General features: G+C 37.8%; 2 protein-coding genes and 2 long non-coding RNA genes across 8 annotated transcripts; 2 read left to right on the top strand and 2 right to left on the bottom strand.

The window, feature by feature from the left end:
- The first annotated feature begins 5,989 nt into the window (after window positions 1–5,989).
- On the top strand, window positions 5,990–9,823 carry LOC101157175. Its single transcript, XM_004083171.4, has 3 exons — window positions 5,990–6,196; window positions 7,546–8,150; window positions 9,421–9,823. Exons 1-3 carry the CDS (start codon window positions 6,171–6,173, stop codon window positions 9,780–9,782), a joined length of 993 nt encoding a protein of 330 aa, XP_004083219.1. The 5' UTR covers window positions 5,990–6,170; the 3' UTR covers window positions 9,783–9,823.
- A 62-nt stretch (window positions 9,824–9,885) lies between these two features.
- On the bottom strand, window positions 9,886–13,577 carry lep-b (leptin-B). Of its 2 annotated transcripts, NM_001160442.2 has the most exons (3): window positions 12,160–12,240; window positions 11,921–12,077; window positions 11,349–11,698 (listed from the first exon to the last, which is right to left on the bottom strand). In NM_001160442.2, exons 2-3 carry the CDS (start codon window positions 12,074–12,076, stop codon window positions 11,378–11,380), a joined length of 477 nt encoding a protein of 158 aa, NP_001153914.1. In that variant the 5' UTR covers window position 12,077; window positions 12,160–12,240; the 3' UTR covers window positions 11,349–11,377. The 2 variants fall into 2 exon arrangements, with proteins under 2 accessions (XP_020569640.1, NP_001153914.1); XM_020713981.2 differs by having other exon boundaries at window positions 9,886–11,698; window positions 11,921–13,577.
- Window positions 13,578–16,236: 2,659 nt separating this feature from the next.
- Window positions 16,237–22,099, bottom strand: LOC110017643. Its single transcript, XR_002293107.1, has 3 exons — window positions 21,766–22,099; window positions 19,259–19,315; window positions 16,237–18,663 (listed from the first exon to the last, which is right to left on the bottom strand). It is a non-coding gene; the product is annotated as an uncharacterized LOC110017643 (long non-coding RNA).
- A 4,747-nt stretch (window positions 22,100–26,846) lies between these two features.
- LOC110017635 lies at window positions 26,847–118,650 on the top strand. 4 transcript variants are annotated; one of them, XR_002872816.1, is made up of 4 exons: window positions 26,847–28,365; window positions 28,824–28,908; window positions 112,036–112,105; window positions 118,582–118,644. It is a non-coding gene; the product is annotated as an uncharacterized LOC110017635 (long non-coding RNA). The 4 variants fall into 4 exon arrangements; XR_002293097.2 differs by lacking the exon at window positions 118,582–118,644 and adding an exon at window positions 112,191–112,984; XR_002872817.1 differs by lacking the exon at window positions 112,036–112,105 and having other exon boundaries at window positions 118,582–118,650.
- Window positions 118,651–132,112: the final 13,462 nt, after the last annotated feature.

Below are 132,112 nucleotides of genomic sequence, written 5' to 3'. Positions count from 1 at the left end.
CTATAAGAATATAAACTAATCATCCAGGAAATAAACAAATTCCCATTCTGTGAGGCTGACCTTTAGCACACATTTAAGGCTGTTTTGTCTGCACGCGTCCCTGCCTTGATTGTGATCATACCTCAAGCACCCAATGGAAAGGAGGAATTGTTGTGTAACTTTGCCGATACTTTCTCCAAATTTTTGCCTTGATCATCTCCAGTAATTTCAAATATAGAAACAATCAGTGAAGCAAGGAAACATAATTTCCTGAACTGTTGCTAAGCAGTCCCAACAGTAATAAAACCCCCTCCTCTACTCTACTCTGTCCCACCTTCCAAGGAAAGATCCCTTGGATAAAATAGTTTCCCCAACTATTTTTGCCACATTAGTTAAATATGAAAAAACAACTACTTCCATGTGAAAGCTGATAGATTCACAAATGTATGTTTTGTGATATGAAGCCCAAATGATTTTATACTACCTAATAAAAGGAGTTATGTAATTCCAAAGGGAAAAGTGTAATTCCCAGGAAGGATCATTGTATTTTTTTTTTTTACCATATAACCAGTCAAAGTCATGGTCCACAGCCTTTCCTATGATTTAGAGTTTTTCTGATGTCCTGACTCTTTTGATCTTGTTTTATTTGTAAAATACCAATACTACCGCACTCAGGAATACAAGTTCAAGTGGTTACTTCCAGTGAAAAGTCTATGAACATGCGCATTTTGAGTTTCCGCATAAAATACTCTTTTATTCACACTTTGCTACGCAGGTTTCTAAGACGGTTTAATGTGAAAAACGCCATTGAACGCGTGTTGCAAGTAAAACCAGGTCGAACCTTCCTCCATCTCTGATTGGTAGTGACGTATAGATGACGTCTCCTTTAATTCACAGAAATGTCAAAGGCTTGAAAATTGATCATGGAGGAGAAATTTATAATTGCAGTTTGTGCCCAGCTGGAATTCTATGACACCAAGTATTTCATAAATTGGAAAAGAGCTGCAAAGAAAAAGCCTGGATCAAGATTTGCACCACTTTGAGATTTTGCACCAAGCCTCTTCCAACTGTAGGTGGATGGACATGAAGACAACTCTCATTGTTTGTCCAGTGTGAACACTAAAGCTGAACGCACGTTCAAGAATGTGCATTTACGGTGTGAATGTAGCATTAGACATGTGTTTATTACTTACATTTCCTCTTGTGGGATTAATAAAGTACAATTGAATTGAATTGAATTTGTTTCTTTGGTGGCTCAAAACAATAATTTTCTCCCAATTTTGTCCAGCTGCTCACAATGTTCCATGCACTTTAGCACATATTCCTGTGAAATGATTGAGACTATTGGCAGTGAACCTTGGTGCATTCCAAGACTGTTGTGTGTTGTCTGCCTGTGAATGTCCCCTTCCTGAAACAAACGGCTGGCTTGAGTTCACGGAAGGCATCAAACAATGGTCAGCTGAGGAGGTCAGAGAAAGTTTCTTTGTCTAGAAAGAGAAGACAACAATGGGCTCTCAGAAAAGTTTGTGACTCTGCTTCTACACAGGCCCTTCCCATAGCCGCAGTGTTTTTGATATTAAGGTCAAGTTGTGCAGATTTCTTGAAAGCTTTTTCTTTCACATTTTTTGCCGATGTTTGGAAATATTTGCAGACTAATAGAAAAAGAATAAACAAGAACGCTTTTCTGTTGAGCCCTAAATGCACAAGGAGTTATGGTGTGAATTTGACCTGAAATAAAATCATCCATTTTCTTTTAATGATTTGAACGGATAGAATCGGTTGCAGAATCAAACAAGACAGATGACACCTGCCAACACAATGACCCAGATTGACCCCAGAAATATTTGGAAATGGAGATGTGGAAACAAACCTTGAAAAAAAAAGCGTGATTAAAGTTTTAACATTAAAACAGTTAGATTTAGCATTAAAACCAAAATGAACTGAAAATTAGCATTTTTCCACAACATCATTCTTTTTTATTGAACTATTGAATCTGCCAGACTATATATAGTTTTTTGCCAATATGTCAAACCAGAAAGTTAAACTTTAACTCAAAATGGAAACTCTAGCTCACCTGCAACAAACTTTAACCTGCCAGAATATAAAGATGTTTTGTAACGCCAGAGAAAACTGCTAATTGTAACGTGTGTGTGTGTGTGTGTGTGTGTGTGTGTGTGTGTGCATGTGTGAGAGACGGGAAGGGATTAGTCAAAACAAAATTTAATACAAAAAGAATAAATCATAAATTAAGAGACTTCTTGTCATCTCTCCTATAAAAGAAAAATAACTTTGCTTGTCTGTTTCGACCGACAGATGTTTGAAAATGTCAGCATCCAGGATAAAAACTTAAACTGTTCACTCATATTTTATCCTGCTTATCAACAAAAGTTTGATAAAATACTGTAGGAAGAATTACTATTTAAAAAAAAGGATATGATCCTTTTATTTAGTTATTTGGAAGCATACTATCATTTTATTTACCCACCTGCCTTGGCTCACATATCAACTGGAGTCCCATCCCGTTCCTAACCCATAGAGTTTAATATGATGTCTGTCCACCTTTTCCAGCTATTACAGCTTCAACTCTTCTGGGAAGGCTGCCCACAAGGTCCAGGAGTGTGTTCATAGGAATCTTTGACCAATTTTCCAAAAGCACATTGGTGAAGTCACACACTGATGTTGGTGGAGAAGGTCTGGCTCTCAGCTCCGCTCTAATTCATCCCAAAGAATGAATTATGGGGTTCAGGTCAGGACTCTGTGCAGGCCAGTCACGTTCATCCACACCTGACTCTGTCATCCATGTCTTTATGGACCTTGCTTTGTCCTCTGGTGCACAGTCCTGTTGGAAGAGGAAGCGGCCTGCTCCAAACTGGTCCCACGGGGCTGGGAGCATGGAATTGTCCAAAAGGTTTTGGTATCCTGAGGCATTCAGAGTTCCTTTCACTGGAAGCCCAAGTCCTGGAAGCCCACACCATAATTCCTCCTCCACCTAATTTAACCCTCAGCACAATGCGGTTTGAAATGTACTGTTCTGCTGGCACCTGGCTGAGTTGCTGTTGTTCTCAAACTTTTTCATTTTCTTATGATAGAGCTGACAGTTTTTTTTGATTTTGATTTGAAATGGTTTATTTCAAGCAATCAAATAGAAATGATACACAAAAGCAATACAATCATCAGTCATACATTCATACAGTAACTAATCAAACTTAGGATAATTTGGCATATTAATAAATATTGCTTGAAAGGGAGTGGAAGGAAGCGAGTTTATATAATCCCACCCCGTTATACTATAACCATTTTATTACATGATTTATCAATATCCGGTTCATAACTTTTATCAGACAGAATTAAAATATTCCACAGTTGACTGTTGAATATTTTGGAGGGAGGACATTTCATGACTGGATTTGTTGCACAGGTGGCATCCTATGACAGCTCCTCTGAGAGTGGCTTGTTCTTTCACGATTGTTGGTAAAAACAGTCTGGGTGCCTGAGTGCTGTATTTTATACACCTGTGGCCAGACCAAGTGATTAGGACACCTGATTATGATCATTTGGGTTGGTGAGCCAATACTTTTGGTAATAGACTGTAATTTTTAAATTGAGTACTGAGACCATGAAAATTTCTGTTTCACTATAGTTACTTCTTTACATTTACTTAACTAATTGGATGTCTATTTTTTGCTTTACTTGAGTAGTTGTCTAGAACATTTCTCCTATTTTAGTAACATTTTTGGTTGATCTATTGTTACTGCTGTTGGTGAACTGAGGCTTCAAGAGTAGGGTAGTTGTTAAATATATTTTTATATTTTAACAAGAATAAAAGTTAAAAAAAACTAGTTTTAAACATATTTTTGCCTTTAAACACCTGCCAATCAGAAACAGCTCCTCCCTGCACTCTTGCTGCATGACCGCTAAGGACTTCAGTTATAACTTTGGTTCATCCTTAATTTATTGCCATCTGTAATCAATGAGAGTATGTTTAATGCATCAGTTTCCAAATGAGGATTTCACATGGTTTCAACTGCAATAAAGGTGATTGATAGCACAAAAAAAAGAAAAGCCTTTCTCTCAGACAACAGGTTTTACACGTCCTCTGCAACAAGCCTGAACCCTGGTCAGTATATATATATATATATATACTGATATATAAATATATAAATATATATATATATTTATTTTTATGCATATATATTTATGTGATGTGTTTGTCTAACTTTGCACAAACACTCAACTCTCTGTGGGTTGAGGAACATGACCTCAGCTACCAAGGTTTCCCTCCTGAAATATTTTTTATTCATTAACCAACTGATCAAATCACCAGACTTGCTTAATACTTCCCCAAGGTTAGCTGTTGTGAGCATGCACTGAAAAATATTCCATGTAATGACACGCCAGGACATGCAAATGGGAAACAAAATAAGTGGCGTGGACATATTAGTCCCAGCCACAGTAAAACATTCTTGTATGCAAGCAGAAGATGACATTTTCCATTTTTGAAGAATAAAACTTTGACAAAAAAAACTAGACAAACTTTGAATTGTTTGTTTTATCTGCAAAGTTTGCCTGATTAGTTTAAAATGTTTGCATTTATATATTAATATACAGCTTCAACCCTTTATTTTTTTAAATCTTTGCAATGGCGGATTGAGGCTGAACTTCAAAAACAGAAGGACTTTGCTTTGACATTCAGCATCATTGGCTGTATGCGAAGGGCTGCTTTGCATGAGATAAATAAAAGAAAGACAGAAAATATGCAAACCTTTTTGAGCAAATCTTCTTTTTAGTCCATAAACTTCTAATTTAGTTGCCTAAATATAACAATTAGAATGCAACAAATCTTTATGATGACCAAAACTAGTTTGAGCTTAAATTGCAGCTTTCACGTAAGAACCCAGAAATTGCTGGAAACAATATGAACAACCCTGTTAAAGAAAAAGCCCTTTTGGGGTTTGGTTCTGTGGTCTCTTTAAACTCTTCTCATGTTCTTATTTTCATGACATGATCATTGTAGCACATTGCAGGAAAATAGATCCAAAGTCTTCCAGAAATGTCTGCACACATAATAGAAACCCAGCTCACAGGAGAAGGGAGATTTACTAAAACTGCCACTGCCGCCATGAATGGAAAAATGTGATCATAACCGATGGGGGAATAATTCAGCCCGTTGTCATGACAACCAAACTCAAATAAATATTAATGTCAACACATTGGAATAAAAGACATAGATTCAAGTCAGTATGTAACACTTAGAGGCAAGCAATTATTGAGTCTGTATTGATGAAAGTTAGAAATAAAAGAGATTAATAGTTAACAGTCAACTATTTTGAAATGTACCGTCCATACTAAGACGTTTCTGCAAAAGATAAGGCAATATAAAAATGAGCAAAATATGTTTTAGGAAGGGTGTTTTGCTATTAGTGAACTGTAGGATAATTTGGATTTTTATATGAATTTTACTTCCCTTGTTTTGACCTAATCTAGGCAATCTAATGCTTTACCAATTGTAGATTTCTTTGGGGGGGATGTGCAACTCAGATAATCCTCTTTTTTTTTTTTATAAACTTTACCACCCCAAAAATCAATAATACATCATACAAAGATAGTAATAATGACTAATAAAGAGTTTAAAAAAAGGTTGTCAATTTTCAAGGACAGAAATTGATGGATGGACCGGCTTTCTCTTGGTAGTCTGGCTCCATCTAGTGGCAACTAGTGGCATTGCGTTCCTCCTGTCTGAAAGCCAGATCAGGACAAACGGATGACCTTGTCATGTTTCCCCATTTGGCCGCTTAAGTGGTCAACGTGACATCATGGAATTAACGCCCCCAAAGCTTTTGTTATTCCAAAACAAGATTTGAAATTACAGTAGAAAAAAATAACAAATAGAACAACTAGGATTTGTAATCGTTTAGGACGAAATGTAAGATACCCCCCCCCTGTTTTTTTAAATAGGTGATATTGGGGTTATCATATTTTTCCCCCCGCGGGAGCGCGCAATCCGTCCTCGCGCGCTAACGACATGGAAAGTGGCAAGGGGGCGGGGCCATGCCGGTGCAGAGAGGAGGATAGATTCATACAGGACTGTCTAGTTGCCGCAGCAAACAGGTACCGCTGCAAACCTGAACCCACAGCGGGAGCCGTTTCATTTTTCTCCCCCAAGGAACAAGACCATCCTACCGCCTGTCAGCATGGGGAATCTGCCGCTCTCCACCGGGTAAGGACACATGACTGACACGTTGCTCTGAAAATGACGTGAGCCGTTTTGCGGAAACCTGTCTGCGCGAGTATCGAGCATGCAGGCCCGTTGCGGTGCGCAGTCACCCCCAGACGCGGCAGGAATGCAGGGAAACTGCTCAAACGCAGCTCATCTTGCAGGAAGCCTAGTTTATAAGTGAGCCTACAGCTCCAAGGCGCCTGAAAGATCAGCTGCTTTCCCGGAAAGTGTGATAATCCCTCATCCTTTCAGCGGATGCTCACAGTTCAAGGATGCAGCTATTTTCTTTCTTTTCACTGGTAACGTTAGTTGATGACATTCATCATCAAAAATACACAATATATGCTTACTTTGATGATAAGGTTTGTATAGTCAGCTAAAGAATTAAGAATTAGAGCCATCAATTAACATGAAAAAAAACAGTACAGGCCACAAAATATTTAGGTTGAATATAGAACTCTAAAAAAATATTATTTTATTGAAATTTTCTAAAATAAAAATAAAAATCTGGCTTTAAGGACATTCTGTAAACATTTTTAGGCGGGGTCTTTTTTTTTTATACCAAAATCTTATCGGAATACCTGTATTGCTGTCTCTTAGATTGGTATGTGACTAAGGAATGTCAACAGTACTGTCAGCTGGGTGGTTCGAGTCATCCAGAAAGATTAGATGTGTTTTTTATAGTAACAATTGTTGCTGCTGCCCATCTGATTCCAAACGGTTTATTAACATACAGAGACAAAAGGACAATCTTCTCTAATGTTACCAGCAAGGACCTGTAAACTATGCAGTATGCAATATTTTTTTAAAATAAAAACTCAAAATGTAATAGTCAATCTAGTGTGCATCTAATTAATGATTAAATAGAAGTTGACCTAAAATGGATCCCTGTGGGACACCACAAGTAATTAGGGGAAGAAGGTATTTTTTGCAGTTCTTACTAACCAAGTTATCATTTTCTCTTGAAAATCTTAATATTCAAAGTAAGCATTGTAAAATCCTTGAACATATATGATTGTTGAAATGTTTCTAGACCCCATAATCTGTTTCTGTATCTATAATACAACCTAGAAAACCCAAGTACACATGACAGAAGGTTATACATCCTGATGAATCGATGAAGCTAGGATGAAACTATTTCCTTGCAACACTTTTTTGTTTGGGTTGTGTGCCAGCAATGATAAAAATGACTTACTAACTTATCCCAACGTAAATTAGTCTTGTTTTTTTAGGCTTAGATATTCTTATCCAACAAATCATTTTCATGCGTTTTGATTTTTAGCGTCTGTGGTATTTTCTGTCAGGATGCGAATGATTTATTTTGAAATGTTACTTTTTTTCTGTTCTAGTCTCTTCAAGACTGATGAAACGTCATCTAAACAAGTCAGCGATGACAAGTATGTAGCCAGAAGGATTTGCAACGGCATCACTTATTATTGTACTCCAATAACACCAGCTGGGTCTCAGAGCCCATGTTCTGCCAAAGATTCCCCACATCTTCTTCCATCAGACGATTCCTCCTCTTCACTGCTTTCAGAAACGCCAACAGATACAGCTATATCTACCCTAAATCAATCCCACTCTGCCTCCCACTCTCGCCCGCTTCTCGTCTTCTTCTCGTGGCTCGGCGCTCAGCCAGTGGCTGTTGCTAAGTATCGTGACCTCTACTTGGAACGTGGCATGGATGTCCTCCTGGTTCAGAGCAATGTGATGCACTTCTTGTGGCCTCGATGGGGCCTCAGTTATGGGTTGGAGGTTTTGAATATTTTGGAAGAACCCCCGTTCTCTGGAAGGGACGTGCTGGTCCATGCCTCCTCCATTGGTGGCTACACTTTCACCCAGGTTCTCACCCACATTGCTCGGGAACCCAAAAGACACAGTGCACTGGCACAAAGGGTGATAGGGCATATCTATGACAGTCTGGTGGTGGGAACACTTGAGCACATGGCAACAGGTGAGTGAAAGTGACCCATTACACAACCCCATTTGCAGTTTGGTTACTTTTGTTTCAGTGTTTTAATAATGCAAAATGCCCTACTGTTCTAGTTTGTCAGACGTAGAGGATTACTTGGACACAGTTGTTTTGTAAACCAACGTCTAATGTTTGACATTTTTTGTCTTTTTAGGGTGAAATGTAATTGTTGACCACTTTATTAGGTACAATTTCTAAGGTAATTTGATGCAGAAGCAAATTCATAAAGTCTTACTTTATAAAATGACAATTAATCTGTATTAAAAGTTCCTTTATTTCCCATCACTCATCTGCCATCTGCTTGACTTTGGTGATAAACAGATGATTTGCAACCGACGAAACCTGTTAAAAGGCATGTTTAGTTAAAAATATGTCAGACATTGTGTTTTGTGTCACATTATAAAAGTCATCACAATCAGCCAAGTGCAACCCAACAGGGCATCCAAAGGGGTCAAGGATTTCCGAAAAAATCCAACAAAGTGATAAATTCATCAGCATTTCAAGACGCTATTGAGAAACTGTTATGAAATGTTTGTAATTAAGGCAGACAGTAAAGAACAGAGGGTTTCAGAAATGCTTCTGAAATCCACTTTTTTGTGATTTCCTAAACTAAAGAACAAACATGTCGCCTTTTAAATCGTCTTTTTTTTCTTGCTTGTTTGACAGCCATCAAAAATGTTATTGTTCATACTAATAATCAGGATTTTATATGTTTTTTCCCTAGATGTATTTCTCTTTGCTTGTGAGGTCTAAAATGTATTTTAAATCCAATGTGAAAAAATCTAGACAGTCAAACTAAAAACTCTAGAAATATAAAATAGGCATGCGGGTGCAGATGAATTATGCATTCTTTGTTTTTTTTATGTTACCCCTATTATCAGTTTTAGCCAATTATAGCAAAAGTGCTTTTTTTTAATCAAATGGGCAGCTAAAATTGCAAAAACATCAATCAAATAAAAACATATTATCAATAGCCAAACAAACGTTAGAACAATAAAGTATCACAGCAATAAATAAATAAAGCATAATTTTATATAAATATATATTTGAATACGTTTGTAAAATGAGTATTTTCTTAATTTCTAAAGAAGCTTTATTTACTTGAGCATTAGTTTGAGTGTCTCTGCCCTTCATTAGATTAATCATTTCAAAATAAATTAAAATTTATTTTTTATGTTTTGACAAGCTGCCCCAATGACCTTAAATGACTCTTGATTCAATTCATGTTAAAATTCTCCGAACTTTCTTACAGGTCTGGGTAAGACTCTGCTGCCGCGCCTAGAGGGCTTCATAAAAAACACAGCCATGCTTTATTTCTGGATTTTCAAGACCCACACGGCAGACTTTTATGAGAACAGCATCCTGGTTTTCCAGAGAAGCCCCGTCACTTCTCCGGCCCTCTTCTTCTTCTCTGAAAATGATGCAATGTGCAACCCGGCAGTCCTGGAGAAGCTGATGGACTTGTGGAAGCGGAGAGGTGTGAGCGTGGACAACAAGAAGTGGAAAGAGTCTAAACATGCAGCCCACCTGCGATGCCACCCAGAGGAGTACCTGTCCACTCTGCAGCACTTCCTAAATTCTCTGCCTGCTTCCTCCCTTAAAACTAAAATCTAAAACAATCATGTTTGTATCTAAAAAAAAAAAAAAAAAAAAAATCACTGCCTGCACTTTAACATTTACATGTGATTCTTATTAGTAGAAAAAAAATTCCAGCAAATCTTTTAAACCATCTTGTTGCTTTATTTGAGCATGATCAGTTTTTATGTAGCAACATGACAGAAAGCGGTTTGTACGCTTTTGGGATTTTTAAAGAAGAAAGCACAAAATGAGAAGTAAAATGTTTGCATCCCAAATGTGGATTTAACTCCTTTATCCAAACAACGTGTGTACTTCATCATATGCACAATTAAAAAAAGGATTTTAACGAAATGCATTTGCTTCGTTTTTTCTTTTTTTAACTTTATCACACTGACCATTAAAGATGTGGAAGAAAAGTGCCGTAAAAGCTGGCAGTAGAGGCTCAGTGGCTGGAAGGAAACCAGAATCTACAGTAAAAGTCGAGTGAATCAGGTTTTTGTTGCAGTTTATTGAAGTGGGCATAAGAGGGTGAGGCCTAAAGCAGGCAGCAATAAAGCAGGTCAGCCTCTGCAAAGCTCTTGTCACTGTGGTGAAAGACGAATATACCAGTTTATGCTCTGGTGAGCCATGAAACAACGGGCCAATTGGGAGATGGTGCTCTTTGTATTGAGGAGCGGGACCCAAAAACCAACAAGCCCTGCTAACGCTGAGGCCTCTTTGAAGAATCTTTTTTTTTAATCTATATTGTCTCTTTTTCTATTGTAGTCTTCTAACATTTACTTTATTTTATTTTGATCATTTTTTTTGTCTTAAGAGCACTGATTGCTGTCAGGTTGCAAAATAAAAGCATAGCTGGAAATATTCTGAAGAAACAGGCCGTCAAATGTCCTACTGGCCTAAAAAGTAGACTAATGCCGCTGACCTGCTTTAAGGAATAGCAGCTCTGTGGTGTCTCACACCAAGCTGGAGTCTCATGCAATTCACACCTTTCTCAAAACATTCACACCATGCATCCATTTGCTGGCATAAATCACAACTCACATCTTTAAATGTCTCCTCAGCATCAGTTTTCTTCACTTTTACTCTCCTATAGAAGATTGACCAACTCAAATTGCTTTGACAAAGTTAATTAAATCCGCCAAAAAGAAGTTGAAGTATACTGATGAAAAAAATCAATTAAAATCATGTCTAAAATGTGTATCTGAAGATAAATGAGTAAAAAAGTAACCAGTTAATGATATTACTGCTCAAACAATCTTCAGCAGAGATGAAAGAAACAAGCACTTTTTCCAATATGTTTGTGCAATTCCATAAAAAAATTCCCCTTAAAAAAAAAGAGGCAAGATTTTCTTTCAAGAAACAATTAATACATTTTTGTTTTTTAAAAGTATAGTTTTACATTTAGGCTTATTATTGAACATTTGCAATTACTTTTTTTCACATCTGCAGAAATCTTTTCATTTTTAATAACCTTTGCAGATGCCATGTTGTAGTACACAGTACCCTTTAACCGCAAATAAAAAGCTTCTAGATTACCCACTTCAAAAAGTAATCAAGTAAAAATACTTCTTTACCTCTGGTATGATAAAAAAAATATATATATTTTTTCATGGTTTGGTGTCATGGCTTTTTCAGCAGACCTTAAGCTTGTCTCTGTTCAGGTGGAGGCTTTCCAGGTAGTTCTCCACCTTGGCTATGGTCCAGTAGTGGTGAATGTCTGGAAACAGAAAGCGGCTGACCTCTGCTGTGGGTCTGGGCTGGAAGGGACAGTTCATCATCAAACCGAGCGACTGAACTTTTCCATCCAGGCTGGAGACGTCTGCCTGGATCTGACTGAGGAGATCAGTGTCAGGGCTCTGCAGTTCATTATCCAAGTGTTTAAGGTAATGGCTGAAGCTGGCAAGTCCCTTTATTGGAGGAGTGGTGATCTCAATTGGTGGAGCCATTAACAGCTGAAAAAGAAGAGATGAGGCTTATGTAGTCGTTCAGCCTTAAAAGGATGCTTTAAGTTTTCATTTTAACTAGAAGTTCAAATTTTGAGTGTTTTTTGGCTGAATAAATATAAAGGTTTTATCATTTTATGTAAAGATGAGAGACAAATAAAGATGTGGGATGATAAAGAACAAAAAGTTGGCAGAAAAAAACCCAACTTGTTGTTTTTGTAGTATTGTTACCTGCATCCTTAGTTTCCTAATGTGGGCCACAGTTGTCTGAGCGAGGTTTACAATGTTGTGTACCTGGATCTGGATTACATTTCCTTTTGTGGCAGGACTCGTGGATGCAGGGAGTGTCAAAAAAGATGCATACACAAGTGCAAGAGGCATGTACATCCTAAAAGAGAAAGCAAACATTGGCTTTAAAATACATTTAGTCATGATAATGAAATATAACAATAAAAAAAATAGCTCTTTACCTGCAAATGTTAGTGTTCTGACTCTGATCCTCCTGTAAGAGCCTTAAAGGTTGTTTCTCTTTTGAACCCCCTTGTTTAAATAGTTCCCTCTACTTCCTACGGTCCCCTCCTCCACTGCCCCCTCTGCCTCAACGAAGGACCATGTTGGGTTCAACATATTCTGGTAAGTCAGAAGATTCAAAGTGCATGCCATGACACCACACTGACTCACTGGAAATGCAGATTTTTTTTTCCACAGATTTTTTTATTTTTATATTCTGGATCCAAATCCGACAAATATTGCCAGACTAATCTGTCGTCTGGCTTTAGAGGGGTCTGTGTTTAGTGTAGAACTTGAACAGGGACCAAGTGTCTCTTACATGTTCAAAAAGTCAGAAGTGTCGGTTATGTTTCAAAATCACCAGCATGTGTAATCAAAAATAGGAGTCTGGCACATCCTAATGCACAAAGCAAGCAGTGAGTCACTGTCAGTGAGTAAAGTGAATTACTGTAAACCATTTTAAATTAGTTTTGAAATTATGCAAAAAGTCAGGTCAGTCGGATGTACAAAACCACAAAACATTTGTCAGACTTTTACTCTTTGTTATGAATGAGTTTGTGGTGAAAGCTATTTTTCTGTTTCCTCATCAGGAATTCTTGATTTCCAAATCATTAAGTCAGACAAAAAGCAGCTGCTTGTTTTATGGGAAGCAGTAAAACTTCCAAATGAATGTTTTATCATCATGATAAAGGGAGCTTCTACTTTTTTTTATATCTTGTTTTTTTGGGGGACATACGTGAAAAAAGTTGTTATATTCTTTTTGCCCCACATCTTTATTGTGATGGTTTGATTTAAATCAGTTTTCTTGAACACGTTTGAATTTATTTTGAGATGAAAAAGTAGACAATATGTGTTAAAAAACCAATGCAACTATCGCTCTGAACTCACTGATCCCTTTGCAGCACCTCCATGAGTCATCACCGCGCTGTCCAATAACAAAACAGTCCCCTTTTCCTTTTTACAATCCCTTTTTTTGGCGAGGACTCACTAAAATTAAAAGAATTGCAGTAAAGCTTATTTTTTTTGTTAGATTTGTTGCTTTAAAAGGGTCAGTATTGATCATTTTTACATATATATCTCTTTATAGTAACAGCAGCAAAGTAAAAAAATAAAAAGAATTTAGAAAAAAGTTGCTTTTTATTTCTTCAGGGCATTTGAGAATCCAAAAACACTTATGTTTATATCAAACAATTAAAAATGTACTTTGTATAAATGTGCAAAGGTGTCAGTATTATTTTATTAAATCTACAGTACACTGTCATAATGCATTTAATGTTAGTTGGCTGTAAATGTAGCCTTGATATGTAATTTTTTTTCCAAAGCACAAGGATAGTATATGATATATGATAAAAAAATCAATTGATGAATTACATTTCTTAAAAATGTTTCTCTTCAGAAGGGTTCAAAATGTATATATAAAAAAGTAAGTGTACAGTATGTGTATTTCTATATATTATAAAAAAAAATAATATGTAGAACTGAATTAAATAGAAAATTATTTTACACAAATGAGAAAACCCATTTTCAAAGTTGAAAAGTCAGTGAAAGTCAACCAGTTTAAATGTAGCTTTATTTTTATTTTCTTCCCTTTTTTTAACATTGTACATTTTTTGAGTGGTGCTTTTTTTGTGTGTCTCACTCCATTTTGTGTTTCTTTTCAGCTTTTAAAAAGACACATCCAAATTTTCTGACTATGGGTAAAACTGCATTTTATTATGATCACTTCCCCTGTCCTAAATTAAGAGCAGGGATGTAAAAAGTCATCTTATACCCATACATTTTAGGGTCTAGCCAACAGATGAAGGATTGCTTATTTTTGAATCTTTGACCTTAACTAAAAACACAACTAAAAGGCAAGTCATTGGATGAAATCTGCCCAGCAACAGATTGGTGACCTGTTCGGGGTGTACCCCACCTTGGGTAGGGTAGCCCCCTGACCCCGAAAGGGATTCAGTGGTTTCTGAAAATGGATGGATGCTTCAGACAAACCAATCATCAGTTTTTTAAGATGACAAACTGTGGTTACTACCAGCATGAGTTGCAACTAGTCTCAGACTTTTTTTATTTTAACTCTTGCAACCTTTTCAAAGTAACCTTTCATGTTGTTACTGAATAGCTGTGTGAAGTCTTCCTGTAGGAGATGTTTCTGCTCATCAGTTCAACCTTAAAGTGGAGGATACATCTTTGGTCATGCTGAGATCTTTCTGATTATGTCTCTATCATTTCAAAATAGATTATGCTGAAATCTATGGTGTATTTTCAACATTCGTAATTACTGTCATATATCACCTCCAAGTTCTTATACCTTAAACCAGGGGTCTCCAGCCTGGTGACCCGGGGAGACACAGGTTGGGCCTTTACTCCTCTATCGTGGTTGAAGAAATACAAAATGTTTTAAAAGGTAACATATTTTTGGGGCTATAAGGTAAATAAAGCAAAACATATCAGTCAGATAAGTCAAACTTTAATTTAGATTTTACCCCTGGGCTTATCTTGACTACAGTACCCATAATGCTCCAAGAATCCATCAAGCAGTTCGGCTCCATAATTAACCACAGTCACCCTAAACCTTTTGACTCACTTTTGACCGTCAAGTACAACAGAAAAGGGGTTTGAGATCAGTAATTACAAACAGAAATCATACGGACTGTGTTTTAGAAAAATGTCAGCCGTTTAAGTACAGTTTATAGTGAGAAAAAAATATATTGCAGTCACTTAGTTGGCTCTAATTTAATTATGATTCATTAGGTTTATGAATTTATGGATGAGGCGCACCAACAAATAGCTGCATTGTTGTTTTATTTTATTTTATTTTATTATATTTCTGCTGATGTTATGTTACCTTGCTGCATTGAAATGATCCAATATGGCACAGGGTGTCTTATTTTGAAAGGAAGTCGTAGCCTCTGTCAAACGTTCTAAACTGTTTAATTACAAAAAAACAGAAAAAAAAAAGAAAAACTATTTTGTCTTATATTTCTAAGGGGTGAGATTTTGTGGCTCCAACTGGGTTATTCTTATTAAGAGATCAGCCTGAATATCTTTTAAAGTGTTAAAGGTTGCAGACCATTGCCTTAAATGCTAGATTAACCGTCATTTACGTGTTTTTTAGGAAACTTTTATTTTCCTTCTACTTCAATTAAAATGAGAAAATTATCTTAATCCTCAGAAAATTGTCCAAATATTAGACCTATAAGACCTGCTATCTACTCTCACATTTTATGTTACTTGAGATTAACATACAGAAAGGAGCCGAGGGCCCTAAAACTTTCAAAGAACAGATCAATACCATCAGATAACAGTGCATTATTTCCCTCTGACAGTATTAAGCAAGTGGAAATACTTTACCCCATAGAGACAAATATGGGAAGTTTGCAGAAAAAAAAATTCTTGGAATAGGTACACTGGTCAGTTCCAGTAACACGGCTTGACGTGGGTTCAACTCTGACACTCCCACCTTTATGGTGAAATAACTGAGGTATGAAGAACCATACATGGCTGGAGAGGGAGAAATGAGCGAATGGTAAACCCAATGCCCTCGTCTTATTGAATCACACTTTATTTAATAGATGAGTGAACCCAAACCTGTTGGATCAGATGACGTGTGTCTGTAGCTGACTGTAAAACCAAACTGCATTTTTTGAATCCCTTCCTCATGCCTTCCCTTCCTAATTCCCTTATGCGTCAGCACATTTGGCCTCAGATAAGCTGCTCTTGAACCTCATCTGAGGGTTTCTGTGGATCAAAAGTAAAAAGATAAAAGGTAATTTTCCTCCCTAAAATGTCCACTTAAATTGGACTGTTAATCGCTCACCTTTCAGTACAGTGATAAACAAAGCTTTTTGTGAAAGTAAATAAAAACAGTTTTTGTTAATGACATCAAAATGCAACCCAGTCTCATCCTAAAATGTGTAGTAGCTACATTTGTTTAGGGGGCGTTTTTGTAAAACTCTCACGCATTTCCATGTGGACAAATGTAGCTACTACACATTTTAGGATGAGACTGGGTTGCAAAATGATGAGATAAGGCCAAAAAATGTGCTTGAACGGGTTTTATTTTCACATGCAAGAAAAATAAGCAACGTAAAAAAAAACAAGTGAATGCACAGCTGAGCTAAGTGAACTGTAAAACAGAAGGGGGAAAAAAAGTTACCCCCAAAAAATTTGTATTTTCTCAGACTGACCAAGCATATAATCACTAACAGACAAGCGATGCTTTACCGTAATCTTTGGGGCCGCATGCGTCACATGAAGGGGACCAACATCTGTTACCAATAACATTCTGTTTTCAGTCGGAAGCTGTAAACTTAACAGAGGCCTGGATGTTGTTATTCTGCTTCATGACCATGTTTCTTTTTGCAGTGGCGCAGTCTTGCACATTATAAGCTGCGGTTCCTAAAAATACCTCTAGAGGGCTATGCTCACCCAAAGATTTACCGTTGGAGACACTGCAGTTTTAGATGCTCAGTTCCCATCATTGCATTGCGCATCTTTTTTCAGTAACTTGCTGTCAAACCTTAAACGATCTCGTCAATAGGTTTCATATTTTTCCAAATATAAAGGAATTGTACTTATTTTCTTTTACATTTTTTTGGTGAAATAAAATCTCTTTGACTTTTTTGTACAATCAATCTTTATTTGTCATGAATCAGAAGGGAAATCTTACAAATTTTTTCATGTGTAATCAAGAAATTGTCACTAACATGAAGCATTTAGGCATAAAATCATACAATAAAAGCAATTTATTGAAAGAAGATTATTGTTTGGTCAACACCCATAAATTCAATATGGACTTAAATATTGAGACCATTAAGTTTCAATCTTTTTTTCCAATAATTTACTCTATTACAAGCAGAAGAGGAGCAAAACTACATCCACTGCCCCGCATGCCTGCCTGATGACAGGGATGAGGCACTGCCCTATTTCCTAGGGCAACATGTGACACACAAATTGTGCCACAGTTTAACTGGGAATATCTACTTCCTATCTACACAACGGTAAAGGGACTTGTTTGCTAACTTGATGGGTGTAGGAGGGGGCAATCATACTAAAAACCTGCTGAATCTTTTTTTATATCAACCACTGGGGGAGGAAGTATGGCTGATTTAGCATGGGACAGGTGGATGCAGCTCCTTAAGACCACAAAAAACGGAAGAATGAGGAAGATGTTGACGGTGTGTGTAGAGTTGCATTTTTAGGCTTTACTTTTCACACATTTGCTTCTTTTTGGAGCAAAATATCTTGTTTATGGTTTCGTTACAGTTTATAAAAAAATGCACAAATGGAGCAATCCAGTAAAAAAAACAAACGCTGACCTCATTTGGTTAAAGATTTCTTTGTAAAATGAAGATTTGCATACAAGTATTCATTGTTTGGCAGAGCAATACTAAAAAGCACACTAAACTAAAAAGCAGCTCTAGAAATTTTCTGTATTGACTAGAAACTCAAGAAAAAAAAGACAAAAGTATGTCACTAATGTAACTTAAAACTACATGTCTGATGGTTTCTGTGCAGCAAAGACCCTCTTTGGTGAACACAACACTGAGCAATGACGTCTTCGTCTTCGTCAGGGCACGAAAATGCCTCTGGTATTGATGTACATAAACTCCATTGTGGGAGTTCATGGGTTTGGGGGAATAATCACGTTTATGTAACACGTAGGTCATCAAAGGCTTGAAGCTACACATCCATTTTCTCTCAGATTATTCATTCAGCGGGTGCATCCGGTCTACGCACTTTCAATAGGTGGTTCTATGAATGTCAGGCCACGTATGGTTAGGAGTAGAGCATTATTTGTGTATAAAAGAGGGTTTTGGTCCCAAAAAATGAAAATACATAGACACTTGCAGCAAGAGCTTTGAAGTGAATTCATAGGAATCAGACATCTTTCTTAAAAAATGAAATTATTTGACCTTTTTAGATAATAAAGAAATTTAGATTTTACCAAACTGCACCATAAAAAAGGCAAGTAATTAACTGATCAATGTACAATCTGAGTCCCACCTGATTTTGCACGCCAAAAATTGATTAGTTTTCACTACAGGATTGTTAGCTTTGCACTTTTAAACCTTAAGGTGATGTAATAACAGCTGACTTGATTGTTTTTTAGATTAATCAGGTGATATTTACAGGGATTTTCCAACACAGACTAAAATTTTCTGCCACACCAGTCATTGAAACCTCTGGCATTTTTCCTTCAAAATCCCTTCACAGCATTTTACAGATAACTAAAAGTGGTGCCCCTTTTTGCCAAGCCTTTGATGAGTTTCCATCACAGAGAATTTCAGTGGCAAATTCCATCAGCAAGAGAGGAAAAGCCAATGCAGATGCCAGAATCCACTGAAGATACTTTTTGGGGTAAGGGCTTCCTGGCTACTTCCTTAGGAACAGCAAGCCCAGACCGCAAAAAGACCCACAAAGGACAATGCCGTAAATGTGTCCTGTGATGACGATGATTCCGGAACCTGGAGAAAGGAGAAAGAAGAGGAGCTTTCAGCACATTTGTGGGGACTTTGGAAAGCACAGAGACAAACGTAAGATCCATATTTAGAGAACTCCTGTTTTCAAAAATGAACAGTCCTCCCTCAGCCTCAAAACCAGCCAAACAAAATGCTTTTGGTGCATTGATGAGCTTTGCTAATACATTACTATTAAACATTTGGTTTCCATATGTCTTAAAAATGAGAAACCAGCAGTTTCTCTGAATGAAGTATGGGAGAAAAAACAGACAATTCAGGACTTCTCTCTGGTTTGTCTTCACTTTATGTCTTAGTCAAAATGAGTTTCCACCTGTGTTGCTTGTCTATTGCTTCATTGTTATACCCAGATCACAGTTTTAACCAGAAAGCCAAATTCAGACAATTCTGATAAAAGTGACGTGATTAAAGCCTTTTCTGAATATGAGCTGAAAATTATTCTCCTCCTTCTGAAAAATTGCATTTGAGCAGATTTGGACGGATCATTGGATTTTCTGTTTGTTGTTCTTTCTGTTTAAGTTTAAAAAACCTTTAAGAGAAGCCATAAAAAAGCATAGTTTTTTGTTGAAGTTCCCACACACACCTTTTAGATCATAAAGTTTAGGATGCAGAACGCTTCTAACATCATAAGCATGGATTCCTGTAGGTGAGAAAAAAGAACATTATTGCCAAAATGTTGGATGACTTAGTCCACACTGACAAAATCTGAAGAACCCGAAACCTCAATATCTGAAAATTTGGGTTTCATGGGTTTCAGATGCAGTTACACACTTGCATCTGATCATCAACACAGCGACAACACTGTTGTCTTAACAAGTGTTTCAGCATGTCTTCTTTCCACTTGATGAAGTTTCATTCGCTTGTCATTGCAAATCAGTCAGCGGTTTCTGAGCAACCTAAAAAGGAATAAGGGAACACTTTTGCCTGAAAAATACCGCTACAATGTAGAACCTCCATGTTCAATGTAGATTCAAAGTGTACAAAAGATTTGCAAATAAATCCTCAGATTGAAAACAGTTACTTAAAGTAGGAGTGTAATGTTTCTAATATTGTGGCAGATAGAAAACTGTATCTTCACCCATGAATTTTTTAAACTTTTTATTTATCCACCAACATTTACGTAAATGTAATGAACAATGGAGATTTAAAAAATGTCCATGTCACAGAAGGAGGTCTGTTAGCTGTCTGTAACTTCCCTAGATTGTTACACTCCAACTACAAGATGTAGATGATAAAACCTCTGAAAGTGTCCTGCCAAATCTACTCATTGTATTCCAACATGGCAGTTGAAATAATAACACATAACATTGATGGAACTCCTCTTTCTAAATCCAAACTTTGTACACAGTAGTAGACGATCATGTCAGGATGTCATCCTGTATAAAACTTAAACTTCTGTCTAGAAAAGTTACAGATTAGGAGGGGATTACGACATTTTTTTAAAAAAACGTTTTGTTTTCATAGGGTTCAGGAAATATAATGCAAAATTGCTTCTGTTGTACACCTGATTTACACCTTTCCTCCTTCGCCACAGCCTTTCTATCTTTGACTTGAATTTGGAAATTTGATTTGTCCCAGGCTCATTTAAAAAGCTTTTCGAAATAAAAAGTCAAGTTTCAGATCCACACTGTGGAAAGTCATGCCTCAGTAAAGATCAGGATCCTGAAGAAAAGGCTCTTTTGAGGAGGAGCACACAGCAAAGGGCTTCATCTGGACGACAGGCCTTTTGTCTGAACATGCGAGTTACGTCAAACCCGAAGCGAATAGGGCTTGGTAGACTGGACCATCTGCACACGTCGGCATCTGCCACATTTACCTCACAGTGTGCGTCACATGAGAGGGAAAATTGTCACAATTCCTCCCCTTCATAATTTGTCCCAAATTCAGATATTGTTGTACATGGAAACAGTGTGTTTTTATTCTGTTTGGTGTTGCCTGTCAAGGCACTAAGAGGTTCTTATGATTTTGTGGTCTTGGCTGCACAGGCCAGCTGAAGCTGTCAGGTCTTCCAGAGGTGTAGGGGTAGGTGCAACAATTTCAAACAAACTGATCAGACAAGGACCAAAATGGAATTTCGTGTAGAAAAGACGGCTGATGGGTGAGCCCTCTCCATGGTGCTGAAAACGCCATGCGCTGGCCATGGTTCTGAAACCAACTCTCTCAGGTAAACGCCCCTCATAAAGACAGAAAGGAGCGAAATTGGTTTGCTGATGATTGAAAATAAAAATACAATGTGTAAAGAAAGAATGATAAAAGGGAAAAAAATGAGACAATTCAAGTCAGGCTTTTCTGAGGCATCACGATGATTAAAAAAAGGGGCTGTATGGTACTGATCGCGCGTGAATTGGCACTTGTTGCCATAACGCAGTGAAACCTGCAAAGAAGGCAACTCACGCCTGTGCGAGCGCGGACTTCCGCGTGCATGCGAGCGCTTTTTATTTATTTATTATTTTTTTGTCCTAAAATCCGACACCCTAAAAGAAGTAAGGGTACATCTTGCCGCCCTTTACCCATCCAACAGACTCGAAATGGGAAAAGCATCAAACGTCGCCTTCATAGCTCTGAAACCTTTGCATGGCAGCATCCAAAATGATGCAAGCCGTTGGGTGACTGGCGCTACAATTAGCTGGCAATTGTTGCACCGATTATCGCCACACCTCAGACTTGCAGTTGGATTGTAAAATGTCTCTCCTCGGGGCATGCATGAGGAAAATATCTCAAAAGACATGGATGGATGCGGGATTGTTGGTGCGTCGGAGCACCGTGGCTGTGGACGGCGCACGTCCACAGCCACGGGTGATCATAGAAAGAAATTGCAATCAACTCGCTGAAAGTTAACACGAACACACTTTTACTGAGGATTAATGCCCCCCACCCATTTTACTCGAATCCCCCCCTCCCCACAACCATGATCACTCATCAGTCCGACTCAATGGCCACTCACGCTCCACCGCCAAACTCGGAGATGCATTTCTTATTATCTCTGAGCGCCAAACCCCAGCGGAAGCTTCTTCCTTTTTCTCATTTTAAATATTTCAAAAATAAGCAAAAAAAGATGCAATAAAAAATAATTTAATAGAAAAGACTCACCCATTTTGCCCCGATCCAAGGAACCGCGGACCCCGTGTTTCCGTCCTCTTCTTTTTTCCCTCCAATAATCCCTGGGAATTTGAGCGGCACCCATTCATATGCAGCACTAGGGTCCCCCCAACCACCACCCCTCCACCCTCCCTCCATCCTTTCCAGACGTCAGTCGCATTGCCTTCTATTAATTTCGCCCTGTATTTATAATACTACAACTAATAATAATAATTTGTACTTCTGTGCATTTCTCAATCTTAATCCATTTTGTCCTCCTCCCTCCTCTCTGGAAAATGCTGCAAAACCTCTAATGGAAGCCACTCAATTCCTCCAGTCTGCTTTTTGCTGGTGACCTGCATTGACGTCATTGCGTCATTAGGTTTCCCCTGGAAACACGGGAGAGCCAAAAATAGAAACACATTAATTCAAACCCCAGGCTGGAGGAAGGGGGTTGGGGTAGGGGGTAGAGGGTAGATGGTGGCTGTTTTTGGTCACTATATCTTTCTTTCAATTCATTATATGACCCTCCCATCCACATGTGCGCACACACGCACAGCGTTCACTCACCGGTTCCCCCCTTTAGTGACAGACTGGACTCGAGTTTTACGCACAGAAAACCTGAGATACCAACATTTTATTTGACAGCATTTGTTGGATTTTTGGACTGACAATGTTTGTGTAGTTTTCCAAAACATAATACAAATTTAGTGTAATATAAAACGTGTTAATTGAAAAAAAAATACATTATGAAGGATGTTATTGTTGATTAGTTTTCAACACTTTTTAAAATCATGAACCATGGACACAAAATTGCACTAAACTTTTAATTAACAGTAGCTACTAAAAACACATGAATTCAAACACAAGTTCTTGAATTAAAGGGGAAAACCAACAGAATGAGCAAAGCAGAGAACCTAATAAGGATGTACCTTCAACCAGACACTTAAATACACGAGGATAATAAGCTTAAATGAAGATAGCAGAATATTGGCAAAGGAACCTGGTGACCTTGCTTTTAACCATGTTTCCTTTTAATTTTACTAATATTTAAAGACCCACTCCAATGAAAGTCGTATATTTGATGTTTTTAACATGATTTTGTGGCATTTTACTCACAATTGAAAACATAAATATAAAGAAAAACTAAAATTAAAACTGCATTTCTGAGTATTTCTTTATTTAAATAATTTTGAATCGGGTGCAGACAAAAAAAACAAAAGATGATTTAAATAGATTTAAATAACACCACAACCAAATCTGCTGTCCAAAAATAAGTGATATTGTGTTACTTTGTCTGTGGAACAGTACATCAAAGACCTTGATGGCATTGTTTGCTTGAAGTGATTGGATGTACATGCTGCTCCCAGACTAACTAATTTTGAAATAATATTGATTTGGAGAGTATTACTTTTGTTTTACCTCACTTGTTTAATGATTTTTGCTGGATTTATAAATTCTGACAAAAGCAGCCATGTGGTAAAATAGAGAAGAACTTTATTTTTTAACAAAGACCACTTTGTATTGAAAGAGTTTGTATTGAAATATTTAGTCCGACGAATGGGAATCTGACCAGGCTGTGTGGGGATCTGCAACGGATGGCAATGTTGCAGACTCTGTGCTGAGGGGTCATCTTGTGTACATTTTTTTCTGACTGTAAACATCAGATAAGGTTCAATAGTAGAAAGGAAAAGTGAATGGATAGATGAAGTAAAGCATGAAAGTGACTCTATGTGATAAAATGAAATTGATAAATGGATTAGGAGAGCATATAGTTGGGATGAAAGGATTATAATTTGGTAAAGAGGGGGTAAATGTAGTGGGGGGGGGGGGTAGGGAGGGCATCCATAGAGTTAGAAGAAGTTGAGAAAATAAAGACAAATTGTAACAGATGCTTCAACTGGGTTTTAATGTGGTAAGTGAGGACCAGTGAGGTGATTTCAAATTGTGTAGGAGGAACATCTTTAGATATCGAGGTTTACTCTGGAATAGAGAGGAATAGATGTTAGCCAAACCCAGACAGTGGAACAGAGAGGTTACAGGGGGCAGAGGTGAAGAAGGGGGAGGAGAGAAATAGGTGAGGAGGTGACTACAAGCAGTATGGTATGGGTGGAGGAAGGTTTCAAAAAGATTCACAAAAGAGTGTCAGTAGGACTAAAAAGGAAAGGTGTAGGAGACTGCAGTGAGAGCAGCCATGTTTTTGGTTTAGAACTGCAACCTGAGGACCAAAGCCTTATGTGGCTCTTTCTTTGACCTTTGTTGCCCTCTGAAGGTAAAATACAATGTTTTCAATATTTAAAAGTAATTTTTTCTGGACTTTACGGCGCATCAAGCGCAACAAAGCAGTCTTACAAGTCAAACTTCATTCAACTCATTCACAAACAGTTGAAGTATAGTTACTGTTGCTTTACTTGGCTCCTGACTGTGAAAGTCGTAATGCTCCAGCAATCCATGAAGCTGTGCAGTTTTGCAATTTACATAAGTCAAATATTTTTGACACATTTTTTAGCGCTGTGTAGCACAGAACATCAATTTTAAGTATGCACATTAAATTATTTGCCAAACTGTCTTTTGTAAAACAAAATTCAAGAATTTTAATTGGGACTGATGGATTCCCAAGATTCGCATCGCTTCAAAATTTCGCTCCAAACCTCTTCCAAATGGGAGTTCATGAGCTAGGATCAGTTTGCGACAGTCCCGCATGAACACCGTATGCTACAGAATCTGGTAAAGATTACTTACTTTGTTTGGATTACTTTTAGTTTCTTAGTGTTACAAATTTCTGGCTAAAATGCACCAACAATGACAACGAAAACTGTGTATAGTTTATTTTTATTTTTTTTAAATCATGGCTGACATTACATCCTATTGCTACATTTGCTGCATTGAGATGATTCTATGAAGTGCAGGGTCTTTTATTTTGAAATGAAATCATGGGATTCTGTAAAATTAAAATAATTTCCAGTTAAAATGATTTAAATTAAATTATGTTTATGTACTTTTATTTTATTTATGTCACCATCCGATACTAGCGAAGGTACTGTCAAAGCGGTGCAAATCTCGTGAATCCAGCTTCAAGCATTTCCTTTCAAAGTTCTTTTCCGATATTTGAAAGACTTGGTGTCTTATAATTCTGGCAGGACACAAACAGCAATTGTTAATTTCTCCTCCATGATAAATTTACAAACGGTTGAAATTTCCATGATTTAAAAGGGACGCCATTCAAATGTCACTACTAACCCTTGTGCTATCTTAGATGACCCCACCCTTACATTGACATGTTCCCCCTACCAAGACAAAGGTGGATAAAGGTGGAAAGATTTCATGTAATCCATGGACACCAGTGAAGATCACAAATCATTGAAGAAAAACGGTTCAGAGCACTGTCTAGTGGGTCTAGATGACCCAACTCCCAATGTTAAAGTGCCTAGGATAGCACAAGGGCTAAATACGTGCCCCTCTTTGGTCAATGGAAGATTATATGACACCAAGTGCTTCATAGGTGAATTGGTTACTCTAAAATGTGCCATTAGGTGCGCATGTGTGAGTGTGTATGGGAGTGATTGTGTGCCCTGCAACAGACTGGCAACCTGTCCATGGTGTACCCCACCTTTATTCAACAATAGTCAGGACAACCCCTTGACCCTGTAAGGGATTTAGAAAATGGATGAAGATGGATGTGTTTGTTTGTATGCATAAGTATGTGCGTGTAAGCTGTAGTTGTACGTGTTGACTTGTTTGTGCCTGAAGAGTTTTGGAGCCAACAGGTACGTTTGTATTAAATTGAGTGTCTGTGGACAGGCCCCCGACTTTTTGTTTTTTATCTACACTTAACAGTAATGATAACAGATTAAAAAATAAAATTTTTTAAAAAAGAAGCGTCTCTGAAATTGTTTTATTAGGGGGCCAAACATGGAGTTGGGCAGGAGTTTGTCCATCCCTGGACTCGAAGCTTGATTTGGGTCAACTGAGGAAGAGGTTGGGCTCATTTATGATAAGGGAGCTGGTATTAATTGGCAACAGTTGCCACAATGCTGTGGCTGCTGCTTGGGCCACTAACACGCTCTTTTGAAGCCACAGAAAAATGTTTGAGTTGCGTTTAGAAGCAAAGACTTTCTCTGTCAACTTTCTCTGCCTCTTCCTTGGTTCACAATGGAAGGTTGCTCCTTTACCTTTTGCTAAACAAAAACCCAACATTATTATAACATTAAAGATTGATCAGGTCATTCTACACCCTTCCTCTAACTTACCAGTTGAAATATATGTGTATTGGGGCGTAATGATTCATTTTAACAGTGATTCGATTCATAACATAATTTGTGGCTGTCGATATGACTCATTGTTGATATTGGTTCATTAAATACAGCTATTCTAGCTATCCAAAAAGGAATGTTGTAGCCTAACTTTGAACGTAGAAACTGTGTTGGCCTCTCTGACATGAGCTGGGAGCTTATTCCATAAGGCAGGAGCTTGGTGGCTAAATACCTCCAAATGGGCTTTTAGAAATTCTAGGAACCACAAGCAGTCTTGCTTTTTGTGAGCAAAGGGTCAAGTTAGGATGGGGTCAAACCATTTAAGGCCTTATAGGTTAGCAGGAGGATTTTGAACTTGATTCTAGATTCAACTGGGAGCCAGTGAAGTGAAGCTAACACTAATGTAATCTCGTCTGCTAGTTCCTGCAAACAACCTTGCTGCTGCATTTTGAACAAGCTGAAGACTTTTAAAGCAACCTTTAGGACACGTTGCTAACAAAGAGTTACAGTAATCCAGCCTAGACGTAACAAATGCCTGGAGGAGTTTTTCAGTATGACTTTTAGAAAATATATTTCTGATCCTAGATATGCTGCATAGGTGAAAAAAATGCAGTTTTACAAGCCTGTGATTTGTGAGCGTTATATGATAAACCCTGGTAAAAATAAAGGTTTCTAACTGTGGAATTGAAGGCTATAGTTATGCCATCCAGAGAGACTATCTGATCAGATAGAGCATCTCTTAGGCGGTTAACACAGTATTTTACTATACTAAAGAAGCTACTTAAAGCATATGAATGTGAATATTAAACCAGATAACACCAAGTTAGGAATAAGCAATCAGGCTAATACCAAACAGGAGCAAAGTCAAGCAACGATCCAGCGCTGGTTTATGCACCTAGGAATGACCTCCTCCCTAACAATTTACCTTAGACAAATTTATCTGGTCGGCTTGTAGGAATATACATCAATTCATTGATTAAGTAAAGTAATTGTTACCCCCTTTGATGCCCCTCACTATAGAGCACAAAAGAGGTGTGTTCTCTTTTAAAGTTTAGTTCCTTAGATATAAATAGAGACCTTTATTGGCTTTTGGAATGCCATTTTTATCTTTGGATTTTAACTTATCAGTTGGTTCATCTTTGACAGAATCTTCCATTTTCAGATCATTGTTTCAGGGCTTAAACATTCTATTTTAATGCCACTTTTTAGGGGATAGGAATGATTTGGGTTCCTTCCTAATTGTCATTCTGGCTTCAAATTTAAAAGAAAATTTTGCTTTTAAACATTGGTATTGTTTAAGATTTATGTTTCTATTTGTTCACCCTTCATGGAAGAGGGTTAACAACCAAAAATAGACTGCATGTGTGTATTATTTACAATGAGTTAGATTGTTGTCCTTCCACTCAAAGGGAAGTATGGGCTGCTTACTTATTATCAAAATTTAAAGAACACTAAATACCAATTAAATTGTTGTTTTAAGGACGACAATTTGGCGGTAAAATACTAAAATCGGAGCATAAACCCTTTGACAGAATTTCACGATGTCAGCACTTATATCTGTGCGCATTCATGCCCATCTACCCGTTCGTATATCTAGGCCAGCCGCCTTTTCGTAACGTACAGAGGCCTGACCCCACTTTTATCGCTTTATCTTCTCCTATCTGCTCTGCTGCGACGTTCAAGATCAAGTGACAAGCGCTGCGTGCAACTTCTCCAGCAGCGTTGACATGCAGGCACGTGTCCGCGTGCGCAAGCTGCCGGCTCGTGACGCCTGACTGGAGGCACGCGCGGCTGCTCACGAGCCCTTCCTGCTTTGATGGTGTGGCCTTGAAAAAAGAACAAAAAAAAAAAAAAAAAGAAGGGAAGAAAAATGAAACAGCAGTCAATACTAAACGTCCACTGGTTGCTATGGGGAATTTCCTAATTCAGACGTCAACAACTGTTTTTGACAGTTCTTTTTAATTTTAGCACAGCAAACTGGCTATTTATTTATAAATGACTTTTAACATTTTCCAAATCCAAAAAAGGTGCTTTTAGATTTTGTAAAATCATTTTTCTTTTTGCTAAAACAAAGAGTGAAGACCGTGTTTTCTTGATTACTTGATGCAGAACATCTGCTGGAACAGCCAGTGCAGAACAGGCTGCAATTCTGCTTCCACTTTGTAGTCTGTCTGTCTTCATGCTTTGTACCACAACAGATTAAGCACATCCTATTGATTTAAGTTCATTTAGCCTTACTGAAAGTTACCAAATTAAAGAAGAAGTTAATGTAATTTTAATTTAAAAGGCACCATGCAGCCTAATTCCTGGGATTTTAGTGTGCTAGCTGCTGGCCAAAGCTGACTAAATAACAAGCAAGGTAGGTATTGCATAATTACTTTGTCATGGATAGCCAAATTAATTTCGATTAAATCTCTACATGTATTAATTATATTAACTTTCTTAAAAACCTCAATATTTTTTGTATCTTCTGCTTTAAAGTTTACTGGTTCAACATTTAAACCCTTGCTTCCCTATGAGAATGTATGCTTTGACATTTTCCTTATATATTTTGAGCTCATAATACAATAAATAAAAAGCAAAATGGCAATGTTAATCGTAAAGACCATGTTAAATGATGCAAAATAAATTTACTTCAGACTCTTATGGGATAATTTTGCTCTTTAGAGCACAGTGCAGTAAATAACTTACAATCACCTGTTGTTCTGACTGCAATGTTTCACCCATCCAACTATGAATTTAAAATAATTAATTATATTTAACTTTGACAATCTGGTATATTTTTGTTACCCTTACGTCCTCTTTTTGCCCCAGCAGCCATCCTTGCATGCTCTCGATGGAAAAGCCCTGTCCAAATGTCATATAGCTGTGGTCTGCCTAACAAGATGCTTCCCAAACCTGGGTAAGATTTGATACATCTATTAAAGGGTTGAAGGTAATCATTTATTAAGTATTATGATGTTAAACATACAGCTATTGCTTTATATACAAGCATCATTGGGTTTTCTATGGCAGTGTGTGATTCAATCTAAAATATCATTGTAATAATGGAATACAATATTAATTTAACAGACAAAACAAAAATCAAATAATATTGCATTTTACCATGGAATTGGTTTGGTCTGTTCAGTATATTGAATCTCAATAGAGCCGCATTCACGATTTTGTTAATTTCTGGAATTTAAGAGTTTTTAAAAGATACAATTTTAAATTTATTTTAAAGTGACTATACTCTTCAAACTAAGCACTTTTTACGTCTTTCTTCCTCCAAGTGTCTTGTTTGTATTTTTTCATTGTATGATGTTGAATGACAGTCGTTAGGCATAACCCAGATAGGATTACAGGAAAATCGATCATCTGTAAAATTTGGCAAAAGTTTTATTTCTATATCAAGTTATTTATTTATTTCTTTACAAAGTTACCTAAATAACTAGAAATAAAAATGTAATCTACTTTAGAACTACAAAAAAACTACACATTTTTTTTTTCCTTTAAGATAATTGAGGAACAAAAAATGTTGACATATCAATTAAAATTGTACATTGACCCTTTCCATATCACATGACAAGGCCCTTTGGTTATTCTTTGGTTTGTTCTCCCAGAGATTGAGTACTGTACGTTCATTGTAACCATAGTTTGAACATCTTTTCCATTTTAACCAGCAAAATTGAAAGCACTACATAACAACACCAGTTAGTTAAAGACAATTTCTTCTCGCCTCACTCCATTTACCTAAGTCAATATCTAATCTCCTCCTTCCTACTTCTGACGTTTCCATTGATCACTCAGACAGGTTTTACCATTCTCTTTAACTCGTATATTAATGATTTACGGCCTTCTGTTTTCCTTTTACATACACATTCCGTCAAACTGAAAGCTTTGGTAAATAAGTGCGATGAGGGTAAACCAGATAACAGCAACAAAGAGACAAAACAAAAAGGGGGGGCTGACATAAACAAGTGTGGAATTAAGCCAATAGGGCACAAATGTGTGCATTTAAACATACGTGTAAGCTATGTATTTGGGATAAAGAGGAAAAAGTTGGATTGTAACTGTCTTCATGTGGGCACTGACCCAGATGGTTGATGTGTGCACTAACTGCTGATGCCATCTGCTGGCTAAAACCCTAAACTACAGGCACGCTGTTCAGGGACATCTGCATGGCATTTGTAAAAGCAAAACTACATGTCTTATTCATATTCAGTCAGCTTTGGTTTGTTTTTTTCTTTTTCCATTTGGATTCCTCAGTTCTATTTAACAAGGTTAAACAAAGATGTTTCTATCGAGATGCACATAGGACTTGAGTGTCTTTTATCAAATCAGTACTGAAGTATCACTGCCGATTCAGTGAGTCAACTGTCACTGTGAAGTCTGACATCAAACCTTTGAAATATCCTTCAAATCAAGCACAATTTGCTCAACAGTGTTGCATTTATGAATGAATGAGCTTTTACCCCTTGGTATTTTTTGCCTATTTGGAATTTAAATGTATGCAGAGATCAAAGCCCCTCCTTATGAGACAGAGGTGGTGCAATATGCAGAAACCCCTAGACCAGTCACAACCGTTCTTGCCACGGCTGTTTTGCAGCCTTAAATTCATGGTGATGTCTTTCAGTAAACCACCTCCAGGGGGCAGAAGTGCTCAGCAGTGCCTTTCCTCTCATTCTTTTATCTCCCACTCTGTCTTCCTAATCTTTTCTCCTCAGCATTTTGTCTCCACACAGGCATGGCTGCCCTGCATCCTCATTTGTTCCACACTGGCCTCTCTTCTTCAGATGCTGGTTTGGGTTTTATAGTCTTGGTTTAGGGTTGCTCCTGTGTAACCTCTCTCAGATGGCATTTTGAATGACCTAATGCAGTTTTTTTGTTGTCATGCAATCATTTCAAATAGTCAAGCATTTCAATCTTCTTTCCAGTTAAGATCTGGCACATTGACATTGAGATGGTTTGACTTTGATTTTAGTTAGCCTTCACCTTGGCGTTTGGTTTCTCCTCATATGCATTTTTTTCATTAGGAGCATTAAAGCCCCATTGTTCACCCCCTGCTTTCTAAATCATGTATGCATTACTTGAATAAAGTGAGACTTAAAAAAATCACATACTGGGGGTCACAGTTAAGAGACCTAAATTTTTAAACGGATGGAATCCTGATGTAAAAAGAATGGAATTGAGAAAAGACAGGAATGTTACTAGAAGGTAGCTGAGTAACTATGATGTGTAGGACTGATGTCAAAGAAACCTTTGGGAGCTGTAGAAGGCAGAAAGCAATGGACCTCAAGGACCTTGAAAGGATGAATTGAATGCTTACGATGCACAATTTAATACTAGGCTCTATAACCAAAAACCTTTCATTTTTTATCATTAATTAATGATAATAATTAACATTATTAATGATAATGTTAATTGCCAGAACCAAAAAAAGAGTGAAGATGGAAAGGACACTCTGGATCTCTGGAGTCTTGGACTAGTGTGTACCTAATAAACTCATACACACTTTGTGACCATACAGATAAGAACAAGTATTAAAGGCACAAATTGGACTTTCTTGGTCAGCAGAGTTGTTACCACTCCTTCCTTCATTGTGCTTTTTGGAGCAGGAAACTACTTCTAATAAATGTAAAGGGTTGGCTGCAGCTTAGCCATGATCTAGTGTTTTGAAGGTGAATTTGATGCCACTTTTTTTTTTTTTTTTTCAAAAATTATTTTTCATGGTTTTTAAAAGCTTAACTTTGGACAATTTGATTGTTTGCATGAACATGTATTTAATTTGCTCCGTGTATTTTCCGCACTATAAAGCAAACTTCAAAGCCTTATTTATTTATCTATTTTTCCAAAAATTGATCATTTCTGGTTGAGCTTACAGATTTCCGAAGCAATTTTGAGACATAAGGCGCTTGATCAAAATGCCAGTCTGTTTTTGTATGAGTTGGAAACGAGGTTGGGAGTTATTGTAAATATACTCACGTATAGTGATGTCAGACTTTTTATTTCTTTTTTATTTTATTTTTTTTAATACATATTACTAACAAGATTGGGAGTCAGTGTCTACAGTTATGTTGGTTTTAGCGGTATCAGTCTGATTTTTGATGTGTTGTAATCAAGGTTGGGTGGCCATGGTGCAGAGGTAGGGCCGTCTACATCTGATCGGAAGAGTGCAGGTTTGTTTTCCGCCTTGCCCTTTGTTGAAGTGTCCTTGGGCACACACTGTCAGCATGTGGTAGAGTGAATGGGACTGACTGTAAAGCGCGTTCGGCTTTCAGGGAGGGTAGTGGTTTACAAGCATACGCCGTTTACCATTTATTATAAAGATAGTAACGTGTAGCAGAGACAGACTCACTTAGCATTTTTAAATCTGCTCTTAAAACATATTTTTTCTGTTTGGCTTTTAACTGAGTTGGAATCCGGACCTATTTTATGTGTTGTATGCTTTATATTTTCATGTGCTTTTATTAATTTTTGTGTTGTTCAGCACTTTGGTGAACCTTGTTCTGTTTAAAGTGCTTTATAAATAAAGTTGAGTTGAGTTGAGTAGCAGTGCCGGAGTATGTATTTTTTTTTCCGTGTTACACCAAGGATGGGAGTTGGTGTATTCACAGTAACATTTGTTTCAGCTGTATCAGTCTGTTTTATAATGTGTTGCAAAAATCAAGGTTGGGGTTTATTGTAATGCGTGATTAATGTGTTGTTACAAACATGTTCTAGAGTTACTGTGAACATAATTAATATAGTCTTGACTGACGGACTTACCTCTGACGTTTGTCTCACTTAATGCGCCTTATTGACATGAACTCAAAAAGAGATCTTTCATTAATGGTGCGCCTTATAATCTGGTGCGCCCTATAGTGCAGAAAATATGGTGCAAATAATTAACTTTTTAATGCTTATAGGAAATAGGAACTGCCCAATTTTCCATTTTTCTTAGAACAAGAATGACGTGATCAGTGCTAACTTGGTATCAGCATGAGAGGTGAAGGAGTTCAGCTTGCATTTCATTCTATTTTTGGTACAGACTGTCTTCTTTTTTGGACAGATGGCTAGACTGTATTAGCCATAAGCTTTGCACACTGAAACATCTTAATATTCTTGGACAAGTTGAGCATTTTGGTGGATGTAACTGACTTCTGTTCAGAAAGCTGTTGTTTGAAATGGATCACAGAATCGATGCTGGGATCAAAGCAAGTAACAAAGCCTATCATTGATTGTGGTGGGAAAGGATCTTTTCATCTGTGTGAAATGGCTTATCAAAGTCTTTATTCTTTGTCCACTACAAACCCACATGAAAGAGTATAGGTGACAGAAATTTTAATTATGTGTCTTGTAGTTACAAATTACAGCGAACACCCACTGATGTTAACTTTTTATTCAAAACACAGGAGCTATTTTGACTCTGCTTGTTACAGTGTTCGTGTTTGGACACCATTAGACAAAAATACACTTGTTTGCTATTTTTCTTTATAGTTCTAGACATTTATTTACTTATACTGTAGGATTTGGCACTGGGCAGGTCTCATCGTTAAGATTTGCTGCTCTGACATAAGAGGATAATCACTCATCTCATGCCAGTGTACTTGTCAATCTGCTGAACCATAGGCGTTCTCACATTGCCCTGGAAAATGTGCCTTGTGAAACCAATTTGCATATTCATAACCTTCTGACATGGAACAAAAAATAAATGGAAAACTGGTTCAAACCTTGTTAAAATACAGAAATAAAGTATTATCACACAGTTTGAGAAATCAAGTGGAAAAAACAAGAGGCTTAAAATTATTAAAAGAACAAATGCTAATATTCATAGCTAAAAATGGTATTAAAATAACTTAAGTTTTTCTGAGATCTAATTATCTTGTAATTGTCATTTAAAAAGTGCTCTTTGGTCAGTGCAACATTCGTACACTAAACAATAATTGAACATGATAAAAATAAAAAAAGGATCACATTGTGTTTCATGTGCACGGGTCACCACAAACACTGGAAGACTATGCTTTTTCCATTTTTGGCTCTGTTATGGAATAATATGGCTGCATAGCTGCACAGTACATCCGAACTTAAGTTTTTAAACGTCAACCAAAAACTGACCTTTTTGAATGGCTTTTAATACTTCATAGTCTGGCATTTTATTTTCTTTAATTTGTTTTATTGCTTTCTTATTTGGCTTTTATGCAGAGATCAAAGCCCCTCAAAGCTTTTATTTTATTGCTTTTTTGTAATCTTGTACTCTATTTTTTTATTTTTTTTATTTTGTTCTTAGCCTAATTTTAGACTTTCTTTACTTTATTTCATCTATTTGTATAGCAAATGTATGTATATGTATTTTGTGTTTTATGCTTTTAACATCATGGCCAGGGGACTACAGAGGAAAACTAGACTTATGCCTAATTCTAACTTCTTTAACCATGTTTAATTATGTATTTTAAATTGCTCTGTCCCCCTTAAAATAAACTATTACTATCTAACTCTTACCATTAGCGGTGGGAAAACGAGGCGGAATATTGTCACATCATCAAAGTCTTAAACAAGGTTGACAAAACCATCTTCAACAATTTGTTTCTGTAAGTGAAGCTTTACTTCAAATGAAAATTTAAACAAAATCTAGGTTGCTTTGGTTTATAGATTACTGAGTGGGGTTTTTAAACGGCCATTGTTAAATCAATCTGAGCTCTAAATAGAGTTAGAACGACTTGGTAAAAGAGACCAGATCTTTATGGAACTTACTGTGGAAGAGGGTCTGGAGGTGGAGGACACAAAGTAAAGCTTTTTATTTTCAAAACGTCTATCAGTTCTATCAAGAAAAACACAGACCACTCGACCCAAGCATACTACATACTACAGTTGGTTTAAGATTTTTGATCAAGCCTAATTCCCCATGATAGACTGTATCCAAGACATGTCGACATGATTAAGAGGAGTGAATATTAATGACGGCACTGTAATCCAGCACAGAGATAAAAGTGGAATGCTCCAGATGCAGCATTGCCTCTGGATTAATTGTTTCACTACACTGCACAACTGTGCACAGCCTGTTTGAAACAGATGATTCTGGAATCTAATCACCTTGCACATTGCCTGCCTTCCAATAATCTAGGATTGCTCATCAGTTAATAATAAAACTACCTGTTGACAACACAGCTAATCATTTTGGCCTTTAAAGCAGATTCAATGTCTTCTGTAATTTTTCTAATGGATGAAATGACCTCACTTTTGACGTCAAGGTCAACAGTTTATCTGATGGTGTGGTTCCATGTTCTAGGTTCTGGTCTGGCTTTTTTTATAGGTGAAGCTTGAACAGAAAAAATGTGAACGTGCTTTGACTGCCACCCGCTGACATACACTATTGCCACAGTTATCAACACTAATGTCACAGACAGCATCTTTTAACCCTTCCTGAGGCAGCCATTGCCGCTAGTTATTATGATATGGACTAGTACTTCATGATTTATGCTTTTTCGAGCATGTATATATATAGTAGGGGTCTGCAAACTGATGCTTCGGAGCCACACATGGCTCTTTGACCCCCTTTTTTTGTGGCCCTTTGGTCAAAGAGAAAAAGGAAATTTTAAATTTTAAAAAGTAATTTATTTTTTATTTTTGACTAAACAGCTCATTAAGTAAAGCAGAAACATCAGATAAGTCAAACTTTGGCATATGGCAAATGGCATACTCTTAAACAGCGCTTTTCTACCTTCTTCGAAGGCCCAAAGCGCTTTAGTCACAGTCCCATTCACACACACACATTCACTTTCACTTTATTCAACATTCAGAAACAGTTGAAGCACAGTACGCATCACTTAACAAGGATCTTGACTACGTTACCTGGAATGGTCCAACAATCCATCAAGCAGTGCAGCTTTTTAGTTTACCAAATTCAAACATTTGACAGCTTTTTGGTACCACAAAACATCAATTTCAGGTCAGTAAGCACAACCAGAGTAGAAAATGAAGGCGCATCAGATTATAAGGTGGAAAAAAAATGTATTGACAAAATTCAAAGATTTTGAATTGGGTTAGGGAGAAGCCGTAGAAGGTGAAGAATTTGGATTTGGCCTTAAAGTGCGTCACATGGTCCAAAAAATGGTTCAATTGACTAGCTCTGATTTAATTTTAGTTGGTTGGATTCACAAATTTCTTGCTGAGATACACAAACAACGATGAAATAATTTGTAAATACTTTTTTTTAAAATTTTAAATCACTGCTGACATTACACAGTCTACTACTAAATTTGCTGCAGTGAGATCATCCTATGTGGCACAAGGTGTTTTTCATCTAAAAGGAAGTGAACATGTGCCAAAAGTTTTAAACTATTTCATCTTTTGAAAAAAAGTTGTTTTCATGCAAAAAAAACAAAGGATGAAGTGAGACTTTGAGGCTCCTAGGGATTGTGGTCGGTGAGAAATTGACCCTAATGGCTCTTTAAGAGTTGAGGGTTGCAGAACCCTGATGTACATTGTAAACAAAATCCTTTCTGGCATCATAGGAGCAAAAGTTATGCTGTCAGGTCTTTGAAGTGCAGGTGTAAAATCAAAATCTCCAACTTTGAACCAGATGGAGTGAGATTCAAGGAAAGTGGCTGTGGTGGGTAAGCAGGACGGATTGGATGCTATTAAAACTTAATTACATTTTAATTGTAATTTGGTCTAACCAATCCCCCATAAAGTCCAATAACATGATACTTCCCCAAGCATTAATTGCAAATAACAAGCTTAAATCTTCCATCTATGTGGCTGACACCCCTTATTAGTTAAGAAATGATTTTCTGAGCTCTGACACTTCTTTTTGTGCAGGCGATCATTCGTCAATTACAGCAGCACATGCCAAATGAAGCTGTGTTGTCGCAGTTGCTAGGGATCATGTTGCTATGTGCTGATATTCCCTTTTAATATTCAGAAAGGTTGACTCTTTGGTTCTATGGTTGGCAAGACATTTTGCAAAATTTAGAGTTTGGCTTTAGTAGTGATTGATGCCTCCACTGCTTTCTCAATTAGTGCTGTCAAACATGCACTCTCATCACTCTTTGCATCAAGGATCTATACATGCAGTCTATAATTTCATTCTGTGTCAGTGTTTTAACCAGACATAAAGCTGTCCATCAGGGACTCCATAAAATTGATAGTATGCAAGATAAAGGACTTTTTTTCATATGTTGGCTAGTCTATTATGCAAAATATTCTGCTACTACAACACATTTTGTTTTTTTTTGATGTGTAGAAAAAATATATTTCTCTTGACTGCACGTCATCAGCGTTATTTTAAATAATTTCGTCTCCGGTTTCCCTTTAAGTTTAGTTTCTTCTAATCTTTTTAATCTTTTTACAAGACAAAAAAATTTGCAAAAAGTCTGTTCTTAATTTATTTTTTGTAAATGTCACAATGTTTTTTATCTTTTTTTTTGTTTTTCTTAAGCTCATTTCCCCCAGTACTCCTAAAGTTTGTGAACCAAAGATTGCAAAGTAACTAACATAGAAGCACAACATGCTTTAATGTTCTTAAAAAGTTCTGTTCTCTACAGTTTAAACAATCTTTTAATTTGAAATCTTTCTTTTCCTGCTGACAGTAAAACAATTTGAGGCTTGTTGTGTTGCAAAAATAAAAACCTATCAGCAAACTTTTGTCTTTTTCTCTATCTTGTCTTGTTTTATCCATTTGACTTGAATGCAAAATAAATGAAGAAGGTCTTGTTGGTAGGGGGAGAGAAAAGTATAAAATTTCTTAAGTTAATAATAAATTGTCAATATATAACTATTTTAATTACAAAAAAGAAATTAAATCCCAAATATTCATTCACTTCAAAGCATTGTTTTAATATCTTTCTTTAAAAGTTGAACTATAGTTTATATTCATTATTAAAACAATTGAGTTACAAAACAACTTCACATTTAATTATATAATTTATTTAATATTTAAATCTGCAAATATGCCTGGGATAAGAGTGTGGCTCAATAAAATGTTTTTTTTTTACACAGCTAAGTTGACTGAAACTGAGTATCTGTATGTGTATTTATTTTTAAAAGCCATTTTTTAATTGAAACTAGCATTTTCTTTCAAGAAATGATTTACTGATATGTTTTGCTTTATGTAAAAGTTTTGCACCAGACTATAAAACGATAAGGGGAAAAGAAAATTTAAGAAAGAAAACAAGGAAAAGGCGAGAACAAAGGATGAGGTACAGAAAAACAAAATATTGGACATCAATTTTAAATTGTGTGTATATATATATGTCTTAACTATTATATTTATGTCTTAACTTATGTCTTAATTAAAACCCATAGCGCTTTACAGTCACAGTCCCGTTCTCCCATACACACACATATTCACACACTGAAAGGGTTCAGCTGCCACACACCAAATTGTTACCACCAGGAGCATTGTGGGGTTCAGTGTTTTACCCAAAGACATTTCGACACATGGGAGGGCAAGGCGGAAACCGAACCTGCAGTTCTCTGATTAGAGGTTGACTGCTCTACCTCTGCATTCCATCCTCCCCTATAAAGAGAGCAAAGATACAAATAGACAATAACAGTTTACCAGTAGGGCTGCATTTTCATTGATCAGGCAAGTCTGCATCATCTGTGCAGAGGTGAACAGGTGTGTTCAGGTGAGTGTGCGTTCACTAGATTTTCACCACAATGCTACTGAATGTTGAAGGGAAGGTGTGAACCCCAGATCTGTCCTGCCTCCAAGATCCAGGAAGAACCAATGCATCAAGACACCATCCACCCAGACACCGGACTGGAGAGCCAGAGGCTTAGCCAAGTGGTTGTAGCATCTGCCAGTGGAAACATTTCAATTTAACATGTTACTTAGGTACTTAACTTTAAATAAATGAATTTAAACTTAGACATGTTGACTTTTTAAAAGTGAAAAGGTAAAACTTGAGGGCAAAATAAATCTATCTGTATTTTCTTTGTGGTCTTCATAAAGAACAAATGGTTCCCTAAAAAAAAAAAAAAATTTTCCTATGTGAGAGCTTGTCACATTGTGAAACGCTGTGATCATTATATGTCAAAAACAACCTTGATATCATCACTCCCCTTCACATGCTTAGGCTAACTGTGGAATAAAGTTGACATGAACCCCCCCCCCCCCCCCCCCTTTACTGCTCTTCCAACTGTGCTGACATTTTAGCTCTAGTGATTCTGTCAGTGTGAAAGAATCATCCTATACAGCTATCCCCCTCTGCACCCCAGGGCTGTCAACTCCCTATTTGGTATATGTGTTGTAAATTCTCAGCATCAACCAATGTTATTTTTCCAGTGAGTGCTTCAGCCTGCTGTGTGTCATGGGGAGTGAAGGCCCCTTGTAGCTTTTCAAACTCTCTAAATCCATCCACAATGATTCTATAACCACATGTCAAAGTTCAAAAAACACAATCGTCTCAGTCTTTCCAATGATATTACTGTCTTATCCACTAACATCACTTTGCAGCTGTTCATACTTTCAATCTGCCTCATTTTCACCAAATACAATAGTCCAAGTTAGTTTTGTGCAGAAAAAAATCATGTTTTTGGTGTTTTTAACATGTTCTTGTGGCATTTTTCTGATAATGGAGGACAGATATAAAGAAAATTAAGCTTAAAATTGCACCGTTAATTTTGGGTCAGGAGTGTGAGGGGCTGTAAGCATGTAAACGAGAGATGATGGGAAATGAGGGCAGGCTAAGGCTGCGCCAACAGCCCCACAACGAACGACTCAGAGGCACATTTTTGCAGAAACTGTGTCTTAGAAAAGAACACAGGTTTGCTGGGAACACTGTGAAAATAGATCAAAAGATGATCAGAGTGGGACTTTCAGTTGTGGGACAAATTAAAATCCCCTTATGGACCTTTGGGAAGAATACAAGTTGTTTCCATTTTTAGGGACCAGTTTATATATTGTGTATGCCATTTAATAAAATAAGCGCTTTTTGCCAGAGTGTTGAATAGGAAAGAGTTTAATGTGCTTGGGCGCTTGGCCTGGTCTGTCTAATGTGCTTAGCATCAGGATACAGTGTGACTGCACTGAGTTGGCTGGCATTGCCGGGCATGCCCCTTGTACCTCCACGGGGCTTTTAGAAAGTGCACATTTGAACAAAATGTCAGTTTTGCTGTAGAGCGTCACAATTACTCTTTCAGCTGCGCACTCTCTTGTCTTTTTCGTGTTTTGGCATTTATGAGTTAAATCATCCACTTAAGAGTAAGAAGAGGATGTAAATGCCGAGCAGATGTGATGTAATATGTACTCGCCGTTCGGTGCCTAAAGACTACGTGTACATGTAAAACACTACAGCACCAGATGCAGATGTGGTGTTCACAGATGCTACGCTAAATATGTCCACTTGAAAGCAGGATTTGTGCACGACTGGAGTTCAGTAATCTTAGTATGTTAATTAGAAGCAGCATATATTGCCTCAACCCAAAATGTTATGTTCACAGTTATGCATTTATGATAATAAACATTTTTGAAGTTGCAAAAGAGGCACCAGGGGCCATATGAAGATATGTTGGAAAAGTTACTTAGTCCTTGAAAATAATTTGAGTCTAGTTATTACAGCTTTATTGCTGTGGATGACATCAATTTCTCTGGTTTCTGACAGCACATCATCCTGACTTTTCCGTAATGGCTTTGGGTGGCAGATCAGGACTGGTAAGAATAAATTAGAAATGAATCCTAGAGCTACATATTAGGAGCTTTTTTTTTTTTTTTTTTAAATGGTGGCACTTTGATGGAAAAAAGGAGCCATGTAATCACTCAGACTAGACTTTGATTAAGCATTAAAGTGAACTAGTAAAAGTGCGGATGTCACGGTGACTGAGCTTATGTGAATCTCACTGTTCATCCTCTATTTCTTCCCTAATTCCAACCTTTCTGCATTCACCATTACGAAAGCCTTCTGTTTTATAGTGCATTTACTTCATCATTCCTGTTTGTGTGTCTTTTCTGCCTGTCCTCTCTCTGTTCCATCCAGTGGTCTGTATCAGCTTTGCTGTATTTCTCGGGTAGTTGGAGCTGTTTTTTCGACATTTCCTTCCTTTTCACTTTCACAATCTTGTTTCTAGGTGTCCTACAGACTCTGCTTTTCCCTCTTTGCTGTTTTAATGGCCAGCTGCTATCTGATCAGATTTGCAAGATGATAATTATGATATCTTGTCGAGTCATGAGTGCTTAAAGTCCCACTCCGATCATTTTTGATGCATTTTAAAAGCTTTCCCAGTGATCTTCTTAATATGACTATGCCATTTTTAACCAAAAGAAAACACAAAAATAAAAAGATGGTAAACGGCGTATGCATATATAGCACTTTTCTACTTTCTTTGAAGGCCCAAAGCGCTTCACAGTACCATTCACTCTTTTACACACTGATGGCGGCTCCGCTGCAAAACACTGGCGCCAAACTTCCACCAGAGGCAAGGTGGGGTTCAGTGTCTTGCCCAAGGACACTTCGACACATGGGCGTGCAGGGCGGGAATCGAACCTGCACTCTTACCATGAGAGGGCAACCGCCCTACCACTGCACCAAGACAACTGTTGTTTTCATGAACATTGTTTCTAAGCCCGATTCCAGGTTGGAATAGAGAAGCGCAGACGCACGTTAATGGAAATGGATGCATCAGAATGAAGTGGAACAGGGAGCTTGGGGCCTGCCAAATGTAGCACCTATGTCACAGCTACAGGCTTCTGATTCACAATAATTATAATAAATGACCAGAAACACAATTTTATGCTTGATTTACTTTGTACATCAACTCCACCATGAGCAAAAAGCCACAAGAACATGTTCTAAAAGCCAAAAACACAAATTTCATTGAAGTAGGTCTTTAAACCTAAAGAAAATGTTTTTTCTGCACCTAGGTATTCATCATTACTCTGTTTCTAAGCTGTACAAGTGCAGACACCCTTTTTGTGATTACATCATTTTAAAAATATTAAATTAAGAGTTATTAATACATAAAAGGAGTGTACAAAGTTGTTTTCAGTATTTTTAAAATTGCATAACTTTTGATTGTTTGTTTAGATTTGGATCAACCCTCCCATCTTCTGGTCCCAAATTTAACATGAGCCAGAAAGTAAAGTATGGTGATGCTCCACCAAAAAAAATCTAGACAGGTTACAGAAGGGAACAAGCTTCTATTGACTCTGAAATGAAAAAGTCCAAGGAAAAACTGTGAGGAGTAAACGCCAGTCATCATCTCCTTCCCACTTCAGGATGTATTCACTCAATCCAATCAGTGACGTCAGAGACCAATGTAAATCTTTGGGATGGTGGTCTTGATTCCTGTTTCTTCCATTTGTCACATTTTCACTACTTAACTTAAAAAAGAAAATCCAGTGTGGAAGATCCCTTCATTGTGTGGGCTGGCTTGTGTTTGCACTTCAGTCTTTCCCCGCTTGTCGGCTGTTGTGTTCATCACTTTCTCCTCCCTTGTCTTGATTTGTTGGGTCAGAGTGTTTTTTCACCTTGTGCTGTGCAGGACTCCAGATCAGTGTCAAGTGCATTCATGTGTCTTGTGAAGACATTCTCCATGGCAGCTTGGGGCAACCTGCACATTTCTTTCCAGATGGAATGTGGCCATCCTCCATGTCATGGAAAATGGTCCAACAAGCACAGCATGTGTTGTCTGAGCATAATGAAAAGGTTGGGAAGGTCAGCATGAGATTGCTTGAGACATGAAGACCCTGTCTTGTCCTGGATAGTTCCTGGATATGCTAAGTTTTCACAGCTATCTAGGGTTTAGATCTTGGAGACACTCCCAAATCGAGATGCAGTGATAAATAAGGACACATTTTTTTTCAAGAAGAGGTTATTGTGTGCAGGAAATCTAATGCTGAGGTCTGTTATTAGTGCTGTTCTTGTGTTAGTTCATTTGTCTTTGTATCATTCAGTTACCTCTGCTGAGCTCCTTCTTCCTGTCCCCTTCAGAGGCCTTATTTACCGTAACAGGAATAGAAATTTCCTTTCAGGATTTGATCTGGTCTGGGGAATAGCTGCCTTTTCCTCTGGCTCTATTAGAGGCCAAGTTGTCAGTAGTCTCACTAAGCACTTCTTTTAGCTTTTCTGTGGTCGGTTGGCACTTGTTGATGCTAAAAACTGACATGTCTGGTAGTGGTTTTGATTGCAGTCCTATAGCTGATCGTATCAAACTGTTGAGTTTTGGGGATATACTGCTTTCTAAATACACATTGGTGATAATGATCAACATGGCAGCAGTTCAAAGTGTTAACGCCTTAGTCACATGTACCTGTGCTGGGGTTGCAAGTTTTTGGGTTGTCCTGGCCCATGGAGGGTCGTAGACAGGAGTGACCGCATTTTCAAAGGAGCACAGGTGGATCTTGTAGTTCCACTGTGGCACATGCAGCCAACCTAAGGGACGTTATAAAAATGGGACGCATGGTTGTCGTGTGTGTGTGGTAAGTGCTTTGTGAAGAATTTGTAAGGAAAATGTAAGTAAACGCACTTATGACACACTGGTGATGCTGTCATATGGTGACCTAAAGCTATGGTCATACTGCCTTTGACAACAAACGTTCAAGCGACTACTTCCAATGTGTTTTAGATTTTTTGGTTTGTATGAGTTGTATAAAAAAAAGTATTGGTGCATGCCTGTATAAAAATATGTGCATGAACTTTTCCACTCTAAAGGCTCACCAAGTCGATCTTAAAATGTCGTGTGGGCCACCTGCATGCCCCAAACAGCCTGTATCTGGGCAGTTGAGACTAAGACATAAAATGCTTTTGCAATATGTCATCCCCTGAGACATTCCTTGGCATTGAATTAGATGTTGAACTGCGGCTTGATGCTTACATTTAAAACGAAAGCTAAACCAAAGGAATCCGAAAAAACAGCTGATAGAAGGTAGTTCCACTGCTCACTTCAAGCAAGCAGATATTTGAAGAAATGGATGTTTGATCAAGATATATCAATTAGCTGGAGAAACTTTGAATAATACATGAATGTCACCCTTGGCTCACTCAGCTGAAAATAAAACAAAAATCTTTGAGCCTGATAAGATAATATCTACTTGGAGAGAATCTGGGCCATGTGATGGTTTAGCTGTAACTGCCCCCAGTAGATTTACTGATTTGTGGCTCAGTGTGAAATATTTTCAAGGACATATTGGCTGCTGTTAGAATTTACCTTGAAAAAAAAAAAAAAAACAGTTCTGGCTGAAACCGTGTGAGTGAAATGATAATTTCTGCTTGAAGTAAGCGATTGCTTGTTTTAAAATTCAAATTGCTGCTGTTGTTCCCTTGAAGTGTCACTATCTTCACTTCCCATGTGTATATTTCTGACTCCTTACACAGAAAAGAGTATAACGCTTCATCTGAGATGACATTGCCTGTGAATGTTAAAAAATCAGTTATGTTGGTGTTTTTAGATTTTACAGGTGTTTGATATGAGCACAATTTTGCTGAGAGAGGTTGAACTTAAACATTATCTAACCAGTTTTAAAGACTCATGTGATTACGAAGAATTAGTCTCTGTAATTTAATACTTTTTTATTCTTTTTCCTTTTCAACACGTGGAATGTGACTTGAAGCCCTGAGCGCATACATTTTTATCTATGAAGGGCAACTGCATTTTAGACATGATAATGAAACATTAAAATTTTAATTTTTCATCAAAGGCTAGTCCCATTTTGCAATTAAAATAAACCCACTCTGTTCCTCCTTGCTCTGCTTTTATGTTTCCTTTTAAAAGGATAAATTAGACATTTTTAAATCCTATTTTGAAAAGCCTACATTCGCCTTTTATTTACAAGTTATCAGCAGCTAACCTCTGCCTGCGTCTTTTTTCCATTTTCATTCTAATGGAAAACTAAATTCTGTGTTAACAGACTCTTCAGTAAGTCAAGTTAAAAGATTAAATAAAATATCCTGACAGGATTTCTCTGTAAAGGATGATTACAATCTACTGCATCTTATTTGTCTCGGTTTGATGCTGTTCTGATGGACCTGGAAATGAAATCATTAACATGTTTTTGTTTTTATTCTTTTACTGTTTTAATTGTATGAAATGTTTTGGTTTAGATTGGAATTTTCCTTTTGGCCATGAAAAATAGATCTTTGGATCTCAAAAAGGCTTACAAAATGCTATAAAAAGATAAGTCAGCATTAGTATTTAAAAGTTCTACGCATTGTCATTAAGTTCAGTTTTTTCTAATCAAGAGTTTGTTTTAAGGAAGAAAAATGTCTTAAGGACCCCCTTGGATGTAAATCTTGTTTTCTGGTGTTTTTAAACATGTTTTTGTGGCATTTTTCAGAGGAAGGACGACATGTACTCCTGCCTCTGGAGGTTAAAGGTTGGTGCAAGTGTTGAGTGTAGAGCCACCATCATTGTGTGACTGTGTGTGTGAATGGGACTGTGACTCTAAAGCGCTTTGCGCCTTCTAGGAAGAAAAGCGCTATACAAGTATACGGCATGTACCATATACTGTATATCGAAAATTTAGCTAAAAATTGCATTTCTAAGTGTTTCTTTATTCAAAGTGTTGTGAATCAGGAGCAGATAAAAAAAAAACCTGTTTGAAAAAGATTGTATTTGTAACGTAAAAAATCCACTGGGCAGGTCACAAGCCCCCTGGCCCGCTCCACTCTGATGCATCCACTTGGAGATGACTAGATCCATGAATGTCTTTGGTTTCCTTGTCTGAGCTGATATCTGGCTCAAAGCTGGACGACTGGATGGCTCCAATATTGCTCTCCATTTGTGTTGCACCGGTAATGTTGGGTTGAATTTGTGAGGGGCTGTAAGCTAGTATGAAACTGCATAAACAGAAGGATGTCAGGAGAGAGGAGCAGGCTTACCCCACGCAAACAGTCCCACCCACAAGTCTGAGGCGACTTTCTAATGAAATATTGCAGCACTATCTGCTTGAAGAGGACAGTTTAAAAAAAACTGAAAACATTTGGCTAAAAACTGTGTAATCATAATTAAAAGACTACTGGAAACACAGTGGATCTTTAATGTGCAAGTTTGTTTTTTTTCATGTCAAGATATGCATGTTTTAATAAAAAATAAGTTGTGCGTTCCAGGAGATAGATGCCCTTTAGGTAACCTTTCTAACAAAATAAAGACCACAGGTGTTTGGGTTAAGGATTAGTTGCTAAAAATTCAACACAACCCACTTGCCACAAAGAGAATTATCAAATGGGCTTTGTGTAATCGCTTTTCAATCATCAGTATGTTGCCTTAATGGCTCAAAACATATGAGGCATACGTTAAAACACATTTATGATTATTACTATTGAAGCTCATGCTATTTAAATCCCTTTTCTATATATCAATTTAACTACTGTAGGATCCTACTTGTCCAATTATTCATTCCCCAGTTTCAATTGCATCTTTGCCTTTTTCCCCATCTTTTTTAAATCGTATCTGGATTTAGTCTACATTTTTCTATCTAGCCCTAATTTGCAGGGTTATGGAGTGCTAATTAAATGAATTAGAGCCATGCTTTTCTGAGCTGTATGATCACCCACCTACTGATTAGAATGCAGCTAGATCAAAGGAAGAATTTTCATGTTTTGAATCTCCTTCTGCTTCTTATCCTCTCTTAACTGATAACCAATATAACAAGCAATATGTTTGAGACTTGCCACGTCTCTTATCTCTGTTAATGCACAAAGAAAATGACATGCGATGGTAGTGTTGCTGTAAAGATGCCAGTGAAGAGTTAATTTTCCTTTAGCTGCAGGCGCTCACAAACACACACATAGCAGTTTGATGGTACATAGATAGTGAGAAGAAAACAGCTGGTGAAGGCTTGTAATGCTGTGGTTGCAGAAAACGAAGTCCAGCTGGTGACCCAGAAACATCCTCTGGCTTCTCAGCACCTCAGCGTTGCTGCAACCTCTGCAGTGAAAGGGAAGAGGGTCATTTCACCTGCAGCATTAGATTCAAAGATACTAGTTTATTATCATAATAAACGGAAGAAAAATAAAGCTGTGCTTACGCAATTTACTGTGGTAACGTTATGAAAATGCATTGCCTTTATGTTGTGAAGTTCATCCCTTTAAGATATTTGTCTTTTAATTTATTTATGCACAACTTATGTTTTAAACTAGGTTTAAAAACCAGCAGCAAGATGCTATTTGAAGGGATTTATTTGTTATCATTCTTCCATCCATCTTCCAGGATAATTTGCAAAGGATTGTCTTAAATGCTTATGTAATCTAAGGTAAATGTCACTGATTTGATTTGCAAAAATCCTGTATTGTTGTGTGGGCACCTTCTGATTACCTTTGCCTCTTTGGATGCAATGTGACTGCTTCTCTATTAGATTTAGCTATGATTATGTCATTAGAGCAGATATTTCTGAGAAATTGCCCAGGGTAAAATAAATGCTTCCATAATTGCCATTTCTGAAACATATGCTGAGCCTTTTGGTTTGTTTAATCGTCAACACAAAGGAAGAAGCTATATGTGAAGCTGTACTGAATGGTTTTAATAAGATTTCATCCCTGTACCTGTAGGCAAATCCAGAGTTTTTTTTTCTTTTTTTCTTGCAGCTGAGCTGCATAATGAATGCAGTTGGGCAGCCTTTGCCTTTTTAGTCTGAGATCTTAGCAATAGAGTTTAATACCAGCACTGTCTGAAAAATATACAATAGTTGGAAGGTGAGAGATTAAAAGACAAACCTCGACTTTAAAAGCTTCAGTGCAATAAATTAAAACTATTTTTTTTAATATGATGAAATGCAGAATTGCATGCATCAACTTTTAGTTTTTTGTATCTATTGCCATGGCAACAGTATTTTTTTGCTTGGAAGTAATTTGCAAATCCTCTCCTCCTTTCTTTCTTCCACAGTTTCTCTCTTTACTTTTTTAATCCCATTTTGAAGAAAAAAAACAGCAGCAGTAGTTGCTCTCAAAGCAAATCTGCTGTAAACCTTTTTTGTTTTTGGAAATTTTGTCAGTAACAGCTGGATTCTTACACTTTCTTAGATTGTTTTTACAGTTTTTGTTGCCATATTTCTTCCATCTTCCCTGTTCTGTTATTTCCACAGAGATGCTAACGTCTTCATGTCTTTTACTGCTCTGACCCATCTTTTTTGATACGTTTCTTTATTCTCTGTCAGTTTTCCTTCATCTTTTATCCTTCAGCAGCTTTTCTCTACTTAAAAAACAAAAGTTATATTACTTTGGTATTTTTTTAACTTGTTTTTTCTCATATGACCATGTAGGAGGAGCTGAAGCTGAAGTCCTTATCGAGTGTGACTCATAATTCAACTGTTTCTATATGAGATTGCATTCTCATCTTATTATTATTTTTTTTAATCTTTCCTCTTTTGATTTTTTTTTTTTTTATCATTCCTTCCTATTTTTCTGAACTGGCTTTTAAAAATCCACCATAGTCTGTCCTCTATTATTACCCCTCCCCTATAGCATAGTCTTTCCCACCTTCATTATATCTTTTTGACCTCACTTGCATCACTGTTGCTTTTCTACTCTGCCCTCATGTTCTGTAAACCAAAATATTTTGCGCGTCTGTCACCGGAGATATTCGGGGGGAGTCCGTCAACCAAAATCATTTCGATGGTAATTTCTTTTGTGTCTGTGATAAATGAATTCCCTCTGACAAACGCAGGCATCAGCTTCAGAGGCTTGGACCCGATCATTTTTGTGCTTTCCTCCCTCCCCATTGCTTTCCCCCAGAGCCGGGCCATCAGGATCTGAAGCCAGCCGCAGTCAGTAAACACACACTGGCACATGTACACAAAAACAAGTATTTATTCCTTGCAGAGCAAACATGCAAAGAGTGTGCATGCACAATGGAGCGAACGCTGTACACAAATATGTTAGAACACTGCTGCACAAGCATCAGTCCACTTTCTACATCTAAAGATTGGCCTATAGTTGCAGAAAAAAAAGATATTTTCTTTGAGTTTAAAACACTTCAACTAACATATTGATTGCAGTCACAAACTAAAGAAAAAAGGAATAAAACAACATTTTATGTGAATGCATCTCTGAACAAAGGGAGCTGGTGCAAATACAAGCTGGCAGCCCAGAGTATTGAATAGAAAAACAGTTGCATCTTTAATGTCTTTGGGTTTCTTTCAGTACTGAGGGATTCCAGGGGATTCCTCTGCAATGCAGTGTTGTGAGGAGCAAGCCCCCATAGATCTGAGATGCAAGCCCATATAGATATTTTGATGTAACAGTTGCATATTGCTACTGCATCTGCATTGCACTCGAGCAACAAAGCACGTTCACATTAAAGTTATCTCAAAATGCGGTGGCACGTATGAATGAACGAACAGAAACATACCTGGGTCAGCAGTATGTTGTCGTGCACATTTCTTTATTTATATTTACATACTGTATTAATACATGCTGTTCAGTACTTGTCAGTGCATTAATCAAGTGGCTGCATGAAGAATAAAACCGAAGGAGGTTTATGTGCAAAGCACTCTTGTTTGGTTCCGTATAGGCCGTTTATTTATCAGGAAAAATGAGTATCAGCAAAGTAAAAAGGAACACAGCAGACATAATTAATGATGTGTGAAGGCAATATTTAGCGCTGATGAAACATAATGCTTATGTGAAATATTTATTGATGGTATTTTGTGGATTATTCACACAAAGCTTTTGATTGCTTTTTTACTCATCACAAATAGACAACTGTGGTAACATTCTTCATTAAAGACTCAATCCAATGAAACTTGTTTTAGGTATTTATAACATGTTCTTGTGGCATTTTATTAATGATGGAGGACAAAGAAAATCAAACAAAGTCTTCCCCTTCTTATGTAAAACCATAAATCTGTAGATTTTGATCCTCAGCTCACTTTCTTCATGTAAAAGAAGACTGAAAAAATGTTCACATGCCGTCTGACTCTCTTATTCACAGTTCTTCTCAGAGTTTCTCACCATTTTCTCCCCATTACTCTCTTTTATCTGCCTCTTACACTGTGACCAAAAGACCTCGTTCTTCCAGTCTCGTTCCTTTCGTTACTCCACATCATATGCTTTCACTTTTCTCAAACTTTCTTGCTTCTGTTTCTCTTTTCTACCACAAAGATTTTCTGCACCAGAAGGGGAAAAAAAAATCAAGGGCCAGATATCTCCCTGACCTCATGTGGTAATGAAGTCGCCACCTTCTTTTTGTTGTGCTGATGCATTGATTTTCTGTACCATAGAATTAGCGCTGTATTGAGGGAAGAATGATATGCTTTTGCTGTTTGATCACTTGTAGTCTGACTTGGCTTTTCTCCAGGTGCTTGATATGTGAGGTAAAGATTATGCTTTTAACATTATTAATTGTTATAGTATTCTAACTAGTTATGGTATAAATAAACTAAACACTGCAGAACACGCTTTAATGAAAGGCTAAAAGCTCAATCATGGCTTGGAAATGTCTGTTAAGCCTCCACTGCATGGCAGTGCCTCAAGGCAACAACAACATTTTCATGTCTCACCATTGGCCATTTGAATGAAAAATAACTTCTTTTTAAAAAAAAGGAAAAGTCATATTACTGTCCAATAAAATGAGTTGAAAGTGGTGTGACTTTAATCGTGGGTGGAGAGGGTACTTTACTTTAAGCTGTGCTGCAAGAGAGGCGTCATAATGAGCTAAGATCAAGATCATTTGTTTATATTTTTATATTTATGTAAATGTAATTTTTAAGACCGATGTGCATTAGGGTGTGAAGCTGTACTTTTGATAGTTTTTCTACTTAAAAAAAATATTTATACAGTAACTTAAACTGTTCATTTTCATTCGTTGCCTCAAAGCAACACTGTGCAGTTCGTCATTGTGTTTCAGGTAACATAATGCATTAGTGTGTGTGTGTGTGTGTATATATTCATTTGTAAGCATGTATATGATCACAGTTGATGTTTTTTTTAACTTTACTACAATCTACTCACCGTTACAGGAAATTTACATTTTATGGAAGGAGACCTAGGGAACTTTGAGTTAGGGAGATTCCCTAACTCAAAAAAAAGAAAAGGAGCAGAGCGAAGTTTCAGAAAATGACATCAAGGAAGTGGAGAAAATGATTAATGAATCAGATTTGAGGGACAGTCATGAACTTGTGGTTCAGTGAGGGAGCAGTAACAGTGTGTGCATGCATACTGGTCCTATGGCAATTATTTCTTCCTAGTATAATTTTCTTTTTTTGACCATAAAAGGCAATCTACCCCTCTGTTTTATAACTGATTGCAACCGCCTCCTGAAATTTCACACCAAGTAAAGATGATGAACTCCTGAGAAATTATTAAATACAAGTATTTGGATATATTTTGTTTTAATGTTCCATGAAATGTTTACATCGTTCATTTGCTGTTTGTTTGTTACTTCATGTTTGTTGTACTGTAAAATTCAAATACAATACAATTGAATATACTAACCTTGTCGCTCGGTGTTTCCTTGAAGCAACAAAATCGATACCTGGTTGGGCGGGGTTTGAGGGGTGATCAATCTTAGGATGAAATTACATTAGGGACCTCAAAGCTACCCAAAAATAGTGAGATTTTTTTTTCTCCAAAGATTCATGCTGTAGAGGAATACCTGCTTATTTCTTTTCTTCACTATTACACTTCATCAGAAGCAGTTTGACTTGAGGCTGAGATAAACATAGCTGTGTTTTTGATATGAATATTCAGATTCTGATTATTAAACTAACCGGTAACATAGGCATTTTCTCTTTTTGAGGTTTTATTTAAAGTTTGTATTGAACTACCTTCAAACCTGTGCTATTTCTGAAATGCAAAAAAATGAATGTAATATTGTAACATTTGAAAAAAAAAGATTTATTTGTGCTACTTTTCCAAAATTTCCCCAAACTGAACAAAGAAAGCCACACTGAATTTAAATTAGGTACATTTGCAGGCTTTTCTAACTACTTTAATGTCCCATAGCGCTTTCCATTAACAGTCATAGTTACAGTCGCCAGGTTAATGGTTTTAGCTTGATCCATGCCAAAACCACTGGATCTTTAAAATTATTTTCACTTTCAAACTAGTGAAAATAGATAATAAAATATAGAAAGACATGTACAGTCCTGATGTTTCAAGCTCTCGGCAGTAGATCATACCTCAAAAATCAACACTGGCATCTTTATTAATTAATTTTTTTGTAATATTCCTTGTCCTGCAGTTCTTCCCGTACACCTACATTCATCTAATAGTGGATCTGACTTTTGCATAGGTTTACAAAGTATAGGTGAAGAGCTGCTTTGTCTTGCCAACGGAAAGTCAGTTCTGTCATGGTTTACATGTACTGATGATCAAATTCTAGCGTCTATAAGGCTGTTTCAGAGACTAGCCCAGAGTATTGATTTTTTACTGACTAAATGGATCATATTAATATGAGTCTGTCATTGAGAAAAGCCCCATCACAGAATATTACCTGTTAGCCTGTGTTTAGATCGTGTCTAGACTCAAAAACAAAACTAAAAACTATCCCTCCAACCGTGTTTATTACCCCTTCACCTTTCTACCAAAGACAAGTCTGTCCTAGCAGATGTAATACTACTTTCACACCGCCTCGGCAACGTGCGTTCAAGCAAAGACTACCAATGAAAAAGTCCATGTGAAAATGCGTACTTGCAAACACGTGTTCGTGAACGCACTTTTAGCATATGATGTTCACACTGGACCCTCCCATTTCGATACTATAGTAGTACATGTACCTACGGTTTGAAGAGTCTTTGGTTGCTAAATGTCGAAGTATTACAAATTTGGGGAATTTTGCTCCAGGCTTTTTTTTCCACAAATCTATTAATTTATCCTTCACGATCAATTTTCAAAAGGGGAATTAAAAAGGATGCCCCCCCATACGTCACTACCAAATCCGAGTCCAGCCTGGTTTGACTTTCAGTGGATGCACATTTTGTACGTAGAGCCTGAAGACTGTCTTTAAAAGTTGTGTAGCGATGCTTAAACACAAGAGTATTGACAACTGATTAGACAAAAACACTGAAGGAGGAAATGCCCTTCATATGGCCACGTGCCCCCCTCCACAACATAAGACTGAACCCACGAAAAGAGAAAACTTTTAGACTGAAAGGTTAAAAGCAGGAACTTTTAGTGAAAAGCTGGAAGAAGAAATGGACAGGATGTAGTGGAAATGATCAATGTCTTTGCTGATTCATTTCACCCACAGAAGCATGCAAAGTGCTGGCACAATGGACGCGAAGGCCACAGAGTCAATACACACTTGCCGTTGCAAAGCCAGTTGTGTGAATGCTTACACAACAGACTGTTTTCTCTTTTTGCTGAAAGCACACTAGAGAATACAGCGTGGGTTTAACTGTGTGAACTCCATCACTTCTCGCAGGTTTGCTGTTTGCTGTGCAGCACTTGAAAGGCTCCGTTTTGCCCTCACTCTTTGGATGTGTCATTACTTGTTTTTGTTTTGGGAAAAAGGGGAAGGGCACACAAATCTTTCTGCAAGTGACTGACTCATGACACCTAAGCTGATAGAGCTTAAATTAAGCTAGAGATCTAAACAATGTTACGATGCCCTTGAAGTACAAATCACACCAACAAATCACTCAACGTAAAAGCATAATAAAGATCACAACAGCAATAAAAAAGTTAATACATAAAAACATGACACTTTGCAAATAAAAATACAATTACAGAACCTACAACACAATTGATAAAACATTAAAGCTCAATAAAAATGAAATATTTTGGACAGCAAAAGCAAATCAAAATGAAATGTTAAAAAACGAAGCACTACCATAAACTGAAAGGTAGGTACTATGTGACATTCAAGATTCTGGTAAAAAAAATTCAAACATCATCATCCAGTCAGTGATGTCCCACAGTACCAACCTTTTCAATTTCCCTAAAAAAGAAAAGAACATTTCAGAAACCAAAAAAAGTAAAGCAAAAGAAGAAACCTAGAATCATTACAACCCAAAGTTATCTGGCATAAAGTGGTCCTCAATATGCTCCATACTAATTATTACATTTTTATCAGTATATGAACAATGAAAACGCATTTGAAAAAACTCAAACGCCATCATCCAATCAGTAATGTTTTATAGTACTTTTTAATTGTGTGTGTTTTTTTTTTTTTTATTCATTTTGCTTTCTGCAAATTACCCCCCCCCCATGTTTAATTTTTATTTTGTTTAATTTTTTGGGAATTATGTTCTGGAATTTTGTTTTGTTTTTTGGTTTTTAATTGTTGTAGTGTTCTTTAAAATGTTTTATGTTGAGTGATTTGTTGGTGTGATTTGCACTTCAAGGCCACTGTGGAATGTTGTTTAAATATTAACTTTATAAGTCACTGCTAATTTGAACTTTTTAACAAAACTTTTAGGTACTTTTATTTACTCAGGTTAACACAAAATTTGTCTTTAATATTTTCTCTTGCAAATTACTTTCTTAAAAACTGGTCAGAATTACTTAATCATTCACAAAGCAACATGAAGTTTGACATGAGGAACCGAAATGTTTCATTTCTTTTGCAACTTTTTTCCAATGTCAGACATGACGACAGATTGATGTGCAGCGACGCATATGCAGATGCTGTCCAAACACCTCAGCTCTTCCTGTCCTTTCCCCTTCCTCATTTTCTCTGATTAACTTTTTCATCAAGAGCAAATTATTTGCACACCACTTTAGATCACTGGCTTTTCCAATTAAATCCTTGAAGGTCCTCTGTCGTCAGGCCTGGCTATATTTTGGATATGAAACATCCATTTTTTGTTTCATTTTGTGTGTTTGAAACCTTAGTAAAGTTTTTTTCTGTTTGTTTTCTGGTGAAACGGCCTCCATGCTTAAGGCAAACGTGGTAATCTATTGTTGTCCCTGTCCATAATTTACTTGTCCTTTTTTCCCTGTGTGTGACAAGAGTTAAGAAGAATGCTGCCACAGTAGAGGTGTCATACTCTATAGTTTCAAGTTGCTTTAGTGGGTGTGGCCAGAAACAAACTAGTAAGAAGCATGCACAAAAGGCTGATGTGTATGACATTACTGAAGTTCCTGAAGACAAGTTTTTTTTTTTTCTTCTCCAACCCTTTTAATTGTCAATCATCCTATTTGGTCCTCAAAGGACCTTCCACATCTGGACAATACCCCAAAGTATGTCGGATATTAATATTTGAAGAATTGACAGGCTCAATGCTGTTTGGCTAATATGCCTTAATTGACCCTTAAACGCTCAGGCAGAGTGACAGGAAAAAACCCTGCCATCCTGCCGCCAATGCAATCCACAGGATTCCTCTATTCATCGTGGAGTAATAAGTTAACACGTGCCGAGGTCATCTTACCATAAATCAGATGAATCTCATATCTTTAGATGGTGGAATCCCTGCGTTGCTGTGGTTTTATTACCATATAAAGGGATTTTCTTCCTCATATACTGAAGTCAGACGATCACTAGTTTATTCATCCACCATTATTTTAGCCATCAGTCTTTCAGTTTTCAGAGCTCTAAACGACAACAGCGGGCTTTAACTGGAAATGGCATCACTATTTTGTTAAAATATTACTCATAAAAGACAGCTTCTCATTTGACAATACATTTGTATGCTTTATTTTAGCTTCATGTAAACATATTTAAGTTGCCAATATAATTTTAATTTTCTTAAGTTCTAATTCAACCTGATTCTTTTTCCAGCTTATCCTTATTTATTTTTGCCTTGAGCTTTCTTTGTCTTATCTTCCTATGCCTGGAAAGAGGTTAGAAGAGCATTAAATATAAACTTTCTTGCCTCGCTTTTACAAAGAAGTCTGCTTAATAGGACAGGAAATTGCAGGTTTTGCAGAGAAGGGTTGTTTGTTTCAACATCATAGCTCAAAAAAGGGACGTGTTCCCCTGACAATGGTGGGTAAGAAGTGCAAAACGCAGCAGTAATGTGTCAGCATCACCTATCATTTGATGACAACTTCTGGGGCCACATGTATGAACGATGCACACTGGCAAAAACTGTGGATGCATCCTTTCCTGCACACGTTCAGGGACTTACAGAGGAAGTGTGTGTGGTAAAATGTGTTCACCCAGCACATTTTTCAGACCAGGCATGCAGATCATTTGTAGCTTTTCCTGTAATCAAAATTTGTAGACTAAAACCTAAAGATATTATGAATTTTATTTTTTAATTTTCCATTTTTTTTCTTTGAGGGTTTACTCTGATTTGATACCATTTCAAGTTAATTTTTCTAGGCATAAAGTAAATTCTGGTTTAAATTAGTTCTTGTTACGTACATTTTAAATATTTTTTTCAAGTTGGTCTGAAATTCTAGATAATTTTGCCACAGGAATATTTTTTATTAAAGCTTTCTTTTTTTTAAATAGAACTGCTCTTGGAATATGTACATCAGCACAATGTAAAATGTGTATATAGATAATGATTGTAAAACAAAGCTTTTACCTTTTATTCATTTCAAATTTAAATCATAATTTTCCTGAGTTGTGCATTGGACCATTAGGACAGAGTAACTGCTTGTAACCTCTCATACCTCAATATTTCATTAGGAATTCAACAAAAATGGCGAACAAGAGAACAGTACAGCTTTGAGCCAGATGCCAACTCGGTTGGGGAAAACAAAGACGTACATGGATCTAGTACGGTAGTCTACAAGTGACTGGAGCAGGAAGGTTGTGGCCCGCCAAGTGCATGGTCAACGTACCAAATAAGCTCTCTTTAAAAATGGCTTTCTTCTGTCTGCTCTCCATTCACAACTGTTTGAAGAAATAAATATTCAGAAATGCAATTTTGACCTTAATTTTCTTTATATAATCAGAAAAATTCCACAAAACATTTAAAAACGCAGAAAACACCATTTTCATGGATTGGGTTTGTAATGCTTCACAAAACAAACTCCAATATTATTCGTATTCTTCTTCTCTCATGGTCTCTCTTGACTGTGTGACTGCCTTTAGTGTCTTTGGTCCCTCATGTATGGCCAACAGTCAAACCTTTGCTTATCATTACATTGCACCATGTAATTATGGAGGTCAGGTAGCAGAAATGTGCCAACAAGGGCATTCTGCATGCGTGAGTGTTTCTGCTTACTTCTGTGGTCGTGCTTCTGCACCTGCTTATTTATAATAACAGATGAGGGGTAGAGGTATATAAGTACATGTCTGTCTGCTTACTGTAAGGGTTTAATGAAGCACTCTTAACTGAGCACATGTCCCCAGGCATGAGCAACTCAAGGGCAGGGCTGCTGGGGCTTGCATGAGTACACAGCTAAAAGACTGTCTCAGTTACTCTCTGGTGTTGAACCAAAGACGGCAAACATCCCTTTTTATCAGCCAACCTACTCCTATAATTCCACTTTTATTGGATTGCCTGATACTGTGTGGTGTTTGGAGGTTGAGCTTCTTTTTTTCTCTTCTTCCATTGTTGCCTACCCACACATGCACCAGCGATACACACACTCGCACACAAAATCCGGCTCGACTTCGACTGGGGGACTCAGCCAACTGTGGCAGGATGCGTAGTTGATATTTCATGAAACCAGATCAATGCCCTTCTCATCCAACTTCAGAATTGCCTTTTTATTGTTATAGATCAAACAGAAAACTCGTGGTTGGCTAGAGCTTGATGAAAAGCAATCTGAAGCATCTCTATGATGTCTCTGTTGTGTTCAGCTGTTCTTTCACCCATTATAGACATGTACATACACAGCCACGTGAAGAAACTCCCATTTTTTCCAAAAATTACAGAAAAAACATTTGACACATGTCAGATCATAGGGAATTTGAATCCAACACCACCTCCAAAATTACAACGCAATCGTACATTGTTTTAAAAAAACTGGCAAATTAAAAAAGATGTGGACACTAGTCCCTTCCTTCCTTAGCTATCTAGTTGCTGCAAAATAATTGCACTTTACCAGAATCAAGTTCGAGTTCCTCTCTATACATCTTCAGTTTTGTACATGGTTTTTATTACTCTTTATTAGACCCAGGCCAACGGAAATGGTGTTTTTTTTGTTTTTAATATGTTTCTAAGGCATTTTTTTTGATGATGATGGAGGACACATATAAAGAAAATTAAGTTCAAAGTTGCATTTCTGAGTATTTCCTTATTCAAATTCTTATGAATTCAGTTGGAAAAAGCCCATAACAGTAACATGGAAGCTACAATTAGTAAAGCCACAAGCTCCCTGTTCTGCTCTATATCTTGATGCCTCCATTTGTAGACGACCAGATCCATGTCCATCTTCGTATTGCTCGTCCATGCCGACAGCTGACTCAAAAATGTGACGGGCAGTAAGATAGCAAGTGTAGACCAATGGATGATGGGAAGTAGAAGCAGAATTACTTTGCGTCAAAAGTCCCGCCCACAACTCGGAAAGCCAATTTCTAATAAACTCCTGTCGCTCTGCAAAGACTATGTCCTAGAAAACAATACAGATTTTTTGCTTTTGCCTAAAAACCTCACAATCATCATTAGAAGACCACAATATATAGAAAATAATTTTGCTTGCAGAATATCTAAATATTTAACAGACTTGTTCATGGTAACTTTGCCCACATTATTTAACTTTTGTGTTGCATTAATATCACAATGCTTTTACTGACCTTTTGAAAAAAAAAAATTGGTAAATTGTAAAACAAAAACAATCAAATATGTTAATCGTATAATAATCTAACATAACTATGCTGTATTTTCTTCCCGCATGTTTGTCTTTATGTGTTATTTTCTGTTGGCTGGCAGGTTGCATCTGAATGATTAAGTTGTCAAAATGTCCGAGCTTCAACCTTGAAGTAAAGGACAGTGTAACCAAGGCTGCAATGTAAATCAGAATAAAGTATAGACGAACTGTCGATGAGGAAAATTATGATCGGAGGCAAAAGGCAGAAAAGAAGGTTGAGAAGGGAGAGCATGAGCAGGATGGAGATCAAAGTGAGCTGGCAGCGTGTGTTGAATACCAATAGCTGGACTTGGAGGCAAACGCAGTATGTGAGGATGCTGGATGCTTATGTCTAACCCTGAAAGACTTTGTTTTAGGGGACAGCTTTTTGGATGAAAGGTCCTGGATTTAAGGTTAGAGCAAAGTTTCAAGATTAGCAAGAAGTCACAGCAGAGTCTTCACTAGGACATAAAAATAAGTAAATGCGTGTATCTGCTGCCGACTATGCAGAAACACTGCAGGGCTCTGACCACCGGTCTGCCTGCATCAACTGTAAGTCTACCAACTACTTAAAAAGAAATATCTTAAACACAAATGCAATTCTGCTCTGTGCCTAATCTATAATTCAGAAGCCACTTTTATCTAAAGTGATTTACGAAACAGCGGCCCTACAAGAATGGCAAGCGCAGGCTTGGCAACAGACTTTTTAGTTCTGAGTTTTTTTATTTATCGCTTCATTTTTCTGTCTGCTCTGGAGGTGAGTTAGCAGAATAAAAACAATGTTGTTATGAACAAATATGATTCCTGCTACAAATTTGTAAATTTGCATTTTGATAAAAAATTCTGGTGGCCAAGCTCAGCAAAGAGAACACAACAAGTAATCAGAAAAGAGAATTCAGAAAAGTAACCCCCAAAAGAAATAGTTGTGTAACACTTATTCATGCACGTGTGTGTACAGCTATGTTGATGCGCCCACTACCCGTGAAATATCTGGGGAGATGTGTGTGTCCCAATCGATTTTCTCTCTGCCGTCTTCAAGCCTTTCCTCCACCTCAGCCTCAGGAGCCACTTAAAAGAAGAAGTGAAAAAAACACCAAATTTGTAGGAGGCCCACGCACGCATGCAGCCTAATCTCACACAGAATAGAAAATCAGTAACATTTCTTAGAACAGTCACTTTCTCCCTATTGCTTTCCTCAAGGGATGTTCTTTCACATGCCTAAGTTATTACCAATCAAGGCAAGTGGATCCTCAGTCATATTGTGGCTTCCGCCATATCCCTTCCTTGTTAGTTTGTATTTTTAAGACCGTTTTAGTGCTTATCCAAGAAAATCAACAAACAGAAATTTAGCCAATAGTTATTTTTTGTTATAAATATTAGTGTGTATAACAGGTCAGATATAAAAAAATGCATGTTTTTTTAACCCTAAATCAGTTTTACTTCCTGCATTATGCACTTTTCCAGAGCACTCTATGCGTGGAAAGAGTTTTAGATTCCCCATCAGATTAGAAGCAGTGACTGCCTGTGTCAGACACTCTGTCAGGATGTTTTCTGATGAAATGGGGTCACTGCACAGCCACAAGGTTTCACCAAACTTAAGCCTGTTTTCTGTCTGACTTCACTGTCACACACCTAGGTGGATGCCATGGAAAATGGAAATTTTAAAAATGATGTATTAATAATCAAGACTGTATCTGCTATATGGAGTGAGACTATGGAAAAAATATAAGAAACTCTGAATTTTTAATTATTTTTCAGACTAAAGGAAATGTGTCAAAAAGCTGATTCAAGTTTCCCTCTGGAATGAACTGTGTTTTATCCACAATGTGTCCCAAATTTCAGCAACATCTCCCTCCTGCATCAATTTTTAAGCAAAAGGGATTTCTTTGCTTCCTTTGCTCCTGATGGATTGGGTTTTGGAGATGTGCAGTACATTCCCTCTCATTTCCAGCTCTCTGTGTCTCTGTGCAGTGCCCAGTGGATGTTTATCCACGCTCTGAGCTCTCAGCTCTCAGTGGACCGGGCCTTCCACCAATCACTCTCTGCTCGAATACCAACACATAAACAGACAGAAGCAGCCAAGCAGCTTGTGCAAAAGTGAGAACACTAAAATGCCTGCGGGTGCCCATGTATTTGCTTTTATTCTAATATGAGGTTGCACTTAAAAAAATGTTTTGAATGTTTTCTGTTAACCTCAAACTGTTCCTATAGTTATGCATGTGCCCCCTGTCACCTGTAAGAAGGTCATAAGAACTTAAGACATATTTGGCAGAGGTTTTAACTTTTTTTTAGCCAAATAATAGAGATGGCTGCAATAACAGCTCTCTGCAAGTCCTCCTCTCTGCAGAATGTGAATAAGGAATCAGAAGAGGAACTGCCCCATGTGGTGTATTATCTTGATACTCTGTTTGATCCTCTCAGGGTGCTGCAGTTCAGACATCTTGACTGACAGCTTCCCCTGCTATGCAGTTTCCAGCTCTGTTTGATGTTTTCCACACGCTGCATCCGTGTTATCCGACATGACTTCCACAACATTGTTTGAGGTCTGTGATGCAAGGTTGCAGTTTTCCTAATCTTTGCTCAGTATTGGGAGAGAAAAAAAACTGGGTGCAGAAAAAGAGGAAAAATAGTGCCTCCTTTTATTTTGTCTACCTCGTTTGAGGAAATAAAAAACAAAAGGTGGAACAGGAACCTGTCTGCTCCATCCCTGCAGTGGTAATTGAGTGAGGGAACAAAGCGGGTTAAAGGTTTGGGAGACGGAGGTGGGTGAATAGCGTTTGAGCCGCAGATACCTCCCGGAGTTTCCGTCAGCCCAGCATCATTGCTTTGTTTCCACTCCCCTTTCTGTCCTTTTTTTTTTTTTTTCTCCATCTTTCTCGCTGATGGCTCTGCCCCGTTCTCAACTTCCCTGGTCCCACTTTTCTCTTCCCTCACCCACTTCATCTGCCTCTCACACTCCACCTCCTTTTTTCAAGGCCAGCTGTGTAGTTCTGTTAATGACGTTCAGAAAGCTTGTTGTCAGCAGATCATCCGAGCCGCCAGGGCATGATTACATAAGCTGGTTAACATAGCAGGCTTTCTGCCGTGTCAACCCTTCATCATTATTACAAGAGAAAAAAAAACGCATTAAGGAAAAGACATGAGCAGAAATGAACTTGATATGTTATTCTCATTTCAACTAATTTCCTTGTTCTGCTTCACAAATGGATGAGATCTCATCTAGCATTCCAGCATTTGTTACACTATGCGTTTTTTAAATGACACATGCTTAACATCACTTTTTCTCATTCTAACTATTAATTGATCGAATCTCATCCTATGGCTTAATCAAAAACGAGAAATAAATTATAAATACCCTCAAGTGTTGTTTTTTTCCCCTCTTAAATAAGAGGGACACAGTCATTCAGATCATGTTAGTTCCTGCCTTTAATAGCAATATCCTAGTGAAAGAAATGTAGTCAAAACGGTTTTGTATGGGATGATGCCTGATTAGGGGGGCCAGTATCAGAAGTCAAGGAACAATGTGGAGGCATCAATTGAGTTGGACATTTGCTTCTGCTTATAACAGGGTCTCTCATGAAAAACATGTGAAATCAGTTATGATTAAAATAATCTTGTAACTGTTTTAGGTTTAAATTGTTTTTCACAAGAAGAGGACTACTTGAGACTCGATGCGATGTCATGTCATGGTAACGGCTACATAGTCTGCACCAACCTGCTGTATCTGCAGCAGCAGAGGAAAGAGGTACACTTAACGTCATGGTGATACAAAGTATAATTTCAGAGGAAGATCTTACCTCTAATCGCTTGTTTTTGTCCAAATGATAAGGTTTCAAAGAAACAAATTCCACAAGTAGTTTCCTAGATCGCTTTTATTGCATGAAATATCCACAATTAACTCTGATCATCAAAAAAAGCAATTATTTTCATTAATTATTTATACCATTATTTATCAACATGTATCCCCTCTGTATCAAGCAATAAGGTGATCAAAAACAGACAAACTATTTAAAAGTAAAGTCAACATCACTGTTGATCCAGTTTGATAGAAGTATTTGCATTTTCATCATAAAGCCATTTGGAGGATAGAGGTCTCTTCTTGCTATTAAGATTAACTGTGGAATAACATATGTCCACCTATGTTCCAAGTTTCTGTTGTTCCGATTACCAACTGTAAGTTAGACCAGTGCAATAATGGAGAACATTCAGGCTATTTGATTGGAGGTTCTTTTTTAGGTGTCCATTATCATTTTTAAATGGATACCCCGCTATCAGTCAGAATCCAGTATTTACCTGGCCCATGGTATAAATTGGAGCCTGCTGAAGGTTAAGAAATACCAAGAAATTGAAGGTTACTCAAAGTCTGTCAGGGTAATTAATTTATTTTTTGCAATCCAGTAAACCTGTTCTTGTGTTTGCATTAGACCTTCATCCTTTTGTTGAACCTTTAGGGTTTTCACTTAAATTTCTTTGGTTATCCTTCTTCCTTTCAAATCTCAAGTCTTGTCGGCAAAACAACAGATGACTTCAAAAACCTAAGGTGAGCATGATGCTCCCATAAGAAAAATAAGTGTTACAGACCTCAAAAAGCCAATAAACTCAGTGGATGGCAAGTACTCTGGCTTGAAACCACAAGCCCCCATTACTGTACTAATGTAGAGAAATGAGCTGCTTACATGCAACAAATTGGAGTACTACCTAAAACAAATGAAGCTTGACAAAAACACTAGCACCACCAACCAAGGTCAAATCAACATTGGAACCCATCTATTGTATGCTTAATAATGACACATGGACAGGAGTAAAGCACATTTTAGCATATGAGTTAATTTGTCATGCAGGAACATGCTTCATTTTATATTTCTTGCCTTTCAGTTCAGTGTTGGTAAAAGGAACAGCATAGTATTATTGGCAGTGTAAAGTTAGGATTTTTTTTTTGTGTTTTGAGTGAAAATCTGTGTACATAATGTCATTAATTATGAAATTCAACGCTTCTACCCACACCCTGGAGCGCAGCATAAAAACTTGGCTTTGATGTTAATCACCGCATTGTGCATTTGCAACACAAAAACTCAATTTATGGGCACAACATCCAACTTCAGTTGTGGATTTTTTAAGTGACAGATTTGTTTTTGCTTATTTTTGTGTGACTTACATTGTGATGAGTTTGAATAAGTGTAAAAATAATACATTTTCATACCACATCCTATAAATGAGGTAAAATCCACACATCTACAGAGGGTATAAGTAGAAAAAGCTGGAAAAATTTCAGAAATTCTCAAACACTATTTTATAAAATAGAAGTGCATGATAATTTAAGGAAACCTAAATATTTTTTTAACCTTCTACTTCATTCAACTCTTATTTTCGTTGTATCTTCCCTTCACTCTTGGGTCTTTTTCTGGCTCCTTGGCTGTGCTCAGCACTCCATAGTCGACTTTTGTTGTCTGGCATACACCACCAAAGCTCTAAGCACATCTTCTAAAGTCTCTGTGCGTAGTGGTGGTGATTTACTGCAATGCTGTAAATCTCAGACCAGACAAGATCAGTACAGAACCCCAAATCCTTTGCACAGCGCCACTTCAGCTTTTCTTTTTCTATAATTTAGACAAAACTTAGCATTTTGTTATCATATTCGTCTCTCTCTCTTTCTCTCTCTCTCTCAATATATATAATCTATATAAGCCCACATATTAATATTTTCTTTAAAAAAAAGACCCTAGTGTTTTGATATACAGTTAAATAAGATTGTCTGTTTTCAGCACCTTGGAGAGATCCAGGTTCCTTTTATTTTATTATCAGAGGTGAGGTTGTGTGAAGAGCTTTTGAGAACTTTACCACTGACCAAAAAGTTTCACACTACACTAAGTGCCATATTCTAAATTTCGCCAGTGCTCCGATTGTACCTAATGTTCAATAAAATGAGCCACGTGTGTTTTTTGTATTCAATTCTACCTCCCATTGTTTGGCAATTGTTACTTGATACCCATTCATCAAAGATAAATTAAATTTAGCCAACACTCTTTGATTTAATCAGTTTTCAGCTTCTTGTAATTAAATTGAGATTTACTTGAGTAGAACACTAGAAATACACACTGATATAATCCTGACAAGCTTTTAGAAAGAAGTTGATAAATTTATCCCTAACTTGTGGAATAAAATAAAAAAGGAAAAGTTGATAACTTTATTAAAAAACATAAATGGAAAGTTCAAAATAATCACTTGGAGATACAGTAATTCACTGGGTGTTAAAAAGTGCTAATAAGTTTAGATGGTTGACTTCTGGATGTTTATGTTTTTTTGTTAAAAGACTAAAAAAATTACTAAAGAATGCCAGGCACGTTTAAAATGTTTTTGGAATTAGATTGTTTTTCATCATTAATGGTCTCTTTTTGGTCCCCCATGTGACCCAGTAATTAAAATACAGTTAAAAAGATTAGTATTTTGAGAGAAAACTACAGTGATGTTCTCCTTTTATTGTTACCAAATTACCATTGTACATATTGTGGGATCATGAAAAGTGCACCATCTATCATTACTTTAGTTCTTTCTAAAAAAAAAAAAAAAAAAAAAAAAAGCTTGTACTAAAGTGAAACAGTTGCATTTAAAATTTCGAAAATAATAGAAATTTAGTTTTATGCCAGTCCAAGTGGACTGAACAAGTGAGATTTTTATTAAAAAAGGTAACAACAATGATTGACAGCCTAAGGTCAAATATGTGTGTGATTGTGGCACTGTGGCAGTCAGAAATGGTTCAAACATTTTTCTATGTTATAAATAAACAAAAACTTTTGTTTCTATTCTAAACTACATTTCTGCTTAGATTAGTCAAATTTACAACCTAAGATATTGTGTATTTTTTAAAACTTGCCTAGTCATAGGTTTTTCTCATTTTAGAAGCAGGTGATTACAGAACAACACAAATGAACATCAAAAAGAGCAGATGTTTTACCAAGAACCTAATGTAAATTTCAAAAGGTTGTGTTTTTTATACATTTACATCTTGCTTATAAGTAAAACGCTTTAGAATTGTTTTTGCTCTCTTTGCTCAACTCTGTCGAGAGCCATCTTGTTACTGATATGACGTTTCCCCTTACTATAGCTACTATGCATATTCAATAGGCATCCATTACGAAGTACCGCAGCAGAAGAAGGTGGAATGAATGGAGAGTATTACAGTGATACTGAGACATATAGGAAGATCAAAGGCATGAACATGATTAAGCGACAGTAAAATTACTAAATGATAGTGGAAGGAGAGTGTACATAAGAGGAGAGGTGGGATTCTGATATTGCAGTTCGAAACACCTTCCTCACTGCAGGCATGGCATGCACTTTCACATCACAGCCTAAGAGGGGCAGCAGAGACGCAGCTTTCAGTATCTTTGTATCCTGCATTTCTACAAAGACTGACTTTCCCTTTTTCCTCAACCATCCTCTGTTACTTCCGTTATTTTTGTTTTATCATTAATTTGTAAGTAAATGGTAAAAAATACAAAAGAACGATGCAAAAAAGTAATTATACATGAACAAGTGTCACTCCTGAGACCTTTCTTGCACCCCTCCATGTTTAGTCATTTCTGTCTTTAATAGGCAGTGTTAAAAAAGCAGGTAATCTGCAGTGACAATGTGAAGGCACAGCTTGTAGCAACATCTAATTGGTGTAGACTGACTTCAGAGCATGGTGCCACTCAGGGGCTGAGTTGTCGGAGGCCATGGTTAGCCTGTGTAGAACTAGAGGTCATACAATGCTGACGAGGCTACTTCATATTCTTAGGGGCATTTTGAGTCATTTCGAAAGACTCCCTCATGTTTCATAGACAATTTCATTCCCCAGACTTGACTCCTAATGTCTTTAAAACACCCACCTATCTTTGATTCACTGATAGTTACTCACAAAATATCTAGTCTGAACCCACAGGTAGTTCATACTTTTGATTAGGGTTCAATGTGATATTAAACTGCTAGGACATGAACAAAAAGTGAAAGCAAAAGTTAAATTCACCACCTGTTACATAAAGTAAAGCTGTCCTTATTGTTTCATGAAGTGGACAAAAAAAAAAAAAACGAAGGTCACTTGCACATCTGCAAAGGAGCCCTGCTTCTGCAGATTTGCCAAATACTTTACAGATGTGCAGAAGGATGCCTGAAAGCTGGTTGAAAAGGGTTTGATGCTGACTAATCCAGTGCCATAGAGGACCAATGCCCCAGAGGCAGGACTCAGTGTTCACTCTGACTCATCAGCACTGGTACGCATACGCACTCATGCTTGGACAATTACAGCAGTAAACGTCAGAGGCTGATGTGTGCTGGGTTGAGGGGTTCCCATCTGTCATCCCTGAAAGCTTAGCACAGATCATCTACCATTATGTGCCCCCATTGCCAAAGGGCATAGTATTGGTGGGAAGAGATGAAGTTGCATTTGAAACCACATTAAAAAATAAACAGGTGTGCAAAAGTCTTGTGGCCGTTTCATGCACATGAATAGAACTAATCATCAGCCATGACTCTATTGTTTCCCTAACTAAGGTTGTGGGGAAACTTGTGTTATGATTGCTTTTTGGTTTTGTCCATCTTTGTTGGGTTAAAACAACCTGTAACATCAGAATATCTACATAAGGTCAGAAAGACAACAGACCAAAGGTGCCTTTTAACGAAGAGAACGAACAGAGATAGTACCCAGCAACAATCTCTTTCCGCTCTGGTGCATATTCTGTCGCCTCCTCTTTTATGAAGTTTGTTGGGTATTTCCCAAATTACACATGCGCTGAGCTCTAAGGAGGGGAAACAGATAAAACACAGCTGCAGCGCTATCAGAAAACATTAATTGCAATATGTCCGTCTTTTCACAGTCTTCCCACATCATCTTTGGACCTGCAAAGTCTTTTCTCATGGATAACTGACACAGAGCATCCTTCGATTCCGGTCTTGACACAGATAACACATAGTTATCATGCTGATGCTGGGAAGACGCAATGATAGTCGGTCTCCTCCCAAGAGTTTCACCTTCACCTTCCTGTGAAACAGAATTTGGACACAAACTCTTCTGCATGCATGATTTTATTATATAGCTAGGTAATGCATAAAAGCAAATATGAGATCACTTATATACATTTTTCCAACAATCTTGTGCAATTCATATTGAAAAATAAAACATCACACTGCTACCTAAACTTTGGTAAAAGCCTCAGTGCAATTTCCTCTCTTCTTTAACCCTTTAACATCAGAGATGTCGCGTGCAACACCAAAATAACTGACACCCTTTGACCTGCCGTAACTCTTAAACCGTTTATCAATGGGAACCAGCAGATTTTGAGAAAAGTGACTTTTCAAATAGGCACCGATATGCAAAACATTACTAACTAAAAGTGTTGCATATTAGTGTACGGCTGCTTTTCTGCACTTCAGAATCCACAGAAATTATGTTAATTGGATCAACGGTTAAATACTTAGAAATACTTGAAAGAATTGAAAGGATTAAGCACTTTTTTCATTTCTAAAACTGGATTTTTGTCAAAATAGTTTAATTTAACTATTTAATTAATGACCACATCAAATAGCATTAGTCATAATCCTAAAGAATTATGTAAGGAAAGACACTTATGACAAACTATCTGAACAGTAATTTTTATTTTTACTCTTTTAACCCTTGTGCTATCTTAGATGATAGACCCCACCCTTACATTGACGTTTTCTCCCTACCATGACAAAGGTGGATAAAGGTGGAAAGATTTCATGTAATCCATGGACACCAGTGAAGATCACAAATCATTGAAGAAAAAAGGTTCAGCGCACTTAGAGTCTAGTGGGTCTAGATGACCCTTCTCCCAATGTTAAAGTGCCTAGGATAGCACAAGGTATTACTAAGAAGCTTTGTTGAATTAATGCCTCAAGTTGATGTTTTGCACTTGCACCTAATTTCATTTTCAAAGCGTATGAGTTGTAGTAAATGAAAGCGACAATGCATAGAACAATACAGTCAGTTTGTAGAACATCTATCAAGAACATTGGCAGCCACAAAGTGTCACATTCCAGGAACATGAACTTTAATGCATTTGTTTTTCTAAGAAATCTTCACTGCCATTCTCTTTGAGAAATCTCTCAAGTGGCACGGGCCACATCAAATAGATTTAAGGTTTGTAAGAACACTACGAAGAAAATTGCCAAATATGAAAAGTACCTTTACTACGCTGGTAAAAATGGTTAAAAATCGTTGTTTGGATTTAGCGAGTCAGATTTTCCACACGGCTTTGCTTGTTCTCACGTCTTACTGCGTCGTGTTTGATTCAAATTACAATGTCAGATTTCGGCAGCTTTAGGAGGAGACAATGGGTTTAATAAGGTTTAAATTGTAAAAATATAAACACTCCAATCCAGAGGGCCATGCAATGGGAAAAACTGATATGAGCTTAACTCGCAATTAAGCAAGTTACTGCCAAGCAAATGAGCAGACGGCTTACTAGCCTTCTTTTTCAGTTCATTAGGCTCTCTGCAGCCAAATAACTCTTCCAAAGGTCCCTTGGTCACTTCCTGCACCATGGCTCTCTGGATATCCTCCATGAGAGCCTGGAAGCCTCTTTGGGCCTGCTTAGAATGAGCTGTCCCTCGGAGGGAAAAAAAGCTTCTGTGTGCTTGAGCTCTTTAGTCTGGTGTTAAGTCTGCCCCGGCCATTCATTGCCAAGCTCATCGTCATAACAAGCTTGCAGTGTAAATGCTCAAGATTAGGCTAGATATAGGCACTTTACTGGCCTTCACTTTTGATGCTCTCGTGCTTAGCTGACATTTAGGATAATTGATGCCAACAGGGAGGTTGCGTGACTCGCTGCATGTCAATATTTGGTCAGCCTTGGTCAATGTGTTAAGCTGTGCTTACACTGATCTAATCCAGAATGAGCTGATTTGAGCAACAGTAAATGCTAGTATTTGTTTTCCTGGCTGTGTTGAGTGCATGGATAAAGTACTTTTCCCAAATACTTTGAACAGAATTTGTCACTTCTAACCAACTGCTGACGCTCTTACCTGGTCTTACATTTGCCTTCAAGTCTCAACACTATCCATCCTTGCAGAAGCTCAGGGACAACTGCAAACAATCACAATGAAATGGCAATAATTGATAAGAATGCCATTTGTTCATCAACTGTATAGTTTGCAAGGACATTTGGTTTGGAGAGCCACATTCTCCTGCATTTTTAGTTCACTCTTCTGCCAGCAAGAGTCATAGCCTGGAACTGCTCCGCAGGACACTAGAGTCTGTAATAGGGCTGTTTCGGAGGAACTTTCCCCCAGCTGCTGTGCTAATTGAGGCACGGAGACAAACCCCAGCCAGATGGAGCAAAGATGCCGCAAATTGATTCCACGCATTCGTCTTCATTAAGGTCTCTGCTCTGGGGCTTTCAAAAGAAAGTCTGAGAGAAAAAGATGAGGGCATAGGAGACCCCTGTCAGGGCCTGAGGACTGGTTCTGATGAGGTAAATACTGGTACCTAAAGTAATTCACGCTCACTTGTGTGACATGTTGACATGTGCTGCAGATAAGAGGGCATGGGATAAAAAGAAGACTTAACCACTCTAAGAAAACCATCTCAGCAGCTTCAGGCTGTGGACACAAAAACCCCACCTTGTATTTTGTTCTGTATTTGTTGCTGTAGCTTCCTCTAAAACTCTGCAAGATCATAGCCTCCAGTAATGTTCTGCTAGTTTTCTGCCTTTTCAACCCTGCTTTAACAACTTCTGCTATGGCACAAAAGGTGATTAACCTTTCTCTATTCTTGCCTGAGTACAAGTGTTGTGCCAGTTATCTCCGAACTTGAACACTTTCCAGGTGAATTGTTCTTGTTCTTCAGAAGTAATTTCAGAACTATATTGTAAAGTATGACTCCAATATTACTTTTATAATACCTTCTTTTGCAATACTTGTAAAAGTAGAACATTTAGGTAATTTGCCTTTTTACTTAAAGTATTTCAGATGTAAATTACAAGGTGCTATAAACACAAATGGGATCATTTGTTTTTGGTAAAGTAAGAATGCACTACGGAAAACTATAGGAGCAACCTGTGAGTTCTGTTAATAAAATGAGAACCTTAAATGTCAAAATAAAGAGAAAGGAGAGGCCAAATAGAGGATCTGTGTTTCCCTTAGACTAAAAAAAATATGCTTGAGTAAAGCAAGTTGAAGTTACTACATTACTACAGCCCACAATTGGCAAGACAGAAAACAAGAGAACTAGACACTCTGATTAAGACCCACTCAAATGAAATTATTTTTTAAATATTTTCTCATGATGGAGAAAATTATGGTTAAAATGTATTCATTCAAACTCTTTTTCACAGTAAAAAGTAATACCTTACTATGGTACAGTATTAATGAAACACCTGACAACAGAAATGAAACACTGGACCACTTTATGTGTGCTTCAGCCATGTTGACCACATTCCTGTTGTGTTTGTCCAACTCACAGCTGCGATGATGCAGTGGCTGCAATTACCAGACAACATAGAAAGAATGATGTGTCACTTCCACAAATTGCATTCCCCATACTTAATGACCCCCATGTTTATGTAACGATCCCTTCAAATTCTCACCGTGGGAGCGCTAACACTCTGTCTTCCTGCCAAGCGCCGCTACTCAACACATCTTTCACCGCATATTAGCTCCCACCGTCCCCAAATAAATGTGCGACAACTTCAAATTGAAACAAATAACTATAAACATATCAGTGCTTTTTGTGTCACATATATATAAATAAAAAATGACGCTGTATGTTTCACACCATATTGGAAAAGAGAGGAATTGTCAGCACTGATGGGGTTCTGGAGCGTGCCTCATGGCGGCAACATGAGAGGAGTTTTTATTTATTTTTTATTTTTTGAAGGGATGGGCTGGCTGGCAAGCAGGGGTGCAAACATGACTGAAGGTTGGGTTTTTGGCAGGAGGGAGGGGAGGAAGTACCGTTTTATGTTTCATCCATTATTCTTGCCACGTTACCTGGATTATGTGCCAGCTCACTAGGTGGTGGGTGGGGGTTGCTTAGGCCTGTCACACGACGCCTGGAGAGGCTTTTTCACATCACTGTCTGTCTGCTTTTCCTCACTCTGACAAACTTGCATTCTTATTTCCTTGTCATCTCTCTTCATCTCACCCATCCTATGACATGCTATCACAGAACCAGAACCTTTTTAAAATACATTTTCTTTCATATATCCATCCATCCTTCCATGTTCCTCCCTTCGTTCATCCTTCTTTTTCGTCAGCTCGTCTTTCCTCTGTTCTGCAGGGACGTTAAGCAGCTTACCACATGCCTTGTTGCCGGCTTACATTATGCTGGAGTTTTACTGTCACTTTGTGTATACAGGTGAGTCGGAGCCTCTGTGACTGCTTTTCCTGCAGGATTCCGATTTTTATTTTTATTTAACCTAATCCCCGTATCATCTATGGAATGAACGGCTCCTTTGCATAAGAGCTGAGCCAACACATGTTTTTCTCACTCAGAAACAGTCAAATAATAAATATTCCTTCACAACTTGGTCTGTCTTTAAATTACCAGCATCTGCTGTGGTATTATTTCTCTTTATAGCTTATGCAAACTCTGATTAAAGAGACTTTTGTCAGAAGCGTTAAAAAGGTTGATAGTGATTAACACTTACACATTTCTCTTCATGTCCTTGTCTTTCTGCTACTTCAAAGAACAAACTACAATGAAAATGTCTTGCTAAAGCCTTGATTCTGATATTTTTTTATTAGGTATTACTCTTGGTGAGACCAATTTTTAATTACCTGACAGGGCAAAGGGTTCTATTAAATCCATTGAGAAACTACACTGAGTGACCCCTCCCCCTCGTGTTCCAAACAGGAAGTGCCTGCTGGTCCCACAAAACCAAATTCCTACAGACTTCTATTGAGAAATAAACAGCTATTACTCAGTCATTTTATCCATCACAAAAACCATTTTTTTCTCTGCTGCCTTTTCTTAACATGGGGCGGTCAGAGTGGTCAACCTCTTCTTGGAAGATCGCTGGTTCAGTTCCTGCTCAGTGTGCCCATGTGTTTGTTTGGCTGCTCCATTTTTAGCATTTCTAGAGCAGCAGTAAACATATTTTAAATAGTCAGAAACAGCATTGTTTGTCAATGTATTTTTATTTTATTTATTTTTATTGACAAAATTCAAAGTTATACACCATTTTTTCCGTTTGGAACATTCAAATCCAAAAACATAAGGCGGTAAAGGATTTTACAAATGGAAAACTAGAACAAAGTCTAATCAGCAGATGAAAACAATTTAATTAATATAATAAAAATAAAATAGAGTAATGAGTGATAAAAATAAATACAACAGACTTAAGTTGTATCAACATATACTGTAAAATGTTGAAAATTACATCTAAATATTTAAATAGTGTTTCACTTATTCCTTGACCATAGAGAACGGTTATTTCTGTTCTGGACAATTGACAAAACCCCAAATCGACTGAACCATCAACTAGGTGGTGGCTCAAGAACTAGAAATGTAAATTAAAAAAATTTTGTTTGAGGAAAAAAAAATCCTACTGACATTTTAAAAATGCATTATTTCTCATAACAAGTCTACTTTAGTTGAGTCTTTTCACCCGCGTCTTTTCTTTTCAGTTTATCGCCCAGCCCTTGTTGTCTTCAAACATCTTGTTAGGTCTGTCCTTGGGGTGCATGTACAGCTCCTGCCTATACATATTTAATTCCATCTGATCCTGAAGCTGGGGATTTGCCTTTCCCTTTCTATTCCGAGGCCCGAGCCTGTGCCTTTGTAGCTGACCTCAGAACAGTTTCGCTTCCCTTGAGTGCACCCGTGTTCCCTCTGTTGAATGCCTTTTACAGTCAAAGGGCAGCTGGGTCACCTTACTGTATATAGCTTACTATGGAACCTTCTCTTTTGATTATATTCTGCTTTCTTTCTTTCTTCTACTTCTTTTATTCTTTCTTTTTGAGTGCCTTCTTTCACAATCAATTAATTTGCAATCACTCCCAGATGCTTCAGCTTATCGTATTGATGTTGGTCGTCATGTTAGTCAAAAGTATTTAGTAGCTATTGAATGCCGTTTGAAGCTGACATAAGGAGCTGTCAATCATTTGTCTTTTCACATTTTGTACAATCTAGAGAAGCCTTTGGTTTTGTGAAACAATTTGAACTCTAACACCAGAGCGTTGGATCCAGTGTTGACATTCTTTTGACTAACATAACTCTGCAACCAATTACGGAATCAACGTAATTCCAGTGGATTCTGAAGAAGAGAAAAGCAGCCTTGCATTGATAACACTTTACTGTGGTAAAATGTTTACACACTCAAAGTAAATTAGTTGATTCTGTTGTGGAAAAAAGTGGCTTTGCACCGTTATGTAACACCTTTCTGTAGAAATGTGCTGCATATTGGTACAAAGCGCAAAATAAAAAGTCACTTTTCTCCGCATCAGATTCAGCTGATTCATATTAATTATGCAAATGACTGAGAAGCTACGTAAGGTCAAAAAGTGTTATTTAGGTGTTGCTAGTGACAGTTATGGTGTTAAACCACACTTTGTTTTTTTACCTAATCGCCTTCTATCACTTCTGAACCATATTTTACATTTAAAGTCTCATTCTGATCATCTTTTAATCTAATTTTAAAGCATTCACAGAGGTCTTTTAATTATAATGATGCCATGTTTAGCCTATTTTCTTCTAGGACACAGTTTCTGCAGTATTTCATTAGAAATTTGCCTCTATGTTGTGGGCGAGACTGTTGGCGCTGAGAGATCCAGCCCCAACATCCTATTATCCCTATGTTTACATTCTATCCCGCTAGCTTACAACCCCTCACAACTCCAATGAAACAATAACTGTGCAACAAAAAACAAGAATTTTCCAACTGCTTTTTTTCGCCCATGATATAAAGAAATACTTAGAAATGCAATTTTGAGCTTATTTTTCTTTGTAAATGTCCTCCTCCTGAGAAAATGCCACAAAAACATGGTAAAAACAACAAAAACACAATTTCTTTCGGAGTGGGTTTTTAAAACCCCCCAAAGATATTTAAGTTCTAATTATTCAGTTTTTATTTTTTCCTCCAGTTGAATAAGGAGGGTCTAAGGGCAGGGATGTCCAGTTTAACTTAGTCTGTTTAGTTTAGCAATCAGCTATTGTATTTTACAACTGATTTTATGTTGTGTACTATTAGTGAAGCCCGTTGACACAATTGTGTTGTAATATTGGGCTATAGAAAATAAACCGGATTGAACTGAAAGAACGGGGCTTTGATAATTGTCAAACTCTGAAAAAACAATTAACATAAACAAGCAAAAGTTTATATATTTTTTTCAAATAACTTAATAACTTTGGTAACAATTCCTAATTGCTTTATGGTGTTGCCTTTTGGCTGGCATGGACTTGAGTTTGCAAAAAGAAAATGACAGACAGTTTTATTTAGATGGAATTGGTTGGAGAGATGGGAGTCACACAAAGCTCTCAGAGCTCATTATTTCCTTACCGGATCCCGTATTCACGAATACGGGCAGCAGAGCTGACAGGACAAGGATGCAGGCTGACACCCCGAGCACATTCACTAATGCACACGTTCATGTGCTGCATATATAGTAACACATACGCAGATGAGAGGAGATTGCTGTCAAAAAGCATATACATTTGTTGCTAAAACTGTACAAGATAAAAAAAAAAAAACTTTTAAAAAAACCTTTTTTTTCTAGAATTTGGAAGTTTTAGAAGTAAAAGGAACTTTGTAAAATGACACGATGAGTAGGTTAATCTGCTTGCAATTAACTGTAGTGTCTCTGTTGGAGGAACAGTGGACAGATGTTTCATTAGTGTTGATGAGCGAAACTACAAACAGACGCTGAGGGTCAACGGTCTGGGGAGAGCTGCTTTATGATAAAACATCCTATATGGTGCACATGTCTTTGTCTGGTTATGCTAATATGCCTGGCTCTTTTGTGAAACAGTTATTCAGTAAAGAAAAAAAAAACAACGTAGATTATCCTTGTGATGTGTCTGTGCTCTTCAAATCAGCAAACCTGGTGACATTAATTAAAACCAAAAATCTGTTAATCATTAGCTTTCACTGATTTCATTACCCACTGACAGCAGCAAATAATTACAAAACTCCACCTCTGACCTTTGAAACTTACTTTAGTTAAATGTCAGTAATGAAAGCAAATTTACGAGTATATGGGTGTGCCTGCTTTTTTCTGTTGTTTTTTTTCCTTCATCGTAGTAAAAAATCATGTTAGTCATGTGTGTGCAAATTAAAACTTAGGCTAATGTAACCTTAATATTGTAATAAAAGACAAACCAGTAATCAACACATTGCCTGGCAGTGGTCCTCATTCCACTAAATAGCTAGTACCTCACATACTGCTCACTCGTGGGATTCACTGATTTAATTTCAAGATTTAAATGATTCCTTTTAAATGTTCAAATCAGTAAATTAACACAAAAATGTTTATTTACTTTATAGATTGAGGGTTTTTTGTCATTGCTAATGCAAATTCCCTTTTATGATAGTGTGTCACATGCCCAAAGAGAATGTAGCATTCAAACTGAGTGTCAAGCAGGGTGGCATTGTGTCCCATTTGTAGAGTCTGTGGTATGACTTGACCGTGGATTTAAACTCACAACCTTCCAGGTAAGCAGACAAATACTCTACCACAAGAACAGTGAGTTGGTTACACTAGAGTTCTGTTGGGGAAAGAAAAAAAGCCTGATGTGTAGATGTAGAAATGTCAGTGCTTTGACAGAAACTTCATCCATAAGGCATTCTGATTTTCCCACTAAGTTAATTCTTTAACATTCCAAACACATATTTTGCACAGGATACAGCAAGGAACTTGAAATTTGAAAGAAACGTTTTTATGTCTGGCAAGAAAATTACATTACTATTGAATGTAATCATATCAGACTCGTAAAATAACCCACATCTACAATTTTAATACGTGTTATAAAATGTCAATCATTTACTGAGCCTGTAAAAGCCTTCAAGTGTCTTTTATTTAAGAAAGAAATTGAAAGCTGAGGGAAATAAATGGGAGATATGGTTCCTCAAAAAAAACCAAAAAGACAGCATAAGCAGAATGTGATATGAAAAGCCAACTGGGGGAGTGGGAAAAGAAACAAAAGGCAGGAAACGAGTGCGAACGAATCATCTCCACTAAGACTGCAGATTCTGTTTGGCAGCAAACAAATATGCTAATAGTTTTTCATCGTGACAAAGTCTCCATTCATCGCCCTCATTTGTTTTCCTGTGTTATTTTTTCTTCACCCACATACTCTTAGTTTTATTGAATTCAATAGAACATAGTTTTTTTTTTTTTTTAAACTACTGCACTACTTTAAGCAAACTGATTCTCTCTCTTCTAAGTGACTTTTCCTAATTTGATTTTTATGCATTCTGCATCAGTCAATGTAGAAAAAGGGAAATCTAATTTAGGAAGAGGTTAAGACAAAAAAATACATGTGGAGTGATGAAATACGGATGATGCCAATAGCTAATGATTAACAGATGTGTATGGTTTGATTCAGTTTGACCAGCTAAAAAACAAAACTCCCCTTATTTTCTTTCATTTTCAGTGGGGTGATAGTAACATTGTGTTCTCCATTGGTCTTCACAATTTTCTGCATTGATTATCTGGAGTGATGACTTTGGGTTTGGAAACCTTTCCGTAGTTTTAACCCGGCATATGTGGAAACCACACCTGACCAAGCACATCATCCGACCTGACTCTGGATTTGGATCCCAAAGGATCCACGGTTGCTCCGCCACACATCAGCAAGCTGCTAAATCTGGCCGGCCGCCACCGTCTGAAGCCAGTTGATGAACTTTAGACAACCTTTCCTGCATGCTCTCATTTTTATCATTTGGTGTAGCTCTTACAACATTATGCGCCCCAAGGACAACTGTTGTCATGCCATCTCCTATGAGTTTGAGCATTATACTCACACTTATCGATGATGTATTCCGCTGCAATTTGTGGTGGTTTTGCCCCAATAATTTCCTTTCAATTACACACAAGCAATGATCAACCACAATAATAAAATCCCTGTAGGGAAGGATGGCAATGCAGGGAGTGTGGCATTCACATGGATGTTACGTTGACACTTGTCACCTACCTGAACATTTTTATAAACTTGTCACATTCTAGTAAAGTGGCAGGATGGCAGTAGTGCACTCCCCAATACTTCCATTAAGACAGCTGTTGGCCCTGCGAACTGCCAAAGGCAGTCTGAGCTTTTCAACGAGTCAGAGAAATGCCCTGATACCTTTTTTCTTTATGGGATCGGATGGCACCTGTGGGAGGCAAGGCACATCCAAGAGACATCCTTTCACCCCAAACTATCAGGTCTTAGTGTAAGTCTGACTCTGGATGCTTTGTCCACACAGCTGTCAAAGGGGTTTTAGCAGCACGAAGACACTCTTCTATCAGGCAAAAAGTATTACTAAAACTTCATTGCTCCACCTTATATCATTTTTAATTTTCATGCTAAAAGTGCAAAGATTTTTTTTTGTTTCCAAATCACAGATTTCTTAACTTTTTTAATGCCTTTTTTTTTTTTTGGGTAAATTTTTTTTCTTCTGCATACATGAGAAAGTATAATTGTACACTTAAATTCTCAAACTGTACAAACTGAACATAACAGGAGAATGACCCCTTTGAAAATATCATCGTATCAACCGGGCTCCATTCTTGACTTATTTTTATGGTTTTTGTTCTGGCCAGGGGTAACTGGGGTAAATGTCTTCATAACATTTCTTCTAGCTTTCTTTGTGCTCCTTACACACTGCTTGGGTGTATTTTGACCGATACTGACATTCAAGGACGGTAAAGCTGCCCTAAGCATTCATCTAAAGTGCAACATTTATAATTTTGCATACTTAAAACGTTTGGAGTCAAATTTGACACGTCGTTTTTTTGATGGAGCTTAGATATACTGGTGTTAAGTAGATCAAAGGATGTGTGTTAAGTTGTGGAACAGACTCAGGAGTGAGAGATTCAACGTTTTAATTATTTGCTCAGAGGAGATGAATGAAAGCACAGAGCAGCAGCAGAGGGCATGCTGATAGGAGAAAGTCTCCTCGTGACTGCAGAAAAAGGAGACACGGTAAGTCTTTCTGGTGAGAATGGAGGGGATAAACTGCAGGAGATTTAGTCTTACGTGAGTTTTGGTTGACATAAACTTTGGCTGACACAGTTGAGGCTGACAACTGCTGGCAGGCAACACTGCAAGTAAAGTGGAAGGTTAATGCTGAGTCAGAGTAGAGAAAAAAACTGCACAGCGATGATATCTCTTACCCCCTTTGTTTCTGTGAGGTGGCAGGAGAGAAAGTTGAGGAAGCAGAGCCAGGAGTGAAGAAGAGGTTGTAGTCCAGAAGTGATGAAGAGTCATTTAAAAGTAAGAAACCCCAAGTTAACTTTAAGTGCTTTTCCCAGAAAAACAAACAAAAACATGCAGATGTTCACAAATTGATAAAGGTGACTGTGACAGAGTAAAAGGACATAGCTGAACCACATGAGTACAATGAGAGAATGGGAAGCCAGGAGGGCCAAAAAAGGGGGGGGGGGACTTGAAAAACCCGGCAGGATGTTTCTTTATGAATAAATGAAATTATACCCATGGGCTGTCGAGGTGAGAAGGTTAAAAGGGACAACCTGAAGCTTTCATAAGGACCTTTGGTCAGCCCAGCGAGGCTGGGGATGATCTTGTAACAGCAAAATAGTAACACCTCATTGGAGCACTCTTGTAAAATATCCTGAGTGACATAAGTAATTAAAAAAATCTGCACTTAGAATATTGAAACAAAGTACTTTGAATTCATTTGGATTAGCTGGATGGTGGACGTTCATAACATAAAAGTTGTACCAAAGCTGGAAGTATATTTGAAGACTTCATGACAGCAAAGTTAAAAATACAGAGAATCATTTTTCACGATGAAGAGGCTGATTCTGACTTTGAGCAACTGTGGGAAACACATTTTCAGATTCCTCTCCTGCAGTCTTGTACAGCTGCTATAAAAGCAGAGAGTAGTCTGAAATCAACATTATGTTTTTCTGTGTTATGGGTAATAAATTACTGCAGTTAAAAATTACTTCTGTACTAAAAGTGATGAAACACTTCTATAATATATTTAAACATTAAATTGTTTTGGGGTTGTTTTTCTAACCATAGAAGTGTTCCAGCAATTTTTGTGCAATAAAATATGTTAAAACGATTATAGTTTTTACATCTTTTTTTTTAAATAAAGGTTTTTATTGTTTCTAAACAACTACACATCAGCAGATGGACATTCTGCACCAGTTTGTTCAGATTTAAAGCTGTTGGATTTGTTGCAACCTCCCTAAACGCAGCACAATCTACCGAAAGGAACTTGGTTTGATGATAAATTGGCAGCTCTCTTGAAGCCTCCCCAAAAGTACTTTTCACTTTATAAAGATGAATTTCAAAATATAAGGAAATAGGCATAGAATCCTTTACAGGATATGTGGCAGCACCAAGCGTGATTTAAGAATATTTTGTCTGAAGTTACATTGTTGGTACATTTTTGATTGATCGATTAAAATGCAATAAAGCAATAAAGATTACTCTTAGATTTGAACATATTTTCAAACAAATGTGCAATTACAAACTACTTGTACTTGTACAAACTACTGTCTTTTTATTGTTACGACTGCATGTCCTCTACCCTTTCACGCTTCAATGCTCTTACATTCATACACCATTAAGGGAGCAGCTACTGTATGCTACTCAACATCCCATAGAATAATGTCCCACAATGAGCAAGGAATCAAGCCATAAACCCAACAAACGAAAGGTAATTGGTAATTTGACCCTATTAAAATAAGTGCAGTATGTTAAACCCTCTGGTCATGTTTGGGTAAAATCTGACTGATTTACAACATAAAACGTAAATGTTGTGTTTTACATCTGGTTGCCTCATGATGTCCTTCACACTAAAGAATTAAACATATAAGTGATGATAGTCATACCTGGTGTTCCCAGTCAATAGTGACCGCCATAGGGAACAAATGGATGTCCAGACTTTATTCATCCGTAACACATAGAGGCTCAGTTCTACCACATTAGAGAAGATCCAAGCTGTAGACTGTGCAAAGAGGCGCCTGAAACAATCCAGCACATAACTGCAGGGTGTAAGGTGCTGGCAGGAAAAGCATGCATGGAACGCCACAATCAAGTGACTGGAACAGAGACATGTGTGCAGAATATGAACTGGAAACCCCAAAGTCAAAATGGGAAACACCACCGTAAGTGATAGAGAATAAAAGAGCAAAGATCCTGTGGGACTTCCAGATCCAGACTGATTGGATGGTAATAGTGAACCAACCAGACATTGTAGTGGTAGATAAAGAACAGAGGAAAGCCGTTGTGGTAGATGTGACTGTACCAACTGACGGCAACATCAAGTACAAGGAACACGAGAAACTAGTGAAATACCAGGGACTCTGAGAAGAAATGGAGAAAGCATAGAAAGTGAAGGTGACAGTGGTGCCTGTAGTAATTGGAGCACTCGGGGCAGTAACCTCTTTCCCATATCCCTGAAAGGTTTCAGACTTCGGTCCACAAAAGCACAATGATAGGAACAGCTAAGATACTGTGCAGGGCCCTCAAGCTCCTGGGCCTCTGGTAGAGGACCCGAGCTTGGGTGAAAAACCACCAGCAGAGGGTGAGTGAGAGGGCGCGTTTTTTTGTTGCAAGAGGAACACCCTGGACAGGTTACCAATCTGTTGTAGGGCCACATAATCAACCTAAACTCACATATGCACAACTAGAGACAATTCAGAGTAAACACATAATCTAAGAAGAATGTTTTTGGACTGCGGGAGGAAGTCGAGTCCCTGGAGAAAACTTACACATGCACAGGGAGAACATGCAAACTCCATACTGAAAGGTCCTTGCTGGGATTTGAACCAGGGACTTCTCGCTGTGAGAGAATACTTTTAAAACCTTAAAAAGAGGGTATTATTTTTCAATATACATGTGGTACAAAATTCTTATCAAATCCATGAAGACGAGATAAAGGCGACACAGGAAGGGGAACAGTCTGAATACAGGGAGTCTTCAGGCTCCATTAGGAGGAGTCATGGGGTTTCTGTTCCAAAAGAATGGACAAGAATTTCACAGGAGAAACGGTTAGTTACACCTCTGAAGTTCTCAGGTGAGAAACTTTTTAACGTGCGGCCTTTGCTTCCAAAGCCAGGTCATAGGATTTTCTTGGTTTGAATTAGTAACACTTAAACTCTCATAATTAGATTTATTTTTATGTGAACCACTGCTTTTATTTTGATCACATTTACATGTTTCTTTTCACTGAATCCTGTTATGTGCACGAGCCTATCTTAAAAATGGACAAAGAACCCTGCAGTCAGCCTTTTATTCTTCTCTTGAGCTTCTTAGGGTTTTATACTTGAATGATGTTTATTTATGTTGTGGTTAGCTAAAGAGCTTAATGTTTTTGCCAAATTTACCTCATTTCTCACAAAAAATGCTAACCAGTGTAATCTACAATGCTCTAAATTGCATTTATCACGTTAAAGCTCAGTGTCCGGATACCATGACTCAACTTCAGACGTCAGCTGAATGAATGAGAATCTTTAGCATAAATGCATAACATATAAACTGTATCTGCACATATTTGGTGGTATTTTTTTAAATAATTATCTATGCAGCATTTTTTCTTCTTTTTGTTCACAAAATAACAAATAATGATATTCTTGGAAATGTTACAAGTGCTTGGTTTAAAAAAAAGTATTTCAGAATACGCTCAGAGATAAAACTCTTGTTGAATGAGGAAGGTTCATGTGTCTCTCTAACAAATGCTGCTGCTCACTGCAAAAATGAAGTTTCTAACCTAGAATTAAAAAAATAAAAAATTAAATAAAAAATTTAAAAATTAAGCAAGCTTGCTTACTTTTTTGCTAATGTGGTTATGTTAACCAGCTTTTAATCTTTTTGTTACTTTTTTACTCAAAAAAGCCCCTTGAACAGTTTAAATGTATAACATTTTTTGTCGACACTGCTAGATTATTATCTTACGGTTGTTTGCCTTTGCATAATTCCTTTAATGGGCAAACTAAAATTCTATCAAGCCTATATCAAGCACAGAGACTGCATGACAAATCGACCTCTTACTGCTACAAACCAGTAAAAGCTTTTAGCTTCAAACAAATTCCGTTTGTGAACTTGAATAGACAGAAAAAATGAGGCTATCTTTGTTGTGTTGTTTCTGGTTGGATGCACGCCTCATTACTTTTCCATGAGCTAATGTAGAAAGTTGTGTATAAAGAGACTTTGGTAGGTGGATGCATGCTTGTTAATCTCACAGATTTTGCCATCTCATTAAAAATAAGAGTTTTTTAGCAATTACTGGCAAACAAAGCAGGCTTTTGAGCAATGGTAAAAAGAGCTGACATGTTTTACCAAAAGGGCATGGAATTGCAAACAGTGAAATTTAGTTAGGATTTTATCCATCCTCAACTAGGGCCTTTCAACCCTCTTCTTTGAGATTCACCCCCCTGCCTTTTTCCCAACTCTTCCTACACTTCTTGCTGCTTGTTACCTGGATCAGGTGTTTTCAGTCAACCACAGCATGTAAATATCTGAATCAACTAATCAGCAGCGAGGGGAGAAGGGAGGCTGGGTGGTGGATCTCCAGTGGTACAGACATTTTAGGAAAAATATCAACAAAAGGTCAATCAAACTTGCATCTAAAAATCTTTCAGGTTTTAAAATCAGGTTTTAAAAGCATGGATCCTGTTGTCGATTAAATTAAAAGGCCAAATGTCACTGAGAGGTGGGAGAGTTTTCATGTGTTTGGCATCAGATCCAAAAGTGTCGATATAGTCATTTTCGTCCAGATTTCTAATGCAAGCCGCAAAGTTCTTTGTTCTGGCACCTTTGTTTGAGATGCCGCATTTGCAGTTGTAACATTTGTCTTCTGTTTTTCACACCTCCTTTTGTCTTTATTGTTTGTATTGTTTTTATGTGTTAATGCTGTCAATGCTTGTCTCTATGCCAAGTTCTGGCCCTCAGTCTGTGTGTCTGCTGACAGTTCTCCCCCCAATCCATCTGTGTTTCTGTGCATTGAGATGATTGTGAGTCTCACCTCTAAACAGAAAGTCAATTGAAAATCAGCCAGCATGATGAAGTAAAAAGTTTGGCTATCGTTGAAATATTCAAGTTGATCAAACACAGAAGATCTGGCCTCGATGTGGGCGGGGCCAAGGCTATGCTCTGTTACACATGGGGACACAAAAGAGGAGCTAACTGAATTTGTTTTCAATTTACTTAATACTTTTTAACCTGTGCAACATACAAAAGTATATTATTTGAAAAAATCACTGCTGTAATTATGGAAAGACACAGACTCTTAGTCCTAATTTTTTTTCCTTTCTAAATACTAAATTGATTGAAATATGTCTTCAGTCTTTTCAGTGTTTTGTCAGAAAAGCTTGGGCTTCTGAAGCTATTCTGAAGCTTTTTGTGTGTTCCTTTTTATTCAGACTTTCTGAACTTTGATTAGCAGGTAATAGAGTTTAACTATTCCTCCCACTCCAATTCATGTGGTCTTTATAGCTTTTACTTTGTACTTTTCAATTTCTTACCACCCACTACTCTCTTGTCCTCTATTCTACTCAGACGTTCAGTCCAATTTCCTTGCCTATATATCTCTCTTTGGGTTCTTCATATTGAGAGGTGGAAAGAAATTGAAAGCTCTCCTTTTCCTCACCTAGTAATTTCCAATTCTGGAGTGTTTTTAGCCTGAAAGGCAGGTATATTGTGGAAACACAACAAGCTTTTTGTCTAAAGGTAGAAGAGTTCTTGTATTCTTGCCACAAAAGCTTTCTGTCCTTACACAACTGATTTTGCTTGAAGTTTTCACAGATAGTTTTATTTCTTTGCAGCCGTTCTTAAATGTTACTTCCTGGATCAAATATCACACATTTATTTAAGATTTAATGACAAAATAGTGATCTTTCCAGTGACTCTGACCCCAAATCTGAGCTCTTTGAGTTAGTTTGATCTTTCTCCTGTTGAGTGCCCAGCATAATCACTGGGTGAGAGGCTTCAGCCTAAGCGCAACTTGAGGCTTTGCACTTTAATGGGTGTCATTTGTCCCTGCCATATTGGTTGGTGACTGAACAACTTCACTGGGCAGATGAGGAAGAACCACTTCGATGAGCATTTAGACAAACATTCTTGTCATAAAAGTAGGTGGAAAGAAAAAGAAAATTATAATGTTGTGAAAAAAAAACAATAATAGGAAAGACTGATTTATACTTTTTTTGAAACTATGGTAAAAAATATTTTGGAGGAGAAGTGTGTAGGTTTACAACAAGCGTATCCTTTCGTCCATTTTTTGAACGTGCTGAATCCCGTTTGGGCTGACTGGCTGCTGGAGCCAATCCAGCTGCTGATTGGTAACGGTGGGGTACACTCTGAGCAGCTCACCAGTCTGTGGCAGGTTCCAAAACTTAACATTAAAGGCCAAATATGAGATAGATATACGTTATAGACATACCCTCATTTCAAATCTGATTGTCAGTTGAAGGAAAAAAAAATTACAAAAAAAAAGGATTACCATAAAATGGTATAAATGGAGGAATATTTTCAGATATTCTTAGCAAGTGCTAAACCAAAATTTCAAAGATGTATTGAGAAGTTAAAGACAAAAAAGCAGGACGTTTTGTTCTGCTGTCAATGTGTAACTTTAAATGCTGTTTAAAGAAAAATCTGCCTCTGTTTCTGTGAAGTGTTCTCTGCTTGGTAGAGCACAAAACAAAAACATGGCTTTATAGCAATTAAAATGCATCTAAACAGGACACATGAAAGCTTAGGGACTAAAAAGATGAACAAAAAGGAAATGTATGTAAAGACATCAGGTCCCTCTGAGAAATCAATGTTATTACATGCTTAAATGTTTGTTGTGCTGTTCTCACGCACAAAACTACAGAAACCAATTTCCTTGATTCATAAGAATTGAAGCGCTATCAATATTGTCTAGTATCATGTTTATGTTTAACTGTACATCATTTGAAACTTAATTTAATTTAATTTGCCATCCGCACACAAATTAATTTGTGCTTCATAACATCGGAAATTTATAAAAAAGGATAATTTAAGTGGCACCTAAGCTTTGCAATGCAGTGTTTTTAAATTTTACCCCTGTTTCCATAGACTACCATTTATTATGCTTCCTGGTTTAAGTTCTTACATTGCAGCATTCCATCTGCTTTGCCTCTTTGTGAAACCCTTTTGAAAACGACTCTTTTTTTTTTTTTCAGCTGGAAGGAGAAAACACTCAACAAATATTGGATGGATTTTTTTTTTTAATAGTAATTGGTTATGGGCTGTTGACAAGTTTGAGATTGAAGCACAAACATACTAAACTTTCCTTATTTTGCTCATCACAGTAAAATATGTTCATATAAATGATATTTTTGTTGCCATTGAAGGTCAACAACAATGTTAACCACTTAGATCGATCATCTAATGCACAGAGTGGTCAGCTCATGGTCAGAAAGCCAACATATACTGGAAGTTAGATAAATGCAGGCACATGATCATTGACTGTTCTTCCATTTTATGTCAATGCCAAGCCAAGTGGAGCTGTTTGCTGTAAATGCTGTCCGTCAATATTCCTGACAGCTTCTGTTTCGGCTGCTGTTGAGTAACAATCAGCTAACCCCACAAATCTGCCTGACCTTCAGCAGCCCTGACACCCACACACCAGGCTTTAGGAGTCTTAACTGACATGCCATCGCCATTCGCTAACAGCAGAGGTGCACTCTTGCTCACACAACGCGCACTCTGCAGAATATGCATGTAGAAGTTGCTTTAGAAGGGTGGCTTGTCTGCTTCAGGACAAAATGAATTTTTGTCTTCCCTCTGCATCACTGAAGGACAGTAGCAAGAAACGTTCACCCTTAATATAAATATCACGTGTCCTAAAGTAAGACAGTAACTACTATGAAAATTCTAGGAAGTCTGGTTGGCATGACATCCACTTTTACAGACCTTCTCCAATGAAAATTATATTTTTGGGTTTTTCAACATGTTCTTGCAGCGTTTTTCTCATGATGGAGCACATATAAAAGAATTTAGGATTAAAACTGAGTAGGTCTTTATTCATGGACTAGCAACATAAAAAAACAACACCATTTGTCCCCCTGCTCTGTTCCATTCTAATGCATACACGCACAGAGAAATAAATACATTTTTTCCTCCGTTGTCTTCGTCTGAGCTGGCATCTGACTCAAAGCTGTTTGGCTGAATAGCTCCAGTCTTGCTCACAGTTTTGATTGCAACAGTATGCAACAGTAATGTTAGCGTGTAGTTGTGAGGGGCTGTAAGCTAACAGGAGTGTAAACAAAGGGATGATGTGAAATCAGGTACTGTTATGCCAGTTACTTGTTCGCCAACAGCCCTGCCTACTACTCAGTGGAGAATTTATGTTGAACTGCTGCCGCTCTGCATAAAAAATGACACAGGTTTTTTGTTTTTTGCCAAAAATGACAATCGAAAAGAAAAGACCAATGGGAACAATTTTAAAATAGATCAAAACATAGTTGGAGAGGGACTTTAAATTAAATTGAAATGTTGTTGTTTATCTATCTATATTATGCAGTTTGCTTCATTTAAAGGAATAAAATGAAACAAAAAAACATACTTTTTAAATACAAGTACAGTTTTTCATCTTTTTACCTATATCTTTGTTAGACCCATTTTTTCCTATTCAGCTCCAGAAGCAGACCAACATAACTCAAACATTCATGTTTTTTTGTTCTACAAGCAGAAAAATTGTGACTGTAAATCAAAGGGTACTGGTTAAAACAGTCTGTCATTTTGAGAGGGCAAAACACATTTATTGATTCAAAACATAAAAATATCAGTGGAGAGGTGATAGACGTTTGGTGCAAACTGATTGACCTATTGCGGTCAAACCAACGGGGCCAATATTTCACTTCTTCTGGGTCGATGTGTGTTATAGAGCGTCAGAGTGTACAGAGACATCAAACCCATCATCTTAAAGATGCTGGGATGACACTTTTATTGCAGTCCTCTAGCATTTAGCTCGTCTTTTAGTCTTAACAGTATTGAGTTCAATAGTTTCCTTTACTGGATACTGTAAATCTGACATTTTTGGTCTTGCTCTTTTTTGTGTACAGTATATGTTTTGCTAAGTCAGCAATGAGAGTTTAGAAGGTTCTAACATAGCTTTTAATGTCAAATACATTACTCAACACAGCACCATTGTTTAAAACCAAAGGATTTCTGTAGCTCAGTGCTTGGGGGAGGGAAACATGAAGCTTGCAAACCTTTTAAAAACTAAAACAAAATGAAATTCACTTTAACTTTTCATATTCCAGGACCCAGTTATGGACTTTCTATGATTTTATTCTCCTCTGAAGTTATTTCAGATCATTAAAATATATTCTCTTTGTCCAAACTGTTGTTGTTTTTAATGACTTCCAAATTCACTACAACTGGTTTTAACCTGGGTTTTGACCATCTCTGAAGTCAGCATGAACATGTTAATACCAAGAACAAGTTGAACGTGTTGGCTTAACAGTCTCTTAATAAAAAAAAAAAAAAAAACTCTTTTAATGAAAAAGTAGTTTGGTCAGCATAACAAGCAGAATGAGATTCATTCAATGGATAAGCTGTCAGCTGGTGGTCATAGTGAGCTAAAACCAGATTTGTTTTTGTTTTTTCTGTTGGTTATTCCTTTTGGTTGAGGCTCTTCTGTTTCCTGCAGTACTGGTGATTTTTCAATGTCTGTGTTGGAGGACAGAAACACGAGAACAAATGCAGCGCAGGAACACTACACTGCTGTAGGAGCCAAGGTAGCGTGCAAAACCTTTGGCCGCCAACCTAAGTGGAGGATTACATGCTTGGTTGCATTGCATAGACTGTAAACAAACAAGCCTACCAAGGAGTCCACTAGTGTGCTCGAATATGCAAACAGTTTATGGGAAACCTGCAGTCATGCCAACACAGATGAGCCTTTTTGACTGGCGCATCGCTGTCCAACTGAACAGCCGAGCCTGCAGGCTGATTCATGACCACAAAGAATTCCTTGTGTTTCAGCAGTGCATACCTCTTTTTTTTATAGGTAAACCTGCCACATGTCTTTCATTTTAGTGGACTTTTATGCTAGTTTAGCCAATATGGAAAAAACACCTTAATCCTTTTCTAGAACATAATTTCTGTAGAGCAGCAGAAGTTCTTTATTTATTTTTTTCCTCTGAGTTGTGGGCGGGACCATTGGCTTAGAGAATGTGACACCCCCAAATATCCAGTTGGCACTTTTATGTTGTTTATACATTCTTCCATTTCTTGCAGACAGGCACTTGAAAATGGGTATAATTCATTTAATTCCATTGAATCCCAAAATCGTACAACGTTCCTCCACCAAAAAAGGCAACTTTACATCCCTGTAATCCAGCTAATATAATTACAAAAGAGGAGTTTGCATTCATGGCTACAAGGAGAAATGTATGAATAGTATATGCATCATTGTAATGGATTTTGTCTAAATGAGACACACTTTTATGAAGTAAATGTGGTTTTGCTCATTTTTTTTAGTTTATGCTGTAACAAGGAAGACTATTGTAAAGAGTAGTGGAAGAAAATATGACCAAATATCAATAATGAGGGAACGGGGCTAGTAAGAAATGGGAAGGTCTGTTGAATATTGAATTTTTAACCTGAATTATGGCTGCTTTTTTAAGGGAGACTTTTTTTAAGAGGGTTTTCCTTTTTACAGGAAGCCAGTGTTCTTTGTACTTCCAAAGAAACTTGAGTCCTCTATCTGCAATGTCTTCCTCCATTTCTCATGTTCAATGACCTACCTCGACACTTAGTTAACATTTTGGTAAAGCAGTGCAGTCTAAATGTGACAAATGCATGAAGCAACTATTCTCTATGGCTATTAGGCATGGAAATATGCTGCCCCAGTGCAGAGATTTCAGTGGACAACCTGATTGGACACAGGTGGAGCCAAAGCCAAAAATCCTATATAATTTGTGCTTAAAACACAAGAAATCAATAATCTAAGGTTCCATCAGCAAATTTTTTTCTTGACCATAAAGTTAAACAATGTAGTAGGTTACAATTTACTAAAGTTTATAAAAGTTAGTTATTACATTGTCCACAATGCTCTAAAGAATGAATAATGTAGTTAGAATTGGAGCGTTGGATATGACCAGTTACCTAGAAGATAAAGGACTGAGTATCCAATACAATTAAGTTTTATTTGTATAGCCCGAAATTACAACACAGCTGTCTCAACGGGCTTCTAACTGATGCTGTTTCAGTTTCAGTACTATGGTTTGGTCTTAACCCTGACTGAAAACCTTCAAAGGGACGATTTTCCTAAAGGTGGTAATAAAGAATCTGAAATACAACTTTAAAAATCTATTGAACAGTTTCTAACATGTGAGTCTTTACACTGAAGGATTTCATCTATTTTTTGCATAAACTTCATGGAGTTACAGAAAAACAAAACTGTTTTCTGCTTTAGTGTGTGTGTTTTTTTTGTTTTTGTTTAGCATGTGCTTTTGCATCTGTACTTGAATCATAACATTTTACCTGCAAGATATGACTTTTCTGTGTTATTTGTCCAAAACCACAAATAAAGTCTTGGCATAAATTTTGAACAGTTCAGTGCAAAAGCATTTGGTGGATAAAGGGTAGAGTACTTTTGTGAAGGGGATTGCACAAGTAATTTAACATGTCCCATGGCTCTGTCACCAGTAGTTGCACACGTCCAACTAAAATGTCTTGAACTGTGGGAAACAGATTTTATTTCACACAACTTGTGTTCACTCAACCCAATCCTTTTCAGAACCCCCTGTACCAGCTTTTGTTGTGAAAATAGACAGCCTGCTGGGTTCTGTTTACCTGCTTTGTGACCAGTATTTTTCAGATTTAGAAAAGCTCACCTAGGGCGAGGAAGTTCTTTTGTTCATCAAAGTAATTACATCTTCTGTCTGAGTGTAGAAAGAGTTGTAATCCCAAGCAGAAAAGCAAAGGGGTGAAAAGTTAAGGCAGGGTGACATCTAACCTAAAATGACATTCCACTCTCATCAGGATTGTGATTGAAACGAGGCACTGTTGGTGCCAGTGTCTGATTTAATAACGGAGGCTGGTGCGGCACATACTCCATGGACAGGGGGATGTTCTGCAAATTTCGCATATTTCAGTATCTTGCACTTAGCGTCACATCAATAATATAGCATAAAGCTCTGAGTTCAACTTAAGAGTTGGGACAGCCCACTGAATTATTCAGCAGCAGATCTGAAGGAGTGACATTACTAATTGAAAGACATTGAGTCCATCAGATTACTGAGCCGCGGAGGACTCAGAGTGGATCCAACTGTAACGTGAATCAAACAGCTGAACCGTTATGGTTCAGTGAAGGTCAATACATTCTATTCCTTCACCAAACTTGTGTTTTTATTTGTTATAAGTTATTATTACTGAGGCTGTAATGATAAGTTGTTTCTCCATATCTCCAACCATCCTGTTGGTGGTATAGAGGTATATTTGGCTTTTTTGGGGGGAAAATTGAGGGTTCAGTAGTGCCTTCGTTTTTAAGTTTTTTAACTCACAGGTTTCAGCCTCAGTTGGCTCAAACAGACTAATTCACCCAGTTGCATCTCAGTGGATCCAGATTTTGATGAGCTTGCTCTTGTGAGTGGCTGTGCAATCAGATGCATCGCTGCATGAGCCAGCAGAAAATGTCCCCACAGAAGGAGGGAGAGGGGGCAGCGAGAGCATTTTCAGATCGATCACAACTCTGTCCTCAGAGAAACCAGAGTGACCGCCCAGGAAATAGTTGCTGTCCTAGTAGTAAGTCTGATAAAAGTTGATCCCCCCCTGAGTGAGCGTGTCAGGAGAATAGGATGAACGTGAATGGGGACATAAATGTGTACTTTTTGCTGTTGGGCTCTTTTTATTATGCTAAATGGCTCTAACTTTGACTTAAATGTCAACGTAAATGTTGTCCTGCCTCGGGACTCTGAGCCCCGCTGCTTCTAATTGTACAATGTAATACATGCAGCATTTGTTCTACACTTGGGGGTTCCAGGTGAACACAATTACGAGCAATTAACTATATCACCTCATAGCTGTCTCTCCGATGTGCGTTTGTGTCGTTAACTGTACGTGCAAAAACAGAGTATTCTATAATACTTAGTTACTTAGAATACCATGTACATTTTTAATCTTGAGGCCTCAGTCACAATAGCCTTTACAAGTGGATATGTGCTGTCTGTGTGTGAAAACAAAAACCTGCACCCGCTACACAAATGGCCCGCAGGAAATTTCAAAGTTGTAGACCACTCTGTGAGCCTGTAGAGCGAAAATGTTCATGCACCTTTTTTCTATGGCAATGCTGCCAGCGACAGGTTGTAGCAAACTTTTTAGTTTTCCACATACATACCTGTTGGCTCCAAAAATGTTCACTTGTCAACATGTACACAGTACAAATAATGTTAACACATGCATACTTATGCCTTCAAACCTACTAGTATGAAATATTTCATTCAATCACGGAAAGTATTTGTGCAAAGGTGAGCTAACACCTGTGCTAAAGTGAGTGTTTATGTTCTTCTAAAATGGAGGATGGAATGTAAAAAGGAGGAAAAGTGCCCAGTCATCCCCACACCAAGACCCCCACCGCAGCAGTGGCAGCCAGAACCCCCCCCAACTCCCGTACGGTAGCAGATAGAGCTCACATCCATCACCCAGGCCAGGGCCAGCAGGACCGCCACGGGGGCCCCCAAAGCCAGAGAGCAGGGAGGTCATCCCTGCCCAGGAGGGGGACACCCAGGGGAAGAGGGGGTCCACAAGAGGTGTTGTAAACATGGGCCGACCAGGCTCGCCGACAGTTGGAAGTTCGGCGAGGCTCAGCACTCGGGGGCAAGGACCAGAACCCACACCACAGGGACATGGACACCCCAGGCCGGGGGTGTTCGTGTCCCTTGGGTGCTGGCTCCCTGGGCCCGGCGGTGCTCTCTCCGCACGGTGGGGGGGTTCATATTACACCTGAGCCGGGGGTGTTCGTATCCCTGGGGGGTGGGTCCTGGTCCTTGCCCCTGAGCGCTGGGCCCCGCCAAACTTCCAACATGGCCGAGTCTGGTCGGGCCATATTTATAACACCCCTTGTGGGCCCTCTTTTTTCCCCGGGGTTCCCCCCTCCTGGGCGGGGGCGGCGGGCCCCTGCCTTGCTCCTCCCTGGACCAACCATGGGCCGGGCGGATGGCTGCCTGGAGTGCGGAGCGGGTCTCCCTTGGGGGGTCCTGGCTCGTACCTGGGGTAGGGGCAGGGGGATGCCCGGAACTCCTGGGTGGTGGTGGGGTGCTCGTCTGGGGCTGTGGGCGTCCTTCTTCGGTGGGGCCCTGCGTTGGGCGCTCCCGGCGCGGCGGGGGGGCTGCTCTCCTGGTTGGGCTGGGGCGGCGCTCTCTTTCCCTCCGTGCCTCCCTGCTCTCTGGCTCTGGGGGCCTTGCGGCAGTCCTGCTAGCCCTGGTCTGGGTGGCGGGCTTGGTCGCCCGGGCGGCGGTTGTTCCCTGCCGGTTCCCGTGTGGCGTTGGGGGGATTTCGGCTGCCGCTGCTGCTGCGGCGGGGGTCTTGGGGTGGGGATGGCTGGGCACTCTCCCTCCTTCTTGTCACGTTCCACCATCCATTTTAGAAGAACATAAACACTCACCTGAACACAGGTGTTAGCTCACCTTTGCACTAACAGTTTGCATGATTGAATGACTGAAATATTTCACACTAGTTGGTTTTAAGGCATAAGTATGCGTGTGAACACTATCTGTTTTGTGTACATGTCGACAGGTGGACATTTTTGCAGCTAGCAGGTGTGTTTATAACATTTGAGTGTGTGTGTGGATAGGCCCCACCCTTTTTGTACTACATTTGAACCTTACCATAATGATTAACAACCAGTAAACTTGTTGCTTTATGCTGCTTCATGGTCTTACCCCCCTTCCCCTCCTATTATCACCTTCCTACCCCCCCCTCTCTCTAACGTCCCTCTCTCTTCTTCCCCTCTTTCCTTTTCCGTCCGGTCCAACGCCAAAGATTTTCAAACATGATTGAAATTAATAAAGTTTGGCCTCAATTACAAAAGGGGTTTATTCAGACATACCTTTGGTTTGTCTGAAGATTGATAACCCCTCTTGTTAAAGTAAAATATGTCCAACACAAGAGGCCCTCAGCTCTCATCTGTCTGCCTTGGACAGGACAAGTTAAAAAAAAAAAGAAAAAAAAAAAAAAAATGATTTAGACCATGCATGCTCGCTGGAGCTCATGATCAACCACCTAGAAGCTCATGATCAACCATCTAGCTGCAATTCTGATGCATACTATAGCAGGAAAGTCTAATGGAATGACAGAGAAATACTGCACTGCAAGCATTCCTGGTGGGAGTATTTTAATTCCATCCCACAGCAGCAGAATCCCTTGCTGTCAATATTCTTCCCCTGGCTGACATGTTAAAAGATGTTCTCCCTGATGGGAGCAGTTGTTTTTTCCTGTGTCACTCCTGTTTCTAAAATGGTCATTTCATCACCACTTTTTTTTATAGCGTCAAAAGTTGTTGTAATGAGCTTTTTTACATTTTAGTCATATTACATTATTTGTTGTTCGAGTTCCTCAAGGGCACCGTTGCACTATAAAAGGAGACTTTGTCCCTTATTCTCCAGGGTTTTTGTAATATTTTTAATCCGCAGGATATTGGTATCTTTAGGATCATCAGCTCATAGTTATTCATGTCACTGGATTGTGGAAATTAGAGGCCAACCAAATGCCTACGTGATTCAGCTTCACGCTCTTTATTAAAATAAGCTCACTGAAAAGAATGAAGGCCACAAGAGATACAGGGAAGGGGAGTGACAATGAAATAGTCTTTCTATCAGCAGAAATGCTCATAAATATTGTAATTGTGCGGTTATAGAAAAGGGAATGGTTGTGAGGGCTGCGGCTGACTTTGAGTGAACGCCGTGTCACCTTTTCAATGAATTGAACATGAACATTGTTGTCAAAAAGAGGAATAATAAAGGCCTTTGGAATGCAGTGAGGAAGTAATTCGATTTCTGCTTTTGAGGAAAAAAAACACGATTTCTTCCTTTTTTTTATAGGTGCTTAAGTCTGAGGACAAGTGGGTAACAAAGTGACAGGTGAATATCTGTTTACTCTATTGGAATTAAACTTAACTAAGCTGAAATAATGATGCATTATAACTGTAAAAAAAAAAAAAAAAACAATCAGACCAACCCTTATGCACTCCCAAAGAAACTACCTGCTTTTTCCAGGTGTTTAATCTTGATTTTTAGTTGCAACGTCTTGCTAAACTTGTCTTTTTTTTGTGTGTGTTGGCATATGTCTGCTAGATATTCCAACATGTCTTTTATTTTTTCTAAACAAAAGCGAGATAGAACAGTTGTTAAGGGAGAAGAAATATTTCAATTGAATCTCTAATTGAATGCATATCATTTCACTGCTGTTTTCATTACAAAGGGTCAAACATTTACAAGATGCATTTAAACCTGAGTGGTGCCTTGTGTCTATCTTGCACAAGAGAAGAATTGGTGAGAAAAAATTTACACTTTTTACGCCTTCATTTTTTAGGCAGCTAAGGGTTTGGCAAAAGAAATGTAAAAAGAAATGTGTTGTGTACTTGAGCAAGCTGCTTAAAGAGAAACTTCAATGATAATCGTGTTTTTAACAATTTTTACATGATGGAGGACATATATAAAAGAGTTTAGCTTTAGCATTCATCCAATTATTATCAGTGAACAAGCACCAGTCTCTGTAAATATTTCTAGGGAAATATCCACACCCTCAGGTACAACCTGGAGGTTTAATTTGTCTCTGTTAAAGGACCAGGAATTTATTGAATTCTTTAAAAAAGAGTGGGCAACCTTCTTAGAATTTAACAATACTCCTGATATTTCACAATGTCTTCTTAAGGAAACAGCAAAAGCAGTCATGAGAGGGAACATCATCTCTTATTCAACGCACAAAAAACGCAAAGAGAAAGCAAATTTATTAGAACTAGAAAATAAAATCAAAACCCTGGAGACTGCTTATGCTGCTTCTGCACAGGAACGCATTCTGGGAGATCTGAAAAATTTAAAGCTGCAGTTAAATGACATCATTAATAAACGAACACAATTTCAAATACAAAGGCTACGACTTGAAAAATTTGAAAACTCTAATAAATCTGGCAAATTTCTGGCTAATCAGCTTAAAATTAATAGAGAAAAATCAACAATCACTTCTATTATGGACCAAACAGGAAATGTCACTCACGACCCGGTCAAAATTAATAACACATTTGAAAACTTTTATAAAAACTTGTACACATCACAGATCAATCCGTCAGAGCAAAGTATTGACTCATTTCTTAATGTAAACCTACCCAGGTTAAATGAAGATCAAATCACAAACTTAGACTCTCCGCTCTCGCCGTCTGAACTTCATGAAGCTCTGTTACTTATGCCCAATGGTAAAGCACCAGGGCCTGACGGCTTTCCTGCTGAGTTTTATAAAGAATTCTGGGAACAGCTGGCACCAACGTTTTTTGAAATGGTAACATTTATCAAGGAAAGTCAATCACTACCACCTAACATGAACTCAGCCAACATAATCCTTCTTGTAAAACCAGACAAAGATCCCACTAGTCCTTCAAGCTATCGCCCCATTTCTCTAATCAATGCAGATGTAAAAATTATCTGCAAAGCACTAGCACAGAGAATAGAAAAAAATCACTCCTCACATAATTCACTTCGACCAGACTGGATTCATCAAAGGCAGACACTCGGATGACAATCTCCGAAGACTTGTTAATATAATAGACTTTGCCACCATTAAAAAACCAGGAAATGACTATACTATCGCTGGATGCTGAAAAAGCCTTTGACAGAGTTAATTGGAAGTTCCTTATTGCTGCCCTCCATAAGTTTGGTTTTGGAGAATCATTCATCAATTGGATCAAAATATTATATCACAACCCCAATGCATCAGTTAGAACTAATAAACAGACTTCCAACAGGTTTTTTCTTGGAAGAGGAACCAGACAGGCTGCCCACTCTCTCCTTCTCTTGTTGCTATATTTATTGAGCCTCTAGCTGCAGCAATAAGACAGAATGAGAGCATTAAAGGAATTTAAACCAAACATAGCCATCATAAAATTAATCTCTATGCAGATGACATATTACTGTTTTTAAGTAATTTACATTCTCAGTCTCTCTGGTCTCCCATAGCTAACTCCATGACTTAGGGGGTGGGGGGGCCTGGTCATCGCTGCTCCTTGCCCTTCTGCCGTGGTTCGGGGTGGGGGTCGGGGCCTCCGGTGCCTGGCGGGGGGTGGTGGAGATTTTTTTTTGTAACACTCACCTTTTAGTGTGACACGAGATAAAAATCATTATGTGCATATACAATGGAAACTTCTTGGTTTGGATTAGTTTAATTATTGCATTAGAAGTTGAGTGTTCCCCAATGTTTGGGGATTCCTTGAATGTGATTTAGAAAAAAACAACACCTCGTTTTACTAAAGGTGTAAAAACATGCAAACTTTACAGTCAAAGTGTGGTCTCTGTTTTGGCCTCTGTTTTGCTTACGTATTTTGAATGTCTGAAAAGCAGGAGTAAACAGGTACAGCTTTATGCACAAACTGCTACCGTCACTGGTTAGCAGAGGATAGAATTTAAGGCAACAAAAAAAGCAAAACTTCTCTGTTCATGTAAATACTTTGTAATGCCTGAGGCAAAGATTGAGATGTAGACTGTTACATACCAGTGTTATAATGTTTTGCTTTTGGGTGAGTTAAGAGGGGAAATCTGGAATGATAATAAAAGCAGATATTATGTCTTTTTGTTCTCCCTTTTATTTTCCAATGTCACAATTTTACCTTGGATGTTTCTTGAATGCACAGTACACTCCTCTCCTCCATCTCTCCTAAGCTATTCTTTCTCCCAAGCCCTGACTGCTATGCTCCAGGGCAGCTGACAAGAGCCCTGACCGCCGCCTGAACCTCATCTTTGATCCCTCCCGCGAGGGCATTTTAGGCCATAATCAGCACAGATACAGTCTGACCAGCTGCCGAGTGTGAGCTGCAGTGACTTGAGCATCCCCCCTTAAAGCTTCCATCACAGACAACAATGTGAACTTTGTGCGTAACAGGTGTTGCGCCATTTTCAAAGTGTGTTTCATTTGTTTGAGCTGGCCCTATTACTTGTTTTCGTTCTATACTCACCAATTGATGTAGCTAGCATCTTTTGTTTTAGCTAAATCCTCATTCAGAAATGACAATTTTCTCCGTTTTCCCTTGTCTAACCAGTCTTATTGTGCAAATAACAGGTGTGATCAGTGTGTAGGCACGCGCAACTTGGAGCTATGCATTTGAGATGTTAATGCGTCTGTTCATAAGCATTCAGAGTTAGGTGCCATTCACACAGCCCCTGCTGGTCGTCCCTGTGACCTCCTTTTCCACTCCATAGTGTTGTGTGAGTTGCACTGTCACAATCTAACATTCATTTCTACTTCTGTTAAGATTCTGCACCAGCTTGTCAAGTGGCAAAGGAGAAAAAAACGATCACTGTGTGAAAGACAGACGATCCAGAAGGACATCCTAATCATCTGAAGGGAGCAGCTGCTTCTGACTCTGCAAATGTGTCCTCTGGTGTGGAAGTGCACACAGTCAGTTCTTTACCTTCCCATGGTGATCTTTGAGAGAATAACTATTAAAAAACCTCTGTGTGAAAGCAGATTTTGATATGTTTCTCTACAAATGTTGCAATTTTAGATGTTCAAATATTTCTTTAAGCCATCTTGTATTTCTCATTCAATATGGTATCTAATATCCAAATGGTTCTTTCATTCATTCGTTCAGCCTCTGGACCGGGCGGCTGTGGTGCAGAGATATGGCAGTTGATCTCTGATCGGAAGATTGCAGGTAGATAAAGAAGAATTTGCTGGTCATTGCAGCTGTAGTTTTTTTTTTTTTTTCTGCATCAAGTTCTTTAGCCTAATTTTAAAAGATAAACAACGCCCCGCCATTAGTTCCTCCAGAGGTGAATAACTTATTCGCCATCATATGAAAGAAGCCCCCAAAATAAAATTAGGTTAATGTTCTACTTTATTCATTTAATTGAAGGGATCTATATTTGTGTTGACATGCTTTACCACGACTGGTGTTTGTGTATTTACTTAATAAGGCATCTATTGCATTTTCGTGTGTTTAACCCTTTAACATTAGAAAAGCCGCTAGCGAAGCCTAAATTACTCATGCTCTTTGACTTACCATAACTCTTCAACTGTTTACGCAATCAATGTGAATCAGCAAATTCTGATACAACAGAATCAGCTGATTTACCTCAGCTGTATAAGCACTATACTGTAAAATGTTGCATATCAGCGAAAAGCTACTTTTCTGGAATTACGTCAAATGCGTTAGCAGTTGAAGAGTTGGCTTCTAAAGAAAGGTTAACACTGGACCTAATGCTCAGGAGTTAAAAATAAAATGCAAAATCAGATGTGTACAGTTAAATGTCTTTTTATGAATCTGCTGGTAAAATGATTTACAAATTTGTTTCCTTTCAAGGAGTCCTACTTATAAATTCCTTTGCCGTCTATTTTTAAGGACATATAGTAAATGTCTCAAAATTTTTTAGATTAATACTTTTTTTTAATCTCCTTAACTCAATTTATATTCATAAATTATTCTTTCTGAAGGAAAGTATGTTTAAAAAAAAGGAGAATTAGTAAAACATGTTAAAAAAGAACATGAAAAATGGAAATAATCTTATTCTTTTAATTAAAAAGACTAAATAAGAGATGTTTTTTCTTGTAGCATTACATCCTGACCAACCTTTGCCCAATGAATACAAGAATAGCTGCACAAACAACCTAAGAAGCAGAAGCCATAATAATAATGATAGTTATTGACTGAATACGAGAGGCCACTTCTGCCAAAGAGGGACAAAGGGGCTGGGATTCACACCAACACAGCAACTGCACTCAGTTCCCAAGAGTATAGAATTACTTTGATTACATCAGCCTTGGCTGCAATGACTGCAATTCAACAACATTTGTAATTATGTTTCTTTTCTAGTTGCTTTTCATCAGTGTTGGAGATGCAGTTGCTTACAAAAAAAGTTCAAGGATTTACAGATTACTTGCAATCACGGCAGGACATCCATGTTTCTTTAAAATTGGATTCCAAGAATTGTAGTCAGGGAAAACAAAATGTATTCAAGGGACACCATTGTTCATCATCATGAAAGGCTTTAACTCTTAACAACAAAGCCTACAAATTGCGTAAACTTTTTACACAAAATGTTCTGTTTGCCCATTTGCATATCCTTATTTATGCTTTGTGATGCATTTTATCTTTGTTTTAAAACTATTATCTTAAATTATTTTTTAGGATCATAAAATAAATTATATTAAAGACCCACATCAATAAAGAAATGTTTTTTTTGCTCTGCTCAACATGTTCTTGTGGCATTTTCTTATAATGGAGGACATGCATATGAAGAAAATTACGATTAAAACTCATTTCTGAGTGTTTTTTTTATTCAATTCCTTGTGAATCAGGAGCAGATAAAGGAAATTGAAAAAGCCTGTAGAAGTAACGCAGGTTCTACAAGCTCTCTGCTCCATTCCGATACTTTAACTTGCAGACGGCTAGATTTGTACTTTTTTGTTTTCGTGTATCTTGCTCAAAACTACACAGCTTGAGAGTTCGACATAATTGTCTCACTGGTAAAGTTAGGTTGGGGTTGTGAGGGTTGTGAGCTAGTGGGAGAGAGTTTCTGTGGGGCAGGTGTACATCATACCAACGGTTCCACCCACAACTTTGAGATACATTTTTTATTTACTTTGGCCGCTCCACAGAAATTCTGTCCTAGTAAACGACACACTTAATTGAAAGACCACTGGGAACAATTTAGATCAAAAGAAGATTGGAGTGGAACGTTAAGGTACTTTATCTGCAAACTTACCAATTATGTTTACATGCATTTTTTTTTTCCAGGTTCTCAGGCTAACAGGTGAAACTCAGCCTGTTATCTTGAAACCTTTTCTCTCTTAAGACCATCACTTTGTCTTGAGAAATAATTTTCTTCAGCTCTTCTTCACAGTGTTACGCCCCCATTGTGTCTAGGGGCACCGAGGCGGCATAACATAAAAAAAGTAAAGTTTTGGCTAATAATTTAACTGTAACAAAACACCAAACAAATGTCTCCATACAAATGTCAACTTTATTTACAAATAAACAACCAACAAGAACTAAAAGTGAAGCTAAAAGGATTCAGGGTGAACCCAGGCCAAAACAACAAACAAAACCCCAACTAACTGCAACATGTAATCTTACCTGCAAAGAAAGAAAAGGGAAATCAAAGACAGAACGCTAACCTCCCTAACCTAACAAAACCAGGAGAAAACATGTACTAAACAAAATGGCGGTTCACCCCTACAGCTTCACTTAAACAAAATCATAAACCAAAGGACTAAACAGAGTGGGCACAGACAAAACTACAAAGAACTACGAAGTGCAACACAAACTAAAACAAGTGGAGAAGACATAAACAAAAATGGAGAAGAGGGCCAAGCTGCAGTGGAGACTGTTGCAGCCAGGCTCCCTTCCCACCGACTGGATGTCCAAATGGTGGCTTTAAAGGCTGCCTCCACCAGCTGGTCCAATGGGAGGCCACACCCTTTTCACCACACCTGAAAATAATCAGACAAAAACAGACAAAGATCCACAAAAAACACAAGTCCCACTCTGATACAGAAATACTACACAAAACACAAAACACAAAAACAAACAAACAAAACAAAATCAAATACGGCCACAGCCGTAACAACAGCCTTTTTTTTTTTAGTTATTGCAAATAGAACAGATTAAGGCAAGAATTCTGACACACCCATATTTCTCCCCATGTAATCATAACGCATTCAAATCAAACTCGAATGCAAGATAAATGTTTAATATTCGTTAAAACAGATATATGCAGAGAGAGCATTTTTTTATGTTTACATGCTCTCTCTTGGATCTGCCGTTACATTATTCAGATGTATTTTAATATTCATTGCTTTGGGCTTGGGAGGGCTTCATGTCTGTGGTTAGCGCCTGCACCTTGCGCACTGCATAACAATTAATGCTTTACATAAGCACCAGCCAGCCACATGCCCACATACCTGAACGTACACAATCACATGCTCCCACACTCTCTCATACAGAGATGAAAATCCCTCATGTGCTCACAATCGCTGAGAAAAACATACAAACTTCCAAACCACTTTGTCCTTAAAGCTGCGTTTTATATCCTAATCTCTCTGTGTGATGCTTGTCTCTACCGCCTGAAGACCATCACTGACCTGCTAATACAATATGTTTACGTTTATTTTTGCATATCAGTTTTATGTGTACTCTTGAGTTGTATCTTTTCATCTTTGATGGCCATTGCAGAGATGCTTTGGGAGATGAGGTGCTCTGATTTCCTATGCTCAGAAACTGTAGCTCATCACAGAGACCAATGAAAGTAAGAGCTGTGAATGCAAGGACCAGTCTGCCCCAGGCCAGCCAACAGCATCCGATTACAAAAACGTGTTGCACACCCGTGTGTGTGTAAGAATGCTGGTTTTCCTGTTTCAATCAGCTTACCTTGTTGAAGCCAAACAACCTGACCTGAGACAAAGGGAGAAGAGGAAATGGTTATGTGGAATAAAAATAAAAGTAGAAGTAATGAATTAGTCAAATTAGTAAGACACAGGCAGTCTGAGAGCTGTGGAGACAAAAGCTGTGAGTGAGAAAGATGAGAAAAAAAAAACTGGCTGAAAAGGAAATCTGTTCAGTTCCCTTGGTGATGTGAGGTGTGTGTTTGATATGATGGGAAGCTCGGTAGGATGTAAAAACTGAAAAACACAACAACAAAAGATTGAGATTTATGAGAAAATTTGAAGTAAATTTATTACCTATATCTATGAGGATTTTAACATGAAATTAGCAAATGATCTTGATAATAAAACTTCTTTTATGGACTGTTTTAACTCTTAACCAGGAAATGTACGCGGAATGATCCCTAGTTATTTTGGTCTACCGAAAATTGGGTATTGGGCTGAAAAATTGAATGTGATCAAAAAATCAAGAAACCTCGAATGAGCACATTTATGAGAAGGTGACAAATCAAATTCAATTTCTCCTTCTTTTATCTAAGGCAATCCCTTATTTGTGTCAAATAGGTAGGAGTTTAATGTAGTTTTGGCTGCAGGATGATTCTCTGGATGAACGAGTTACAGAGAGTAAAGTGACTGCAGGATGCAACTCAAGAGTACCGTACATGGTGGATGCTTTTGTTCACATACACCACAATTGGTTTCCATGATTTGTGTGTTTTAACTCCCTCCTGTCTTTAAAAAAGGGATTAAATGTATACAGTCTCCATGTGCAAGAGCATGAGGTCATTTACATTTAATCTTTGATTTTCTACAGTTGCTGTGTCAGTAAGCCATGCGACAATCTGTCCTTCATGTCTGTGCGCTTCTAAAACCTGCCAGTCATCAAGTTTAACCCTCATCTGAAAAGAATTTTGCCTTTTAATGGTCTTCTTTTCTTCCTTTTTCTCCTCTGTCCTTTGTTCCTTTCTTCAAGAAAGGCATATAAAGCATGTTGAATAGATAAATAAATCTGCCCAGCCCTTTCCTGCTTCCTGAATTATTTTTGCTGTTTGAATTATTACTTTTTGCCAACTGCTGCACTCTTGGCCATGAGGAAGGAGAAATAATAAAACGTTATCTCGTATATCTACATCCTAGCTTGTAGTTCTAAACTTTTTGTCAAGGCTGTTAGAGATTTAATCTAAATCAGTGGTGAAGCAGAAATAGGTTAATCTTTGTCATCTAATGGGTCTTCGCCTTTTATATAAATCAATGAACTGGTTTTTTTTATGGCCTAGCGAAAGAATTGTAAATGCAAATCAATTTTCTAAATGAAGAAGGCCTCGCTCATACTTAGCAGGCATTACCTAATATAAATTTAATTTCACATATCTAAGTGAAATCAAATAATCTTCTCCAATGCCTCCACCACCTCAAACATTGCCCATTGAATTCAGAGGCAGGGGGCTGAGTAGACTATTAATGTGTTGCAATTGAGATCTTAAGTGTCCTTTCACACTCTAATCAAATTGATAAGGTGGTCTTATTGCAAGGGCATTTTGACTGTCCTCTGCTTTGAAAAATTCTTATTTAGTTTTTCTTTTTCTCTTCGTCTACTTACTTAACTTCGGTTGGATGCAGTTCAAAGATGTTTTGAATGCATTTATGGACGACAGCCGTTGATTTCTTCAAAAGCCTCCCCCACTGATCAATTTGTCTATTTTTTTGGACAACTGGAAGCAAAAACATATAGAAGTAAGAAGTAAAGTTAAAAGCAAGTAGTACTACCACTTGTTTACAAAATGAGAGCCAACATTGAGTTTTCTTTGAGTTTATTGGCACTGCAAACAGCAAAAGCATAAGAATTGTCATAAATTGCCATTTGAATAGCATAGTTGCAAATTCTTGAAGTTTTTCTTGTGATTTCATAGATTTTTTTTTTTAAAGCTATTTTGGCAAGAGCGGTACAACATTGTAGCATTAATCTACTTTTACATAGGCTATTTCCTTAAGAAAAGCAATGTTGCACTAATATTTTTATTACTTTTGTTTTTCAGCAAATTAGAAAAATCGGAGCATTTTTAATTTTTTTTAATTTTTTCATTTTAATCACAAAGTGGAAACCTTAATTTCTATTAACTTCAAGAAACCATCAACTATGACAATCATAAAGCCACAACTGTGTTCAGATCTTAGCGGATATTTAAGATGACATGACATTAGTTTTAAAATCCACATTTAATCTGAGCTATTCATACAATTTACACAATTCATATTCAGAAGTCAGAGAGGCAGTTGCTTCCACCTCCATTCTATCTTTATATTGGAGTTTAAGCATGGTACTTTTGAGTGGAAAGTCTTTTTGTGTTTGTCATAGACATTGGTCTGTACCTTTTGTGATTTAGCTGATAATAGCGTTAACCCATTTTGTTTAGCTGATGTTGACGTTTCCAAGGTCTTTTATGGTCATTTGGTGCTGATCTCTGGTGAAACTTGTTTCTGTATTGTGAGAGAATGCCAGATTGCCCAGAGAACACCATAAAATGCACAGGGGGAGGACATGCTAACTCCAAACAGAAAACCCACCTGGAATTCTAAGCTGGATCTTGTTGCTCAAAAGACAACAGCTACATGTGCTGCTGCAAATCAAAAATATTTCTACAGGAAATTTAATATATAAAGCTTTTTCTATTAAATTAGGAAATTGAAACATACAGAGAGCTTTTTTTTTGTAAATGACTCCATTTAATTCATATTGTGGTACTAAGACATCTTTCAGAGTCTATCTTCTTCAGCATTATACCAGACAAGGTCTTTCTTTCCTCTTTTTATTTTGTTTTAAACCCTATTTTCTGTGCTCTAGATTTCACTGAGTGCTACAAAGGCTCTGATTGTCTGTCTCTGTTGTTTTATGATAAGGCCACCTTTTCCTGTTGGGATCAAAGGGTGAGTTGACATAATGGATAAAAGGGATGCCAAAATAAGGCAGAAAAGGTGTGTGGATTCGGTTGAATAATCTGAAATGGATTGCTGACTCTTTCCCCTGAGCTTATGCTTTTGAAGACTCTTTTATATCATCCCAACCACGACCGAGTACGTCTCACAGGCTAAGTAAAGACTTTTTTCATTCATTGCTCCTAGTATATACCTTATTCCTTTATTCAACATACATTTTTTCTGCACATAAACATTTTCATTTTGGATGTTTGATTTTACTAATTAACTTTTCTAATCTTATCTGTCATTCAAAAGCTTTTTATATTTTGAGGCCACACGTACATATTTGCTGTATAGTCTATATAGTCAACACACGTATTAAAGGCAATGTGTGTTTCAGTGTCATGGCCATAAGACCAGACATAACAAACTAAAGTAGAATAAAGCATGATTTGATTGGTACACTGTAAAATGTTTCTTTACAACCACAGAGGCTTTTAACAGAAGCAGTTTATTAATCAATCAGTTCAGTATTACGGACGATACATGTAGATTGAAAACTTTTAAACCGCTATAACCTTGGCTTATATTTGTCGCCAGCTTTCACTATTCAGTCTTTTTATGATTAATTTTTTTATGTGAAAATGAGTCCAGCCCCAATTTGAACTCTTACCAAACAATGTTGAATAGGTTGAAGTTTTATTTAGATTTATATAGTTCTTGAAAAATTATAGAAAATCTTTTTTGGTACATTTGTTCTCGTTCCATAAGCAAGTAAAGGGAAAATGTCCCTTTTTTACGCTTGTTGTGATTTTAAAGATGAAACAGCTAAAAGGTAACGTCTTTGCTGTGAAAGAAGCTCTGATTTTCCTTTTCTTTCTTTTTTTGGCCACATTTTATTCTTCACATGCTTTCGTTTTAAAAACCTCTAAGAAACATTCATTTTGGTTGCATGAGGCAAACAAGAGGATGATTTTTATTAATCTACATCACTTTGCAACTGGGGATTGGAAATACAATTCCCTAAATCAAAGGCTGTATTGAAAGGTTGGTGACTATTCAGAAATAACAATCTCTCTTTGGACTTCATTTCTTTAAGACAGGATTGGCCAAACTTTTTGCAAAGAGGGCCAGAATTGGTGAGGTGGAAACGTGAGGGCAAATCATTCTTTAAACTCTAACATTAAATGCAAAATGATCTATTTAATGCAAATGTTTTTGCAATGGGATACTCTTCATTTCTTCACATAAAACAGAAACTACATCTAAATAAGTTTTTAGCAAAAACAGTCCATTTCTGATTTGAACTGTATTATTTGAAAATAATAACAAAAACAAAAAAATGTCTGGGGGGGGGGGTAAAAGAAAACTTTTGTCAACATTAAATCTGGGTTCATATGACATTACATATTATTCACGATTAAAATCTCACTGTAAACTTCCAAATTTAAATTATGTGAACCAGAGAATACAGCTGTTATTTTATTCAGAAGTACAAGCCATTAACGCTTTGACCAGAGAAACAAACAAATCTGTTATTCTCGTTTGGCCCTTAAGGCTCTAAAGGTCAAAAAACCACTTGTCTTTGTCGTATACTGGGGCTTTTAACGCAAATCATACACAAAGTTTTTAAAAAGTCCTTGGGGGCCACATATTGATTTTTCTTACAGGAGCCTGCAGGATATGTGAATGTGGGCTGCATTTGGCCCATGGCCGCACTTTGGACATGCCTGCTTTAAGATAAGAAACGTTTTTTTTGTATACAAGACCAAAAATGTACCAAATTATCTCCAAACTCTCACACTGTTAATGTAAGCCTTAGAGACACTAACCCATGAGTGGAGTGCAGCAAGAGTTAATGGGCAAATGGGAAAGAAAAGCAAGTTGACTTATTACGGTAAATGAATATGCAGTTTTAAATGCTGTTTGTGTGGAATCAGGTCGACAGAACGTTGCTTTGTTCTCTATAAAAACTGAAATCATTTTTTGCAATTTGATTTAGTAATAATTTCCAAGAATATGTAAGTATGCTGCTAAAATTCAACTTTTTTACCTTGAAATGTTTTTGTACCTCCCTAAGACATTTTGAACAAAAAGTTTCTGAAGGTTTAAAGTGTTTTAAAATGGAAGATGGAACGTGTAAGAATGAACAAGTAAAGTCATAGTCTATTTTTAAAAATATATACATTTCTTTCACTGTATTTCTTTCCTCATTAATTCAAAGATTAACATCAATACATAGCTGGTAATGACAATGGCTAGTCAGAAATTAAAATTTTATCGTGTGCCTTTTTTTTTTTTTTTAAGGATCTTGCTCCTCAAAGTCACTTTGTACCTAATGGATAATAAATCACTGACACTCTGTGGCACTGGATCTGCCCTTTGAGAAGTGTTTTGCCATTGAAAAACCTTTTGCAAAAATTAGAGAATATAAAAACCATTTTTCAGTTGGCCCATCCCAATGAGCATGGGAATACAATTTCATACTTTACTCTCTGTAGCATTCTTCTATCAAGAAAGGTTTATGCGTAAAAAATGGATTTCTATAAGTGTGCTTTAAGTGTCTCTCCACATTTCAAAACATCCCCCAATTCCCCTCCATCCCTATTCTCATCCTCCCTCGCTTATCTACTCGTCTTCCCTTGCGTCCACTCATCTATTTTTCTCATTCTTGCTTTCTAGTGATCATCATTTTTGCTTGTATTGGCTATTCCCTCAACTATACTGGTTTAATGAGCTTCTCTTTCAATTCCTTCACTTATCCGCCCGTCTGCCTCCCTATACTCAACTCTTTTCAACAAGCTCGTCTGTTTTTCCTGTTTCTTGGGTCTTTTATTTTTAAGCATGAAAACCTGATTTTCTACTACATGAACAAGATTACGTCATATCATAACCTTTCCTTTCCTTGTAGGGAGTCTTTATCTGCAAAAGTATTTGGGCTTCTCATTCGTCTTCAAACTTGATGAGCCCCTTCAATGCAAGTGTGCAGATATGTTCGAACATGTTTGGCTGTGTGCAATAAAGTGAGTATGGTTGTGTGAACTTGAATATTAATGTTTAGGCCCATTTCTTTTATCAGCAGATGCTGCTTCTGTGCTGGGAAAATACGATTTTAAAAAAAGAAAATTAAATCTGTGGAAACGGATGAACTTCTTTCTGATATCCAAGTTCTGAATGGAGCAAAGGTTTGGGTTGTGTGTGGGAGCTGCACATTCATCACGTGAGCTTCTTTAGATGTTGTCATCAGCAGCCCAACAAAAGCTGCCACATTTCTGTTAACGCAGAACAGTCACCCTCACCCTTCACGTTCCATATAGAAAGTACCTGCTGGTCTCAAAAAGCTAAAATCCAGTAGGCTTCTATTTAGAAATAAAAAGCTATTACTGGTACATTAAAATGCTCCAATAACTTTTTGTTTAACATGTTTTTACTAATTCTGTTTTCCTACATGTTTTCCAACCAACCATTGAAGCTCCTTACTGGCTAAACACACCATATCCAGGTAATTCAGCGCAGATGAGACAGGGTTTATGGAAAACCAGCAAGATGGTCCTCGAGGAGTTGGACACCCCTGTCATACACAGTCAATGTTCTGGACCAAATGACTGTTTTAATCAAATCAGAATCTTCTTCTGATGCATTACAGCCAAAATTGCTTGATCTTGTGTGGTACATTCTAAAATCTGCAGTAAATGTATATGAATTTCAGGAAATATTTAAGGCTGCAAACGTTATGACATTTCTGAGTTACAGAGTTTAAGAAAAGCTTGGTTGGAATTAGTAGAGCATCTGCAAAGACTGCTGGGTTCAGTCATAATTTCACGCTTGGAATGAAATGGATGGAATGGAAACAAGTTTATTTCAAATATATTAAAAAAAACACACATTATATAAAAAAAAGAAAAAATAGAAAAAAAAGTTCACAATCAAGAAAAAAAAAGAAAAAACATGAAAAATATGAACACTTAATAATTTTTGTATATTTGTCGGTAGCATGCTATATGTGGCTTTGAACATGATTAGTGCTGTACGCAGCTCCACCAGATCTGTAAGTTTCAAAAATCTTGATTGTAGGAATAATGCATGTGTATGATCCAGATAACCCACATTATGTATGATTCGTATCGCCCTCTTTTGAAGTATTAACAGTGAATGTAATGATGTTTAATAATTGTTTCCCTATACCTCCACACAGTAGTTTAAATATGGTAGAACCAGGGAACAGCATAGAATATAAAGTGATTTATGATTTCGGACAAATTTTGCTTTATTTAGCACTGATGTGCTTTTAGAACATTTTGATTGTATGTATTTGATATGTGGCTTCCAACTTCATTTATCATCAATTACAAGGAATTTACATTCAAATATTCTTTCAAGTTCTACCCCATCAATCGTTACATCAATGTGCATATTTCTTTTACAGTTAACAAACAACACATTTTTTGTTTTGCTCAAATTCAATGATAATTTATTAATATTAAACCATTTTTTCAACTTATTCATCTCTTTGGTTACATCTTCCAACAGTTTGTTTAAGTCATCACCATCACAGAAAATATTTGTATCATCTGCAAATAAAACGAATTTAAATATTTCAGATACGTTACATATATCATTAATATACAAAATAAATAACTTGGGGCCCAACACTGACTCCTGTGGAACACCACAAGCAATGTCCAAACATGCTGAACAAACATCTCCCAGGTTCACAAACTGCTTTCTCATATTCATAATAGCTTCTGATCCAGTCTAACACTATCCCTCTAATACCTTATCGTTCTAATTTATTCAGCAGTATGTCATGATTAATAGTGTAAATAACTTTCTTTAGATTTATAACAATTTCAGCAAAACACTTTTTTTCTGATCAATTGCATTTGTGATTTGCTCTATAAAGTCTATGATTGCCAAGAATGTTGATCTGTTTGCTCTGAATCCGTATTGACTGTCACTAAGAAGTTTGTGCTTTTTGATAAATGCATCCAATCTACATTCAAAAAGTTTCTTCAATATTTTGGATAACTATGGTAATAGGAATATGGGTGTGTAGTTTGTGAAGTGGTGCTTGTTCCCAGTTTTATATAGCGGTATGACTTTGGCTATTTTCATGCTGTTTGGAAAGGAACCTGATTGAAAAGACAAGTTACAGATGAACACGAGTGGTTTCAAAATACCATCAATCACTTTTTTCAATAAAGCCATATCAATGTCATTGACATCAGTTAAATGTTTGTTACTCATCTTTTTTACTAAATCTAATATGTCCTTTTCTGTGACACAACTGAGAAACATTGAACTGGGATTCCAACTGATTAATTCTTGGTACTGGTTTCCGGATGGTCCTGAATCAGAGAGTGTTTTTGCTAATTCGGGTCCAACATTTACAAAATACTGATTAAAGCTTTCAGCCACATCTTCCATCTTGTAACTTTCCTTTTCATTATAAAACTAAAGTATTTAGGTTAACTATTTTCTTTGGCACCCCCTCTAATAATTGTGTTTAGAATGCTCCAGATGTTTTTAATGTTATTTTTGTTTTCGTCAAGTTACTTATCATAATATTCTTTTTTTGCATCTTCTCATAATATTGGTTAATTTATTTCTGTATTTTTTATATCTATTTTCTGTTTTTTTTAGTTCTTTGTTTTTAAAAACTCTTTGTACATACATTTTTTTTTTACTGGCATTTTGTAACAATTTTTATTAAATAACGATTAAAATATTTTTTAAGAAGCATTCATAAGCCTCATTAATGGAACGTTTGTTGTAAATTTCATCCCAATTTTGGGCTAATAAATCATATTTGAAAGCATTTATGGATTCCTTACTTTTAACCCTTCTGTACTGTGTTGACTTGTTACACTCATAATTTCTGTAATTATCATCGTATACTGTAAACACTGGAAAATGGTCACTTATATCATTAATTAATAATTCATTAACTGTTTTATTTTCAACATCATTAGTGAATATAACGTCAATTAAAGTTGCACATTGGTTTGTAATTCTGCTGGGTCTAGTGATTTTTAAAAATAAACTAATACTGCACATGGTATATATGAATTCATCTATTGATGTATTGAAATTAAGCGAATTTCAAAAGTAAGAATAAACCAACATAATTCTTTTCATCACTGATTGTGAGGACAGAGTGCACGGCTGCAAACGTCTGGAATTCAAAATTAGTGATATGAGTTATTGCTGGCACACTTTTCCCACTAAATGACCTCCTTTTGTGATTCTATCAGTTACTAAGCAGACGTATCTACTAACAGGGCATTTTAATCATTCACCTTTTGGATTTAATGTTTATTGGATTATCCTGTCGCTCATCAGTAGATAAAATGACCTATTATTTACTTGACACCTGTTTTGGAAGCCAAATCCATTTGGATTTAAGAGGCTCTTGGACAGGATCAGCTGAATGCATGGAGGGTCATTGATGATAATCAGAGCTCCCTCAGCTTCCTGCATCTTGAGGTGTGAGATGTGGAGGCTTTAATCAGCCGCCTCTGATGCTTTAGGCTTTCAATTTTAGCTTCTCTTCAAAGCATGCATTTATGCTATTGAGATAGTTCAGTCATATATCATCAGCCTTTGTAAAAAAAAGTGTTAAGCGAGGCAGAGGTCACTCTGATGTGTGACGATCAGAGTCAACACGGCCACAAAAAGTTTAGATTTCTGCTGTGGTTTTATCTTCTGTGTTTCTGAAGAGAGACACACCGAGCAGTTAGTGTCACAGTGAGACAAAGATGGAGATAAACAGTGTTTTATGAGGGCCAGGGGGCTAAAAGTGTGTGACAGGAAAATCAAAGACTCCCGTTCTTCCAAGATCACTTTGCTCATCTGTCTGATTCAGAGATCCTATGGGAAAAGCCTGCTGCTGTGCGTCAGAGGAGAAAGTCACTCCTTCAACACACGAGTGGGCGGTAAGTTTGAGTGTGTACCAGTATGTGTGATCTTGAAGCTTTTGTAGCAGGGGTGGAATATGATTTTTTTTTTATTTTTTGACAGTGATGACACAGGGTCTTCAGAAAGACAGATTGGGAGGGATCAGTGCAAGCAGAGAAAACAGGGAAAGAGGAAAATGAGATGAGATGTTGAAAGCCACATGTTTTGTTCACATAATAAAGCGGTAAAGCAACAAAAAACAGCCAAGGACAGTACCTGTATCAATGTTCCAGTTACTACCCATTTTATTATCTTCTCCTTATTTTAACCAATCTTTTCATACTTTAATGTTTTTTTGTTTCTTGTTTCACTTAAGATTCCTCCAATTCAAGGTCACTGTTTCAATGTATTATCTTGGTTCCCAACGATTATTTACAAAAATGGTATAGAAAATTCATAAACCTGTTAAGAAATATGCCCAATTGTCTTCTACTTTGTTTTATGGTTCAAACACTCGGTTTAATTTATTTTCACAGGTGCTCATGACACTTCACATATGTTTTACATATGTGGTGTAACACAAAGATTTTCTGCAATGGCATCATTAACTTGACTGAAAGAAATGGAGGGAATAGAGAAGGCAGCAGTGACTTTACCACTGCAATAGCTGCTATCCGTCAACAACGTGGCCCAAAAGGACGTAGGAAACAATCCATCACAGACAACAAAGGAGCAGTCACAGGGTGCTTTCTTCCAGGAGCCGATCCCTTGGGATAGAAATGTGTAACCTTCTGTTCCTAAAGGGAACAATGTTACAGACAAGGGTAATTAGATATTCCCTTCAATTTGCTGTCATTTCTCTTTCAAACTGCATGTCAGTCCTCCATTAATGGCAAAGTTCATAGTGGCAATAGATTAAATTATTGTTACACCTTGTCATCCCTGTCTTTGCACATGAAATGCACATATATGACAATGTATGATCATCCTTCACTGTCACAAGGACAGATTGGAAAGTTTCACCTTTGAATGGACATTTTTTAGTTTAGTTTTCTTTTTTTCCAGAATTACCTGGAAGCTTCAGGATTATTTTATTATCAGATTTACAGACTATAGTTGGCAGCAATGCTTTTTACAGAATGTTCACAGATGGAAAATATGTGATTTTATTTAAAAAAATATAGAGCAGTGCTGTGCCAAAAACTGTAAACACTGATGGTATAAATCTTACTTTTTTATTTGAGGGAAAAAAGGTATTTTTTCTTTTTTTGTGTGTTTTTGAGTGGGCAGAGAAAAAAAAGAAGAAATCTCAGTGGATTTGTTTGATATGAATAACCTTGTGAGTGCTTCAAGTGACTGCCAGTTTGTTTTCAATGGAGAACAAATAGAGACCAAAAGCTGTTTACTTGTAGGACTGGGGGTTTAGAAGGTTTCCGTTAGTGATATGCTCTGAATTTGGAGAGCTCTTAATGAGTCCTGATCATTTTAGACATGGACAAAAAGAAGCATCTTTGTTTGTTCAGTTAGAATAAACAAGGATCACACGTTAAAGCCATACATGTCACTAAGAGATACACTCCCTGGCCAATTTACTTGGTCCACTGCGCTAGTACCAGGTTGGACCCACTTTTGTCTTCAGAACTGCCTTAAGTCTTAGTGGTATAGATTCAACAAGGTACTGGAAACATTCCTCAGAGAGTTTGGTCCATATTGACAAGATAGCATCACACAGTTGCTGCAGATTTGTTGGCTGCACAGATATTACGTCAATCTCCCGTTCCTTTACATCCCAAACGTGATCTATTGAGTTGAGATCTGGTGACTGTGGAGGCTATTTGAGGAACGGGAACTCATTGTTACATTTAAGAAACCAGTCTGAGATGATTACAGTTCAGTGACATAGCGGCTTATCCTGCTGGAAGTAGCCATCTGAAGATGGGTTCACTGTGGGCATAAAGAGATGAACATGGTTGGCAACAATGGAGGCCCAAACTGTGCCAAGGAAAAACATCCCCCACATTATTACACCACCACCAGCAGCCTGAAGTGTTGATACAAGGCATGATGGAACCATTCTTTTTATCTTGTTAACACAAAATTCTGATGCTACCATCCAGATGTCGCAGTAGAAATGGAGACTCATCAGACCAGGCAATGATTTTCCAATCTTTTAGTGTCCAATTTTGGTGAGTCTGTGTGAATTCTGGCCTGAGTTTCCTGCTCTTACCTGGCAGGAGTGGCGTCAGGTGTGGTCTTCTACTGCTGTAGCCCATCTGCCTATAAGTTGGACGTTTTATGCATTCAGACATTCTTTTGCATACTTTGGTTGTAACCAGTGGTTATTTGAGTCACTGTTGTCTTTCTATCGGCTGGAACCAGTCTGGCCATTCTCCTTTGACCTTTGGCATCAACAAGGCACTTCCACCCACAGAACTGCCGCTCACTGGATATTTTCTCTTTTTCGGACCGTTCTCTTTAAACCCTAGAGATGGTTGCGGGTGAAAATCCCAATAGTTCAGCTGTTTCTGAAAGACTCAGATCAGCCCGTCTGGAACCAACAGCCATGACACGTTTAAAATCTCTTCAATTACCTTTCTTCCCCATTCTGATGCTCAATTTGAGCTGCAGCATATTGTACGACCATGTCAAGATGCCTAAATGCATTGAGTTGCTACCATGTGATTGGCAGATTAGAAATTTGTGTTAACGAACAGTTGGACAGGTGTTTCTAATAAGTGGCCAGTATTCATTTAGTATTCATTTTAGTACTTTTTTTAAACAGGTTTCTATACAGCAAGATTACAGATTTTATCTGTGCTCGCCTCAACTTCACTCCTTTTCTTTGTCTGAATCCTGCCCCAACTTTCTCTCCTAACCTCTTTTCCCTCTCCATGTTTTTGCCTCTGTCTCTCATTATCAGCCAGCTTCTCTCCGCATTTCCAGTGGTTGCACTAATGTCATGAACATGAGAGGCAAGGAAGTCAACAAACCTTTAAAGTTTCCTCCAAGTTGCTGCTAAAGCTTCAAAATGTCTTTCTTTCACTAAATACCGGTGCTCAAAGTAATTAAAATGCCGCTGGAACAAATGAAGTCCTTGAACTGCCACCCAACATCAACTCTTTTTCTTTCCCTGTTGCCATGGTGCTACAGGCAACCAGCACAGCGTGCAGCAAGCCACCCGCCACTGTGTTCTATTACAGAGCAAGAGATGCTGCTTTTGCCCTAATTCAGTTTCTCTTATAACCTTTTATCTAACAGAGTTAAGGAAGTGGCGGATTTCCAGTCAGAACCTCAAATCTGAAAGTTTTTATCCTTTTAGCCTTAGTTTGAAAAACAAATTTGTATCATTATTGTTACGATAAAGATGGAGATAAAATATGTTTGCAGTATGTAAGCAGCTCTTTTGATGCTAAATGTGCTTTTCCACTGGTGGTTAATATGTTTTGATGTTAAAAAAAGATACTATTCATTTATTTTTAACCTCTTTTGGGTTTATTCAACAATGGATGGATGGACGGTGTCAAGTTTAAAGTTTATATATATATATATATATATATATATATATATATATATATATATATATATATATATATATATATATATATATATATATATATATATATATATATATAGTACAGACAAAAGTTTGGACAAACCTTCTCATTCAAAGAGTTATTTTTATTTTCATGACTACGAAAATTGTAGATTCACACTGAAGGCATCAAAACTATGAATTAACTCATGTGAAATTATATACATAACAAAAAAGTGTGAAACAACTGAAAAGATGTCATATTCTAGGTTCTTCATAGTAGTCATCTTTTGATACGATTACTGCTTTGCACACTCTTGGCATACTCTTGATGAGCTTCTAGAGCAGGGGTGGGCAATTCCAGGCCTCGAGGGCCGGTGTGTCTGCATGATTTCCAGATACTCTTGCCCTACTCATGGCTGATTACCTGGTTCAGGTGTGTCCAGCCAATAATCTTGCCCTACTCATGGCTGATTACCTGGTTCAGGTGTGTCCAGCCAATCAGAACATGCCAGAGCAGGGTATGCTGGAAAACATGCAGGACTGCGGCCTTCAGTGCCCACCTCTGTTCTAGAGGTAGTCACCTGAAATGGTCTTCCAGCAGTCCCAGAGATGCCTAGCATTTGTTGGCCCTTATGCCTTCACTCTGCAGTCCAGCTCACCCCAAATCATCTTGATTGGGTTCAGGTCCAGTTACTGTGGGCGCCAGGTCATCTGGCGCAGCACCCCATCACTCTCCTTCTTGGTCAAATAGCCCTTACACAGCCTGGAGGTGTGTTTGGGGTCATTGTCCTGTTGAAAGATAAATGATGGTCCAACTAAAAGCAAACTGGATGGAATGGGATGCCGCTGCAAGATGCTGTGGTAGCCATGCTGGTTCAGTATGCCTTCAATTTTGAATAAATCCCCAACAGTGTCACCAGCAAAGCACCCCCACACCATCACACCTCCTCCATGCTTCATGTTGGGAACCAGGCATGTAGAGTCCATCCATTCACCTTTTCTGTGTCGTACAAAGACACGGTGGTTGGAACCAAAAATCTCCAATTTAGACTCATAAAAGCAAAGCACAGATTTCCACTGGTCTAATGTCCATTCCTTGTGTTCTTTAGCCCAAACAAGTCTCTTCTGCTTGTTGCCTTTCTTTAGCGGTGGTTTCCTAGCAGATATTCTACCATAAAGGCCTGATTCACACAGTCTCCTTTGAGCAGTTGTTGTAGAGATGTGTCTGCTGTTAGAACTCTGTGTGCCATTGACCTGCTCTCTAATCTGAGCTGCTGTTAACCTGCCATTTCTGAGGCTGGTGACTCGGATGAACTTATCCTCCACAGCAGAGGTGACTCTTGGTCTTCCTATTCTGGGGCGGTCCGCATGTGAGCCAGTTTCTTTGTAGTGCTTGATGGTTTTTGTGACTGCACTTGGGGACACTTTCAAAGTTTTCCTAATTTTTCAGACTGACTGACTTTCATTTCTAGTAATGTAGTAATGATTGTAATGTAGTAATGATGGCCACTCGTTTTTCTGTACTTAACTGCTTTTTTCTTGCCATAACACAAATTCTAACAGTCTATTCAGTCGGGCTATCAGATGTGCATCCACCTGACTTCTGCACAACACAACTGATGGTCCCAACCCCATTTATAAAGCAATAAATCACACTTATTAAACCTGACAGGACACACCTGTGAAGTGAAAAACCTTTCAGGTGACTACCTCTTGAAGCTCATCAAGAGAAATACAAGAATAATTCCAGAAATCAACTTCTATTCCAAAAAACAAAACACAAGTCCTGGGGAAAAAACGGAATACAATGTTTCAGAAAACAATAGTAAATTAAAGAAATCTAAATGATTAAAAGAAGAAGAAACCGGAAAAGGTAGGAATTGTTTCCACTTTTTATGTTATTCATCATGGCAATATCTTCTAACAGACGGATATTTTTTAAGCTTCTGGCCCAACCCAGTCTCATCCTCAAATGTGTAGAAAATACTACACATTTTAAGATTAGACTGGGTTGTCCGGCCATAGCCACTGCAAATATTTGGTGACTGATCAATCAACTCTTTACTACAGTTCAGGCGAAACATACTTTCCCTCTTCTTCAAAGCTCAATTTTCATCAACCAATCAAGGATGCACCATTTTGCCAGCCTTTTCCAGATTCTTATTTTTAACCTTAATCCGACATATCTGTTTACATTTTGGTTTCTGAAATTTTGTTTTGATTTCTAAAATGTAAAGTTGTTTTAAGTATTTGTTTGCCATTTTTAATTACTGTTAGTGTTTTGTATTTTTTTTATTTACTGATGTAATTTGCACTTCAGGGCCACTCTTTATATTATTTTAGATGTTTGAAACATAAACACTAAAGTATTCACAATGTCAAATGAGCTATGGGTCATGACCGAAAGAACGAGGTCCCGAATACAAGCGGCTGAAATGAGCTTCCTCCGTAGGGTGGCTGGGCGCTCCCTTAGAGATAGGGTGAGAAGCTCGGTCACCCGCGGGGAGCTCGGAGTAGAACCGCTTCTCCTCCACATCGAAAGGAGCCAGCTGAGGTGGCTCGGGCATCTAGTCCGGATGCCCCCTGGACGCCTCCCTGGAGAGGTGTTCCGGGCATGTCCCACTGGGCGGAGGCCCCGGGGAAGACCCAGGACACGCTGGAGAGACTACGTCTCTCGGCTGGCCTGGGAACGCCTCGGGGTCCCCCCAGAGGAGCTGGAGGAAGTGGCTGGGGTGAGGGAAGTCTGGGCATCTATGCTCAGTCTGCTGCCCCCGCGACCCGGTCCCGGATAAGCGGAGGAAGATGGATGGATAGATGGCTTGTAGGCCAAAAAGTTTACATTTAGGTCCTCATTCAGTTGCTCCCAAAACAAGCTTTGCTTTTAAAGTCAATCATTTCAGTACATTTCTTTCAGTGATGTTTTAGCCCAACGCTCTTCAAACTTTTTGATCTATTGCTTTCCCCCTCTCATCCTGTTAGAGATTTCCTGGTATAAAATTTCCTGGGGGACTCAGTGACTGTGAGGAGTCATGCTTCACAACAGGTAGGAGATTTGATGATCATCTTGCTGTGTATCTATTTTTATTTCATAGAGGTGCACAGTGATTTTCTTTCACAAAATATCTCGACTTCCTCCACACTTCAGAGAGCATTGCTTCAGATGTAAAGCTATTTCACAGGGAACTTCAATACCAGTGTTCTTGTTCAGACATACAGTAGATGCTTTGTTGGATTTATATTTCTTTATGATTGATTTTGAGTAAATGAGGAAAAAGAACAGCAAATATATTACAAAATAGGTTTTTCCCTTTTATTTGAATCAAATAAAATTGACTATCGGTACATTCATTTGACAAAAACTTTCTTTTCTCTTCAAATTGCTCATGTCTTGATAAGTGATGTTTATAAGTAAATGGCAGATGCTTACCATCTTTTCTTTTCTGAAGGGAATATTTTCTTTTATCATTTGAAGTCAAATAGGTCAAACTTAAAAAAATTAGTTTGATATGCAGGATATCAACCTAAATTTGGAAGAATTTGGTTCATTTAATGGTGGAACAAGTTACAAGATACACATATTATAACCTACCATTTAAATTCTTGTTTTTCTTTTAGTCTCTTGCCAACAACAATTATATCGATCATTTTGTGACAACGTAAAAACTGCAGTCGTTGAACCATTATCTGCCACAATGCACACTCTTCAGTTCTGCTCCCTGTTAAACCACAAAGCAGTGCTGCATGTACTTGGGCTGATGACTTTGCAGAGGTAGCCCCACTAATGAGCTGAAATCAGCAATCCATCAGCATGTACCAGCATGAGGGGTCCAGTCCCAAAACCCCCAAGATAAAACACAGGCATTTGTGGCCTAGTTTTAGCCAGGAGCATCCATCCTTACTAAAAAAGACTCACCATCCACTCAAAATCAACATGATTGCTTCTTGAAAGCTATTCAGAGCTGCAGTCCTGGGCTGGGCTTTTTGATTTTTTTCTAGAATTGGAGCTTTGCTCTTTTATTTATTTTCTATTTCCTTTTTTTTTCTTTCATATTCTTGTAACAAGATTATAGACTGGGTGCACTTCAAAGCCCAGCGAGGACCTTCTTACTTTGCCCAAAGCCTGTAATCCACACATAAATCTTAACAGTGTTTAATTGAATGTTGTTGGCATATTCTCCTCTAAATTCCTTGAAATTCATGATGTCCACCTTACGCTTATTGAGTGGGTTTGTTGCATTTGAAAGCTGCAAACCTAATAATGTTCCCTCATTTAGAACTTGCTTCCCATTTTATATTGTGTGAAATAAAAAAAATATATATATATTGCAGTGATTTTGCAGTGGGTTTTTCTGTTTACTTTGACGGATAAAATTCTTTAGCAGAGACTATTTGATTTTTTTTTGGTTTTTGTTGACAATGGAATCATCAAACTGTCTGCTCTTCTCATCCTATTTAACTTTTATGGACTTTTAACAGTGTTCAAAAACATTGTTTAATGGCACCCACTCGAAAAAAAACATGTTTTTGTGTTTTTATCACTTTCTTGTAGCATTTTTCTCATGGAGGACATTTAAAGAAAAATGAGCTCAAAACTGCATTTCAGAATTTTTATTCACTCAGTTTTTTTTTTTAGATTGGCACAACCATAATTAAAAGAACACTGGGAACACTTGTAAAACAGATCAAAAGATGATTGGAGTGGGAGACAAACCAGTGAATGAAGACAAGGCCTTTTCTTTTTCTTTTTTTCTTTTACTATTAAGGGACAATTGTAAAGTAAATAAAGATTTAGGACAATGTGTTAATGTTGTTTTTAATTTCATCAACCTTCCATACTCATTCTGTCAGCCTTATTTCAGTTTTTTTTTGTGCCTCTTGGACATGTCATGCATGTCACTAAATAAAAATACATATTTTCCACATGAAGGGCAACCATTCCCAGTGAAATTTTTTTCTTTCATTGGAAACCTTTTTCACTCCATAAAATGTTAACTTAAATTTAAGAAGTTTTTACTCTTAACTTTGTCATCAGTAAAGTGCTTTTAAACCCTGACTCCATAAAGAAAAACAGACTCTGTTCCATTTTAAGAACCGCTACACTTAAAGTTACAAACAGTGCTTTGTGTGTGTATGGAGCTTTTACTGTCAGCCAGCCAACGGGGTCAAGATTTGATGCAGTTTGTCTCATTTTGTTCAGTTAGGGGATGTATTTGTTCTGTATATCTTTTTCTTTTTTTTTTTTTACTTTAAGCTTGTTGTTCATCTCTGGCAGTCCTCTACTGAAATGATCATTCAGGTTTTCATAGGGAGAACAGTTTTTTCTTTAGCCTTTAGTTTTCTTAATATTATATTAAAATCAATTAGGCTGATTATCATGTTATTTTCAGGTGCACTTGCAGAACATGACCAACTTTCTTCAATTATGCATGTCAGGTCTTAAAATTAGGTGCAGCCGTTTGGCTCCTCTCAGAGAGGACAAATGACTGAGAGGTGACTGTAAGCGCTGCTCAGATATCAAAGCTCGCTGCAGTTTCCGAGCTCCTCCTCCCAGCCCTCCACGGCTTAAACCGCTCGCTCTCCAAGCCTTTCACCTCCTGGTTCTCCATCCTGATTTATGTGTATAAGTGTATATTGAAGAGGTCCTCTAATGGCACAGAGCACACATTGGTGACTTGAACAAATCTTGTCCTGTATTTAGTTTTATTTCCTGACAGTCATGAAGGACCCCAGACACACCATTAAAGGGAAGATGCAGAGGAGTAAATATTCTAACGTTTATATCTCTGTTTCCCTGTAATGCTCACATGGGAGTGTTTGCCTAAATATGTTTGGTTTGCTTTTTTCATAACTTGGATCAGTAAAAGGTTCCTTTTTGTTTAGTCTTTTTCTAAGAGCCTCAGGCTTCTCTTTTCCTTTGTGAGACATTTTCTCTGCTGTGCTGTTTGAATAGAAATTGAAGGAATGGGGGTTGTGCCATCAAACATCAGAGAGGAGGGCATTTCCACACGGAGCCTCTTTGAAATCTGGTGGGTGTTAACCTTGAAGCCGTCAGTTCTGTATTCTGCTTGTGCACACCTGGTGCCTGATCAGACCCGTATCAGTTACTTCCCCCTTTTTTTTTTTTTTTGAACAACCTTTCTGTTTTTCCAACACTTCTTCTGTGTTGAGTGCAACCATCTCCATTGTTTCAGGTCCATGCCTGCAACGACATGTACATCGATTTAATTATAATAAACAGGTAGGCGAGCTTGCAAGTGACTAATCTTAGTCAGCGTGATTAATGATGTTTGTGCAGCCAAAGACCAAAATTAGCCGTAGATACAGCAGAGCAGCTCTCTGTGCATACATACCAGTTTGACTTACGCTAGGCTTTGTATTTCAAAAATCTGTGGGTCCTAGTTGAGTGAGCCGAGCCTTCCCCAATCAGCACACAGTTTGAACGCACCACCGATCTCCCAGAAACAACGCATGAATCCTCATTAGTCACTGTGATAATTATGGGCACTCTTAAACCCCCAACACAAATTGCAATTTTCATAGCTACCAAGCTGCACAAATCCCCAATCTAATGGGCGAAAGTGTTGATTTAAATCTGTAGTTACAGTCCCATTACAAACTCTTCGTAGATAATTCTGTGCTTAAACCAGAAGGAAGAGGAAAGCTTTTAGAATCCAAGCAGTTTTAGTAAAAAAAAATAAAGAAAGAAAACTAAAATTTTTGAGCATATATAAGTGATGGAAATAAATGTTCAATCATACTTTGTTTTGGAAGTGAGGTGGATAAATTAGTTCACGTTCTGTCTGTCCACTGTTTATGTATTCTCCACTGAATGTAAATGCACCTGACATACGGTAGGTATGTTATATTTCCTCACAAAATAATTCCAACATACATTTTAAATATCCACTTCAATACAAAATGTGTCTGCTGTGTTTTTAACATGTTCTTGTGACATTTTTCTGATGATGGTGAACATATGTAAAGAAAATTAAGCTTGTGTTTCTGAGTATTTCTCTATTCAAATGGTTATGAATCAGGAGTAAACAAAAAATGCTGCTGAAAAAAACCTTTAGCAGTGACATAGGTGGGAACCCTTTTTTAATGTATCAAAAAATGCTTCAAATGGGACTGTAATAGTATAGAACTTCATAAAAAATGACAAATCCTTGACCATTTTGGATTTTTACCAATGAAGTGATTTTTGTTTTTTCCCAAATGCCTTTGAGATTATTGTCTCTTATTGTAATTTTTGTGATTTGAAGCATATTCATTTGTATGAGGTCAAAGGAGAAGCAAACAAACATTACTTGCAAAACTAAATTCAGAAACAGTACGCAGCAATGCATTAAAAAACGTTTGAGATGCCAATAGTTTTAAGTTTTCTTCTTTTTTTTGAGAGAGAGAGAGAATAATGCATGAGAAATAATAGGGTTATAACTGGTTCTTCTACCAGACATAAAACTTGCTGTTATTTCAAATCAGGAAGCCAACAACTTTTCCAATCTCCAATATTCACTTCACTTCAATTCACTTCTACACACTTCATTTCAAGCAATTAATCAATCTCTGTTAGACAATCATTATATTTATTGGATTCCATGTGTCACATTTTCGCACCATATATGAAAATGGGTCTTTGTGATTAGGAGCAATAATGATGAGGAAAATAAAGAAGTACGTGGATCTAGTCGTCTACGAGCGGATGCATCAGAATGGAGCAGGAGGAAGCTTGACCAATTGTATCTTCTGTGTCACAAATACAATCATTTTTGGTATCTTTCACCAGCTCCTGATTCACAACAATTTCAATAAAGAAATACTCACAAATGCAATGTTAAACTTAATTTTGCTTTTATATGTCCCCTTATCATCAGGAAATGTCACAGGAACGTGTTAAAAACACTAAAACACGTTGTTGGAGTAGGGCTTTAAAATTAATCAAAGCGTTAAATTTAACTCTGCTGTTTACATCTTTTTATCACTTTCCTTTCAAGAATGTGACCTAGTTGGTAACCTTATGTTACCATTTTTTTCAAAGTAGGATGTAAAATAACATTATATGGAAGCATCTGAGAGATGTCTAGACAGAGGTGATGAATAAACTCATAATGAACCATTAAGTCTTCAGCAGAAGTCTGGAGCTGCTATATTTAGCAAACAGCATCTTTCTCAGAAATGAAAAAGAAAACTTCATGCAAAGAATTGCACTTGTTTCTCATCACTTTAGAGTTGTTTTTAGCCACAAAAGCTTAAGTCTTGGGAAAAAAAAAAACTTGTAATTTTGGGACACATTCTTTCTGTTACCCATGAGTATTTCTGACCATTCCATGCTTTCTTTTGCCTATTGTAACTTTTTTGCAAATGATCGCAATTGCTTGTCAAAAAGGATATTAATGTAGCTGTGGGTTTTTACTGCCTTGATCTGAACCTTTGTGCGTTTAAAGTCCCACTCTGATCATCTCTCAATCTATTTTCAAAGTAGTTTTCTGGCACATAGTCTCTGCAGAGCAGCAGGTGTTCATTAGAAATTTTCCTCTGTTTACATGCCCTTCCACTAGCTTACACCCCCTCACAACCACAACTTATCAGTGCAACAAAAATGGCGAGCAATATCGGACCTAATCGGCTGTAAGGTTCTGAGCCAGATGCCAGCTCAGACGAGGAAAACCAAGATGTACAGGGATTCGTCCAGTGAATGCATTGGAATGGAGCAGAGAAGGGAGCTTTTGCCCTTACATCACAACTACATGCTTTTTCACCAGCGTTTTCTCTGTTCCTGATTCATTATGGTTTGAAAAATGAAACGCCTCAGAATTGCAGTGTTATTCTTTATTTTTATTATTGATGTCCTCCATCATGAGAGGAAGAAATGTTAAAAACCCCAAAACAAGATTTTCTTCAGAGTGGCTCTTCGATAAGTTTGACTTGTGAATAATTGAAAATTGACTTGAAATTAATATCACAGAGGCAGAACATAATGTCTAACATATATTTCATGCTTCCAAAGGTGATATGGATTTTCTTTTTGCTATTTATGCCTGTATATGCGTGTCTGGATGTATTTGCATCTGTAGCAGGTACATGATTGGCACTTAATGTATACACTCCCCCATCGTTGAATGGGTGCACATGTGATTATGCTCAGCAGTGTGCATACATCTATGCAGTTTCTGGGCACTTTTAGTAACACTTGAATTATCTTCCTAGGGCAGTTAATGGTGTAGGAAAGTCAAAGAGAGGACAGCACATCCTGTCTCTCTCTGGCTCTTTCTTATCCTTCCTGCAGATAATGATACACAGTATTCCAGGCTAATGTAAGCCCCCAAGACATATTCACCATTTTCCCCTAACACTACACCTATTAGTTATTAATGGAAAAGCTACACACAGTGAAAGTGAGCTAGTGTGTCTCTAGGTTGTCTGCAGCTCTCACAGAGTTTTCACTTTTGTAAAGCAGGGGAAACAGATGAAATCGCTGATCCTAATCCTTGATTTTAAAAGCCTTTAAAAAAACATTTTAAGGCCAAGTTCACGTTCACCTTTCTCTCAAATGTTACATGATGCTTGCTTTAGTCCCTGCACCCTGTGTAAAGCCTCTTTGCCACGGAGCCTCTGCAAACAGCTGTCTCTCTTTTTACAGTGAACAAAACGATAAAGGTAACACTTTTGGTTTTGCTCCCATTTGTCATGAGATGACTTCAAAGATCAGAAACATTTGCTACAAACAAGTCTCTCAAATCTCGTTCACAAATGTGTCTAAACCGGTGAAAGTGAGCACTTCTCAACTATCCTGAGATGATCTTTCCCACTTCACAGGTGTGCCTAATCTAAATGCCGATTAGACAGCATGATTAGTGTGCAGGTGTGCATAGACTGATCACAATAAAAGGTGACTCTGAAACGTACAGTTCTGTTTAATGGGGGGGGGACTCAGAAAACTGGTCAACATTTTGTGCGACCACCACTTGCAATGCAGTGCAACACATCTCTGTAAGAGTTAATCAAGTTGTCAAGTAGCCCATGGTGGGGGTGGAGTTATGACAGGGATATGTGTATTTTATAGACAAAGAGAATAGGTGCCTTTTACTGATGGCATTTTGAAAATGCAGAGATACCGTGATGAGATCCTGAGGCCCAATGATACGCTGGACATCCAAGAACATCTCATGTTGCAGCATGGTAATGCGCAGCCCCATGTTGCAAGGATCTGAAACCCGAAAATGTCCCAGTTCTTGCATGGCCTGTATAATCACCAGATATGTCATCCATTGAGTATGTTTGGAATGCTCTGGATCAGCGTTTTTACGACATCGTGTTCCAGTTCCTGCCAATGTTTAGCAACTTCACACAGCTATTAAAGAGGAGGGGTCCAACATTAAATAATTGGTACTTTATTGATCCCACAATGGGGAAATTCTTCTCCGCATTTGACCCATCCCCTGGGGGAGCGGTGAGCTGCAGCCTAACTGCGCTCGGGAGGCAGTAGCGCTAAAGGCCTTGCCCAAGGGCCCTCACTGGGTGATGTTCATTGCTCGCCATTGATATGGTAATTGACTTAGTACCATTGTTTATTCCCCTCCGGGAATCCAACCCTAGATTCCTGCGTGGTAGCCGCTCACCTTACCAACCGAGCCACCCAGCCCGTCAATTGTGGTATTAAACATAACACAATTGACAACCTGATCAACTCTATCCAAAGGAGATGTGTTGCACTGCACGAGGCGGTCAGTAACCGACCGGATTTCCAATCTCCCAAACCCCACCCTCAATATGCCAAAAAAGCCCATTCAAGAGTGGGCTTTTATTCTAAGTCTAAATCAAAGGCACACCTGGGCAATAAGCATGTTGTCTAATCAGCATCTTGTTATGGCACTACTGTGAAGTGCAATGGCTTATCTCAACAAAGCGGAAGTGGTCACAATCACCGGTTCAGACACATTTGTAAGATTCTTTTTTTGTGTTTGTAGAAAATGTTATTGATCTTTGAGACCATCTCATGACAAATGAAAGCAAAAATAAAAGTTTTGTGTTTATATTTTTGTTCAGTGTATATGTCTACATAATTTATTACCTTTTGAAAAACATCTGGCTACCAGGAAGAGAGCTAAACTGTAGTTTCACCTTACAGAATAAAATGTGTAGGTTTTATTTCTTTTCACAATCTAAAAAAACCCTTCACCTACGTACAGTGGTATGAAGGCAGGTCTGGCTTGGGCCTTGTTGGACCCCCATATCTATCCTCCACCCTCTGCCACCTTCCCTCGCCTCCCTTTCCCTTATCTGCAGAGCTCACACCTGTGGTCAGCTGGCCACGCTCTCCCACCGACGCCAGAGGCCCCGGACAGGATGGCAACAGATAACCTTTAAATCCAACAGAAAAGAATGCTCGGGGAATGTGATGGAGGGAGAACGCTCTCCACCCACTGCTCAAAATTCTCTGGCCTACTGATAGGCACACAGGCAGGAGATACAGTATGCCCATGCTTAACTACATTTCCAAGACATGGGCCTTTAGGCAACCTAGAAGCTTGACCTGTTTAAGATAGTCTAAACCTTTTTTTTTTCCCAGTGTAAGCCATGCAGAGGGAGCTGTGAAGAAAGAGTAGTGCATCTCTTCTGCTCTTCAGGCATCTCATGGTTCTTTCTGCAACTTGCTGCAATCAGTTTTACTTGACAACCAGCCACTTGTTCCACATGTTAGAGACTAATACAAATGAGAACATGAGCAACAAAAAAGAAAAATAAGAGTTGTGGGGGGTTTCTGTGACCCTAAGGTTGAAAAATCTTTGTTTTTTGCAGCGGGAAGTATAGACTGACCATAATAAATCTCAAGAGAAAGGTAGAGCTCTGACGACAGCCCCAGGCCAAAGTGTCTGTTAGCAACAACAGGCAGTATGCGTGTTCCTGCACCTCTCAATTTGCCATCATCATTCACCTTGCTCGGCATGCGCCCGCCTGCCTTGCCATTTTAAAGTTGAGGAAAAGATGCAGATGCTCAAAAAAATGTCAGGCAGCCATCTATCAGGCACAGCAGAAACCTGCCGACACGGCTGCCGTTGTTTAGCTTGGAGAGACAAATTGATCAGAGCATAATCTTACCATACAAGAGTTAGGTAGAAACATAAATCTGCGGCCACACACTGTTTTGTCTATCGGGTAATGTCTTTAGCAGCTGCTGGTTTTACCACAGTCTTCAAATATCAAGGGCATTGCCTAGAATATTACATCAGCATTTAATATAAAGTAATGTAGTTAGTGGCGATTTGCCAGAAGAATGCTATCAAACATTGATTAATTGCAAATGTTGTCAGTGACAGTTATTTATGCTTCATAATGGTTTTGATTTATCCTTTTAATGAAATGGTCCTCTATGATTTGCTTCTGGGAAATGATGTGTGCAGTCCAGTTGCTACACACTTTTTACAAGCATATTTATTCTAGAAACCTTAAACTTTCTAGAAATCTTCAAGAAACATCACAAACATCTGTAATCTTTTGCAGTTTCTTGCTAAATGTTTGAGTGACACCAATTCTTTGAAACCAACCCTTAACAAAAATGATTTTATCTTAATGGCTGTTGTATTTCATTTTAAGATTTCCAGAGATTTCTGGTCAAGCCTTTCTTTGTCCCTGCACCAAGGTTTTCATAATTTTGAAATAATCAGAATCGGAATATTTTTATTTCCATTGTTGATGAAAGTGACCTTCACCAAATATTACTTTTTTTTCTTTTGCTTTTTGATTGGTGCTGAATATGGCAGAAAAAATAATTAAACATAACGACAAAGAATATTCACACAAATGCACTAAATCAAATGTACTCCACTAAGATGTGCAAGTTTTGTATTTTAGTGCAGAATAAGTAAAAGTTACAAAACAAGGTTTCAAAAGATAGCTGCAGAAAAAATAAAGGGTCAGACCTTCAGGTTCTGGGAAGTAGCATGAAGTTTTGCAAAATGTCACCATTGTTGCCAGTTAGAGGTGCATGCTTCTTGCTGTTGTTGTTGAAAAAAATTAGGCAAATAAGCAAAAAAAGACCTAAATAACCAGAAAAAATCAACAGAGAACAAAAAGAATGAACGAGAATAATGAAATCTAACCATAGAAATGCATAAACAAGTGTATTATCAAAGAGATGCCCCTAAGTTCCCTTTAAAGTGATCACAAAGTTTTTCTGTCCCTGAACTTGCCCACTATTAAAAGGTGGTGCAGGCAATTTTAGACAGAGTGCTTATTTGAAGCACAGTTACAACATCTAACCTTTGTTTTATCCACTGTAGCATCGCCTTAATGGGTTTTATAAGTTTACAGAATGGGTATCGAATACATCAACGTCTTACCAGGGCTCTAACACGTGAAAGAATTTGAAAATAGTTAAGCAAAAGTGGGCCAACTCTCAGGAGCTCTCTGCATCTCAGCCAAAGACAGGAGCAAAAGTATCTTTGTGTTTCCAAAGCTAATGGAACAAGTTTTGTAGGCTGGTTGGAAACTCAGTCTTATTCTGTCTGAAAGACACTGCCACCAAGCTGAAGCCGGTGGCAGCAGTAATACAATCATCAAACATGACAGATTAAGGGAAATCTTCTTGACTGACTCAAACAGCTTATGGGAGTTCTTACAAACAGAGCAAGTTTTTGTTGAGGCAGAGATTGACAGCTGGTGTAGATCATTGTGCTGCAACAATAGAGAAGCAGACGTCTGCCTTGAGGAGATGAGATCCCCTCCTCTGATTGTCCTTTCCATTCCAAGATATGCCTTATCAGGTGTTGTTCTGCCCCTGGACATGACATCAGTATCCGCTTAAGAGCTTGACCCTCCAAGTCCAGACCTGAAGATTATAGGAAAAAGCAGTTTTAACATATAAAGCATTTTGGCCACAAAAAAAGGGATGTTTTCTAGGAGATAGTTTCTGCAGAATGGCAGGACTTCATTGGAAAATCACCTTTAATTTAGGGGTTGGACTGTTGGTACAACATAAGCCGATCACCCATTTGTTTAAACTCCGCTAGCTTACAGCACCTCACACCCCCGACCTACTGGTGAGACAAAAATGGCAAGCAATATTGGAGCTATCCAGTCATACAGTTCTGAGCCAGATGCCAACTCAGATGAGGAAAACGAAAATGTGCATGGATCTAGTCTTCTACAAGCAGGTGCATCCGAATGGAGCTTTGCCGTTGTAGGTCCTACTTCACAGCTACAGACTTTTTCCAACAGAATTTGTTTTTGTCCATTCCAAATTCACAACAATTTCAATAAATTAGTACTCGAAATGCAATTTTGAGCTTAAATGTCTTTAAATATGTCCTCCATCACGAGCAAAATGCTAAAAGAACATGTTACAGAAAACGTTTTCATCGAAGTGGATATTTAATGTGAAGCCACTATGGCCAGTCATAGAGGAATGCATTAACTTTGATATCCTCTGAAGGGTTAATCTATGTTGCCGTTATGTATTACACTTTGACATTCGGTCAGTTAAAGCACAATAGATGTTGATCCAAAATCCCCCCCCAAAAAGAAATCTAGATTAATTTTGTAGAAGGTCATGCTTGCCAAATCGCCTGATATTCACACAGACATTTTCTACACACAGATAAAAGACATTTCTCTTTGAGCTTAGGCTGAAGAGACACATAGGCTGTCTTGGGTGTTGCATGTCTTCATATTTCAAAGAGCAAAGAGGGAGAAGTCAACAAAAGCCAAAAATGATCTCAACTAAAACCACAAACAGACGGTGGTTGTCAACCCCTCTGGACTGCTGTTAATGGCAACTCTTTGGCACCATTGAGTCTGTTGGTTAATATTAATGAAAGGCACAAGCTATGCAAAAGGCCCTATTTATTCTCATATTTGCTCAGTGATCCAGACAACCGCAGACAAGCCTCCATCAATATCACTTTACCCCACCCTCAAATCTCTGCTCTTTTCTTATTGAGTGTTAACGATGTCTACAGCTGTGCGTGTGTGGCAGCAAGCCCCCCCACTTTGGACAGCAGCCATCCCTCATGATGGTGCTGGCCCACAAGCCGGGACACAACTGGCAGGCCAGACCAACCGGCATCTGCTGAGGGTCGGCCGGGCCGCGGCTCTGAAGAGCACGGCTGCCTGCAGCGATTTATTACTGGACACAAGTCGTTTTTTGTTTTTGTTTTTTGCACACCTTTCCCCCACCCAAGAACTCTATTTTACAGGCTGATTGCCGACTTAATCAGAGCTGACATGCTGAATGTCCTTGAGTGGGGCTGACGTCCCCTCTGCAGGTGTGTGTTAGTTGCTGTGGAAATGCGAAAGCAGTGGGTGAATGCATTCTGTTTGATAAGCAGCGCTTTACAAAGATACAGGAAGAAGTTAGTCTCTAGGGATACAATGAGTTAAGCAACAATAAAAAGGATTTGCTTTTTGTGTTTTATGACCTGCCTGTAAAATGAATGCCTATTTTCTCCTTAGGAAGCCATAGCATGCAGTGCTAGAAGATTAACAAAAACAAATGTCAAATCTCCATAAAGTTGTATTGTTTTCTTGCAGGCACAAGTCATTTTCTTCATAAAAGCCAATAAAAACACGTTTTAAAATAATGTAAAAAATAGAAAAATATCTAGGTTAAAATAGTGTTTATCACTAATGCACCTATTCATCACATGACTGTGTTGAGTGTGTTCTTCTGACATCATATACAAAACTCAATTCCCCATCAGCAGCTAGAAGTGAAGAAGCTGCACAGATGAGTGTTGAAACATCTTCTGGAATATGTCTGGTTGTCTTAAAGAACAGGGTACCGTAATTTAATATTATTTGGGTGACTGGATCTTCACAGTTCATCTTAAGTGTTAGAAAACTTTTACTCATAAATCTGTTCTGATCCGAAGAGAGAGTGCAGAAACTTTTCTATACAGTATTTATGCTGAAATTTTAAAAGAACTGTACTTCAGATTTCCTCAGAAGAACAGAAACTTTGGAACCAAGTGATCAAAGAAGTATGAATCTGTCATTTATGACCTTGGATGAAGAACTCAAGCTCCAGTTGAGGATCCACCCTTGCGATGTTTGGATCTGTTGCAGCTCCAGCATCTACGACACATTTTAATCAAACTTTCATCGCAGAGGGAGATTCTGAAGTCTTTGTCATCAGTTTTAAGCGCTTTTTCTTACTACAGAAATTTCGTGCACAGACTGCAAGCTCTGCTTTTTTTTCCTTTGCCCTCTTTATTGGAAGCGTCCAGTATTTTGTTTAAATTCTACTGCTTTTTTTAAACAAGCAAAGCATGCCGATTAAGTAATCAGGGACTATGCAGAACACATTAGAACACAAAAAATTATTTTTATTGGGCTGTGGTTGCAACCAAAGGTCTGCTCAAGTTTGCAGAGAATTTATATGTGGTATGAGCCATGTGGATCTTTTTGACGTTACCCAGGTAAATATAGCCCTGTCAGCCAAGCACCTGCAGCAAGATGTGCTGGTTAGAAGGAACATCACTCACTATGTGATGCGGAGCCTTTTGGAGAAAAT

The sequence above is a fragment of the Oryzias latipes genome, chromosome 23, assembly GCF_002234675.1.
Source record: "Oryzias latipes chromosome 23, ASM223467v1".
NCBI lineage: Eukaryota > Metazoa > Chordata > Actinopteri > Beloniformes > Adrianichthyidae > Oryzias > Oryzias latipes.
The sequence above is the reverse complement of the archived record's forward strand: the minus strand, read 5'-3'. Positions and strand labels throughout refer to the sequence as shown.

Coding starts and splice junctions, on each gene's coding strand:
- LOC101157175 (XM_004083171.4), top strand. CDS start 6,171: ATGGGGAATCTGCCGCTCTCCACCGG. Junction 6,197..7,545: donor AATCTGCCGCTCTCCACCGG/GTAAGGACACAT, acceptor TTTCTGTTCTAG/TCTCTTCAAGACTGATGAAA. Junction 8,151..9,420: donor ACTTGAGCACATGGCAACAG/GTGAGTGAAAGT, acceptor ACTTTCTTACAG/GTCTGGGTAAGACTCTGCTG.
- lep-b (XM_020713981.2), bottom strand. CDS start 12,121: ATGACTAAATGTATTTTAAAGCCAATGTTTGCTTTCTCTTTTAGGATG. Junction 11,699..11,920: donor TTAGGAAACTAAGGATGCAG/GTAACAATACTA, acceptor CTTCTTTTTCAG/CTGTTAATGGCTCCACCAAT.